At 45.9% G+C, this 144,179-nt stretch overlaps 5 protein-coding genes and 1 long non-coding RNA gene across 34 annotated transcripts in view; 2 read left to right on the top strand and 4 right to left on the bottom strand.

Moving 5' to 3' along the window:
* Positions 1-39,864, bottom strand: part of LOC118505207 (innexin shaking-B) — a 57,944-nt gene extending 18,080 nt beyond the window's left edge. For 3 of the 23 annotated variants that reach the window (XM_036040691.1, XM_036040700.1, XM_036040701.1), the window contains exons 1-5: positions 38,246-38,360; positions 17,454-20,328; positions 13,221-13,386; positions 12,943-13,076; positions 12,674-12,863 (exon numbers count right to left, since the gene is read on the bottom strand). In XM_036040691.1, coding sequence (XP_035896584.1) covers positions 12,674-12,863; positions 12,943-13,076; positions 13,221-13,386; positions 17,454-17,701 — 738 coding nt within the window. In that variant the 5' untranslated portion in view covers positions 17,702-20,328; positions 38,246-38,360. Of the gene's footprint in view, positions 1-793; positions 2,049-2,623; positions 2,733-8,502; positions 8,789-12,673; positions 12,864-12,942; positions 13,077-13,220; positions 13,387-15,823; positions 15,958-17,453; positions 20,329-32,529; positions 33,156-38,241; positions 38,361-39,495; positions 39,650-39,780 lie in introns of those variants that run through there. The other 20 variants (XM_036040703.1, XM_036040712.1, XM_036040702.1 and 17 more) reach the window with 19 other exon arrangements.
* A 13,518-nt stretch (positions 39,865-53,382) lies between these two features.
* On the bottom strand, positions 53,383-65,384 carry LOC118505229 (innexin inx2). 2 transcript variants are annotated; one of them, XM_036040757.1, is made up of 3 exons: positions 65,284-65,384; positions 63,091-64,985; positions 53,383-56,022 (listed from the first exon to the last, which is right to left on the bottom strand). In XM_036040757.1, exon 2 carries the CDS (start codon positions 64,677-64,679, stop codon positions 63,603-63,605), a length of 1,077 nt encoding a protein of 358 aa, XP_035896650.1. In that variant the 5' UTR covers positions 64,680-64,985; positions 65,284-65,384; the 3' UTR covers positions 53,383-56,022; positions 63,091-63,602. The 2 variants fall into 2 exon arrangements, with proteins under 2 accessions (XP_035896650.1, XP_035896651.1); XM_036040758.1 differs by lacking the exon at positions 65,284-65,384 and adding an exon at positions 65,135-65,277.
* Positions 65,385-65,845: 461 nt separating this feature from the next.
* LOC118505245 (leucine-rich repeat-containing protein 57) lies at positions 65,846-67,044 on the bottom strand. The gene has a single exon (XM_036040796.1). It carries the CDS (start codon positions 66,896-66,898, stop codon positions 66,182-66,184), a length of 717 nt encoding a protein of 238 aa, XP_035896689.1. The 5' UTR covers positions 66,899-67,044; the 3' UTR covers positions 65,846-66,181.
* Positions 67,045-67,278: 234 nt separating this feature from the next.
* On the top strand, positions 67,279-70,037 carry LOC118505203 (cleft lip and palate transmembrane protein 1-like protein). The gene is made up of 7 exons (XM_036040684.1): positions 67,279-67,723; positions 67,791-67,983; positions 68,099-68,455; positions 68,523-68,591; positions 68,660-69,069; positions 69,139-69,390; positions 69,453-70,037. The coding sequence occupies exons 1-7, from the start codon at positions 67,470-67,472 to the stop codon at positions 69,595-69,597; spliced, it is 1,680 nt and encodes a 559-aa protein (XP_035896577.1). The 5' UTR covers positions 67,279-67,469; the 3' UTR covers positions 69,598-70,037.
* A 7,622-nt stretch (positions 70,038-77,659) lies between these two features.
* Positions 77,660-140,640, top strand: LOC118505231 (homeobox protein unc-4-like). 4 transcript variants are annotated; one of them, XM_036040761.1, is made up of 5 exons: positions 77,660-77,833; positions 80,249-81,149; positions 119,371-119,549; positions 136,946-137,085; positions 138,999-140,640. In XM_036040761.1, the coding sequence occupies exons 2-5, from the start codon at positions 80,762-80,764 to the stop codon at positions 139,345-139,347; spliced, it is 1,056 nt and encodes a 351-aa protein (XP_035896654.1). In that variant the 5' UTR covers positions 77,660-77,833; positions 80,249-80,761; the 3' UTR covers positions 139,348-140,640. The 4 variants fall into 4 exon arrangements, with proteins under 4 accessions (XP_035896654.1, XP_035896655.1, XP_035896657.1 ...); XM_036040762.1 differs by having other exon boundaries at positions 77,660-77,841; XM_036040764.1 differs by lacking the exon at positions 77,660-77,833 and adding an exon at positions 79,251-79,515.
* Positions 93,210-100,029, bottom strand: LOC118505267. 3 transcript variants are annotated; one of them, XR_004905395.1, is made up of 5 exons: positions 99,610-100,029; positions 97,944-98,198; positions 97,498-97,704; positions 97,324-97,389; positions 93,210-95,167 (listed from the first exon to the last, which is right to left on the bottom strand). It is a non-coding gene; the product is annotated as an uncharacterized LOC118505267 (long non-coding RNA). The 3 variants fall into 3 exon arrangements; XR_004905394.1 differs by lacking the exon at positions 93,210-95,167 and having other exon boundaries at positions 95,557-97,389; positions 99,610-100,027; XR_004905396.1 differs by lacking the exon at positions 93,210-95,167 and having other exon boundaries at positions 95,557-97,389; positions 97,498-97,657; positions 99,610-100,027.
* Positions 140,641-144,179: the final 3,539 nt, after the last annotated feature.

The following is a 144,179-nucleotide window of genomic DNA, read 5'->3' as shown; positions in this document are numbered from 1 at the left end:
CAGCAGGCAGGCAGCGAGAAGTTTATTGCCTGCCATTTGACGACGTGGTAATTGCGACATTTCTAGCACAAAACGAAACACACGGGAACACAGCCGAAGAATTCCCACCCCGTTCATTTATGTGCCGCTCGCGTCGGAGATTGCCAGTGTGTGTGTGTAGGTGTGTCCATCTGCGTGTGTGTGTGGGACGAGCTGAGCGGAGTTTACAGCACAACGGTTACACGGAAGTGATCGAGACAGAAAAGCGATTGAAATAATGGTAAGCCAATTCATCAACGTGTTGTTACAACCGGGAAAACCTCCCGTGTGTGCTTCGCCACCGTGTAGGAGTTCTGAAATCTCGATTCGGCCAGCGAGTGCGAGTGTTGGTGTAGGGGGAGTACGGGCGATGCGAAGTGGGTGATGAAGTGTCCATTTTGTTTGACTGAATCGGGTGCGTTAAATATTTGAACAGTTGTTTCTGCTGATGTTCTACACTTCAATTACCCGATCAAACGACCCATAAAGAATCGGAAGATGGCTAGCTGCGATGTCCGTCCGGCCCGGTCCTGCTTTAACGACACCGTGTAACGTGATATGTGAGCAAAAGGCTAACAACGTGCGACCGACTCAAAGCGGCGATTACGAGACATTATTTGCGCTGAGTGTCGTTCAGACTACCGCCACAAGCGAGATAGACAACATTTACATAAATCACACACACACACACAAACGCACACACACACACACACACGCGGGTGTCGGTGTTGGGACGGAATCCACCACCATCCACCCCGAGTGCAGACTGACTCACCTGGAAGAAGAGACAGAAACAGACCCACTGATAGTATTTGTAAATTTTCTTATCCGACTGGTCGGAGTTGCTGGCACCACCGGAGTTGCCGACGCCCGGGTACGGTACCTCATCGCCGACCTTCTTCAGAAACAGGCTCTTGAGCGCGTACGTCGAATGGATCCAGCAGTACGTGTTGAGCACATCTTCCGGTATGTCCTTGGTGTGCACACAGTCGATCGGGTTGCCGACGTATTGGCGGGTGGTGATGATCAGCGAGAACGACATCAGTATGATCACGGTGATCGAGTAGTGCAGTCGGAACACGGGCGAGTCGGTATTTACATGGCTGATCTTGACGAGACTCTTCAGGCCACGGAAGATATCCAACATCTTTCCTGCCGGGGCGGCTATCGCTGGTGACGTGGTCTACGTTGGCGGCTAATGCGCGATACTCTCCGGGATGCGATCGGCTGGTCGGCTGGGCTTGCTAACACATGACGTAGGTATGAAACGGACTCACTACTCTCACGCGCACTCACACGTACAGGCAAAACCTAGGCACAGATTCCGAGGCACCGAGGGGCATGCTTAACGCTTAACTTGTAACTGTAAGGGACTAAGTGCGACTACGCGCCGCTGATATGCTGGCTGATATCTGGCTGAAACCGTATTGGACCACTGTTGTTGGCTGGAATAGGGGAACACAAAGGCCGGCGCCCGTTCCGTTAAACCCGTCGCCTGACGTTACTGGCTAAATGTTTCGTGAGCGTGCCCAAGCGATTGGTTCGTCGAGCGAGGCGGAACACTTGCAGCCGGCTGGCAACGGCGTGTGGCACGGTGTCTACTCTAGCGTCCAGCAGTTCGTCCATGGAACGGCAATAGCCGGTTCGGTCGGTTCGGTGACGTTTCGGAAGACTGCCCAATGTTCTGGTGGCACAGTTCAACACCATATTGGCCTGCTGTTCACGGTTTTAGCACGACCCGGTTGGCATACGCAGTGAGGATCTCCGTAACGTGGCTCTTAAGGCGTGAGTCCCCTCAAGAAGAACCGCATAGAAGCTACCGTTTGCTAAGGCATTCTTTATCTCACAGACAGTTGGCATGAGGGTGAAGGATAAGGTTTGGCCTGTCCCAAGCTCTGTCACCAGATGGAGGCGATCCCGAGCTCGGGTGTATTTGGCACAATTCACTCACTACACTTTTAACACGTGGCACTGGACGTAGCTACTGCCTACGTTTGCTCGACGTTGCTCGCGATGCGTATGAGAAAATGCTAGCGTAAATGAAACAAATCGGGACAATGAACATCTCACCAAGAAACTCACACACACACGCACACACACGCTCTGTAGTACACAGTGAAAGCTTCCCCAAAACGGAGGAGTAACGCTCGGGTAAAACGAACGGCGAAACGAACGTGATCTTTAGAAGGTTGGGGGTTTTTTGTTGCTACATTTCACCGATGCAGATAACAGTCCAGATGTATCGCATTACATACAAAAACACACCAAAACACGCACACACGAAACCACATATTTAAAACGAATGTTTCGATCTGGTCGCTGACTCGATCTTCATTCTGCCGGAAACCACAAGGGGTTGACCACAGCCAAATAATCGCCTTCCGCCGTGGGGAAAAACGGGAAATGCACTACTGCACTAGTGCATACACGAGATGCCACGTTGCCTACACACACACACACACACACAAACGCCCGAGCACACACGCGCACGCACACAGATCCCGTCTGCTGTCTGCTGTCTGTTGGCAGCTTGCTTGCAGCTCGCTAGGTTCGTGTTTCGCGCGCGTACTTCTGTCTGCCAAGACGCTCAACCTTCGCTACTTACTGGCCTTACTACCGACAACAACGACAACTACTACAGCACCGTGCACTGGCTGGCTGGCTGGCTGGCTGACTGGCTGCTGCTTGCTTCCGCTGCCGACGGCGGCCTGTGACTGATTGGAAACGTCGTCTTCGAATCGTACCATCGGCTGAGCGAAAGACGAGCGTCTCCATCTTCCTGTCCCAACCCTCCCAGCCCTCCCCCCCTTTCCTCAGAAGCGACTGAGCGTGCACTCGTTTACCAGAGGCGTACTGGGCCGAACAAATACACACGCAAGAGGGGGCCATATGGGGCCCCCAAAGAAAGTAACGACAGACAACCGTCGTTTCTCGCGCGTTTAGTCTCGTCGGATCGAGGACTCGACCCGAATCCGTTTCGCATTCGATTCGACAATCTATTTTTTTTTTGGGCGAATCTGGGCGCTGTGGTCTCACCGGTTCAATATTCAAAAACCGCCGATCCGAAGAGACCCACATTTCTGACGGGGGGGAGGGGGGGACATCTTTTTTGTCTCTGTTTGCCAAAATCGAATGCATTATTATTATGCTGCTGCCCCGTCTGGCATGATTAAAGAGCGCCTAGTTATTGAGTCCGTGATGGAAAAGTAAAACAACCCTGCACCGGATGGCCACCGAAAGCCGCTATGTGGAGAAAACTTTGTTTGGCAAAACTGTGGCGCCCGAAATCGTTATCTCGTGCCTGTATTTCACGCGAATCCTTCGAGGATTTACTACAATAATCACGTTTCCGATATTAATGGTCTTTCGGTGTCCCTTTGGGTTTTTCTGGGAGGTTCGTATGGCGTTTCGATAGGTGTACCGGGCCGATTGGTGGATGAAAATTTCCAACCTCTTTTCCCCGTTCGGTTTTTGTTTAGATTATACTGTCACATTGCAGTCGTCCGTTAAAACGCTTTTCGACAGGCTCGACACTAAGAAAAATACAAGCCCGAGATTCGGCAAACACATCACACACCAATGATCTGCAATGAATACACTATCATTTGGTGTGCCGTGGAAAACTCACATAAACACACACACACGCACGGAAGACGCTGTGTCAGATCGAAATGAAATCTGATAACGAGCGTAGATTCGATAATGTAGCGAATTGAATCATGGTGCAGAAGATAGAACGTGGAGTTGAGCAAAGGAAATTGTAATTCGTTCTCGGAACTGGCACGGGAAATCAGGTGGAAAAAAGGGGAGCGGTGGTAAAAGAATAATGGCCGGAAGCAATGGAACGCAAGAGACACAATCCCCCTCCCCTAGCGACACACGGAAAAATCAACACTCAAACTCAGGAGAACACGGGCCGTGAAATGGAAAAAAAAGGTGACGCAAAAATCTCTAGGTACCTTCAAGTAACGAAAGCATATGGATCACTTCATGGGTACATGCACACGCACACACTCGCGCGTCACGCTTTCCCTCACGGCACGATCCCCCGGGTGGTGCGATCGTTTCCACTGTATCCTCTCGCTATTTTCGTGGTCGAATGCGAAGTTGGGGGTTAGAGAAAAATGAAAACGGGAAAATGAGTGATTTAGATGGTGGGGCGAGGAAAAGAAAAACAAAATAACACTAAACCACACACATACGGATACGCACACACACACACACACACATCGAGATGGTTGAGGAAAAGCAAATAAACCGGTGTAGTGAGACAATGCAACATAACCGCAATGGAAAGTGTTTGAACAACCGTTTAGAAAGTTGCTTGCATGTGTACCACGTGAGTGAGCGTGTGTGAGTGAACCGTGTAGTGGGGTGGGGTGGGAAAGTATAATAAGCTAAATATTGCATTGTAAAAATAATGTATAATTGAGATTGAACACAAGCGGGGAGTGAAGTGAAGATTGGGAGAATGAATCATGACCAGGCATTTCCCCACGTATGGCGAATAATTCGCGCCCTGTGAATCCCTGTGAAAGTAGCTCGGCACTGCAGAATACTTGCGGATAGGGTTTAAGTAAAGTTATTCTATTACTGAACTCTACAATGGCTTGAGTGAGAAAAATTTAAATTTTTAGCCGGCATTTGTTGGACATTCGATCAAGCATACAGCGCTAAAGCTTAACCTGTTTAGCTGACATCCTGAGGTAATTGACTTTAGGCAACTAGTTTTAAATAGATAATGAGGAATTGTATAATTTCTAAACCACCACAATCATAAATTAACCTTGTCAAACAAAGATGAATAATCGTTTGTTTTTGTTGAAAGTCTGCATGAAACTAGTAAAATACAAAAAAATCCCGCTTATGACGGTGGCTACTTCCTTTTGCAGATTGTATGAAGAATTCCGGTTTGAGGCAATGGCACATCGGCAAAAAAGAGAAATTGTGAGTTTCCTCAACAAAGTTTCATTTGTGGTTTTAAAGAAGCAAAATGGCGCCCTTTCATAAAACACAAGGCACAATATGGCGATCGTTTCGGTGCCTTGTTTGTGCACACAACAGGTCGATGCCCATTAAGCTAGCGAAACGATCCGTTCGTGCTTAACGTGCAAAACTCCCCCCCCCCCTGGAAAATGATCCTTGCGATGATCGATGGACCAAAATGGCCACCGCATGTGCGTTCTCCCGGGTTCGTCTGTGTGTGCCGGGTGGAAAGCATTTGGCTTGCACATTGCATTGTTTTACACGGTTGTTTCCGCCAAGGCTAGCAGCGCGAACAAAGTAACGTGTTGTGCGGGTTATGAAAAATGGCCGCCATTTAGCACGACGCCGAGGGTCTCCCATTAGCTTTGGAACCTTCGGGTGCTCAAACACAAACATTACTTTCCCGGACCCTGGGAGCATCGATCACGGCTTGCAAGTAAGCAACTACTCTCTCTCTCGGTACAATGGCGAACCCGCCCGATCCCGTCCAGTGTTTGATTTAATGAGGGCCCCCGTTCCCGCTGTATACATCGGCCATCTTCCACACTTTTGCCGTTCTTCTTCGACACCGGGCATTTGTTATGCTGTTAAAGCGCGATCAATCGCGGAAGTGAAGCGTATGTGTGTGTGTGTGTGTGCTTGTGGGAAGATCGGTACGCGGGAAACATCAAAAGATGTGCTCTTGAGGAACACGATCGATTCATCGATGTCAGGACGGCGTTTCGAATCGATCGCATCGGCCCGATATGTTTGAAATACTTGAGAACGGAGCACGCGAAACGCCGCGCAATGTCAATATGCCAAAGCCCAGCATCCTGCCGAACAAGACAACCACGCACATTTGTAACGCGAACGGTATGGCAAATATTCGAAACCATATTGAACGCGAAAACCTATTCCGAAATGATGTAAAACGCTCTTCACTTGGCATTCCCGGCCTGCTGGATGCTCCGAAAAGAACCACCACCCGGTGGTAAACGATGATCGCTCCGAAATGATCGCTAACCCGTGCTGCTGGCCATAGTCATAAACATAACTCTCCAATTATTACAACCCAACGCGGCATCAACCCGTCAGCACCTCGTACGCTTAGGTACCGGCCCGACCCCGGGGTCCACCGTTCGTGTGTTCGATCGGAATGATTTAGGGACATTCGTGGTGTTGCGTGTTGCTACCAGAATTTGCACGCCACACCGTTTGGGAAGGTGGCAAGGGCTTTTCATCAATCGTGCAAAGCGCGAAATGTGAGTCCCCTTCTGCAGCGTTTCTTCGTTTTCCGTCATTATTTAACTTGTGGACGTCCACACACCTCGAAAACACGTGTAGGGCGTAATGAAGCCAATTTTTCCCTTCCACCGGCGTTTAGATTCGATACATACATACACACGCACGCATACACACACACAAACAAGAGCGGTATTTGAATTCAATACAAAATTGGAAACAGGGAGCGAGTTGGAAAAAGGGAAAATGGGGAAAAACGCTGAATAAACCGCAGCGCACCGTTAGAGCACGAACGGATGGATACGCACGATCAAGCGACGTACACACACGATCATGACGACCACGAAGCTATACTGCCGGGGGAAAAACACACACGCACAGAGCGACGCATGCACGACGCACGTACACGAAGTTCACATTCATTTCGGTGCCGCGGCAATGAAGAAGTTTTCCTCACGCTGCGCTTGTGTGTGGTGGTAGGGACTGTAATCGAAAGGGAAGGGCGGGGAGGGGGGAGGGGTTGAGAGACAGCGGACCGGGGAGAGTAGCCATATGATACACACATGTACGAGGTATAAATCTTTATACCCCAAGAAGTCGACTCACAGGCCGAGGTTCGCCGTGCCGAGGTGCACACATAAATTGGCCAGTATTTATATATATATACGTGCTGAATAATGCTGTTTTCCTTTGCCGGGGGGTGAGAGGGGGAAGAAGGGGGAGGGTGGCAACAGACCTAATCTCAGGGAAGGAGAAGAAGAAGGGAGTAAAAATATCAGCTAAGCTCCCTGCTCCCCGAGATGTCCGGCGAGACTCAACGCGCTCGTTAATGAGAGTTAGAGGCCCCTATCCACCTTTCGAGACACTGTTCGAGGTGACAGTGACGTGGCCGTACCAGGAACATTCGCTAATGGGGAGTTCCCGAGCAAGTTGCCAAGACACCGGCCTGGTGATCGATCGAATTCGATTTCCACCCATCAACTGCAGCTTCCGGGAGCTCAACCAAGGGGGTAAGGTTCGTGACGCGCTTATCTAGGGAGCGCATCCCGGAGTTCCAAGAAGCAGCGAGTTAATCCAATTTCCTCCGAAAGACGGATGCGAAACTCAGCGCTACAATCAAACGCAGCCTCCGGAATGACGGAATTGGAAAAACGCTGCAGGCGACCGGTAATTCCGGTGTACGAGTGCGCGAATGCGCTTCCGTTTCTTTGGGGCTGTTGTTTTGGCAGCTGATTACACCCCCCCTTTCTCAGTGTCAGTGTCAGCTGTCCTCACTGCTCCGGGGGGTGAGTCAGCGCATCACGTTTCAGTGTGTTCGCAATTCGCGCAATATCGAAGATGAAGTTGATGCGTTAGTCACGGTTGACTAGAGAGCGCTTGGAATTGGCCCGCAATTCCCGCAAACAGCGAGTCCTTCACGTGCAGCTGCAGTCACTGTCGCAACGTAATCAAATGTGACAGCATTCCGTGGCACGACGTCATCATCGAGAGCGCTCACCGGGGAGATTTGAAAGTAATCGTTTCGGCTGTTGTTGTTGTCGATGGCACAACGGATAGAAAGCTGGTGACCTGGCTCGATATGACCGAGACCCAGAAACGCCACCGGTGCCGACCTTCGCCATTAGCCCGGGGTGAGGGTGAGATGATGCTGATGATGCTGATGATGATCAGTTTACACACTTTTCAACAGCGTTTCTGCATTTCTTTGACGCACAACAAATAACGCATGTTCGCACATGTTTTTCGGCAGATTAATGATGACGCGGCTCACTTAACGCCCGCAACAAGTTCTCGGGAAATGAAGTCCCTGATTACGGGGACTGCCTTTCATCAAACGTGCCATCGCCATCGATCGTCGGTTGTTGTCGGTCGGTAAAGAGCGACCGGTGGTGGTGTGTTGTAATTAAAAATATTCATCATTACCCAGACCCCAGATGGGCGCGCGCACACGCTCCTGCGCTCCATTTTTATGTACATTTTCGCCGCATTTTCTCTTCAACTTGAACCTGTTCGCCTTCGGGACACACAGACGCACATGCACGCTTTCCGACCACAGTTTCCCAACCTCGAGCAGGAGACGACTACGATCCGTTTCAACAGCATCACTTTGTAGCATCAAATTCGCTTCACCGCAACAACACAGAGATCACGATCGTTTCACCGTTTTTTTCCCGCTCTCGACCTGTTTTGGAGCTTTTTCCCGTATTCGCAAGCCAACTTTGTGATACGTGAGGTAAGAGGACTGCGGGTGGAGGAGAGTTGCTGACCACCAACCGTTTTTTTTTCGTCTTATTCTTGAGACGCGCAAAACTAGGACTAGCGAGCGAGTCGACGGGGGGATGGTGGTGGATGGATGGAATTAATTGTTAACACGCACAAACGCACGCACACGTCAAGGATGGTGGATGGCGGCGTGGAACACGAACACGAAGACGAACGACGGGAACGGGGACGGGAGGACGTACGCCTGGCCGACCTGGCGCGCCCGTATCTCACGCGGTCTCACAAATCCGGGACCCGAACGCGGCGTTGTTCGCGTCTCGACGCCTCGGCTCACACTAGTAACGCACTCGCTGCTCTAAACATAAATATCTCTCGGCTTGGCGTGGCCCATGGCCAATCTGCTGCTGGCCGCTGGTCGAAGTCAATGGTACGGCCAACGGACCTGGCGCACCATCGTTCCTACTCTCGTACTCGTACGCACACCACCACCACCACCGAGCCGAGAGGATGGACGGACCAAATACGTCTAACCCGTCGCCGTGGACATGTGTGTGCTGCTGGTTGTTGAAGATTTTTCAAATGTTTATAAATACGTAATGTGTGCGTTCTCTCGGCTGTGGTTGCCGCCACCTCCCCCCTTCTGAAAGGGAGTTGCCCACCCGATGGACGTCCGTCCGGCGAGAAGCGAGAACCAAAACAGGCGGAAAAACGGGACGGTCTTTCGGGGTTTTCATCTCATTGCCTCATGGCATCGGGCGCGGTGACGCGGACTTTTTTTTCAGGGGTTTTTGTGTGCGTACACACTGCCGATATTTTTAATTTTCCATCTCATTCTTAACATTCGGTGTAGTTTTTTCTCTGGGCTTACTCTCGTGCAAACTTTTTTCACTAGGCTTGCAAACAAAAAAATAGAACGGCGTGCTCCCTTTGTTTTTCTTCTAGAGAGGAGCAAACCGGAAAAAATCACACACACACACACGCACATCGCTTTTAGTAATTCAATCGCTTGCTCTTTCTTGTTCCTGACCCCTCTACTTTCCCACCCCGCATCCTCCTCCCTTTGGCTTGGAGCTAATTCTTTTGGCCGCCGGTTGATACTACCAATGCATTCCCAATAATGGTGCTCGCTCGTTGCTAGTATTGTTGCTGTTTCGCTTACGCACACAACAGCCTGTTGAGAAAATGCTCATTTTCACTTTACGCTTATGTACACATTTTTATACATAAGCACATTTTCCAAACGGCCCAGTGTGTGCGTACAATTTTTACGTCCCGTGTGATCGATTCTCCGTGCGATTTTTGGCTTACGATCCTCTGGCTGGCTTACGAGTAGGGAAACTCGCTTCGTTTCTTTCTCTCTTTCTCTGCTTAATGTGGAAAAAGTTGTACTTTCACTAAGGAAAAATCAACTGTGAATCCTCGTAAATGCATCCGCAATGTGACGTTGTGGTGTACACAAACGCTGGACTGGTTCCCTAGAAAGGGTTGCAGGGGAAATGGGGTGAAGCGAAAGGGGTTGAATCTTATCGGAAAACTCGCCACACGGAAAGGCTTCTCTAGGGCCAATCCGCTTTATCTATCCTTTGGCGGAAGCTTTGCAGCACTTTGTCAGGGAAAAGCTTTTTTTTCTCTGCCCATTTATCGGCCGTTGTCCTTTTGGGAAATGCTGCGTCTGCCATTGTTTTGCCATCGATTGCACCAAAAATGCATTCCGCCATTGTAATGCAATGCAACTCAGTTGACGAGTGAAAGTTTGAAATGCCGCTAACGTTCGCTTCCATCCTAGTGCATCCAAGTTCAGATTTCAAATGGAAGCTTGCGCGATTTTACGGCAGAGGGCGCACCGTGCACCATCTGTCAACGCGAGCGGCGCGTGTGAGTGAGTTTTCTTTTTATTGCTGCTGGCCGTGGAGCAGCTCTATCGGAAAGAGTTTAACCGCGACCGACGCACGTACATAAGCGTACGTAGTACATGCACATACGTGCGTTGTTTACCCTTGGGTCGTGTGTGCGTAGCAAGGGCCCGGTATCTTGGCGTTGGCATCAGCGAAAGCAATCCGACAAGCGTTGCGGATCTGCTGCGGCAAAAAAGAGGAATCACTTCAGTACGCTGTGTGCGGTGTATTGTGTATCGATGATGATGATGATGACGTTATAAATGGATGCTGATTGCTTTAAAATGAACCACCAAAAATCAGCATTTCCCGGGGGATATGCTGCTATCGAGAAAATGATTACGTCACACACGTAGCGCGTTTTCCGCTGGGGCCATCTGCTCTCTGGTGCTGCTGCTGCTGCTGATGGCTTTGGAAATGAATGCTGTACACCGGAGGAGAAAGATGTTTCTCCGGCCTTGTTTGTGTATCACAGCCCCAAGTCACCGATACCGAATGCCGCGTATTAGCGTACGGCCAATACGTCAATAACCACACCACCCGGACGGAACAGTACGCCGCTGCGGGATGATGAATTTTTCAGCGACCATTTCCCCCAACAAAACAAGGGAAAACGCGATGGCGCCAAATGGTGCTGCAGGCGTGCACTCGGGGTCGGGTTGCGTTGTTGCGTGCTGCCTAATGAAGCGGTAATAAAAGTGCCGCTGATTTTGTCAACGGAACGATCAAATTAGCACAATCGTGACTTACAAAACGGCTTCGTCACGTGACTGTTGGGCTGGCTTTTCAGCCGTCTCACTACTGCTGCGGCTGCGGTAAATTTTAATTTCCCTTTTTTTGCGTTGCGTGTATTTAATTGTTTCGTGTGACAAGTGTTTAGTGATTGCAAGATTAGATGGCAAATCTGCCCGCCGGATCAGGAAGGATATCAATTCCCCCCGAGCTCGAGGCGGATCACAGCAAATTAACGCAAGCACGCAGCAGGTCGTATAATGGATGGAAAAATGTGGCTCGGGAAATTTTTCCCAGGCAAAAAGGGAGGACTCCCGCTTATCGATCACGTTAAATATTTCTTTAATTGTTTACCTTTCAAAACAGAAATGCCTGGATAAACAGAATTGCTGGCATGCTTTCGCGAGTAGTTTGAAAACGATACTATCGTACTCGAACCAAACGGACGCGAAGCATCGCTTGAACGTCACTTAACGAGTAAACGTTGGTTCGGCGAACAAACGGAAGCACATTTGACGACTGCGTCCTTGTCCGACGATCAGCGTTCGAGTGGAAACTACAAGAGTCATCCTGGTTCGAACGAAAGACAATCACTGAATGTCTAGTAATCCTTCGCGTCAAGATGACTCGTCTCCTCCGAGCACTTTCCGTTCCCCACACAGTTTCGTCCCCATTCCTTCCGATTCGCTCAAACCTCCTGTGAGTGGGGTGTTCGTGTACGTGTACGTGTGTGTGTGTGTGTGTGTGTAAAAACACACTGTCCTCGAGGACGAGCACATCCTTGAGAAGCACTCGGAGATAGTTGGCCTGAAAACCCTGGTCGCAATGCAGTTGACATCCTCCGAACAATCGGGGATCGGAATTGGAACTCAAAACGGACGTCAAAAACTCGGAGCGTGGAAAAAAAAAACCCCGGGGAGCAAAAAAGAAAATGAAGATCAGAAAAACACTCAAACACACACAGAGAACCCTGGGTGCTGGTGGGAATGGAAGACTCATCCGTTCTGTCGAACGTGGAACCTCCGGGAAGTTTCAGGTCACGGAATGGAGCAGGAAACCCGCTGGCCAGGAGAGCCATGTCAGCTGGCTTCGGTCCGAGTGGTTTGGATGGATTGAGTGGGTTGGGGGAGGGTGAAAATTGACCATTGGGTGTGGGGTGGTGGTGGTGGTGGTGGGTGAAGAGTAAAAACGTTGCAATTAAAACACGACAAACACTCAGAAATGCTTCAGCACAACAATTAACACTCATCGGCTTGATACACACGTGTTGGGCAGTGCATTTGACATCGAGATAAAGAGACAAAAAGAGAGAGAGAGAGACAGACAGAGAGAGAACCGGAAAGAGTGAGTGAGTGTGAGCGAGTCTTACGGCGACTTGCGGTACAGTAATAGCGGAAGCTCGCACTCACAAACTCCCGGTGCCCGGTGCCCGGTGTTGGTGGAAAATCAAAACGAGTGGTGTGACAAAAAGGAAAATGGAGTACAACAAGACCAAGAGCACACACACACACACCAGCAAAACATTCGGTGGTGATGATGGTGTTGCAAATGGTGTTGTGGATGTTGTGGAAGATGCAGGGAACGGTGACACTTACCTGAAAAAACAGCGTAAATGCTACCCATTGGTAGTATTTAGTGTGCCTTATCGTTAGCGCGCCGCTTCGTTGTGAATTGTCGACCCCAGGAAATGGTACTTCCTGGCCTTGCTTTTTCATAAATGCATCCACCACAGTGTAGGTTGAGTGTATCCAGCAGTAGGTGTTCAAGACGTCCTCCGGTATATCTCTGCGGGAGGTGGAAGAACAGGTGTTAGGTGCTGATGCGCCCTGCTATTACGCTCAGGAAGCTGCTGCTAGGACCTTACCGAGTGTGTACACAGTCTATTGGGTTTCCGACGTACTGTCTTGTTGTAACTGCGATCGAAAACGTTACCAAGAGGATAACCGTTGCATTCGTGTGTAGTCGAAAAATTGAAGAATCTGTCTTTACATGGTTTACCTAGATGACGGAGTACGCACAGAAAAGGTGAGGTTAGTTTGTGCTTGAAGAGAGGATCAAAAGTTACCTTCCACAAAAGTAAAAGACTCAAGTCGCACTAGAGCGAAAATGGTATTGCATACATCCAGGCGTCGGGATACTTACCGATGACCTACTCACTTGCATAAATGCATAAACGCCTCTTAAAAACTCCATATTACTACTAGAAGGTGAATTTATGGGGGCTCTCTGAGTTGGCCCCCCCTGGTTCTTTCTAAAATAGGATGGCACTCCTTCAGCTAGATTTGTTTTGACTTTCTTTGAAAATGATCTACCGATCGGAAGAGGAGAAAAAGACAGAGAGAAAGAGAGAGAAAGAGAATAGGGAGACGATTAATACTAATGTTGGCCGCTGGTAGCGCTGTTACAAGCGAGTCCTCAAGTCCTCGCTCATCATCGAACCAGGGATCGTATCACGCTGGGTTCGGCGCCCGATCGATAAGGAAGCTTTATTCCGATCATTTGCTATAATCGCGCTACTCAAAAGCTACGGAAAATTGAATGTGCGAGAAATATAGCGTTGTAGTTGTAGTACGTGTTCGTGAGGCGTGGTGAGGCGTGACTTTTTTTTTCAAATTCTTGCTGAGCAATCAGTGTTTACAGATTTTTTTGTGTGTAGCCAGATGCTGTTCGTGATGTGGCGTGTCTTTCAAAGCGTAATTGCGCTCTTTTTTACAGATACAGATTAATGTGAAGAAAAGGGAGTTTCTCGCTGATTATTCTTTTAGTTTAAAAAAAATTATTGGGTTTAATTTAAAGCACTTCCAATGGCGAATAACTTGAGCGACACCGTGAAGGAAACTCCCTTTTTGGTAGCTTTTATTTGAGGTTAAGTGTACGTGTTGCTGTGTATGGCTGCAATTTGTTGCTGTTTGATCGTCTTGTTTACAAGAAAGCGTTGAAGGTATATAAAATGTGCATCAATCAATCTATCGAACCAGGTTGAACAAGGTAATAGAGGTATAATAGAGGTGGTGGTTTAAGGTGGTTGGAGGCAGCGTAAACTAGAAGCTGTAATGTAAAAAACCAAACGTATTGCGCAACAATGGAACAATGCGGAAGTCTTTATGTATGTGGAGTTGGGGATCGGTCAGTCGGTCGGCACCAGGTTCTACCGTCAAATGATGCCGTCCCCCTGATGACTAATGCACCGCGTGTCGTAGATTTAGGCGTTATTTGTTTAGCTTTTTGGGTGGAGCGGTTAAAAGGCACTATGCACCGTATGTTAGGAAGATAGATCTGTGCTCGTGTCCAGTGTCCGAATGGCGAGTGGTGAGTTTATATATTTATTTTTCTTCCGCTTCCAATTGCGAGGTAAATGGGCACGATGTGCGTACCGAGCAGAGATGAATTTTCGTTTTCCCTGTGCTCAGTCTGGTAAGCCGTTCGGCCATAGTGCCCTACTATCCGCCAATCGCGTCTCATCAAATACAATATCCCGCTTTTCTTGTGTATGACAGTTGTATGTGTGGCTTTGTGTATGTGTGACGGAGTGTGTCGTGTGTTTTGTGGATTACCAATCGATGTACAAATATAATAAATTTTCATGAAGCACCTGTATACAATTTATACTGTTCGATGAAGTAGGAGAAACATGTGATCCTTCTCACAGGAAGAATAAAAGTACAGTACGCTCTATCCATTTAAATTTACAAACTTTTCTTAAAGTTCTCCATCTGTCAACTCCAAGCCTAGTAATGTGAGAAGCATCAGGGTTAAAGCAATGTTTTTTTTTCTATTCAACTAATGGCCGGACGCCTTCCTGCGTAATGTGTCTCAAATATTAGCAATAGTGTGATTGGAACCCTTGGATGTGTATTTTTCAAACTGGCTTTCATTACCGGTTCACAAGCGAGGGGAATAAAATAGTCTACAGCAGAATGAGGGCAAAAGTATGGTAAATGAATCAAATATACGAAATATTACAATTGAAGTAGTTAAAAAAGAAAAAAAAAACAATAGGAAGTACAAAACAGGATCGCTAAACTATTCTCTTACTAATAGAAGCTCAGAGCTGTATCGGTTGAATTGAAGATAATTAATATTGGTACGGGAAATGATGAGAAGAAAATTGATTTAAAAAATGGCAAAGTATTCTAAATGAAGATAACTTGATAGGAAAAAGAAAATTGTTTAAAAAGTTCGATGACCTACTGATTTTATACTGATATTCAAAATTTCTATTGAAAAAAAGGATGAAGAAAGTTGAAAGACGAAAAGATAGAGAAACCATAGAGGCAAGAAGGATTAATTTACTAAATGATTCAAAAGTATACTCATGCAAACTGAAAATCTACTGGAAAACCTCCTTCCTCAACTGAGAAATTAGAATATTATTGGCAAAAGTTACAAAACTCGTACAAAGTATACAAAGTAAGAGAAGAGCGAGAGTAAGAAAAGAGTGAGTGAGTGAATGAGAGAACAGATACAAGAGGTTAAAACAAAACCTATGGAAAACCAAATCATAGCGAGGACGATTTTGGCCGCACTTCTACGAAAAAGGTGTCATATCATAGTTATCATCGGGTAAGTATCAATATGAAATCTGCTTTGTTAGATACTAGTAGAAGTATTAAGTAAAGTGATAAACAAATAGGCTAAATGGGTAACAATAGAATCGGAATGGAAAGAAAAGAAGATCGAGTAAAAAAGAAACGAGGAAAGAAGGAAAACAAAACTTGTCTTCTAAGTAAAGAGTAACGACTCACCCCTGTTGCTGGATAAACCTAACTGTATCTTTAAAAGGCCGTAAGTTTTGTTAGCACTTTGTGTGAATCTGTGTAGTAGTTTTGGGGACCAGTGTTTGTCAAAATACGCATGCTAGATTCGGTTTGTGCTTTTCCTGAAGAAGAATATACGATTAGTTGTAATATGTTGTTAGACGGTTGTTGCTTGGATTGTTTTTGGTAATTATTATAGAGTATTCAATCTTTCATCAGCACAAGACACAAGAAGTTGATTGCATGGAGTATGATCATTTGATTGCGTATGCCGCCAACACGAGCGCGCTCAGGGTCAAATTTGCATGATTCTACTCTACGAATGTAGGAGGCCTTGTCAAGTTGAGTATTCTTTTCTGAAAGAGATCAGGGACCGCAAATGAGATTGTACACAACTTTTACGTTTATAAGATAGGATCTAGTTCTACTAACGTCATACAACACACTTATCTCTTCCTAGAATGGTTATCTCGAGAGGGCGTCATACATTTTTAAAAATAATTATTTATGATCTTTTCATACTTTATCCCGCCCCTCCTCCCCAAAGCCCCCCCTAAGCCCCCCCCCCCCCCCCCACACACACACACACCTTGTTATGCTTGTGCGGTGTGATGAGTGATTCATCATCACCCACAAAGGTTAAAATCACTCATAATTACATCATTCCCAAGCAAAATGACTTCCTCCTTACAGGAGTTCTCGGTAAAACTTTCCCTGGCGGCCGAATACATTGGTCCTTCGCCTGCCGGACGGAAACTGGGCACTGGGATGTAAAAGAAAATATATGAAATCATAATCAGCGGAGCAAATTAAGTATTAGCAGCATGCTGCTTAACTTGTTGCCATCGTCCGGCAGGGCGTCGCGCGGCAGATTCGCGTTCATTACGGACGCAGAGCGAAGAACGATGTGATAACTCTCACAAAGAGGTGTTAATGAAGATGAATTAAAGCTTTTCCGCCCCGAACCGAACGGACGGGAGGCTGGGGCACGAAATGTAAAAAAAAACGAAAACGAATCCCGTGAAGTACAACGCCTAGCGCTCTCGGAAGTCCTTGGACACCGGATGGAAGCTGCTAAGATATTAAAGTTAAGGAGCAGAAATTTGGTGTCTTGATGTAGAACGGTCGTATCCGGCTGCTCCCTGCCCGCCCGCCCGCCCGTCTTACACGACGAATGAGCCCTTGGGTGAAGAAACATCATAATCAATCAACCAACGCTAACGTTAGCCTATCGTCTCTATGGTCGTCTGGTCATTAAGACTACACCAGGTAAGTCCATCGGCGACGGTAATTACGCTGAGGACGCACGGTACCTAGCTTGATGCTCCGAGGTTTACGAACACAAGATACTCGTAGACGGGCTACTAGTTCCGCGAAGATAGAAGAATTTGCCTGCCTTCAGTTCAGCCCATTCGCTGCCTGCTGTTGATTACTGCTAGCCGTGAGGGGGTTACATTGGATGGGGTTTAGAATTGATTGTTAATCAGCGCCGCGCCGATGATTATTGAACGGGATGAAGGATGAGAACTTATATGGCTAGGACACATACAACCACACACATACACACACACTCAGAAGCGCGCGTGGGAGACAGTGTCACACGGAGCCCAATACCAACCTCTTGTGTTGTAGTCCTCTCCTGGAATCAATCGAGCTTCTGCTGGAACTAGCTCTGCCCATGTGTAGCAGTTTGGAGGAATCATGAATGCTCCCGCGGTCAGGAGCATCGGTTGATTCGAACTCAAGCGTGATACTAGGATCCAGCGGGTGTATCTTTTTCGATCCGCCGCTGTCGAGTAATGAGCTCACTAACGAGGCACTCCGAAATGATTTAAAACTCTTACGATTATCACAATCACTGAACATTTATGTGACCCAAAATTCTAGTACACCCAGAGCGTTGCCATCATTGCACGATGCTACCGGCGCGCTGGCCGCTGCTAGAACTACTACCGACACTACCGGCGCCGCTACAGTAATGGTGCACTTTGCGTTGCTGGTCCAGGTCCTGCTCTACGCCATCGCGGGCCATCATGTGCAACCGGGACACTAGCACCGGACAGCCGTAGTTCATGTTCGACTCACTCTTATCCACCTCTGGGGCAATGGGCAAAGGGATGAAATCAACGAAGAAACCAGTCACGAACAAATGGAAAGAGCAACGGAAAAACAGTACACCAGTGTCCTCCTTGCCACTGGACAAACACTACTCCAGGTCTCACCACAACACTATCCCGCACTAAAGCTCATTCACTGTGTCAGTTGATTCCACCGTATCCGGTCGGAAAGATATTCGAGGTTCGAGCAGTCCTGCCCTTTCCCCCTGTTCTACTCGGTCAGCTGCATACAGCGAATGTCGGCGTTTTTTCTTGCTTCTCGCTCGCAAAATCTGTCCGCTGACCGACCGGTGCACGAGTTAATAACCGTGGGGAGTTTGGGAGATCCTATTGGGGTCACACACTCACACCGATCGAAGCCGTGCCGTGATTTGCCGTCTGGTTTTTGGTGGATATATTTTTAGTACGTTAATTAAACTCGTCGGTGAATTTCTGGAGTGAGTACGATTGGCATTATCGACCATCTACTACGCTAAGATCACTATTGGAAACACTTGAACCCATGTGGCCGCTCACTAACACCACCACCTTGTGGATGTTTTGGGGGTGGCGGTTGGATTGTGTAGTAGTTACAGCGCGCTATTATTGGCCGACGCGATGTAATATTGCTATAGAAATAAACAAACCGTTGCTATTCCGACACAACGACCCCACACCACACGTATCTCCTGCCGCACTACACTCCGCACTCCGGTGCGTGACGTTTGACAGCTAGTAGGCCTGCAGCGTTACGTAGCGTTACGTAGCGTTAGGCTCGGCGTTACGGCACTGACACTGGGTTGGTTTGCCTTCGCTTTCGATATGCAGATATGCAGAAACACGCCACGCCACGGTACGGGACCCTGCCAGCATCACTGACTGTGACAACGACGGGTTAAACGGCACAGAATTGACACACACACGTACACAACAACGCACACGGACGGGCGCGCTGCAGGACAAGTGGAGGATATTTCACACAGGCACTCGCACCAAAACTACGCGCCGTTATCTGTTTCGCCGTCGTAACGCTCACCGCAAAAACGTAAAACAGAAAAATGTCCGTAACGACATCAACGCACCAATAATAACAATAGTTCGATACGGTTACAGCGAGCCGTCACCCCATGCTTTTGCACCGTTGGCCGTCGTTGCAGATGTAAAACGGTTCGAACCGTCCTCGCGGGAATCGTCGTCCTCATTAGTGCGCTGGGCCCACTGCTGCTGTTTCTTTTTCGGCACCATTCGGCTACCCTTCCGGTTCCGATCCGTTGCACACACACATACACACACGCGAACACGCACCCCGTGAATATTTCTGGTGGCTCGGTCCTGGCACTACTACCGCTCACCACTACCACCACCACCGCGTAAGGTTATGTTTCCCTGGCAGCCAAAAAGCTGACACCATTGTGGGGCTGCTGCTGCTGCTGCTGCTGCTGCTACTACTATACACTCACTATTGCATGCACCTGTCACTGTGCGGGCTTGCCAAGGGATAAAGGAAGCACGACGATTGCTTTCGGCAGTGAAGTCACCATTTCCCGGGTCCGAATACGTACGTTCGCTCGCACTAACTGGCTCGCACTCACTCGCTCACTCACTCGCTCACTTGATCGCTCGCTCACACTCACTGTGCTGTCGTCACTAGCGCTCACTAGCGGTGTAGTCCTGGCTCGCTTTACTTCTGCTCACTAATTAGCACTCACTCGAGGGACTGCTACTCGCACTCACACACTATGCCACCGTACGGCGATAGATCATGGATTGACAGCTGCTGGGCTGCTTGCTTGACGGGCTGCCTGCCGTTGACGTGACAACGTTCGATTTTGGCTCGCTCCCGGACCGGAGAACCAGCTCAACTCGATGGATGCAATGCCGCTGCCGCCGATCGGTGATAGCCATTGTTTGCCTCTGCACTCACACAGCGCATATCGTTTTATCACACAGCTCACCACTTACTACACCTTTCAACAGGGGGCCGCCTAGAGATACACGATACAGTGTGCGAGTTTCGTTGTAGTACGTAGTAGTTCCAGCCGCGGAACATAACCTAACAATCCGATCCCGAAAACGGCGTCACTTTTACTGCATTGCTTCTTGACTCGGTGCCGTGCTCGAGCTGGGCAAAGTTTTTGTACCACAGTTGTCAGTGTAGCACACGTCGCGGTGATTCCTGCTCCTGCTGTCCATGGACGACAACAATGACAACCTGTGCATACGTAGAGTCGGTAGCGAGCGAGCTGCTGTGCGTTGTTTCTCGACCGAGGCTATTAATTGAATCTTGTCTCTCTTCCCAAAACTGGCGCGCTGATGTTGATGGTTATCTCTGGCCTGGCAACACTTCTACAGGATGCTACTAGTCGTCCAGCGCTTCATTCCATTCCGAGGCCTGCTCTGTTGATGGAATTAGATTAAGGGGAAAAGAAAACAAAAAAGAAAACAAGAGGAGAAAAGGATAGGATAAATAAGTAACGAGGCTACACTTGCCCTAGACGAACAGATAGATACACAGAGGTTTCAGGTCCGCTGAGGACAAAGTGATAGAATTAACTCGTCCACCACCGCCGCTCCCACTCCTGCTCTACAGCCATCCCTCCAGTTCCAGCAGAAGTGAGAGTGGCAACCCCCAGGTTAGGGTTAGTGCAGGTGAGTTCATGTCCCGCTCCAAATGTAATCTAAATTTAAAGCACCAGCACCATTGTCGCTTGTCAGGTGGAAATGGAATAACACACCGTGCTAGTCATTTAAATCAGTCACCGGCCCTCGCTAGCCTCACTCGTCTCCGCAGCATATTTATGTAAATGTTGGCCGGCGCAGTGCCGCCATTCACAGGAAACGAACATACTTTATCTTTACAACAACTGGTGACAGTTTTGCTAATCCAACTCCACAAATCCCTGACATGAAGCTCGCTTATGGCAGCGGAGTACCGCGTCAAGGTTATGTGCGTGAGGGAGTATTTGGCAAATCCACATGACTACACCGAGCACCGGGAATCTAGTTTTCAATTTTATACTACAAAAGGCGCTTCGAATGTGATGAATTTCCGGAGGTTCCTGGCGAGATACGTACAAAGAAAGTGTGTCATTTTTTCCAGTTCCTTACATCAAGGGCAACCCATATGAAGAAGTGTGTGTGTGTGAGAGTTTTTTTTTATATTCATCAGCCACAAAAAGGCACCGACGGCAAGCAGAAGGTACGACGCTTCAAAATTTTCGTCAAATGCTCGTCAAATAGATTACTCAACATTTATTTCTCACTTAACGAGCTCGCTCCCGTGGTTGTTGGCGTTGTTGTTGCTGCTGAGGCCACCTAGTTAGCGCCAGACTGCGAAGAAGCGAGATAGCCTGCGAAGCACGATAAGGATAGCGACGGTCGGTTCAATAAAGTTGTGATCCTGTCGAACGCAGAACCGCACGTACCAAGTTACTGTTAATGTTAACAGTCGAACGTGACATTTACTTGTGACGATTATGAATGGAACGTGCACATCATCGCCAAACTACTCCGCGGAACTGATGTACAGCACCAGCCAGCCACAGGATGAAAAGTGACGGCGGTGTAGGCTATTTCCGGTACGAGGACTCCTGCGAGCGCCCGGGAAACTTCGCTCCGTTCGCATGGACGGATGACGGTGGAGCAGCTAGACTACATAAATATCATTTAACCGGTCGGGCAACGACAAACTGCCGCATTTGCTGTAAATCATTTGCTTCTTTTTATGATTTTCCATGCTTTCCGCAGTTGCTCCCAGTGGGGCGTGTTTCCTGGTTCTGCCTGGTTGCTACTACCACTAAAGCTACTGATTGACAGACGCTCGCGCCGTGGCAGTTTTAAGCGTTTTTAGTTGCTTGTCACAAGAAAAATAGCTCTATCGCTGGATTGTTGTTGGAAGTCGGAGTTCAATACGCTCCGTACTTAAGCAAACAGACAAACGATAATATACCGCCAGACCTGCATCACCTGCATTCGGCGGGAATAAATTGCGACAAGCCTTCACTGCAGTTGTCCCAAGATTTGATTTAAGGTCTTAAATTGCTAATAAGTGCATCTGGGTTAGAGAGCGCATGAATATGGATCAGGGCGTCGGATCTCGGAATCTCGAACGGTAGGAAAAATTATAAAACAACACCCGATCATTCATTCGTTGCGAATAGCTGGGCTGGCGAACTTCACCCCAGATCCGGAACTTTACTCCAAAATAGTCCGGCGAACTACAAAACTTTCACACTAAGCCAGCACAGGCTAAAGCTGGGAGAAAAATTCATATTTTCACACACCACCACACTATCAATACCAATTCCTCCGTGCAGCAGTTCCTTGGCTGATGTCTTGAGGGCTGCAGTGTTCATAAATTTATTCTTTTCCCACGTTCCGGCTGCCAAACATAATAATCATCATGGAGCAGGATGAATATGTGCGGAAAGGGCACCGACGCCGTTCTTTGCGACACAGTTGACACATAATAGGGTTGCCTATTTAAATTGCAGATTCGGAAAATCTCTAGCCGCCCCGAGCACTAAGTCTCGGGTGGCTTTAAAGCTCATCATTCAAATCGAGCATCATCGGATCATCGCCGGGCTGGGATTGGACCGGGCTGAGCACTCGCCCCCACACTCTTCCGATCCTGCCCTTCCACGCACGGACGGTGCGTATCGTTGTTGATTGGGACAATATTTACCAGCTTCTTAAGTTTCACTGCCTTCCGAATAATCCCTGCCGCCGGAATCCCCCGGATGAATGGGTAAACGGTTTGATGACGTTTTTTGGGGCTTTTGAATTTTAAACCACGAATCGTTTTTAGCCTTTGCTAGCAAGTCTAGAACGGTCGGAGGATTTGGTCGGGAGAGCAAACTAAATTACCTCTTTTTACAAATGTTTACCATAAATCACACTCTGGCTGGTCAAGTGGCAAGTTAATCAATACCGGCCCCCGTGGCAGCCAACCGTAACTAACCCGTTTTTAACGAGCTGATAAGCCTCGACCTCCCGAACTCCGAGCGTTCCCCGAAAGGGTGTTTTCCGCTCATTTGAATACGGGATAGACCTAGCATTGGTCCGTGATTTTGGTTCGGTTTTTTTGGCCGTTTGGTGTCCAAGATTTTTCGAAAGATGCACATTGTCAGGCAAAATTCATCATAATAGAATTACTTTGCCGCCACCCATCCTAGGATGGTTCAACAGCAAAGCAGACCTAGAGAAGCCAAAAAATTACAAATAGAATGCTGTTTGCCTTGCTGGGCGCACTTGTCCATCGGTCCAGTCGGTATTGTATTGTTCTGCTGCTTTCGGGGGTTCTCGTCAAGTGCCGCCATCGGCCAACGAGCACGAGTACAAAACGGACAATAAAAAAGGCACAATAAAACAACCTCCGCACACCCCCGAAAAAGCAGCCAAATGTTTCAACGATGGTACAAATACACGCTATCGAAACAACACGGAATATGCCCCTGACCTCAATCGTTGTAATCGATGTTTAACATTTGAGTGAAACGCGAGCCGTTGTTGCAGCTCGGGGTGTGCTTTTTCGGTCCGGGACGGTTTATGCTGATTATGCAAAGGCCACCCACCACCATCACCACCACCACCGGCCGAATCCGGGAATCGGGGGAATCGGGTCCTACGCCAAGGATCTCGGAGCCCCGACCACGGCCGCCGCTACTGCTGAGTCAAAAATCTCGGCTGTAAGCGCAACGGCACAACGACAATTACGGGGACCTGCAGCCAGATAAAGCATGGCGTGCAGCGGTCGAATCGAAATCGTTGCGAGGAAAAATTCTCATGTTGTAGAAATATGTTTATGTGCTTATAAATATACGTGTGTGTGTGGTTGGGGGGCGAGAGTTTTTCGTCGCCTCATTTGACCCATCGCAACAGCGATAAGCGATCCGGGCATGAGCGGCACGGATGGCACGGATGGGCGCAAGACACCAAGCTTGAAGGGAATTTATTTATAACAAACAATATTTATGTATACTGGGTTGCATAAATATAAATCCAGGCTATGCGACGACGACGACGACGACCACGACCAAGACGACGACACATACGGCACACATATTTGAGTGGACAAATGGAAACATTGTCCACAACGATGCTCCCTCAAATCGGATCCCCGAGATTTCCTTTTAGTTTTTGCTTCCCAGCTTCTTTATGTCTGATCTCATTTAGTGTGTGTTTTCCCGTTATCATTCTTCTGCTCTGTCAGTCCATTTTCCATTCCTCTTTCGGGCAGAAGACGCCAGACCACAGCCAGAAGTGCTAAGAAGTGGGCCTTACGAAACGTTTGTCTTTGTTAGACTACAAACAGTTTCTGTGACAAGATTGTCTTTCTGTAGACGTGTGGATGTGTGTATGTGTGTTGGTAGAACAGAAGTGGATAATTCAGCCGAGCCGGCCCAAGAGCCCTCCCCAACAAAAACGCGGACAGGCAGCATGGACAGGAGCGTTGAAGCGAAGAAGGGAAATTATTGAACGAATTTTTGCATACAAATCGGAGACATGTACCGAGGGAACAAAACAGCAGCATGCGAGCAAAAGGACCCTTTCTCCCCGTCCACCCCGGCTGCTCCGAGTAGTTTCGCAGGATGAAAGAGAAAACTCATACGCACGCAACCACACACACACACACACGCACACGTACACGCATATGAAAGTGGCTTGGCTGATTAAACTAAGCGAGCAACGAGAACGAAGAAGCTATCGAACACCCGACCCAACCAAACGACACACATAAATGCATAGCATTTTGCCGTAGTCCTGGAGGGCACACAGAGGGAGAGCTGAGAGAGGGAGATGGTGAGAGGGGGAGCAATTCACCCTCGCCTCCCCTTCTCCTCAACACGCACAACATAAAGGGCAAAAGATATGAAGAGACAGCTTATACATACACCCCATCCGATACCCCCCCAAAACCCACGTCCCCCAAGACTTGCTCAGCGCCCGGAGTCGAGAACCAGAACAGAGTGTTGGAAAGAGACAAAAGAGATAAGAGAACTACTACAAGATTTGGGTGCGATAGCGAGAGAAGGTGAAGCGGTTTCGGTAATGAAGTGAGACAGAATGAACAAGAAAAAAAAGGGAAGTATTAAGTTTTCCGAAAACGATTGTTTGTACTTCTAGGAAATTAATAATTCTATAGCACAAAGAACAAAAAAAGCAGGCCAGAGCTTCAATAGATCCTTCTTTTTTTTGGCAAGGAAAACTGCAAACTCACTTTGATACGAGTACAACAGTGGGAAAATCAAATTGTCAAATCTAATGAAAAGAGAAAGCCTCTGCAAAGGAAAGGGAAAGAACGATAATAGAGCGAGAGAGAGAGAGAGCCCAATTCTGGAGAGCTTTCCACCGATTTTGGAAACGAAACACCGAAAGCTTCACATCAGCTTTTACGGCCCTTGTGTTTGTGCCCTTGTATGTGTCGAAAACATTTCCCACGATGTTGTTTCGTAACGGTGGAGCGCTCGTCGGGAACATCCAGCCAGCTTTTCCACTGCTGTTGCTGATGCTTGCTGCACTGCTGGAGCTAACCCATTTCGAGGGGGGAGGATTTTCCCACTGGCCCACCAACTGGCCCCTAACCAACCTCAAGCGGCAATAGTTATGCAAGTGAAAATTAAAGAAAACGTCAAACATTATCGGGAAATAGGAATGTCCTGTTTTTCCTGCCTCCCCGAGTACACATATTTACATTGGCCCCCGACATACACGCGCACACACACACACACACTCATTCGCCAAAATGCCATAACGGTCGGAAAAGTGAGAGTGAGCGCGTGAGATAAATCTCTCACTCAGCAGCAAAAGCCATTCACACGAAGAAAGCACCCTGATACTAAAGGTCGGTGGGGGGAGGATGAGAGTGGGTGAGAGCAGTAGGGGGTGGGTGGTACACGGAGGTGCACGAATGCTAGAATCGACCCAATTTCCCTGTGTGTGAATTTATAAATTTTTCCGAAAATTTAACCGACCAAATCAGATTTTCGTCTGTTTCCACTGCATTATCACGTGCTTGGGCAAGAGAGCGAGCGAGTGAGCGAGAGCGTGCCGTAAGGTGATAATTGAGCCCGTGTGTGTGTGTGTGTGAGCGAGAGAAGCGAATGTGGCATGGCCAAGCAGTGCCCATCAGGACGACCTTCCCACCCCACCTCCCACCTCGCTTCTCCCGTACCACCCCGCTCCACCAAGGAACGGGCAGGCAGGTACACACGGCATGTTGGACTATTTTAGCCGCATTTTATTTCGATTGAAGCGTAAGCGGTTTTTGTCCACCACCGAACCACCGGAAGAATCAACCGAGAGGCAGTCGAGCCGCCGGGCACGTCGAGGTCGATCCCCTTCCACCCCACCCATGTGGGGCATAAATAAAACAAAACAAAAATCGAAACTGCTGCTGCGAATAATTCAACATTTTGCTGCACAGGCTGCTGCTGTTGGTTGCAGCTGCAGCTGCTGCTCTTGATGCACCTGACGTCCGTGTGCGGCCGGTCCGGTGATATTTATTTTTGTAACACTGAGGTGAGGGTCTCCCGTCCTCCGTGCAGCGTTTGGCAGGAGAGGAGTAGGTGCTTTGAATTTTCTATTTATTGATGACCAGCGGCAAACAAAAGCGCCGCGTATGGTACGATGCAGATACGGAACGGATTGTGTTAAACGACTGCGAAGGCTAATCGGTGAGGTGAGCATACGAAGCATTGATATCAAAAGAATTGGAAATAATTCGTTAATAACTGTGAAGTTCCATTTCAAGTGGTTCTCAAGGCACCATACAAGTGTCCACTTGTTTATAAAATTGTGCAGTTCTTAACACAAAAACAAGGAATCATTGCTTGTTATATGAAAAGCGCTCACTTTCTAATGGAACAAAAGGAATCCTTAGCTTCAATATCCTCCATCTTGATTGAGGGCAAAATTTTCCGACAAATTTGTAAAGGATTTTCCAACCTAATTTTTTTTGTTCTTCAACTCAAACGTCCCCCCCATGAGGGTGTTGAAACGGATCAATCAACATTCGCCACACCTTCCACCATTGTCACGTACGGGGCCCCCTTTTCCCAGCCACCTTCGTATATATGTTGTATTGTTTCGCACACTGTATAACGACCCATTGTGTGCGACGGAGTGTGCGGGTTTTTGTTTGTGTGCGGGTCAATTCGATTTTCCAAATGCCTCAAATTGTCTTTGCTCGAATGCTGCTGCACTGCTGGCGTTGCTGCTGGTGGCGCATAATAACGGTGTAGTTCTGGTGGTCGAATGTTTGAGGCAGGTCGGAAAAACGTGTGCATAGGCGAGGACGGAGACGTGTGCGGAGGTGTGAGGAAAAGAAGGAACGGTGCGAGTGACCAGTTTTATGGGGTCGGTTGTGGTTGATTTGATTTAGATTTTAGGACACACCACTTTGCAGAAGGAGGACATCGCTGCCGCCGACGACGACGACGACGACGACGACGGACGACAATGATGACGATGACTTCAATGCGCACACCACCGCCGCCACCACCTTCGTGGTAAATGGTTTTCCCGACGAATTAAGGACCATACCTGCACACCTGTGCGACCGATTCTGTTCCCGGGCAATCCTCGTCCTCGAGCCTAACCACGTTGGCTGACAATTATGTTTCCTACAGCGATCACTTAATCCATTCCGATGACCGCTATTTGCATACCAACGGGGGCAAATGCATTCGATGATAGTGGTACATCCTTGGGACATTTAAACATAACATCCACTACGAGATACTATTCCTAACAAAACATAGGATACAATGTAAACGTAACCCAGACTCCTAGCAACTTCTCATGAAAATCAAAACTAATTTAATGTATCAAATAAATCACACTCTCGGCGAGCCATTAATTCTCAACAGCGGGAGGCACACCTCCCTCAGGAAAAAAGTGGTTTGACATTTAGCACCCACCGTCGATCGGTTAGGGGACGTTACTTAACCGCTCCCGACCTGCCACCGTCACGTTATCCTTGGTGTAGGCGCTCAATATTTAGAGCATTTGACAGATAGGACACCCTCCTGTGCCCAGGGAACTCTGCTGCTACTGCTGCTGCAGATCCAACTCCGCAAAGGGCTGCGAATTTTCCCCAATCGCTTACTCTCAGCATTTGCGTACATTTTCCCCGAGTACCGTTCGCTCTCGCGGTAGATTCTCTCAGGCTCGTTTGGTACGGCGCTGCTCATTTCGGTGCCGTTCCGTGTACGGAGACATTCCGGGTGTTCCATCCCGCTCGAGCTAACGCTTGTTATCAGCGGTTCTGAAGCAAGTTGAGACGGTTCGGGGCTTTGTGTGGTGCGCTAGTAGAAGCTTTAACACAAAAACAAAAAATAACACACCGGAAAAATCCGCTTAAAGTGTGAAGAGTGAGCCGATTCCTACTCAAAGCCAGGACCTTTCATTCCTGCAACCAACGCATCCTATCTTGGGGCTACAACCTTACCAAACTTAAGCTCTCTTCTTGCATGCCTTTTCTTCTCGTTTCAGCTTCGGCAGGATGTCTATCTCCGTCCCTGTTGTACCTTGTCGCCATCATCAGCACCACTACTACCACCGCCGACTGACTACTAACAACTTCTGACTCCCGATAGTTTGCTGTTTTTGCCAAGCTCCGAAACAAGCGAGTCGCCGCTCATTTTCTGGCCTCATTCGAACGCAGCCGCACACCGAGGAAAAGAGCCGTGGAGGCCGGGACGGCTTGCGGAGGCAGGATAAACCGACGGACGACGGTTATTATATAATCGCCACGTTTCGTCCTTTTTCCGATGCGGTTCTCTGTTCGCTGGGAATGGAAATCGGGGAAAATCAACCCTCCCCCCCCACTACATATTCGCAACACACACACGAGGTGCACAGCCGCGCACGCTGCACAAATCAAGCCCCATTGCGGATTGTGAAGGGAAAATCAAATGGAAAATTGAAACACCCGAGCAAAGGAATATTTAAGGCACTAGCAGCACCAGCAGCAGCAGTTTGCAAAACAAATTGAGTGACCTCGTCCTTCAGCTGTTTAGCAGCTGAAGCTCTTCAAGCGATTCGAGCGATTGAGGTTGGCCTTTACCATGCCCCTCCGAAAGACACGGAAAGGAGGCGCTTTTGAGCGTGGAGGCGCCGGCAGCCCAAGCTCGCGCGTCTAGCTCTGCGTTTGCCTGCGAGGCATAACGCAAAACGAATTCGACTGTTGACGAATGTTTAGCTCAGGCGCTGGCCAAAAGGAAGGGCATTGATTGATTTTTCGAACGGCAGGTTTGTGCATTCGTCTTCTTCAAATGTCTCAATTTCGTCGTTTGCTGACAGCCAAGAGGGTTTCGTCTTTTTGTTGCACCGCTTGGGAAGATATTTGCAGTGCGAAATGTTTGGTTATGTCCTTATCATTCAACATCAATGTCAGCGAACGGAATGACACTTAGCAAGGGGTTTGATGTAATGAAATTGATTAACGAACCTTTAATTAGGAGTTATTTTTGAGCACAATCTAATCCCGCGCTAAGAACTCAATGTACGGTTGTAACCCGTCTGAGTAAACTAACCACAAAATGTCAACAATGTGTCAGAATGAAGGTAAAAGGTCTGGATATCGTACAAACACAGCACAACAGACCTAGATTACCAGCCTAAAGACTCGCAACTACATGCTCCGACACGAACAATGAGCATTTTGACAATGTCCGAAAACAACCAACAACCAACTCATACACACACACACCACTTCTCTAACAAAGAAAACATAATCGGAACAACTTGTTAGTGAAATAAAACACAATCCCCGTACCCATTGTTCATGTTCTAAGCGCTGTCACCCACCGCGGGGACACTGCACTTTAAAGGAATGGTTGCTTCTGCCCGAAACCCGAAAGGAAACGTTGAATGGGAAAACCGTTTTTTCCACCTGTCAGCGATGGTGGAAAAGGTGTTCCACTAATGCCACAGTCGGCGACTCGGATGAATGGAACAGAAGAAACATGCAGCCAGACATGCAAGTCCCTGCTTCCCCGTTTCTAGGTTGGTTAAGATTGACATCGAATAGCGATGGGATGGGATGGGAGGCAGGGAGGGAGGGAAAGAAGGACGGGACGGTGGAAGATCCACCGGGGAAGACTCCGATGGGACACGTGTCGTGTTGGTTGGTGTTTGACATCGGCGAACGCGCGTCTCACCGCTCGAAGGCATTTCTGGAGCAACGACTGAGGTCGTAAGAAGTCAACTCGTTCGTAAACGGTGTCAATTGCTGTGTCGATTTCGTCGAGTGCCACGTAGAGGATAAAAACACATAACCTATCAAGATTATGAGCTGCCTCTGTTTTTTTTGGGGTTAAAATCAAAGTATTAAATAAATTACGCTAAACAATAGTACAGAATTCTTCCACGGCAGCACAACAAACAAAACCACGTCCCAAGATTTACTGTACATTGTGCGCCCGCTTTCGCTTGGACAGTGTAACAGACGATGTCACACAAAGGATAAATGAATTTCGACCTCACCTCAAAGGGAAGCACAAGCTTGGCCGAAGCTTCCTTCAGAAGGGTACGCTTAGTGGTGGATGTCACACGGGACAGAGAAAACTTGAATCAACCGAGAAACAGTTTTTCATCGTCCGGAGCTCAGCATCATCGCGATCACATGATTGTGACAGGACGTATGACGCGCTGTTCCTTCGTTCTTTTTTTTCTTCCCCAGTGCCCCAAAGACTCCATTTTCTCCTTTTTTGTTTTTGTGGACATGAACAGTGACGTACTGGCGCTCTGTCGTCTTCTTTAAAGAAAGCTCCACTTTATCAAGCAGTTAGTTACATTTCCTGCAAAAATTAATGAAGCTTACGACAAGACACAACCGAAGCGTGGAAGACACTTCGGTCCAACTTTTATGATACAGTTTATCGTTTTCTTGCATCATTTTTCTTTTGCCAGTCGCAACCCCCACCACACACACACACACATACACACTCGGGTTGAAATTACGATTACCGTTTTCATACTTTGCATATCAATCATTTATGCATTGGCCCCTGCGCCCTGCGCCACGGCTTCTCTTCCCTTCCCGTCCGGCGTGTGGCGAATAATGGCCGCGTGGGAAAATCGCTGTGTGGTTTTTACGATGCAGGCCGACGAGACTTGAATCAAATATGAAAGATTTCATTTTCGCTACTACCGCAACCGGTGCGAGCCCAGGCACAGGGCACAGCGAAATCGGAAACAGTCAGGAAATCGTCGTCGTCAGCCCGTCTACCGAGACTCCAACAGCTTGATTCTCTTTAACTTTTTATGGTGCAGTAGATGGAGGCCTGTATCCCCGTGTGTGTGTGTGTGTGTGCCTGTCAAAACCGCGGACTCCAAGACAGGAAAAGAAGTTCTCCATTTTCCACCCCACAGCCTAAGGGAGCAAGGCACGAGGCGAAACATATCAGCTATATAGCAGATAGATATATTATAGCATAATATTATTTCCTTCGCCGAGGTTTCCGCGAAACTGGGACGGATTTTGGTGTAGTGCGCGGATTTCGCCTTATTCTTTGCCCCTTTTATTCCGTGTCCTCCTCGAGTCCTCATCGAGCGCCCAACGATAAAGCCGAAACCGAACCAAACCAAACCAAAATCATCCCCAAACCCAATCATCATCTCATTTCGGTTTGATGTGGTCGTGAAACTCGCGAATGGTCACGTCACACCACTGGCACGATTACGTTTTCTGATCTGATCTCTCGGAGGTCCTGCCGCTTGCCTGTATCCTTGCTTGGCTCCCCTCCCCCCACTCCACCACGTTGCTTGTATGTGTGCGAGGGAAAACACATTTCTTGAAACGGGGCCTGCCAGCGATTGGGGAATTGATTATGGCCGGTTCTAGCTGTCGCGATCGAAATCCATATCCTCGGCGCACTCTCTAGAGGCAGGCTATAACTTCTCCATCATTGAGCGGGCCGTCCTTCCCCACCAGTTCCACTGTGTGTTTCTAGTTGTTTTTTTTTCTCCCCCTTTTTGGCCGTCTTTTTCACGACCATTCCTGTCCACCAAGTTCGACTCTGGCCAAGTTGGCCTTCGACCGCATAACGGCTGCGGGTACGTGCATTCGAGGCTTCGCTTTCCTTCCATCTTTTTTTTTTTTTTTTTGAGACCACACTTTAGACCGATTTCTGTGTCTACTTCACCTACATTTCCTTTCACTCCTATTCCCCCCCACACTAGTTTTTCACGATCGGTAACCCTGTTAGGGGTTTTTGGTTCATTTTCTGCACTCTGTGTCAGGGCACTCGGCCACGAACTCCGTTTGTTTTAGCTGTTTTGTGCTAACGTACGTTTCACGGACTCACTCGCTCGGCTGTCCACCAACGCGTGCCTTGTAGGCCAATGCGTTTGTCTGTGTATGTGTGTGCGAAATTGTAGCACTGCAGGGATTTTCTCGTTTGCTAAGCACCGTTTCAGTTCCGCTTTAAAATCCTCCCCGTGGGAGAATAGAAGCTTTTGGGGGTCTCTTTCTAGAGTCCAGGAGGAATCTTTCACGCACGTTATCCTTGGTTTGAGGGAGTCCTTATTGGGGGGGGGTCACAAAATATTGACTAGAAGTAGTCACACGAAAAGGTCACACTCTGAACGCACCGAGTAGTAGTAGAATTTGTCACCGTGCGGGTCTGCCTGGGAAAGCTCCAACTCCAAGGTATTGCGGGATCACCGTGAGGCGACCGGCCACGGAGGTCCTCTTCAGAGCGGACCTATCCGCACACCGAGGACACGCACACCTTCACGGACGCACGCACGCACGCACGCAAGGACCACTGCACCACTGCACCACCAACTCCCTTCCCGTGCACCACGGGTATGCGTGTGTGTGTGTGTGTGTGCGTTTGTTTCCTGTACCTCCTGCTCCTTCTCCTCGTCCTTCCACTTCGCCTTGCAGGAACCCCGAATGGTTGATGACGGGGTCTGTTCCTTGGAGGGAAAGGACGCGCGGACACACGGGGCGCGCGGGGACGAAAACGCAAAAGCAAAATACGGAACCGAAAACGGAAACACCGAAACACAACACACAACGACGACACAACGACACGACACAACAACGTGCACACACTAGAAGACCAAAAAAACAATATCTATATGTACCGCATCGCACAGAAAGTTTCGCGCGGCCTGCTCGCCGTAACACTGCTCGCCACACTAACAACTTCTTCGGCCACCAGGCGGACGGACGGCACTGCTGCTGCTGCTGCTGCTGCTGCTGCTAGTGCTGGTGCTGGTACCGACTTCCGAAAGTCCCGCATACATACAACCCTCACACACACACTGCCCGAGTGCCCCACTCACACACAGCCGCAACGCAAAGACAGAGACGGCACGATGCCGGAATGGAGCAGAACTGTTGGAAAAAGCACATCCTAACTGTCTTTCATCTCTGCTGCTGCTACTACTGTGTATTGGTATGTGTTGAGATAGCGCTGGCACCACTGACCCCCTTTTTTCCTCCCCACAGGCGGACGGAAGGCGAACGGAAACGGCGAACGGAAGGGACAGGCCGGAAACGCCACGAAGGGACGCCACTGGATTTTGGATGGAAAACGCATTGAAACGGAGCGAGAGCGAAAACAACAGATCGTCCGCAATCGTCTTGCGTCTCTTTCGGCTCAAGCTCCATCCTGCTCGCTCCTTCATCGCCGGGAGATGGGTGAGTAATATTTCTCACTATCCTGCACGCTTTCTCACTTGTGTAGTGCTGTCTCTGTTAGCCGGCAGCATGGGTATGGAGAAATTCCATCACTGGATTGCCAAATGCTTTCTTTCTCTTTCCCGCACTCGTTAGTATACTCTCTCTCTCTCTCTCTCTCGCTCATTCCGATGCGTTCTCAGTCAGCTTTGATTTTCCATGGATGAGTTTTGGCCGAAATTTTGCCATCGTCGCTCTCGCTCCCGCACATCTTCCTACTCGCCATTCCAGCTTTTCCGATTCCGATTCCGAAATCTGTGCAATTTCACCAAACACACGCATCCTCCTCCTCAGTCGCACTGTTTCAATTGGCTACATATTTTCATGTGCGCTGGCCCGCTACGCTGGTCTTGTCTTGATGAGCGTTTTGCTTACTCGACCAAAAGCAGGAACTTGGAAAATCTCCCGTGCGGAAGAAAATACATTGGCATAGGTTTCGATTGCCTTTTTCCCGTTTCCGAACAGCAGACCATTGCGAGACGTCGCTTGTTACGTGAAATGGAGCACCGAGAATAGAACGACTGGCCGTTCGATATTGGGGTTTGGCGTCGGGGTCCGGGGGGAGACAATCAAACAAAGAGGAGTTGCGGAGTCCCCATATTGGCAGCAACATAAATAGATGAATAAATAAAAAAGCAGTTCACCAGGGCGGACGTGATACATGTCTCCGAGACACAAGTCTCCCGAATGTCCTACAGGGGACATGCAGTTTAATGGCGGTGTGTGCCTATCCGGGATGGAAGGACTTTGCACACGTAGCAGGCAGCAGCAGCAGCAGTAGATCAAGAAGCTAAGTAGTGGCTATAGAGCTGCAACAGAAAGAGACAACCGCACGAGAGACCAGGTTAGGAAGCGAGGACGAGATAATTAAAACGATCCTGACGACTACTTTACGGTGAAGCATTTTAAGGCCCTTTCGGAGTAATCTTCCAACGATGTGATAGGCATCGGATGACCGACGAAGAAGAGGAGCAGACAAAGAACGCTCGAAACATTGTTCGATAATAATACCGAGAAGAGAGGAAAAAAACACATCTCACGACACAATTGTTCGCTGACAGAGCTGCTTGCTCTACACACACTTCCACTCCACTCCACTGTCACCGTCACCGTGGTGGAATTAGTGTCCTTTTTCTCTTTCACTCACTCTGCCTAGCAGCTCCCGTCCTCTAACACACACACACACTGCTCCCACACTGTACGAAGATGAGGATTGCCGATGAGGATGTCCTTTCATTCAACTTCAGCATATGCACACACCAGCACACTGCGTTGCGACACTACATTCGTATACAGGCACCCACACCAACGCGATGTATGTAAATACACGGAATTATGCGCGACGAAAAGAGCACTACCAAGCTGCTGCAGCAAGAAGACAAGAGAAAGATAGTCACTCGGGTACAGGATTCTGGCTGGCAACACTGCCCACTGCCTGCACAATATACGTATACAGGCGCACACACACACCTCCGTAAGCACAGTGTAAGCTATACATTCCAATACACAGAAACACACTCACACACACACACACACTAGCGAGCACTGTTCTCGGCAAAGAAGCGCATCACGCTGCATAAACCGATTCGGTGGAGTACCATAGTAGCCGAGCTTAAATCGTTCTGCAAAACTCTCCAACAACATTCTTCTGTCACATGGTTTCCCTGGGCACACACACACACACGCGCGCGCTCGTATACACGTCGATCAATCGCGTAAATCCTTGTGATTGTCTGAGGATTTCCATTTTCGTTTTAGCTTTATTACTTGTTTCACAGGTACTTCAGTACAGCAATCGGAGTTTGGAGAAGGCTCTGTCTTGCTCGGCGTTGATCCAACGTCGGGTGTCGATATTTTTGTCAACTTTCATTGCCCAAAAAAGTTGCTCCCCTTGCTGGGGAAAAACTCATGTCTGGAGTTTAGTATTCTTCAGACACACACATGACACTTTGGTGGTCGAAAATAGCCGCTCAGTAAATCTTGGATTAGTTATCGATGAGATCAAGTTTTTGGTACGCTGCCAGGCATTTTACATACCGTGCGAGATGGTGATTATTCTTCCCAGGCGCAGACCTGCTCCTGAGGAAGGTGTTTTTCGACCCCGCACTTTAATATGGGGTCCACTAAATCGTTGTCACAAAATATGACTGTCTGGTAGAAATGGTCTATCCGTTGGCACAAGGCGCTCCTGCTCGACATGCACAATGTCCATCTTTGAAAAACCCGCCTGGCCGTTGGCGCCCACACTACAGGCCAGTGTAGTAGTGGGTCAGCAAATGTGTGACCCTCTCGTCGTCGTTGGTCGGCGTCGTCAGAGCAAACGATTTATAATGCTGCAGCATAACCCTCGCCAGTCGCTACTCGCCCGCTATCCGCCTCCGTGACCTCCGAGAGTGTAGCGCCACATGTAAAGCGCCCACTGGCTTACGAGTACTACGGCTACGGGGACGATTCATAACTAAAATCTAAACAAAACGATAAACCTTGCGATGAACGTGTGAACGAGCGGCGGCAACGGCCAGCCAGAAAAAAGACGCCAAAAGGGAAAAAACACATCACACTGCGATAACATAACGAAACCTGATCCCGAGGTCCCGAGTTTCCCGCGTGGAGCGAGGTGGAGTTGTACGCAGTGGGGGCACGTACGTTACACAAACTCGAACTCGAACACAACATGTCGAGAATTATAATTATTGATCCTCGGCCAAACGCGGCGACAGCGACAGGCAACTTAATCCAACCTGTCGTCGTCGTCATCGTGCATCGTGCCGCTTGTTGGACGGCGTTGGATAATATTTTTGGAGCTCGAAAGGTTTCTCCGCGGGAACAGGGCTAGAAGTGCACCAGGGCAGGGTACGCTGGTGCACCATTCCGGCCGTGGGTTCGTTTATTTTTGGTGAATCCCTTTTTCCCACCCCTCCGAGGAGTCCGGGCTAATAAAACAGTGGGCACCTATCCGTTTTTCTTGATGGACGTTGGGCAGAAGTTGCAGCAGAAGGACGTCCAGGACCTAGAGAGGACGGAGCAGGCAACCAGGCAAACATTACAACGATTGACGACGATTTGAGTTTCCTCCGGAAAACACACCATCGCCGATGGTTGGCGTCCGTTAGTGCGACCGTTTGGGGTGATTTGTTTACCCTACCGTCTCCCCGTTCCCATCCCCCCAAGCTCCTCCCCCCATCCCACAGGCCCCCGTCAAACAAATACAGCAGCGGATGTTGTTGCAGCAACAGCAAGCAGTAGTAACGATCCATTGCATTTCATTGCTCTGCCCATGGCCCGAGCACCAAGAATGGCTGCCGGATGATGAATGTTTACACTTTTTTGTCCTTTTTCCCACCATCCCTTTCTTGGTTGCGGGTTTGGGCGCTCGCGTACTCTGAGGCTGCGGTTAGAGTCGGCTGCGATTGCCGCACTGCACACTTGAACACTGGTGGGCACTCTGGGATGGCGAAAGGGGTGAGGTGTTAATAAAGTACTGCAGCTGCTTCGCCATGGGGGTCTCGGACTCTTGGAGCACTGTCCGGGGCAATGGAAAGTGCAAAGATGAATGTGCTACCAGCCCGAAAGCGCTGGCCACAAAGGAACGGTAAGTGACCAGTTAGTATGAAGTAATGGTTAGTTGGGGGATTTTCTTACTCAAAACATCCCAACTTCCCGCCTCAACATGGCATCCGAGAGGGTTGAGATAACGGAGCAAATGTTTACTTCCCAAATGTCCCGAGACAACACCGTCCTGTCACACGGATGCTGATACTGATCCACTCCAGTCATGGCTGACGGTGGTGGTGTCTACACGAAAATAAAAATAATAATGGCAGCCTGCAGCAGCCGAGCATCAGTAGTGTGCCTCTGCATAATCGGTGCTCGGTGCTCGGTGTCCCGCTCCCCCCCGTACGTATTTTTATTCGCCTCCACACAACTTGCGAGAAAATTGCAAAAACCCACCCACCCCAGGCAGATGACCCGTAATTCGTGTGCGAAATTCATACCAGCAGAATGACGACAGCCAGAGCAGCAGGAGGTGCAGGAGGTTCGTCCGGGAGACCCGAGAACGGGTTTGGAATTAATATCATAATGCCATTGCACCAAAACTAACAAGCGAACGAGTTAACGAGGAGGGATTGAGTTGAGGGAGGGAGCGGGGGACTGTGTCGCAAAAGAATGAATTATCCGACGACATGCATCCGAAAGTGCCACGTTCTATGCACCCGACCCCGACACAAGACACAAGAACTCGGCACCGCACGTATATCCGGTGTACTAAGACACGCTCTCACCATCTTTGTCTCTCTCTCTCTCTCTCGCTCTCTATGGGGCACACTCTATCGTTCTTTGTCGCACCTACTCTCACACACACACCAACACATCACAATGACATCCTTTTGCCGAGCAGGAACAAATTCTACTGTCCCCAGGACACTTGTCTCCAGCTCCAGGATCTTCCGAACTGGAGGAGTTCGACCGGAGTTCGATTCGATTGGCCTCTCGGCCGCTCGTCTTTGCGGATTCGGCGTCTTTTGCGGGTTGCAAATCGATCGCATCACGTACGGAAAATTGGAAAAATGCAGTACAAATGCAGAACAGTGACGCAGTCCACGGCTTCTCACTTACAAACCACCCTGGTCCAAACACCGGCCGACCAACCAACAAGTTAACCGTCGCACACAGACCGACTACTGCTGCCGTGGGACTGTCCGACGTATCCGACCAGGACTGGGCCCGCTTACAGACTGTTTTGGCACGCTGGTACACGCAGCTCACACACTGCCCAGCATCTTCGCACGGAAAGGTGTACAAGTGTGTCCGTGTGTGTGTGTGTGAGTATGGCGCGCGTGTCTAGGCAAAACCCTGAGCTCAGCGCCGGGACCGATCTCCTACAGACATTGACGTCTGCTTCGGCGTTTTTTTTGCCGCCTCTTCTATCTGGCGTCCGTCGTTCAACCATCTCTAATGTGCGGTGTGGAAAAAGTGGGGAAATGGGGGGGGGGGGCGAGAAAAGTGTTTCCACTCAAATTCCACTTCAATCCGGGAACGTCTTGCTCCTCTTACTTTGCTTCCCGAAACACCCACCCCATGGCACGGATGAACGGTGGAAAGTTGTTTAGTCTTAGACCAGCGAGCGCGTTAAACATCCGATGCGTATTGGCTCTGGGAAAATCCGACACCGAATTCTCCAATCTTTCCCCACCCCCCGAACTCTCCGCTCACCCAAGATCACCGAGTCATCTTCAGAAATCCGTGAATCCAAACATCTTCAAAATCGGAAAACGGAAAACACACGGACTTGCTTGCGTTGGCCCGTACCGAAATTAAAACTCGTCCACGGTTGTTTGCCGGGTCCGGGAAAACGGCCAACCCGGACGTGGGAAAGCGTGAGAGTGTGGGAAGATGTACGCGCGTAAACTCGTTGGCGTACGTCGTGCTCGATGGCCAATAAAATCATAAGCATGTTTTGAGATGTTTACATCTACGTCTTAATGGAAAGGGGGGAGAAATTGGGGGAGTTGGGAAGGAAAGGAGGGGCAGGACGGCGTCACAAGCAAAAGGGAAACCACAGAAATTGTAAGTGACCTCCGCCGGGCATTCCACACACTATTCTGCCCGATGGCATCTGCTCTTCTAGGACGCTGAACGTTTCTTTGTCGGTTTCAGGTGTTAGGTAAAGCAAACCATCAGGCTGGCAGGTCTGGCCGGTTGCTAACATGAAGCAGATGGTCGAGAATGGAACAAGATTGCTTCTCCCGAGATCACTGTTTAGAGTCCTTAAGCAATTTGTTGTCCATATTTTAACACGGAACAAGCTGCTGTGAGTCATTAAAACCCTTCACGAGCAAACGCCGCCTGCCTGGTGTCGGGTTTACCTGTCCGGTTACCCATTTGGTCGTTGGTTCTTGCTCCAACTCGGTCGGCGTACGGTGACGGTGAAAAAACGGAAAAACGAACCGGAAAAACAACAACAACACGCGATCGCATCGACAAAATTTGGGGAAGAAATTGGGACCTGACTGACCGCCCGAACCGACCGCCCGAACCGACTGACTAACTGACTGACTGACTGACTGACTGACTGACTGACCGGCGGTCGCAGCACGGACGATCGAACCACCGATGGAAAAACCACAAAAACCCACCCACCCGCCACCAACCTTACACACGCACACACACACACGTACGATGGCGAATGTTACGCGCGCGGCCAACCGTGTACTCTCTGCCAGCAGCTCCGAGAATGAAATGTTTCGGGGTTTTCCGCCTCGAGGGCCTGCATATATCGGCGTACGGGTCCTCTCGGCCGTTTCGGTAGCGTCCTCGTTTTTCCTGCAGCTTCTGTCCCCAATGCACACACGCACACACATTGAGAGAGCTAGCGTCCCCCGCCAAAGAGCGCCAAGGTTGTGTCCTATCCGAGTGAAAGAGAGAGAGAATGTGTGAGAGAGAAGAAGCACACGAACGACTCAATCCGTCTCTGTTTGTGCAGCACTCTTGAAGCCGCGGTGGCCGTGATCAGTCTCCTCGTGGGGGTGTGAAGTTGCAGCATGCGGAAAACGCGCGACTCCAACACAGAAGATGGAGGGGAAAAGGCGAAAGGGGAGAGAGGGGAGAGTTTTCCATCTTCCTCCTCATTAGCACCGATGTTCGCCGAGAGCCGTAGCTTTGCCGCGCCGAATTTGAATCAAATGACCCTCGACGCGTTGCCGTTGGGTTGTGCGAAAAGTGACTCCGCACGAAGAAATCCTTTTCAATTTAAAAATTGGGTGAATGGGAAAATTGAGGAAAATTTGACGTAGAAGCCTAGTTTTCCCACTCCTAATTTTGGTTCTATTTCGATTTTTCGCTACGAGCAGAACTTTTTCACCTACCCAACGCGACGACCAGCACGCTGTTCAGCACGAACAGCAGCAGCAGCAAATGTCAATTCCTCACCGACATCCTCCCTCATCCTTCTTCCCCCTTCTCCTCTACCTCTCCTACAAACCATCGTCACCACAAACGATTTTCCCGTTAAGTGCCCGCTTTACGACGGCTTTTCCACGGCTTTTCCACCCAGGCACGTTTGTATTGATGCGCTTCATCCTCCGTGTCCGGGCGCTCCGTTCCGTTTCGCGCTCTGCCGATGCTTGAATCCGGTTCTTCCCTTCCACCTCCTTTCCACTTTTGCTCCCTGCCACTCCACACACTCCACAGCAAGCGCGTATCGATTTCCATCATTATACGGCGATGCTTTCCTTCTCTGACGTTTTGCAACGTTCAGCAACAACAGAACCAAACAGAGGAGAAAAAAAAGAATCTCATGGCATGCTTTTCCACCAACCATGTGTGACTGTGTGTTTGTGTGCGGTCTTTTTCCTGCACGCATTTTCTTGCCTTATCTCTCTCTCCCTCTCACGCACCAGGGTGCCTTCTCGTGGATAAATATTTTCCCACGTTTTATATTGCAAAAAAAATCTAATATCTCCCACACTCTCTCGTTCTTTCTCTCTCTCTCTCTTTCTCGCTTTACTACTGTTTGAGATAGGCTTCTTCGTACACACGGTCATGCATTTCCGTGCGCTTTTCCTCGTATCTTAACCATCTCTTCCAGTGTGTTTGTGTGTGTGTGTGCGAGTCTTTAAGATATTCTACACCCGATGCGTCTTTGGACTACAACTACCCGCTTTAAGTGATAAGACGCTTTTCTTCGGCGGGATGGTTGGAAAAACTCCATAAAAAGCCACCCACCCATCCTTCCTTTCCGCCTTTTCCCCACCGGAGCGAGGGGTTTCGTTGGGCAAAATGAAGTTCGCATTGCAATAGGAAGTTAGCTTCTCTTTCGCTTGCCTTCCTTGCCATTGCTGCCTGTCATTTCCGTCACTGCCCATTCCGGCTTTTTTATGAACTGTCCCACTCACGTTCCTTCTCTCTCTTTCTCTCTCTCGCACTGTTTCTGTCCCATCGCCGTGAAAAGTCTTTCGGTGGCTTTTCCTTCGGTGAACGGGAAAGAGAACTTGGAGAATCATTCCACGGGTGAAGAGTTTAGGAAAAAGTGGAAAATGATTCCCAGAAAACCTCCTACCACACACACACACAGATACAGTTGTATGTGTCTTTTTCCTCTTTTTTTGCTTGTCGTTCCTCTACGTTCGACCGTGATCTGCATCACGTTTTTCCACCATTAGCAGGGTTGGGATGTGACTGAGTTTTTTTTTTGTGTGATTTGTGTGTTTGTGTGGCAGACCGACTAGAATCTTGCTAGGGCAGGGATGCACCTTCATTTTCCACCATTCCCAACCATCACGGCTTGGGTTTCGCAGAGGGTTTCCCGAGCAAAGCTTTAATGCAAAGCTAGTAACAACTCATGTGTAATATCAACAGCACTTTATGCACCAACTGTTTTACATGAAGAAAGCCGACTGCTGCACGGAATTGCTGACGAAAGGGAAAATTTTACACAAACACATACTCACATACGGCTTGCTTTAATGTTTTCTATAACTCTTTTAAAAATTTGCTTTCCCCGTTCCTAAGAAGCTCGTAAAGCATGCTCTAATGAAGCTGTTTTTCGCTTGCATTTTTCCTCTAATTTTTTCCTTCCCACCCATTAAAACAAATCTTATGCAGCTTGTCCGTAAGCAATTACTGGCTGGCCTGGAGGACGGCTAATATGCGCATTCCGCTTCCAAAAACGGAACGCTCGGAGCTTGTGATGTTTGTGGCGTTTTGCTTTTCCGTTGTAATGTTGTGCTCATTTAACGTATGTAAAACAGGCACCCCACGGGTGGACAGAGTCAGCACCAGTACCAGTTGTTGTGTCTCCACCTCTACCCATCCTCCCTTCCCTCCCCACCACCCGAACCGTACCCAAAAGGCCACGGAAAAAAAACGAGCGCAAAACAACGGTTACGGACGATTATTAAACGCTGTTTGATGTTGTGCCCCAAACACGCCAACCAGGATTACGACCGTCGCCCTTTCCCTTTCCACTCACGCACACATACCGGCGCATCCTCCAAGCGCATGAAACGTAAAACCATACGCGCGTTACGATAAAACACATCTACACACACGTGGGCAGAAGAAAAGAACCTGCGGACCCGTGGCTGAAATGGAGCAGCAAACTGTCGTCGTCGGGAGAACATAGGCAACAAAAAAAAAAAGAGCATGCTGCTGCTGCTGCTGCTCCAAACCATAAATGTTCCCGATTTTTTCCCGCGTTTGAGGGCTTCAAACAAGTCAAACACGACAGCCGTGGCGAAAAAAGGGCGAACAAAGAGACAACAATTTTGAAACGAAATTTGAACCAAAGCTGAGCAGCAGCAGCAGCAGCGGTGGGATCTCGGGGTTTTCCCGAATATTCATCGATATGTTTTCCTTCGTTTGACCTAAACAAAAGTCCCCCTTCAATTGCCTCCCTCCTTTCCTCCTCCGATTTGAGACCCATTTTCCACGGTCCGGACGAAAAATCTGCCCCAATCCAATCCGGCATGATCTTTTCACCTTCAGGACAAACAAAACAAGCGCTGGGTCTGGCGAAGGGAAAAAAATACCCACGCTCACCATCATGCTGCAAAACAAGAACAATCCCTTATTCAGCCAGCCACTAGTATGATGCTGGAGGAGTTCACGCCGTCCGGACCAGACCAGGTCCAAATGGTTCCGATTTTGGCGATCGTATGCAAATGCCCCGAAATGAGCCAACCGGAGATGGGACAGATAGACACACACACACAGAAACATGTGACACGTATGCGGGTGGGCCTGTCCCGTCCCCCCACCCACCAGGTGGGATGTTGTTTTCCCATCACCGCGTTTTTCACGGCTCCCCTCCCTTTTTTTTGCTGGTCCCCATCGTACAACTTGCTTGCTGTGCTGCGGGTTTTAAAATCTCGTTTTATCTCGACACATGGTTTACCTGTCCGGGGTCGCCCTCTTCAAAGCACACACCTGCCCATGTGTGTGTGTGTGTGTGTATGGGGGAGGGGGAGGTTTTTTGTTTGGTGGAAAATTTACGCTCATATCCGTTCTTCCCTCCTAAGCGCCATTGTTTGCACTCCATCCGCCACTTGCGCCCTTTTTCTTTCCGGTTAATAACAATTCTTTTGCCTCGTAACCGCGTTCGCGCGATGTTTCCACCGTCCAACTTTCAAAATTTCCGCCTTTCGGGCCTTTCGGTAATGCTTCCAGCCCCTCGGCAGCCGTGATGGGTACGGTTCGACGTGAGATTGATATTTTGTCCAGCGTCATGCACGGTTCCGCCGCTGCTCACTTTCGCCACGTATTGGGGCAGCTCCCAGGTTGCTCCGGTGCACGGTTGAACCGGATAATTGTTAAAAAATTACTAAAATTAAGGCCATTTTCCACTGAACTGTGCCGATGGTGGGGGCAGCGAGTGGTAGCGAGCGCCGTGTTCTTCTTCTGCATCAACAGCAAAACGCCCGAGGAGATCAAAGCTCGTGCTCGGATGCCTCGCGTGTGGAGCAGATGGAGCGAAAAAATTAGAATACAAACGATGCTCGATTGCTGGCGGAGAAAAGTGTTCGGTAAGTTGGTGGGAAGGGAAAACGGGAAAAAAAACTTGTTATTAAATCGGGTGGCCATGTTGTAGCACTGTGTGTTTTAATTAATTATTTCTTGTTCGATGGGCTATAATTTATACCTTTAATTGATGTTTGTTACGTGCTGCCAGCCGATTGCAAGGTGACCTACATGTAGCTTTTTATGATAGATTCTCATTAACATTCTCATTAGAATCTTTGCTTGTGGGTTTAATGGTGATTTTTTGGACAACAGCGCCTGAATGTATGCAATCGGTGCTTTTTGATGATATTTTAGGTTACTTTAAGAAAGTCGAGGATTGTAACAATGAAGAAATTTTTAAATCTTTCTGGTAAAGGATCTTAAATAAAATAATTTAAAACAAAGATTGCATACTTTCAGGCGTTTGCCCGAGGAAAGATTTAGAAGGAGCTGTTTTAGGTATATTTCTTACCAAATTTGTTACTTCCTTTCACTCTTGTGGATCAATTTTTTATAAATTTTAACTTAACTCAAATTTGGATATTGACGCCAGAAAGCATGCAATTCATATTAACGTTTAACCTCGATTAACTTGAAGCTTTCCATTCGTTACAATACAATTAAATGCAATTAACAAGGCAACAGGCATTATTAATTGAATTCTTATTTTCGACCTTGAAGGGCTAAGGCTCAGTCTATTCCAGAAAAAAAATCCAAAAGGTTCTATTTTATATGAGTTGCATACATTCAGGCGTAATTCTTCCAATAACCCTAAATTATCTCATTTAACATTTTTCTGGTTTTTTCCATATCTTCCTTATTCCCTGGTTAAATTCTTACACCATTTACAACATTTTGTTCCCCCCCATCTCACCTAATTACATACGTCATTGTACTGTACCCTTTACGTCACTGCTGACGTCATCGGGCGCGCATCGACAGTACATGACCCCGACGGCCAAAAGTGCATTCGCTGCCGGAAATGCTTCTTGCTCTGCTGCATTCTCGTTACCCAATACGACATTGTAGAAAAAAAAACTTCCTCAAGAAAAAATAATCAAAAAGGAAAACTTTAAGTTCGGTAAAAGGAAATAAGTTAAAAAAAAAATTCCAAAGTTTTTCGCCCCGAAACTTGTTCCTTTGAAGGGTAAACATTGAATAAAGAGAAAGGACCCTTTTTCTTTCGCCGCTTACATGTTACGTACTTACATCTCCTCCCACATACAGCCACACACACACACACACACACAGAGAGGCAAGTACAAAAAGAAGCTGTCTTCTTTCTTCTCGAATCTTCGTCCGCTCTTCTACATCCCTTCTACATTTATGGCTCATTGTTGGGGTTTGCTTTACACGCTCATTCATCCAGTCCGCGCAATCGACACCAGATGGCGCTCCACTACTTAGCTCTTCTCCCTCACCCCCCCCCCCCTCCCTTCTCAAAGCTTTTCCCTCCCTCTCTCACATATGTGTGTGTGTGTTTAGTGAAAAGCAATGGAAACTGCAACTCATGTGAGCGCAGCAAAAAAAACGGCCATCACTTTACTTTGCGAAGCAATATTTGGCAAATGTGTACTCAGGACCGGAGCGGGGAGGCAGAATCACTACGAAAACAAAGCGGCATCAGCAGCATCAGCAGCAGCAGCATGGTCGCATCATGTGTGTGCAAAGTGCTTCGGGAAAAAGCGGGAATCCGGCGGGAAGAAAAAGAGGAAAAGCCCGGTTTCATATCCTCTTTTTTCTTCGCTCCAGTCGCAGGAAACTGTGGGGCTTTGTGGTGGGATTTACTACGCACCACGCAAGCGGAGCATTAAACCTCTTCATCAAGCTCCGACACTACAGCCTCCATGGTGCTCTTTCTCTTTCACTACGTCCCTTGGAAGGGCGGGGGGGGGGGGGTGGGCTCATTATGCTCTTCTTTTCTGCACCATACACCATTCGGCAAGTAAGCCTCGACATGCGCATTTTCCCTATACAAGCGATTTGTGTGTGTGTGAGAGAGAGAGTGGGATGGAGCCACCCGATCGTCACACATCCCTCGAGTTCCCGTGGGACTATTCGTCTGTTTATTTAAAACTTTCCTTCCTTCCTTCGCTCGCCTGCTCGCTTTTCCTGGCGATGGCTCGCCTCAAAGTTTCGCCCAGCCTCCCAAAACGACAATGCGACGTGCGTGCGTGCGTGCGTTCGTTCGCTCGTCTCGTTTTGAAGATGTATTTCCCATTTCAATGCAAATGTGCGCCAACCGAGGAAAAACAAACGGAACGTGAAAGGAATCGCCGGGTACAGAAATTAGGCGAAAGGAAGGAAGCGAACTTCAGGATATTAGCGAGGAAGAAGGCATTTTTTCGGGAGAAAAAAAAAGAATCAAAGAAAATGTGGGGGAGCCCCTTGAGATTGGGTCAAAATCAAAGCGAAAAAGGGATGCTTTTCTTGGAAGCTGAAGGCCTCTTTTCCAACGATTGAAATAATTTGCGTACGCTCTGCTCGGTTCGTTCTTCAAGGCGCAAGGGAAGAAAGAGGACTGATCAAACGCACTCAGGCAAAAGGAAGCGCTGGGAGGTAGTATTGATTGGGGATAATGAAGGGATGATCGTGACCAGGCTCAAGCAACGCCGATTCACGCCGGTTCTCTGCAATGCGAGTTTTAGTCCCATTTCCTTCGCACCAAGAAAGGCTCCCATAAAAACACAATCACACTTTAATCTATCTTTATACGTACCAGCCCCAAATTTATCACATCTACCGCTAAATGGCGAAAATGGACGGACAATCCCACTTAAACACTTAAACACTTCCAGCAGACCACAGACAACACGAAACTTATTGCGGTTTTTTGGTGTCCTCTTCTGCTGCCTTTACGTTCTCTCTCGGTCTCGCTCGCTCGTGCCCCAACCAACGCGCCCGATGTGTCTAGATGTGCATGGATAGTTTTCGTCTTCTTTCGCGCAAAAAAAAAACCATCTCAAGTCTTACCCCAACCCCGGGCAATGTGAAGGTGAAAGTGAAAACTCTAACCTTCACACGAACCACCCACGGAGGGGAAGAAAATCCTCGACGCTCCAATAAGAAAAAAAATCTCACCTTCAAACCACCAGAATTCTAGGGCACACACCACAATAATTCATTTGTTTTCGGTCCAAACCACCCGTCCGCTGTCGGTTGGGAGGGTAAAAAAATAACAGATCGCCCACCTGTTTTCCCCATTTTCATCCGGTTAAAGGTGGCAGTACGTTGTTTGCTGGTTTGTGCTACGAAGCAAAATGCGCCCCTGTGACGATGACGTGTCACGATCGTTTTGCAACATTCACGGATACGATCATTGTTTATGCCGGGCAGCTGCTGGCGGCTCTGAAGACGAAAGGTGCCCATTAGGGGGCCATTTCGATTCAATTCGCCCACCCATTCTAAGTGAAAATAAATTGCTCCCACGGGCGAGCGAGCGAGCGAGCGAATGCAGCGAATCGGTACGGCATCTGAACGGTCTTTAATGTGGGACTTTTCGATTTCCATCAAACTTTTTAACATACTTCATTGTCTGTGTTCGCGAGCGACATCCGAACGGGGCAGTGAGAAAATAAGAGGTTTTCCCCATTTTCCCAAGGGACTGTATGCGAACGTCGCGAGAAAGATGAAGCGAAATCTTTTCCAATCACCGCTGACGCATCGTGTGGGTACCCTGTGAAGTGTCCCTTTCAGCACGGCTGGAGCAGCAACAGCGCGCTTGGCAGCCTTGACTCGTACCGTTGGCGCGGGCGCGCTCGCTCGATCGTAAATAGAATCATTTCTAAAAATTGTTTCCATCCCGGCGCGCTCTTGATGTGCGGCTGGGCGGCTGGTCGGGGAAGGTTAAATACATCGTCGTGCAGATTAGATGAATTCAATACCGGCCCGCCTAATGGTCGACCTTCCGCGCTCGGAACCCACACCACCCGACCAGGCGTCTCCATCGTGTGCGCCTAACAAGCGACCGGGCGCCTCCATTAGTGCGTTGCCGCCTGCCTTTGAGCGACCGGGAGAATTGAGATCGTTCTTTCATCAGGTTCGCGCGCTGGAGAGGGATGATTTGTGGTTACAGCGGCACAACTTTTCTGCTGGCGCACAACCTTCCATCCTACCTAAGGTCCTCCCCCCCCCCCCCCCCCCTGCCGAGGCATCCCCAAGTCAGCGGCCATGATTGATGAAAATCAGGTGTCAAGAAAACATCACTGGCTGTAACTGTCTCATCACAGATTAAGATGCCCGATTTCGGTGTGCCCTGTGTCTCTGTGTGTCGGTGCTCGGTCGGGAAGATGATAATCCAATGAAAGCTGCCTGGCTGGCTGGGACATTTCCATCAGCGCAGCGCGCGTTCGGAAAGGTCGCCAGCCAGCGCACTTAAAAATGATTTGATAAATAAATAATCTAATTCAGTGCTTTTCTCCCCCCGGAATGGCTGAAACCTGATGTATGATTTTTATTGATCTTCATCAAAACTGTAATCAAATCACCATCGGCATGATGCATCCTTTTTTCGCCATCGTTCTGTATTAGCGCACAGACGGGGGAGAGCTTTGGTTCAATAAATTTAAATTCAACCCGCGAAATGTGCGATGCTCCTTTTGGGCGAATGATGGAATTTGATTTATCTTTTTTGCACGATACGACGAAAGGTGTGTGTGTGTCTTTCTAAATATTTACATGCACCTTTAGTGTTTTTTTTTCTTGCAGATTCAAACCTGCTTTATTGTCATTCCGCAACGTTCCTAAGAAGATGGAGAAAAAAAGGCGCAGAGATTACCTCAATAAACATTTTTATTTCACCTTTCGCCGCAAACAGAACAACAGCAACAAAAAAACCTCCCGGACCAAAACTTACGGCCGCAAAATTTATTCATCTCACAATTGATATCATAAAACATAAATTCCGGCACGGCACGTTATTCATTGGCCCCCGTTGGAAGGGGGGAACAGAGGGGAACGAAGAAGAGGTTTAAGTTATTAGGCTCATGAAAATTTATCCTAAACAACAGTGCTGCAACGCTTTAAAAGAAGCAAACAACAACAGTTGGATGGAAGGCACTGGTGGACAAGGGAAGGAAGCGGGAGGGGAGGGGGGGAGAGGAAAGGAAAAAAGGTCAAGCATCCTCCCATTCGCATTATGGGCACTTGAGACCTGCTCCAAAATGATTTATTTCACGGGATGGTCAAAAAGTGAAATGAAAATCAAAAACAAAAAATTCCCAGGGAAGAAAATGGGATTTCAACTCACACACACAAACACACATGATGTTAAATAAAAATCAAACTCACACTTCCATCTGCAACAAGACGACTGACAATCTTCAAACTCACTCCCTCTCCCTCCCCCCGCCAACACGACAGCTGCTCCCAATGACGGAACCGAAACCGACACCATGCCAGGCGCCATTAAATAACGCAATCGGGCAAGAAATAAAAGCCAAACAAAACGGCGAGATCAATAAACGTTTTGCTTCCGGGTTGTTCCGAGTTGGCGAATGGAAGAAAAAAAAAAATCACACCGGTGAATAAAAGAAGGTAACGAGGGCGAAGACGGAGGGCCTGCCGAGCACTTAAACGGTCATCTGCCGCTGGAGCCCGAGTCCCGGCTTCAATTTAAAAGTGAGCAAGCAGTGAGGGGGAAAGCGCATTTATTTTCTCGCGCATGTGAAACGTGTTTGTGGCAAAGTGGGCATCACTGTTCGGGGGTGGGAACATCATGCGGAAAACCACCCATAAACGCTGGGAAACAAACGGCTTTACAAAACGCGCCCAGAAGAAAAACTGCGTACAACGAGGCGCACAACTGTTCCGGAAGTGCGAATCCCGGCTCAGGAGGTTGAGGGGGGGGGGAGAGCAAAAAATGGCGGTGGTGGAGAAGGGTGGTTTAGGGGACGAACGACAACCAGTGCCGCAACAAGAACGAAGAAAGCATGAAATTAGCTACCAAACACAATTGCCACTTGTCTCGGGCACGTTACGTTACACGTCGCTTCCTTTCCTCCCTCCCTCCCCCCCCCCCACTTTCTTCCTTCCCATCCTGCCCCCCCCCCCCCCCCAATGGGCCCTTTTGTCGAGGCGAAAAGTTTGTGCGACCGACCGACCGACCCGGTTCGTGTGCCACTCCGACGGCTAACACTTGATTCAATGGCGGGCCCGAACGGACGGCACGGACCGGCATTTCCTGGGCATTCGCTCTCCGGTGTCATCATCATCATCGCCATCGTCACCGCCCATCATCATCCGACCACTTCATGTCGGCGGGTCGTCTCAAAATCGACACGCGAAAGTGGGCGACATTGTCCCTTCCGGAGCGAATGCCGTGGGGGACACACGCTTTCCTGGCGTGCCATTTTTTTTTTGCGTCCGCTTTGTTTTGTTCTTGGCAAATTCATTTCATCCTTCCGGTTGGTCGGTCGGACGGGACCGGTCGGTGATAGCTTCCGGGAATAACCCGGGGGAGAAAGGCGCAAAAGATGATGCCCCGTAACGTATGTTCTTCACTCAACCTTTCGAAAGCGGTGAAGAAAAAGATGCAACGAACAACGAATAAAAAAATCCTTCTTCCGTCTCCTGTGTGTGTGAGTTGGGAACCATTTTGTCAAGTACCGTGACGTACCTTTTGTCGAACAACATTTTGAAAAGTTGCTCAACCCGAAACACCTGAGCACCGGCCCAGGACGGTGTTGTACAGCACAATAGGGATGACGACCGCGAATGGGTTTTCGAGAGCAATACTAATATCCGACGGCACACACACGTACAAATGTTCCGTTGCTCCTTTCTTTTGGTGTGGTGTGTCACTACAACAACAACCGGATACACGCAATTTCGTACTAGTGTGGTAAATTGGCTCTTGAACCTTACCGCGCTGCCTTTGCTTGTCGTGTGGTGGCTTTTTCCAACGGGTTTTCCATCCACTTCGCGTAACAATAATAAACAAACAGTTGAGCAACGAGGGAGTTACACTTTGCTAAAAGACACTTGGCAGGTAGCACTTACTAGCTGCCAGTTACCGCCGGCATGCTTTCTTACAGCGTGAGAAGCCATCCCATACCCCTTTCTGTACAGGATTGTTGATTTTGAATTTTATTTTGTGGAGCCTTAGTAACTCATTCCATACTTTATGGAACGAAAAGAATGGACTTCATTTAAAATGGGGTAAAAAAATATTTCTCTTGTACGCGAACACTGCGGCCAACGGTTAAACATGTTTGAACGTGTACGGAAGCAGCATAGACGATGGACACACGCAGACATAAATCGACGGTTGACTCGTTGACGATCACGATCACGAAAGACTGGAATCAAACGACTTCAACGTAGAAGCATCCGACGATAACGTATGGTTCATAAACGGAAGACGACTCTCGAGACCGGACGAAGACTTCGTAAGAGCGGCAACGCCAACAGCAGCACCGGATGGCTACAGAATACGCCATCGGGGAACACCGTGGTGGGTAGGTCTAGAAAAACTTCTACTACTTTTTCTTCTTTTTTGGGCCGGTTCCTATGGAGGAAGTCTAAAAGACATGGCTTGGTGTCCTATTCATTTCCAGGAAACTCGGCCACTGGCTGCACTCCTCCACACCCGGCTGCATCCGATCGCTCTCAGGTCTGATTCCACTTGAGCCAGCCAACGGTGCTGAACGGGTTGCTTGCGGCCTCTTGAGGCCCTAAACGGACGGGAAGTTACGGGCCCCAAATGTAAAATGCAGTCCTGGGGGGAGTTCTTTGCTACTTTGGACCCTCTTTCGAGCACGGAATCCTTACTAACTAGCCCCGAACCTGGCCTTATGGCGGAGGCTCTATTTGTTATTAACACGCCTCTTCTGTCCTTGTGGATACAAAAAACCAACTTGATGAACTTACTCGTCCTGATGCAATTATCATGACATGACCAACCCGGCGGAGTATGGTCACCAAACATCCTTCTAAGCCTCTTTCTCTCGAAAGCGATGAAGGAATAACAAGTGTTAGCTAGTTTTAGACGGAATAAAAGGACCGGGGTTCAAATCCTACCCCCATCGCCTCCCCGTTTGCAGGACTGACTACTTTGCTAAGGGTAAAAACAAGTCAAAGAAGGCTAGAAACTGCAAGCCGAGACCTTTCGAGGTTGTAGTGCCAAGGAAGAAGACGGAATAAATGTCTCACAGGGTCGTATCTCAACATCTTCGCTGCTTTTAATACTTGATTTTTACCCAACATTGGTGAATTGCTTACCTGGTCACAATCGCAGCGTTGTTCGTCAGTTGTTAAGTAAGATACGGGTGATGGCTTCATATTGTTAGATTTTGGTGCCTTGAAATCCAAGATATTGCTGTATCTTTTGGCAAGCTTCATAGGAGCGCCTCTATGGCAACAAGACAACAGGCGAGACCAAATCCATAGCCTTATTTGGAAGCGACTTATTCGCTGCTTCATAGGACAAAGCCTGTATCGCCTAGAAGAGAAGAATGAGGTTAAACGACGCAACGTCTCTTAAAGTAAACCAGCCCATATTCTATGTCATCAATATATCCCAGGATTTGGGTTGATTTGTACAGGGTGTTCCCAAGATTTACCACTTCCGAGTCTTTAGTTTTATCGTGGCTCTGCTGTCATAAACCTTCGACCGTATTAAATACCGCTTGATAGACCCTGAAGCATACAAAAAACTGTGAATCGTTCGCATGGATACCATTTTTAACCAACTTCACAACTCCTAAATCCAGCCCAACTCCAAACGCTAACCCTAGCACCCATCCTTGCATGATGCAAATCATAACCCAAACAAATCCACGTTATCCACGAAATCACATCTTCACCCATTCCTAGAGCCCACAGTTCCCCCTATTTGTAGGAACCATTACTTTAAACAATTTATTACTAATTTCAAATCCGCCGTGCCATTTTGCCGCAATCATCTATCTTCCACCAAACCATCAGCAGCAGCAGCAGCAGCGGACGAAAAACGGACCAAAAACAGCGAAAGTTCCGTTGCTCCAACAATAAAACTGTCCATTTTATTGGCTCTACCACCCCACCCACACCACTCCCTCTCTCTACCCGTCCCGCCCAGCGAAGAGTTTTCTGCTTGGGAGTGTAAAAAAGCACCATTGCTTAGAAACAAAACGATGCAGTTTTTGCTGAGCGTACAGTTTTGTTAACCCATTTAAGCGATAAGTCAGCGCGTGTTGGGTTCCATGACAATGTTCAACAATTTCTCATTTCGTTCGTCTCGTTCGTTCTTTGATGTGTGTTTCCGGGAAACTTTGTTTTTTTTTTGCAATAGCATACGTGAGTTTTATTTAAGCAAAAAACTATCTTCAAATCCAAAGGCACTGATAGAGAAGAGTAGAAACGGTTCCAACCAAGGCCTGCCTGCCTTGTACACCGCCATTTTTACGCTTGTGCTGCTACTACGAACGACAGACTCGTCCTCCTCAAGCCATCATCTCAAAACTCCACATATCTTACAGCGATTGTCTTTTTTTCCGATTGCTAAATGGTTACAAAATGCGCTCCGTATGTATAATCGTGGGTGTTTGTGCTGCTTTCTCTAACCTTTACCGTCTAGTGGCGTTTAAAAATGTCTCTCTAAAATATCGTCTTGAAGGAATAATTATCAAAAAATACTTGTGTGCGACCACGATTTGAAATGCGCTTTCCTATTGTCTCGAGATGTACGCGAGATGATGGCATCTGGATCTCCTAACACTACTGCACTGTGTTGAACGGGTGCGTTGATATGCGCGAGTTAGCTGTGGGTGTGTGTGTGCTGTTTCTACAATTCTATTGTGTCTCTTTCTCGAGAGTGCCTACTGGAATGATGAAAACAGGATGCGACGGAATAAGGGTCGACCGTCGGTACCATCACTACTACCTACTACTGCTACTCGCTCCGGATACTCTGTCCGGATAGACTGAACGTGGCTTGACGCTAACTGGAAGGATACGGTGTACTAATTTTGGGGCCGTTTGTCACGTTCGTTTGCCAAATACATCCTAATGTTTAGACCACTAATCGATTTTTGGACGCACCTTAGTTGTGACAGGAAAAAAAAGAATTGTTTTTGTCATAAGAATAAGTGGAATAAAGGGTTTGTTGCTTTCCCCTGGGGAGGAGCAGGAGAAAGTTCGGAAAATGGGGGAGCGAGTTGGGAAAGGGGGGTTATTTTCGGGCAGGAAAACGCTTTCCTACTACATTCTATAATTTATACGTTTATCACAAGAAACACTCTTTCTCTTTTCGCCGTTACTTAAAAAATTTAGCTCGCGATTCATTGCTCTCTCTCCCTCTCCTAGCGCGTACGATTGGGCCGAAAGAAAAAAAAACAAACGTTTGGAAGCTTAAAATGATCTTTTCTTGCTACTAGCACTACCTATCCAGTTTTTGTTTTCTTCCTCATCCAGACCAATATTGTAATAAATGCTTTTGAGTTTACTTTTTAGGATTCAGGTTGGCCTGCGCGCTTGTCTATCGAATCAAAAAGCGTACTAGTACGCCGTTACAAAACTGACTGCTACAAAACCAAAAATGCACACCGAAATACATATAAATAAAATTCCACACTCAAAACGTTAAGCTACACATCTCCAAAAAATGGCTTCAAAAATTTGAGTCAATCATCGGGTTCGGTTAAAACACAAAACAAAGAAGAGACCAACCTATTTGCACCTTAAAATAGCGTTCCCGTGCATGTTTAAAATGGCGAAAAGGGGTCCATTCACCCGGAACGCATCCTATCAAACTGCTGATTAAAATCATTTCAAAGGACATACTTTCTGTTCCTCTCTAGGAAGGTCGGCGGTTAGAGCTTTTGCCGCCACCCCCCTTTATGGCATGATAATATCACGACACAGAAAAGTAAAACAATCATGCCACACATACACACACACACACACATCGTTTGCTACACCTTATATACGAGTTTTGCGCACCAAATCGGAAATCGATCGTATGCGTCAATTACGATTTCGCGCCTGGTGCTTAGAGATTGCGTTTGCCTGACTTCTTATCCATCTTCTGTCCGTCTGCCTGCCTGTGTGCGTGTGTGCGTGTGTGTCGATGTTGGGGGGTTACACCTTCTTGTTCGCTAAAAATTCCGCTCCACATTCGCTACTACCCTTTACTGCTAAATCGTGTTCTTACTCACTAATATATAGACCTATCGGAAAAGTATTAGCTTCCTTCTCGTCGTGTGTGTGTGTTTTTGTTTTATAAAAAGTTGTATAGAAAAACTATCAAAAAGAATCATCTCATCGAAATCTTATCGTCGGGATCTATCATCGTTTGCAGTCCATTTACGTGTTGCTTTCTTTTAGGAATGTGTGTGTGTCCGCTTGTTTACGTTGCAATTAGTTTCATCTCGCGAGTTATCTGTTCGTTTGCTATTGCATTAGGTTTTTCCAATCTGTATGTACCTTTTCTTATTGTCTTCGCAGCTTACAGCATCGCTCTCCACCTTCGCTCTGTCTTGCTCTCTGTTCTAGGATTGCTACACGGGAACCATTTTCCAGCCCCCCTTTTTCTTCTACAATCGGTTTGAAATTCGAGTTTTATGACAGCTTCATCGTACGCTTCGCTTTTCCTACGCTTGCCGCTGACTGTTTAACGCAAACGTCGTTTGCATTCGTAATCGGGCCGGTATGGGAAAGCTTCTCTTAGCCCTTTACTTCATCAGCAGTGCACTAAAACAAAACAGCATAAAAGGTGCACATATTAACGCAGGTGAGTTCGTTTGTTGTTCCAGGACGTTTTCGATCAGGGTCAAACATCGGACGATTGATCCCGTACAATCCCGGTTGAGCCATAATCCTGCTGTTGCGTCTGCTCGTCTCCTCAGTACACAGTCCAGTTCTATCGGGAATTGAAATGTAGTCTGCATGTGCGTTTTTATCGGTTGACAGATAATCTGCAAGATACAGAGAGAGAAAAAAGTTAGATAAAATACATTATTAGTCGCAAAATATTTAAAGATCCGATAGGATAGGCCCCCCCAAAACATTTTTGCAATTTTTGCACGATAGCGCGCCTAGTCTATGCGGAAGTTTCGGTTTTTTATGGCATCCCGTCCGTCCCCGACGTTCGGGCTTGATATCAAACTCGACAGCAACATGACTCACGTGTTCCGATGTTGGATAGCTTCCCGGAAAGTGTTAGATCGTGTCATGTTACTCAAGTTACATTAGTCACGCTGACAGACCGGGTCGGCTTTTCGATGACGAAAACCAAGGGTTTCGGTGAGGCAACAGGCACATACAGACGCGCGCACACAGGAAGGTGCTGATTTGGTGACCACAATGTTCAAAGTACCTCTTGCGGGACCTCCGCCCAAGGTGCATTTTTGTTGTTGCTCACGTAGGGCAATAAAAAAGACACTAAATTATCGGCCAAGTGAAGAGAGTGTTGGGCTGCCATAAATCCGCACTCTAGCCGAAGATAAGATTACTTTGCAGGTGGGGGGTTTGCGACCAGGTGATCGATGACGACAAAGTGATTAAATGGGTATAGTCAGTTTGTCTTTCCGGCTTACAGCAGCAGCAGCTAGTTGATAAGGCTGTGCTTGGCACTTGAAGTTGAAGGTGTAAGCCTGAAGCAATCTTTCCAATATAGTACGTGATTTTACGCGCGTTTTGCGATAGAATCAGCACTGGCAGCAAAGGCAAAAAGCATAAGCTGTGCAAATAAATAGAGCCGTTTATCAGCAAACACGTGTAACTATTTCGTCTACCGTTTGCAGCGAGCAGCAAGGGAAGCTCGAACCTCGTTTTCGGCTTGGAACTTTACTCCATCACAGACAGATAGGCTTTGCAGTTCGCACGCACACCACTACACCGCGAAGGAATTCCTTTTATGATAACAACATACATTCAATATTTACAGAATGATTTCTTGTTTTGGTTGTCGCCGTGATACAAACGAAAGCGTCGTCGTCACGCTTTTGTCTTTTTATCGACACACCGCCCGAGCAGCCGGAGAAGAAGTGTGAACCATATTATCTGATTGATGTGCGACGAGAGCTGACACTCGATACATAATGTTTACTTTCAAACCGGGCGTTCTCGAATGTACCCGGCGAACAAAACGGCGAAGGTTACCCAACACGACGACACGCGATGGGAAGTTAATTATGAAATGCTTTCGTTTAATGTTTCGTCAACAAGCGCATGGAGATGCAGAAGTAAAACAATAACCAACACAGTTTCTCTCCATGGGATCTTACGCTAAACCGAGGCACGATGCTTGTGTGTATGCATGTGTGCGTGTTTCTATTTGTTTAACAAATTTCTCTGACACATTACAGGGTTCGTCAGGGCGAAGAAAAAAGAGATCATCCATCTAAAATGATGCACGATTGAGTATCTCACTCAACGCGATCTAAGAATTGCACTTGGGGGCATCTATCCAGACTTTAGCCTTTAAATATATGTTATTATAAAAAAATAATGAGCGAGTGCACCTGATCATGTGGATATCTCTGGCAAATCTGACGTTTCTTCGACCAAAAATGAAAATTGTTTAATTCATGTGAACAGTGTGGCTAGCATGATTTACGACCCACGAAAACACCCTGCACGAAGAGATTGCCCTCCGCTGGTTTTGATGTGTCTATCTATCTTTCCGTATATACTCTACTTTACTCATCCAAAGGCATTGAAAAACAACAAGTTTTGTTTAACACTTGTGGAGCACATTGCTGGCAAATTCATAACGATTACAGATTAATGAGCTGATCGCACAATCCCACACTGCAGCCTTTGGCAAATCAGATAGATGCTGGCACGCGTGGTTGCTCTAGGAGGTGGTGGTGGAACGATTCATGGGCTGAGACGACGTGCTAAGACGCTGTCAAGTGGATTGGAAGAAGAAGAAAAAAGTAAATAATTGATAACTTCCCATATGACCTCCCCATATTTGACGCGTGAACACGAACGAATGCTGCTGGCGCAGCAGTGTGGAGATGCGCGGAAAGGTTCTGTAGGCGTCAATTAAGACACGCTGCTGCTGGTGCTGAGAGGGTTGGAATTCTCCACTGGAATTGGGTGGCAGGGCGGTTTGTCCACGTCGTTATGCTTTCAACTGGGTCATAAACAAACACACGCAAACTGTCACATCCATTCACGCTCGCGCACAGACACACACACACTCAAATGCTAGTTTGTCGCACGCGGCTCATTCTCGAGTTGGCTGGGGCCAACCGTCGAATGGGAACAATTTCCCATTCGTCCATCAGGCGGCTGCTGCCGTTCCCTTCGAAACACGCGCGCCCGAGCGAGCCACAATCGAAGGTCTTTTTGTTTGCCCTTCGCACTGCGGTCCGCGGGTTGAGGAGAAATCTTTTAATCGGCACAAATCATACCGGCGTGTTGCGCTGCGACAAAATATTTGTAAACGTCACTGGCGAGAATTGGCTCGATTTCTGACCAGAACGAATCGATGTTACGCAACCTCTTGTTGGCCCGTACAATTTGCACGATTGTTAATTACGCTCGAAGAACAAGCCAAATGAAGATGTATTTACGACTTTCGAAGTTAATTAAAATGACTTCTTGGTCGGTTGGTTCAATTCGAAAAGGTGATCGCTGTATTATCTACACACTCCTCCCTCCACAACTGCACACTCATGCCAAATAATTGCCAACGACGACGTGTCTACGGGACCGCATAAGGGATGCTGGCAACTCTCTACCATTTAGAGGGCTGTTTCGTCAGGTACCGCCATCATGGTCGCCACTTTACTTTCTCTTACAGGAGAGTCAGCATATTTTATCACGACTGTGCGAAGAGACACGACAATGTCATAAAAATGGGCGACACTCGACCAGTCCAGAAACCAGTTTTAAGCGAAACCCTAGCAAGCACCAAACGAGGTGGAAAAAAGTGCATCACCAAAATGGCAATGAAACGATTGAATAAAAAAACGAATTCCCCACGTCGACAAAAATGCACTGTGCACCCCCCGCCACACAACTCAGGTCGAGGAAAGCAAGAAGAAACGAGCTGCGCGATCGATCAAACGATCGTAAAACATGTTCGGTCGCTACCGCATGGTCGCCGCCCAATCTATGCTCCTATCCAACACAGCTGCTCTTAAACGGCCAGTAGCAGAAGCAAATTTATCGATTCTCGTTCCCAAAAGCGGTAAAGTAATCGTCGACCCCCAGGGTTACACACGAGACCGAGGGAGACGCGACGGTAAGGCAGGTCGATGCTGTGCGAACGTTATGCTGCGCTATGCAGAAGACGCACGTTCGAGGGTGCCACAAACCTGCCGAAGAAGCAGAAGCAGGGGGTCGCAGATCGGACCACCAGAATCAGGTTTAAACTAGTTCCAGCGAAGTGGACAACCGCCTGCGAGCGCACAAGGCTTCGGCCAGGAGTTGCTTGCTTTATTTGCAACTCTGATTGCAGTTAAATGTGGTTGTGATGTAGGTACGAGTCGCTTGTGCATATACTTATACGATCAGCGATCGTATGTGTGTGTGTCGAGGAGGTTGAAGCGATCGATTATTCAATTTGCGATGTTGCGAATGGACCCTTTTTTCTTCGCCCTCTTTCCCGTGGCCACTTTATTTGCTTTCCACATTATACATCCAACGCGAACGATCAATACAGATGTGCAAATTGTCGATCGAGAGTAGACCGGTTAAATAACTCACCCACCACACAAGTGACGAACCCATATGGCGCGTGTGAATGTAGAAACTACTGACTTTTAACGGCGATTTTTGCAGGTTTTGAGGTCTTAACGATCAGTCGATTCTCCACAATTGTCGCGCAATTTTTGGCAAAGGGTCCGCTGATTGAGATTTTCACACCAAATTTCAGATATGGTGCATATGTTCTGTCAGGGCCTTCGTCTAGGGCCTTGGACTCAATTAGGTAAGTCTTAAAAAATATCTGAAGGCCTGGACTTGGGCTCTATCAATGTTTCAGCTATTCTCCGAAAGGGATAAGATGTTCTAAAAGCCAAATAGTCTAAGGCCAGTGATGTACACCTGTACAACCTGAAGATCAACTAATTGTGCTGTAGAACTGAGTCTGTATCGCACTATTACCCTCCTGCCAACCATCTGTTGGTATTAGAAAACCAATCGTCCGATTACGTGACTACAATCGTGCATGGTCAATTTGAGTGATTTATACAGCTGCGAGATCTAAATAAGCTTGAAGCTGGGCATTGAGGTGGAGCATGTGGCAGAACAGTAGCAGCAGCAGCAGCAGCATCGCCACAGAGCGCACCAGTAGCAAATTGACTGGATCCGAATTTAAACCAATCCCAATTCCATCCCCTGGATGATCACCATCGTGCAGGTAGAGGCACAGCAGCAGCAGCAGCAGTAGTAGGTGTCCGAGAGAGGATAAATAAATTCCTCCCAACAACCCCAGTTGCGAGAGACCTCAACAACAACGACAACGACGACTCCGACGACCGAAGGGTCAATTCAATGTTAACCCATCTCCGACTCCGGTCTGTGTGTATGTGTGTGTGTGTGTGTGTGTGAGGGCTGCCTCACACACGTCTCTCCACCACCAGCTCTATCACTTCATTGGTTTGTTGTTCAACATTGCTTTGTCCGATCGGGGAGCAAATGGGCGAGAAGACAAAGACCGAACAGGGGAGTGGTGCAGCACCAGCAGTCATTACGCGGTCAAACATAATAAGCCGCGTGAGTCTGCCAATTGTCGGACGTTTATAGGAGGAACGAGACACATCGCTGACACACGTGAGACATGGCGAATGGCAAAAAACCCTGTGCAACCTGTGCTGCATACACACAAAAGCCAACCTCTTGCCAATGCTTTTGGCTTTCGGGGTAGTCACATTCCAAAGCGATGACTTTCGAACGGCTCTCGTTCACTCAGCAACAGCTTGACAGCATTGCCATTACACACCCGACTGCCAGCACTGACAGCACCGAGCGAGAGCCTTTTAAAATGGTCGACGATCGTCGCAGCCAGCCCATCGTCAATGTTACTTGTCGCACAGGTCGGCGGTCTTGTCTGCAAGAGAAGCATAAACCGTACCTACGGGCACAGTGTACGCACGCACACACCGAAACGCGTTTTCAAAAGGCATGATCAATATTATGCTGCACAAATCTCACCGAAAAAAAAGGCAGCACGACGGCACGAAGCAGCAACGGGGAGCAAAGCCGGGGGAAACAAGTAGCGAAACGAGAGACGACGGAGAGCTTGAGTCAACAAACTGAGGAAGAAACACACGACGAAACGCAACGCGAGAACGAAGAAGCCGTTGTTGCGCGCGTCTCATAAAAAGAAAACGCATAGCCCCGAAATAAAACGAAAAAAAAAGGCCGGAGTTCTTTGCTCACACCGGTGGTAAACGTCGATCCTCCCACCCCGTCTGCTTCCTATCTGCCAAAACGTCACGCCGTATCGATCGGCGGATGCACGGCACACCATACCATGGGAACCAACCACCGCGAGTGGTGCTCGTCCATCCAGCCCAGCTCGTTGGCTCTTTCGCTCCTTCTTCGCCTTCTACTGCCGGGCCTTTCTTCCCAAGTTCGACACCCCGCGCGACTTCGCGATCGACAACCGGGAACCGCTCTTCCCGGTGCGATCGACGACGGCGACGGTGGGCTGACGTTGCCCTCGTGGTGGTGTTGTTATTTTTCCACCCCACACTCGCTCTCTCCTGCGTCCTCATCTCTGCGCTGCTCCAGTTGCAGTCCCTCCAATCCTCCCCCCACAACCCCACCGGACACACACACACGCACACGCACACAAGGTTTGCTTCTTCACGCAGAACGGGTGAAAAAGAACATAACAAGCTTGTGTGGCAATAACGCCATCATGAGGCACCACATCACACGCCAGCCAGCCAGCCCAGCCAGCCAGCCACACCGGGCCTCCGGTGGTGTCTATGCTCTCTCCTGGAATGGAAATGACGGCAACAGCGCGCGCCTGCAAGATGAGCGTCAACACCGGTGATCGTGTGCGCTCTTCTCACTGCGGCGAGCGAAGCCTTCGACTCCGTGCGCGCCGCCGCCGTTCGTTCGACGCAGCCAAAAAGGCTAAAGTCCGGTCACCACGAGATCTACATGAAATGCATCTTAACGCGTTGTCGTCGTCGTCGTGGTTTCGAAACAGGTTACGGCGGCTACAGACAACGGTCCGCAGCAGTGTCCTCTTTTTCGCTCCGTGTCCTCCTTATCTTATCCTCTCTGTGGCCTTTTTCGCTTCAAGTGATCGATTATCCATCGAGGCGCGTTCTTCAGCACACCAGAGCCAGGCCAGGGCCTGTGTATCGATATCTTATCTGCATCGTAGGGGATTATTCGATGCGATCGGCCCTCGACACTTGAGTGACGATTACACGATTTATTGCTGACAATCGACGGTCCATCTCTATCTCCCCGTTTGTGCCGCTTTCAATCAACGGGCACACCGCGATGAAGAATGTCGCTTTGATAGCATCTTCTGGCGACCCAAATCCACTCCACAGAATGTTCATGGTATTCCGCACGCATGATTCATGCTCCGTATTCAAATTCTTGCTCCTTCTGCCCAACATGAATCATTCGTGCGATCGGTGCGCGATCGTGCTTATGCATATTCAACCCCCCCCCCCCCCCGAAAACAAAACCCGATTGATGGAGTGGAATTTGAATTGTTGGCCTCCTCTTCCGAAAAGGAATCCTCCAGCAAAGCGGTCTGAACAACTTCGCCACCGAAACACCGGGCGTAAAAAGGAAATGCCAATAATTTAACCATCCGCTCAGCGCACTTGGCGGGAGCGGAGTGCGCTTTCGCCTGCAGATATAAGAACGCTTCTCGAGGCTGTTCCTCGGGTCGGGCGTACAACACCCGCACCACCAGCCCAACCAAATCCCACGCTTCCTGCACTTTTCGGTTCTGCCCGGCGAAGAAGCAGACCTAAGCGAGACAGAGTGAGAACCGGGAAGAGGATGTGCGCTTGGGCTAATGTGTTTTATGTAGTTTCTGGCCTTACCTGAATCGAGTTCTATCCTGCACCGCCGTTCGGCCGTTCGAGCAAGATGACGACGATGAAGCAGAAACCTGGGGGTAGAAGAGATGATGTGTGTTTCGTGCGTTGCTTCCAATCCCTATCCTATGAAGATGGGTCGCTGAGCTGGAGGATGCTGGCTCTGGTTCGTTGTCCATGTGTGTGTGTGTGTCGGTGTGGGGGTTGAATATCTTCGACATCTCTTCAACCTCGCGAATCGTTGCTTAGCTGGTACGATGCTGTGCGCGTTGCTACCTTCTTGAGACTCTGGGGTGGATCGGTTTCGGTGGCGCGCGTGGATGAGGAATATGACGACGCGAGATGCAGAAGAAATCCGTTGGAGGCTTGCAGAGTAGATTTAGGTTCAATGATTCATTCGGCATTTTTCTTCTTCTACTTCTCTCTCTTGCTCTCTCTTGCTGTACTCGATCGGAGTTGATAGCGCCGCTGGGAAGGAAAGGGATGAAAATCGGCGGTGGCGCTGTTCGGACCGCCATTTATACGATCTCCTTGCCCTGCACCTTCTTGGCGAGATCACAGATGATCTCCTTGTAGATCAGTGGATCGATATTCTTGCCCAGCTGGTACAGGATGAACCAATCGCCCATCTGGCACCGGGAAGCGATCAGCTCGACATCATCGTGCGCCGACAGCCGGGAACGGGCGCGCAGCATCAGCAGCCGCAGCTTCGGCATCATGACCACGGCGAAGCGGTACAGCAGCGAGATGCCGGTCAGGATGGTGAGCAGGATGAACCAGAACCACAGGAACACGTAGATCTTCTCGTTCACGATGTTCAGCGGCAGCACGCACAGCCCGTCGAACTTCTGCACGCTTCCCGATGGACCGTACTTGTGGAAGGTACATTTGGTCACCTTCGGGAAGACACGCGCCATCGGATCGCCGCGCTCTTCCGGTTCCATCTCGGTGAAGCGCACCACATCGCTACCGTACGTGGAGAACTCGCCGTCCAGGAAAAAGTCCATGAAGTAGATCTGGCCCAGCACGTTGACGAAGTTTAGCACCTCGCAGAAGAAGAACCGCATGGCGTAAAAGTTGTGTCCCTTGATGTTGTCCGCGAAGTAATCGACCAGAATCTTCTTGCGCTCCTTGGCCTCCTCGTTCATGATGGGCATGTTAAGGTCCAGCACGAGCATCTTGATGCGGCCACCCTCCCATGTCTTCCACAGATAGCGGGGCACGTAGAACAGCATGGCCTGGAAGAAGAGCACGAAGCACACCCACTGGTAGTACTTGTGGTACTTCACCTCATCGTGTCCATCGACGTGGCTCGCGACTCCCGGCTGCACGATGTCCTTGCCGGCGATTCCGGTCAGACGGTTCGGGATGGTGAACGTCGAGTAGATCCAGCAGTACGTGTCCATCACGTTGAGCGGAATCTCGTCCACGATGCAGTCGATCGGGTCTCCGATGTACTGCCGCGAGGTGACTAGCAGCGAGAACGCGATCAGGATGATGACCGTCGCTTTGTAGTGCAGCCGGAAGATGTTGTTATCGATGCACACCTGGTCTAGCTTCAGCAGACCCTTCACGGATCCGAACACATCAAACATGATGCCGCCTTTTGGTGCAACGAGCTTCTAGGAACAATTGCACTCTTTTCGCACGCACACTTGCTTTTCGTACGCCAAAATCAGCGTAAACGACGCGACGCTTCTACGCGGCCACACGCACTCACACACACACGCACTAGGGAATGTTCTCAGACGAAAGGTGGGAAGAGGGCCAGGGGTGTGTACCACAACGGAATCACGGCGTGCCCTTTGTGACACGCATACAATTGCTATTTACGCACACACACACACAAACACACATGCACGCACGCATGCACCCCCTTTATTGCTTTGATGCTATGCACACTGTAAATAATCACGAAAAAAGAGGAAACAAGAAGCGAAAATCAACACACTGAGAGATGATGAAATAAATAACGCGCTGTTGCCAATGGTGACGCGTTGTCGGAATAGGAACAGACGGCAGCTAGCCAGCCAGCAACGAAATTTCGCACCGCTTTTCACTAGTTTCACCACGTTGCTATTGGTTAACTAAAGCATTGCTAGCTTTTACAGCACCACAGCGGGGAAACACGGGACAAACTTGTGTTTTCTGCCACCAAATTCGCCCTGTTTGGGGAGCACGCACAGAAACACCTCTTACCTTTGCCGATGTCGTAAAAAAATTGTCTTGTTTGCTGAATGTGTGTGCTGCTTATTTTTATTAAATTTGACCGGTGGGACGAATGCGGCGAGACGCACAGTGCATTTTGGCCGAAATCGCTGACATCATCTTCCACAGTACGAAGTACAAACAAATAACGGCGAACTGGAAAGAGGAGCAATATCGTTCACAATATTTTGTAAAATTGAATTGTTTTATTTTAAAGTCTGAAATGGTAAAAAAAAACTCTAAGATTAAATTTGTTTCATAAAATACATCAAAGAAACATATTTTTATGTAGTTTGAATCCCATAGTTTTGAGCGTTGATGAGAAGCAGTGATATGAGAGTGAGAGTGAGAAGGGGACAGAGCAATTCAGCAAATTCGAACATGGATTTGAAAAGTTCGAAAATGCAACAGGAGGAGAACTTCGAAACATTTTTTCATTTTTGTATTTTATTTTAGCTTCAAGCGCATTTTATTACTTTTTGTTATCTAATTTTAAGTTTTATACCAATCGGTAACAGCTCTTGATTAGTATAGTTGATTTATATGCTCAATCTTGGTTTGATGGTAGATTTCGATACATTACAAACATACAATTTATTTGAAAACAACGCAAATGATAACAGACTGTTCTTTTACATCAGCAAATCAGCGCAATTTTGCTAGCCACGTCTTACAGACTAAATAGATCTATTAACAAACAGTGGTGTGTGTGTGTACAAGAACATGATCGTTGCATTATTACATTTCGATAAAAAGATGGTGATGGGTGATGCGGGACACAGATAGCAAAACTGTTTCATGTCGAACGATGGTCCTATAAGTTACGTCCAATCGTTGCTCTCCTGCCTGGTCGGGTTAATAATCATCGTTGTTCTGCGACGTGAGCACCTTATGAAATCTTTTTCCGGACCGCCGTGTACCGTTCCATGTATGCGTCGTATCCTTGCAGCTCGTTAAACTGTTTCGAGTTGAAAAGATTACCGTCCACGCAAAGGTTACAAACTTTCGATTCAATCAGAATCCTCGGGTGTATGGCTGATATTTGCAGACAGTTCTCCTCCAGCCGTAGCGTCTTTAGCTTAGCACAATCGGCTATCTCTTCGGCGACGATGGTGATTTGATTTTGGTTCAAGTTCAGCTCGGTCACCTGCAGCGACTTTACATCTGGCGGTACTTCCGTTATCTTGTTCCTTGATAGATCCAGCAGGTCCAGCTGCTTCAGCTCGCAGAATACGACCGGAAATGTGCTGATCTGATTGTTGCTGAGGATTACTTGCTTCAGATGGGTGCAGCTCGACAGGCTCCTCGGGACGGACGTGAGCAGGTTGTTCATCATGTTGAGAGTTTCCAGTTTCACCAGCACGCCTATACACTCGGGAACTTCCGCTATTTTGTTTCCGCTAGCGTTCAGATGCTTGAGGAGAGTAAATTTTGCGATATCCTCCGGCAATATTGCGAATCGATTTTCCGAAATGTCCAATGTTTTCAACACGTTCGGGAATGTTTTCAGCGCGGAAGGAAACTCGTCCAGTCGCAGTAGAGATATCTTCAGCACACCCGTTTTCTTCGCAGTCTCAAAATGTTGCTTCACTTGTTTGTTTCCCATTGTTGCGTACTGATAATATGGCTGAAAAAATAGAAAATTTCGACCTTTTGTGATTCACTTTGAGTGTAAATAGAAGCTGCACAAGAAAAATGATTTGTTGTTATTTTCGCTGAAAACGATTTCGACTGTCAAGCTGACGTGTACAGCCCGGTGAAAAATGTATAACAATCGGATGTACCACACTGCGAATAATTATTATTTCCATGTTAATTTCCTTGAAGATTCGAGGTATTCAATAAGGAATAATTATGTTGGTTCAAATTATAAGAAATAAAATCTAATTTTTGCTTGGAAAGTATAAAATCTATCGTTATTTGCAAATAAAATGAATCGAAATTTCGTCGCAAGAACAGACACAATCCCAGTGTGCGCTCCATCGTAAACAAACGCTGCGATTTGTTGTCAAAATCGAACCGGGAAGGAAAAGAACCACTGCACGCCGATAGATAATTGCTTTTTTCATTAAGAAAACGTTTGGTGATAACATGCATTTCTTAATATAGTGTAACACAGGTTCAGCAAAGATTATTTGAACTATTCCCCTGCCAGTACCTACCACACGGACGGCAAGATGAAGCTGATGTCTTTATCGTCGATATGTGGCATTGTTTTCCTGTGTTATATATTACATTCCACGTATACACTTTATATGCTGTTTCGGGCACCGCAATGTACCGATACGCCCTGTTACCAGTCTCAGCTGACCAAAGGCAAGTTCCTGCAGTTATCGCTGTACACTTCTCCATTGGCAAACCCAACGAACGGGAACAAGGTGACCAAGCTGGGTACCGTCAATCCGTTCGATCCGTTCATTGAACTAGAAAAGTGAGTATTGCGCGAATCAGTTGTTAAAGAAAAACAGTTTCTAAACGAACCTCCTTTCTTGTTTTAGAACGTACACCATCAAGCTACCGAAAGAGACCCGCTCCAATGGCACGTTGTACATGTTTGCGGTACTGACGAAAGGTGCCAAATCGTTGGAATGGGACACGGTAAGAAGCCAGAGCACGTCGGTGATCAAAAAGTTTGGCTTGACGCACTACATGGTCCCTAAGACAGCCACTATTAATCTGTTGAATGATAAGGTAGGTATCAACAAGCGATGCAGTATTATCTTCCGCCCAGTTCAATGGCTGAACTGCGGTTGCTGACCTACAGGTCAATTGGACCTAATTATTTTCTAACACTACACTTCCCCAGGGTGCCACGAAAAGACCCAATAAATCCGTGAACCAAAAGCGCATCGCTCACATTCGGCAAAATGTGTTCATACACATCATCACCGAGCCATTCTCGATATCTCCGAGGGATGTACCGGCAGAGCTGGCACGCGATATTCGCATCACACCGGACAACCTGGTGATGCCCATCATACGGAATGATTTTGCAAAAGAAAAGCTTGCCGATCTGGTAGAAATCGATCCGAAAGTAACAGAAGCCAGTGTAACCGTACATTACGCTCCCAGTTCGGTCGGGAAAATCAAGATGTTGGCTCAGATCGAACGGGCTATGTCGGATCTGACCCGGTTGGGTTTCAGCGAGAAGGATATCGATGAGGTATTGTAGCTTTTTTGTTATTGTACTGATGCCAATATGGATTTTTAATTCTATTCTCCTTCTATAGGTGAAATCAATCTTCTCTGATACGAACGTTTATCTGCTGTGTGGAACAATCATCATCAGTAGCGTTCATGTAAGTGCTAGAATCATCATCACCTTCTTTCAATGTTGCAATAATTCCCTCTGTCGTTCTCATTACAGCTTCTGATAGATTTCCTATCATTCAAAAACGATATCCTATTCTGGAAACACAAGCGCCACTATGCTGGACTCTCGTTGCGAAGTACGCTGTGGCGAACGTTCAGCCATATAATCATTTTCCTGTATCTGTTGGACGAAGAAACATCACTTCTAATCCTCATACCGACCGGCATCGGAACGCTGATCGAGGTTTGGAAGGCGAAGAAAATCCTAAAGCTCGATGTAAGCCTACGCCGTGGTATCCGATTCCGATCGGACGAGAACGAATCGGACGTGCCGAGTGATATTAAAACGCAGGAAAACAATACACTGGAGCTGGACAAACAGGCGATGCAGTATTTAAGCTACATACTCTATCCCCTGTGCGTTGCTGGAGCTATCTATTCGTTGCTTTATCTTCCTCACAAGAGGTGAGTAGCGATTGATTCCATTTAAAGTTAGTTGAAGACGATCTTCATCAATAATCTTCACTCTTCCAGTTGGTATTCGTGGACCATCAGTTCGATGGCGAATGGAGTGTACGCGTTCGGGTTCCTCTTTATGCTGCCCCAGCTATTCATCAACTATAAGCTAAAATCGGTCGCAGCGCTACCGTGGCGTGTGTTTATGTACAAATCGTTCAACACGTTCATCGACGACGTGTTTGCCTTCATCATCACGATGCCAACAGCGCACCGGTTCGCCTGCTTCCGGGACGATGTCGTATTCCTGGTGTACCTATACCAACGATGGTAAGGACTTTTCACCTTATTAAATCGCAGTATAATAACGAATTTTCTCTTCCCCTATCTAGGCTGTACCCCGTCGATAAAACACGCATCGACGAAGATGAGCGCGCACTAATGGGCAAAGAACAAGATGCTGTCGATGAGCAGGAGGAAAACACAGCGAAGCCGAAAAAGCTTGTTGACGCTAAGGAAAGCAAGAAGGATAATTAGAGCAAGCAAAGGAAAAATTTGGCAGCCGCGCTTATTCCCAGTTAAGACCACTCTAAACGGACGCACAAAATTGCAACAAATAGATGATGAGGTAGTCTGTTCTTTATTGGCACTTCTATACATCCTCGAGAGCGTGCTATGTCTTTGGCCTCTTTGAGTTGATTCGCCCGTAGCAAAATATTTCGATCGGGTCAGATAAACGTTGCTCGGCGGCCAACGACTGCCAAGGGACCGTAGCGTACGTAAACCGCTCAAACAAACGAGTCATTGAGTTCCATCCATAGTGTTACGTTAGTAGTTGAAGAATATATTTTCAGATTAGTTATTTTTTTTCGCACGTTTCATTATACTTTTAAACTTACTAAGCATTTCCGTGTCGTTGGTAACGTATCGTATACACATTTTTTAATCTTAATAAATGATCCTTAAACTCAATCTTACATCCTTCGCATGTTTTGTTCGAGCAGAAATCAGCGGAAAGCATCACGTAGACAGAACAATTTCCTTCCAGGAAATGCAGCCAACTGCAAATCTGTTATAAATGACCAGCTCACTGGTAGCGTGAAGTAGAAATATGAATTGTACATGCTCATGCAGTTCGGGGGTTTCGCTTGTACATACATAATCTTGTACTCTGTCCAAGCAGGATAGCGGCTTCCCTTCTTCATGGTAGAACAACCGCAGACAATTCCCAACAAATTAGGCTGTGGTAACGAATGATTGTTTTACATTCCCGCACGAAGCGCCCGCTCTGGTGGCCTCAATCCGTTCCGCCGTCCGGTATCTCATCAAAAGCAAATAGCAAACGGACGGACGGAATCTATTACGAAAGCAAACCCCCTTAATGGAGCTTGCGGCTCGAAATGTGTTTTGTCCTTTCGGACAGTTTCTTGACGACAGAAGATCCCGATTGGCCGATCTTATCTTGAACCATAACGAAAGGAAAAAAGGGCCTCTTAACCATGAAAGAGACTCGCATTTGATTACAACCACCCCGAGAGGAAAATGGAAAAGCTCTTAATAAAACTATTTACCCGGCGAATCAATTTCTGCCCAAAACGATTCGCTCTCCCACAAGAAAAAAAAAATCTTCGATGGTCTGTGAAAGGGAGGGACTTTTTATGTCCTCGGCCCACCCCACCCAGAGCCATAAAGTGGCAATAATCACGACGGTTCCGAGGAAGCTCGTATCAGATGTTTCTTCAGATCAATGTAATGAATTCAATTCGTGCGGTTTCGTGAGATCGTGCCTCTTTTGCGGGGGCCAATAAAGGGAAGCATAAGCATTGTGTTGGTATTGGTAAGCTCGTAACATATCATTTCAATAGAAAACCAAACCAAAGAACTTTTCCACACCGGGGGAAAGCCGAAACGGCTACCAGCAGGCGCAATGGCGGAAAGAAATAAAGAACCATCCTCCGGTACGGACGGAATTATTAATGCCACTTGTGTAAATTTTCATTAAAACAATCCTTAAATCATCCTTCTCGTTCTCTCTCTCTCTCTCTCTCTCACTCTTCCCCACAAGCCATAAAGAAGGGGGATGATGTTCTGTTGGTGGTCTTTGATGTTGGAAAGTCGCCAAAGCAAACGTCGCATGAAGACGGCAGCGATGGCCACGATCGGCATACGGCATTTTCTTTCCACCCCTCCCCGCTTTAATCTAAATGCATATACACAGACACACTTACACACCCACCCACACATCAAAGATGTATGAAATCGAGATGAATAATACGGTGGGTGGATGGGCAATTGCGTCGGGTGTGTTTCATCGGACCCGTTGCCTTCTTTCTAGAGAGCCGGGGGGGTTTTTTCTGCCCTCCTTCGCGCCATTTAACGTGCAACTTTTCCGGCCCCGTAGCAATAAGAATCGCGGTGAGAGAAGCCACAAGAACCGCTTTCGGAAGTAAATGTGTTCGAATTAAAAACAATTCTACGAACAAAATTTTTCATCTCACGGGGCGTGGGGCTGCGCGTTTTTGTGTGTGGTGGCGGTGTGGTGGTGGTTATTACTATTTCTGGGTAGATTTTTTGATTCCGTAGCTCATCTTTATTCATACAATTAACTCATGGAAAACAGTCGCACACACAGATGTGAGCGCTATAATACATCGTGGCCGGATGTAAATATAGATAATAAAGTTTAATGACGTTTCGAAGTACGTCGGATACGGAGGAAGTAAGTTTAACGGAAGGCGGAATGGACGACGCCCGCCGAACTTCATCCACCGGCAGACTTCGTTCGGCCGGAAGAGCCTGGGTTTCTAAGAGACCTCGTAATGACATGTGCCTTCCACTAATCCTCATCTACCATGAGATCTCTTAGTCGTCGTGCAAGGGACCTCGTCCACCAAGGCTCGCCAAGACCAAGAGTCTTCGTCATCAGAAAAGCCTCGCCTACCGGGGGGTTCTTTCGGCGCTGTAGAATTTATCAAGAGCACTCTTGCTCTCAGGAATCTCATCTACTCAAGGGCCTCGATGTCTACCAATAACGCCCGTTCAGATAACGTCTGAGTTGAAGATGTATTATCTCCCAAGTTGAGCTTCGGGGTCCGAGGGACCTTCCAATCAAAGAGGCTCCATTTATCAAAGAAGTTCTGATACCAAGAGATGCAGTAGTTCAAAAAATAGCATATACCACCGTCTTCTGAAGGATTGATTAACTGAGAATTCTCGTCGTTCAAGAGACTTCATTGTCGAAACGACCTCGTCTACTAAGAGCTTTTGCAGAGGAAGGAATCAAGCTTCCATGGATTACATTATCCAATCTCATCTATCAACAAATGTTGTCGTCCATAGAACTACAGTCTGCTAAAAGACTTCACGGTCGAATGGACCTCATCTGTTAATGGACTTCATCATCTCGTAATTATAGTCCTCGTATACTAAGAGGCCTCTTTTTTCTCGTCGTCGCGAGGATTTCATCGTCTACAGATCCTAGGATAGTAAGGGATATTGTCTTGTTGACCTAAAGACCCAATTGGATCTTAAACTCCACTGGGTGATCTTAAAAATTACTAATGTAATGGCAACAACTTAGTGTTTTTGTCCGGTTGTTGTGCGTTCTTCAGTGATTTCAGTAGTCATACAGATTATTAGATTATAGAGCTTTTAAGAAGAATGTACATCCCCGTGAAATCAGCTGTCAAACCATGGAAAAGAATAACGACTCCCCCCACAAAAGGAGTCCCGTTTTTGCTGCAGCTTACCGTCCGTGGGAAAATCGTTTAGATACATATGGAACAGTTGCAAAGTTAGAATAGATTTCGTATTTATCGCTCACTAATTATTATTAAATCGGAGTATAATTATTTAACATCACTACCATCGTTACAGCGTAGCAACATGATGTTGATGACGAACATTAGCTATTAGGCGATAGGTGTTTAGCATTTTTTAATAGCAGGTCGTTAAAGCAAAGCGGATGAGGCGGCAACGGATTGAATTTTTATGAACAATATTGTTTTCGATGTATATATTTCTTTCTAAAATGTTTAGTTGACTTACATTTTCTAACAAACACACACACAGCCGAACAAATCCAATAAAGTGGCACAGAGCGCAACGCTCGACACAACAAGTCGTCATAAATGAAAATCATTTACCACCCAAAAGCTGCAAATAAACTCCAGTAATAATCATCACCATCATGATCCCTGGTCCCGATGTTTCCGGTTCGGAGCGTTCGCCTATCGCGCCGTATTTTGCCGTTTGTATGGCTACGGTTCGCTGCCACCAGCCACCACTTATCGATTTTATCGCCATTTCCAGCCACCGACACCGTCTGTGCCAAGGTGCCAACACAAAATATTTGGCACACTTGGCTGATGGCACCGGCACTGCTGCGTTTGGTCCGGGTTTGCATAAGTAATTTATGGCACGGTAGCGCGAGTATATAACCGCGACTCGTTAGTAACTCTATTAGGCTTATAATTGCTCGCTAATTCGATTCCACTTGCAGCCAGTTGACCGGGGTGAATTGATAAATGCGCGCCATCGCATCTTTCCCGCCCGGAAAAGCTCCCGCCCGGAAAAGCTCCCGCCCGGACGGCGAGGGAAAAGCAGCGAGGAAATATTAAATCAACTGCTCAACGACGAGAGAAACAGCTCTCACTGTGTGTGTGTGCGTGTGTGTTCATCTAACATTTATCTGGCCTAGATCGAGAGCGGACGGGTTTTAATGGCAAAGGCACAATGGTAAATAATTCTCGACCGTCATTATTTGTGAAATTGCCAATTGCTGCAAATTTTGCTGCCGGACAGGACACAGCACAGAACAGAATGGTTGTTGAAGCATAAAGTTGAGCGAGCTGTCTCGAAGTGAAAAACATTCATTCACTGGGATTGAATTGTGAATCGATTATGTTAATTTTTACCCTCGACTACAGCTGCTGCTTCTGCCTCTGCCTCGGCCGATAATTGAATCGTCTCATCCCACGCTCAACCGAGAGCTTTTCCGTCGCTCGCGCGGGCGATGTTCTTCGCAGCGAAATTAATTCATAGCGGAAGGCTTACAAAGTGGAAAATGTCACTTTTCATGCTACGTTTTTTGTTTGGTCCCCCAAAAACGTGAGCTATTTACAGCGAGCGCACGGGTTGAAGAAAGTTTAAAGTGTGTAGCAAGAAGGATAATAAAGTAGCATCAAGTGGAACCCGGTGCTTTCAACAATCGGTAGGTTGAATGTATGTTGCTCATTAATCAGCATTTACTGGGTTTATTTGAGATCGGCGGTTTTGCTTTCGTCCTTACTGTACACAAGTCTTCCGGTATATCTATTTAAGTGAAACCAATATGAAACTGGTTTAAGTATTGATGCGGTAGTATTTATTCGTAAAGTGTTATAAGGCAGGGAAAGAAACAGAATCAAATAAATCAGTTAACCCAATTTGCAGGGTCTCTTTGATACTAATTTTACCTTACTGCTTCGGATTTTCTGAGCTTAGACTTGTTCGCTTTGCCTGCAAAAAATATTCTATTATTTCGTAAGTATTTACTGGAAAGTTATTAAAGGAAAAGATAGGAAAAATAATTAGATGTTTAAAAATAACAAATACAAAAGCCAAATAGTTAAATAATCCTTAACAGAATCAACAGTTTTTCAAAGTTAAAGCAAAAAGGAAGAAATAGAGAAAAACGAAGCTTTTGCCTGCAATAAACGACCAATAAATCAAGTCTTTTTATTTATTGAATATACAGCAACTTTTCGTGTAAGTGTAATCATCAAGTGTATTTGTTAAATTAGAAAGAGAAACTATTTTACTTATTTAACAGTTTATAAGCAAAACTAATGATAGAATTCGAATATTTGAATCAATTACTGGTGAACGATTATTTTTGCCAAGAACGACTTCTTCACCTCATTGCTAATATTTCGTTTAAATAAAATTGTAAAACTATAAGAAGTTATTTTTATATTAATATTATATTATTAGGTATTACTAAACAATGCTAAAAGCATAACAGTGAGCAGCAGTACACCAAGTACAAGCGCAAATAAAGCTTTCCATTTATACGAACGAAATTGCTTACATCGTAACCGTAACATAAGTAGCAAGCGTAAGTGGCACAAAAAAATTAATCAATCCTGATTAGCAGCCTCCACATGCCACTTCCACCCGGAGGGCAAAAAGGGGACGCCCGAGTGGAATGGAAGGGAACGATGATTTTATGATGGTGCTGCGTTTCAGTGATCTATTATGGCCGGAATCGTTCGCTAAAGTACCGTACGTGACAGTTGTACGGTTCTTGCTTCCTTTGCCCGGAATCGAGGAGCAAGGGGGCGATGCGAGCAGCACGAGAAAGAAAATGTCGGTCCGAGTGAGAAAGGCAGATGATGTAAGGAAAGTAGTAGACTCTCGAAGCAAGAGGTGATGAGGGGGGGGGGGGTATAAAGGAGGGGGAAAGGGGAGAGGAAGAGAGGACATACATAAATGCATACATACCCTCCCCATGTACGTGCTGCCGACACTTAAGGGCCAGCCAGTCAGCCAGCTAGCCGAAATTGGGCAGTGAATTGTGAAATATGGTGCGAAAAAGTCAACGTGGGGAAAATCGTACGCACGCACGCTTTTTCGGGGAGTAGTAGTAAGGAGGGAGATAAATAAAAAAGAAGAATGACCCTACATAAAATGGAAAAGAGCGCGCATGTCCGCCGTGTCCTTTGCCCGACGCTCGAAGAAAAAAAAATCTTTTCTCACAAATCAGGACAAATTCCTAGCATAGCATACTAGGGGTTGGGGGAGAAAATAAGGGTGGAGGAGCAAGGGCGGCGCAGGAGGGTAAACGGTTCGCTAGATTGTTTTCTATTCCGACGATCCAGCGTGAGAGAGAGAGAGAGAGAGAGAGAGAAAGGGAGTCAATATGGTGCAGCATATGGAGCACAGGTGCCCACAAGGTCTGGCAATAGAAACGAATTGAATTGAGATGAATCATTATGGAGTAAGAAGGAGCCAGAGCTAGAGAAAGATAGCGAGACAGAGGCGTTACATCTCCCTTCAACATTTAGCGAAATTGAGATTCGAAATGGTGTTTCGGTTGTATCTCTCGCTCCATTGTTTGATCTCACATGATCTCCTCCAACACGACGACAGCATCCAAACGATACAGCTTTCAATATATGGAAAGGACTCTGCAAAAAGTCCTTCACAATAAAAAAAAAAACCGGATGATATACGCATTTCCCAATTTTCCGTGTCCTTTTTTGCGCCGGACGCCATGCTTCCAACTGGGCAGGCGAAAACTTATGTACAATCTACTTAAATTCAATACGCAGACCAATTCCCGAGATGTCAAAACGCAAAATTTAATCAAGGCAACCATCGCCACGCTTCTGTCGCACTTTGCTCCTTTTCGTTCCAAAACACGCACACAATCGCAAAGTGAAATTGAACCTTTTAACCTCTCTCGCTCTCTCTCTCTCGCTCTCTCTCTCTCGCTCGCTCTCTTGCTCGTTTATGTTTTATGCTTGTGTGATGAAGCTGTGAGTGAGCTCGCCTATCAAAAAACGTTGTCGTCTCTTCATGCGATGCATTATTCAAAGAGTCCGAAACCGCACAAGGCGGACACAGAGGAGTGCACGGGAAATATTTATGTACCCGACATTATTAGCCTGGAGCCATAGCATTGGTGGGGGCACACCGTGCATGGTGAGCAATCGGAGAGCAATCATGCGCATCAAGCATCCGGAAGGACTTCAACGAGGACCTGCGCAGAGACGGCGCAATCGGTAAAAGGGACAGCCTTACTGTTTCGTTGGGACATCATGGCCCACTTGTTGAGAAGCTCCGGAACGGAAGGGAATGCGAGGGGGAAGCAGGGAGCACTGAAACAAGAGTGTCAATTATCAATGGAAGTTGCACTCAATTGAAAAGGATTGATTTGGAAAAGAAAAAGCCATTTATTTTTCAATTAGCCAGAGAGCAAATGCGAAGCCGTTCGGAAAACTGGAACGAATGTCCTTTAGAAGAGTTTTGTGGGAATAGTGTCGTAAAGCAAAAGTAAATTGCTCATAGAAGGTAAGTTTTTTTTAAGCGAATCGTAGCGAATGATAGACAATAATGGGAGAGATATTCAATTTTCAAACACGCCAAATGAGCCTCATTCAATTTACTTCTGAAAAGGTAATTGTTTTTGGAAACATAACTGAAATAAAGGATTAAAAACTGCAAAACCTTGCCTTTTTTCATTTAAACTGTCTTATTAAATTAGATTTGAACTAATTTAACCTCTTTACAACACATTTCTATTATCCTCTCGGCGCCCGTTGTTCATGCGACTAACCAGTATGGTAAGAACATCGTCTGTGAAACATTTCAACCGTGAAATATTTCAACATGGCTTGCTTTCTCTCCGACTGTCGCGTTTTCTTCACTCTTGTTTGCGAAAATGGCGTCAGCAAGTAGGCGTGGCCTAACTACCAACTCCAACAGCAATCGAAAAATCCTTTCTTGTTCTCTTTCTCGCTCTCTCTCTCTGGCTCTCTCACACTTTGCCGTGAAATATGTGTTGTTGGTTGGATGAGAGGGGACGAGAAAAACATCGCCGGCACAGAAAAACAACGCACACAATCCTCGTGCCGTCCAATCCAATCGGTCGACGAGCATAGTGCCTGCTGCGGAGCATAAAAATTTTTCATTTCGCAGTAATCCAACGGTCGACACACGTTGCCGTGCTGTACTGTGCCGGGACCGAACCTGTAGCGATTGTTTATACCGTTTTTATCGTGTGATTAAGGTGACGTGGTAATAAATTATGTGTGATGATTGAATTTTGGATGCGTGTGTATGTGGGGCTGCGTGTGTGTGATTCGTTTTTATTCGTCACATTGATTTAAATCAATTTAAATAATTGTGTTACGATTGTGTTTAAGTGAACATTAGAATGTTATTAGAACGTTAATGGGATTTTGTTGCTTTTTTGTTGTTGTTGTGTGCGTATCCTGGCGTTCGAGTGTTTTGTAAACAAACCACTTTCTGTCCAATGTTGAAACATTATTTTAAGTCACATTGAAACTATATAGTTGAATATAAATCCCCAGGAGGACATTTGTTGCAAAAAGTGTTTTGTTTGTGAAATGCAGCCATGTGAAGGTGACGAGTGTCGTGAGTGCTTAGTGATTAAAAGCAGTCTTTGCAACCTTTGTTTACGTCTGGTTATGACTTCCTCATTAAGGGTTTCGCATTAATGTTTGTTTGCACATTCAATCGCTGCTAATGACAATCTTTAAGCTGCAACTTACGTTAAAGTGTTGAGGAAGAAAAAGTTACAGTAGCTTTAAGGACATTTTGTTCAAAGAAAGTTATGTTAAAACAGTTGCTAAAGATTGCCAATTTTTTTGCAATGTATAATAATAATGAAAGCAGTTGAACTCAATTGAAAACAATATAATTAAAATTTTACATCTATAAAAAAACAAAAAAAAGATGTATGAAGTTAAAATAAAAAAAAAACAACATATTCATGAAATATTCTATGTACCATTAGTATGAAAAATGTTTAAATTTAAAAATCGTCTTTTCTATTACAACCACAATAAATAATACAAAAAAATAGTAATATCTTAGAAGAGATTTCAATAAACTTAATTGAAAAACACAGACAAAAAAAATAGTAATAACGAAAAAACCCCGAACAAAAGGATATGAAAATAAAACAGGATTTGATTCAAAGATAAAGGCAAAAGGAAAAAAACGGCACAGCTTTTAATAGGAAGAAGAATAAAATAATTAATATAATTTATAAATCTATACCTGTACAGTACAGTTTAAAAATAATAATAATTAGATGTAAACAGTATATTCTACACAATTATCATCACAAACAAAATGGGCAGCGAAACACAAAAAATAATGAAAGATAAATAAATTGCAAACTTATGTTGCAGCAAAAGAAAATAAAGTAAAGTAAATTATTCAAAAAGGTCTTGAAAAAAAAAACATTTTTAACTATTTCACTCTAAAAGCCCCAAAAGAACATGCTCTCTCCCATTCGGTACAGTTAGTGTAAAAGTGCACGGGGCCCGTGTGTGCGATTAATGTTTGCGTTTTTGTGTAGTATTAGTTTGCGCTGCTGAAAAAAGGCGCTCGTCAGACGTTCGGTCGAGGCCCCGTCTGTGTGTGCTGTGCCAGTGAATGTTTGGTTGGTGAGGTGATTTGCCGTGGTGCTGGTGTGGGAAAACTCGCCTACCCATTACGGCCGACTTTTCCGGGTGCTGTTTCGTCGGTTCCGATGAGAGCGAGAGACCGCGCCAACGTTCGCGTTGGCGTTGTCGTCATTGGGAACGGGCCCGAACCAAACGGCCTACCGGCACCACGGGAACATTTGGCCACGTACAAACGTAACACAGGCCACGGTGCAGAGTTCCGGAGGCGCGTTGTTGGCGACGGTTTTCCGCTGGCCTTTTGCAAGGCACTTTGGTGTGTTTCGGAGTGTGTGTGCATGGAAATAAACAAGTGGCGCAAAGGAAGGAACCTTAAGCCTCAAAGCAAAAGTGTCAAAGTGGAGGTCGATGAAGAATGTAAGCGAAAATGTGAACGAAGTCGCGGCTGTGATCGAATTTTACTCCGTATTGGAAGAATTTTATTGCACTGGCGTTGTTGTGTTTGTGCCGTGTCGGTGTGCCGCTCTCAATTGGATGTGATTTACCGATAATGGAACCGTATTAGTAAGCAAAGAAAATGCCTTAACGAAGTGTGTGAAATATCAAAGTGAATATTGAATACTCTGTAGAAGCTGTGCCCAATGTTTGCATATCGTTCATGGCAAAGAATAGTTATGAATAATACTGAAGAAGTTGACTAAACTGAGTTCTCGAGTCAAAATAAGACATTGTGAGAGAGACAAGGTGAAATATGCATATGAGACTAGAAATATTACTTCAAAACAATTACCACAACAATATACAAAAGTGCATTAAAAACGAATCTTCAATAGTGCGGTGTAAAAGGGGTTAAATGTAGCGCCCCCCGAATGCATTCTGACAGCTGCATTTACCGACGGCAAAAGGAACCATTCCTGATGCAACTACTGCAACACGCTCAGGACACAAGAGAAAGTTAAAGAAGAGTCTTGCATTGTTTTCTATTTAATTTACTTTTGATAACTATATTACTAAATTTTTGTACTTTCTTTTCCTCATATCGCATACAGCTCTGTGCAATTATCGTGCAATATAAAAAAGTTAAAACGAAATGCCTCAACGTGTGCACAATTTACTTCGTGTAACTGTAAAAAAAGCACCAAAATAGTAATGAAAAATGTAAAACAAAGCAATAATTGTTTACTCACGGTACAAGAAGTTACGAGTAGTTGTAAAAAGGATATGCTTTGTTAATAAAACTTCAAAAGAGCTAGTTTAAAAGCAAAAAGAAGCATCAAGGTGTTGAAGTGAAAAGTGTAAACATTACAGTGAGGTGAAGTCAAAGTGGACAAGTGATCCGATATCCGTTTTGTTGTGTGATCTCGAGTGACCAAATTCGAGTGTTTCCCGTTGTGCGATTGTGTGTTTGGTGTGACGTGCTGTGTGACCCATCTCCTCAAGAAGACCGTTAACAGCTCCCTCGACTGTCACCGTCGTCCCTTCGCCGTCCGCATGTGTGTTTCGCAGCCGGCGGTTTCGGCCCAGTCGGTTGAGTCGCTGACAGCACCGCCATCGTCCTAGAGATGGTCCTGGAGCATCAGGGAATGCTGCAGAATCTGCAAACGCTTGGCTCGCAGCCAGCCCTGCAACTGTACGCGGCGGCCGCGGCAGCCCAGCTCGCTCCCCGCAACCGCACCAACGTACCCCCGCAATGGGCCCCCTTCCTACAGTTCGGTGTGCCGAACGTGTTCGGTGGACACTTCCTGACCCGGCCTCGTTTCGGTCCACCGGGTGCACCGCCGAACCTTACCGGTCTGGGCGGCGGAACGGGGACGGGAGTGGGCGTGGGAGTGGGAGGTGGCGGAGGTGCCGGCTTACCCGGGGGGCTGCTCAATGGGGCCTCCCATCCCAACATATCACCTCACCGCGCCATGCAGGGACCACCGAGCGAAGATTCCAACGATGATCGAGGTACGTACGTGTCCGGAAAGGCTTCCGAACTTCCGATCTTGCGATCTCCGGAGCGCCAAAGTAACTGGCTGATAAACTGGGGCGGGAGCGAAAAACTAAACGTCATTACACAAAGTATCGGGAAAAAGGCAACCAATTATTAGCTGGCCCTCCATCCATCCATCCCTCCAGTCTGCCTGTCTGTGTACGGTAGCTCGGGTGTAATTGTTTATTTTTCGCTGCCAACTAACGAGAGCACAACATCTCACTCTTGCTGCCCGTGCATCAACAGCAGCACTATTAGCGCCATTAGCAGTAGTTGCAGTGCGGCGTCTTATTTGAGCCGTTGCAATTATTCAGTCAAAACGTCGTCCGTGTGCCGACCTCGCGTGGAGATGACTTCGCTGACTTCCTCTGCGCTGGAGTGTTGTTCCTCACTCTCTCTCTCCTCGCTGTCCCGACTGGTCATTATCATTTTATTGTAATTCAATAACAACCGCCCCATCGCTACAGCTAACCGGGTGACGGATTTATAATTCAATTATTTGTAAGACACTGGCAAAACGATCGGTGCTGTCAATATTTGCCATCCTCATATTAGCATCGTCGTCGTCGTCTTTGCTGCTGTGGTCGTCCACGCGATAATGGCAGTAATTGGAACGACCGGGTGATGATGATGATGATGAGTGATCGGAGCACAGCAGGGCCGGCAAGGGGTTTTAGCTTTTAATCTCATCTCTGCTCTAATTAGATCGTGTTGTGGCATGTTTGATGGACGGTCCAGCAAGGAACCAGCAAACATAAATACAGAAGCATGTGAAAACAATTTGCTTCCCGGACTGGGTGGATAAAATTGTGTCCGTCTATTGAACGGGAGTTTAATTGTCTACCGGGAGCACTAGTGTTTTATGGGATCGGGAAAAAGCGCCATCAATACAATTCATAAACATTGTTTCTATAGCGGTCAGAGCGCGTGAAAGGGTGCATCATAAAATACTTTCAACTTCAAACGAAAAAGAGAGTGAAAAACACCAGAAGTTTAATCGTTTTACAGCTTAATTTGGGACCCATTTGTTATTTGGATTGGAGGGTATGGTTGCTTTTTCGGAGAACTGGAGCCTGCCGGTCCACGCCGGTCAGCTATTCGGTGTAATGTCATTTAATCCCCAATCAAACCTAATAAACTTCAACTTCAAATGCTTCAACAAAAAAGATTTGATGATGGGGGTACATATAAAAAAAGGCCGAGGACCCTTCAATCCCAGTAGCAAATCGGATGATAATCGATGCAGCAGCCAAAGCTTCTTTCTCTCTCTCTCTCTCTCTCTCTCTCTCTCTCTCTCTGTCGAGCCCAAATTTCGCATTTCGATATGTCTGTGTTGGGCTTGAAATTCGAAACCCGTCCAACGAAAATGATCGTTTTGTGGTGAGTTTTAGTGTTTTATGTTTTTTTTTTCCGGTCGGGGTTTCGCTTTATGGAACGAACTGTATCTTTTATTGCCTTTTTTTTGGAGGTTTGAATTGGACCAACATGGTTTTGTGGGGGGTTTTATGATGTCCTTCCTTTCTGTGGAAACGGAAGCGCTATTTGTGTTTGACCACATGTGTATCCTTTTCAAGGCAGGAGTTGTTGATTATGATTTTCTTAGGAATGGCGATAAATTAGGTATAGATTGTTTTGAAATTAATGTATTAAAAAATCAGAGAAGAAGGACTTTTCCAATAAAATTTAATAAACTATAATACAAATATTGGATTGGATTGGATTGGTAGAGCACGCCATAATTATATGAACACTTGCTCTTACAGAATAAACTTCATTTAGGTTAAAGCAATTTTCTATCACATTTAGATGATTCTTGTCCCTAATTGCCTGTGCGAATGTCACTATAAAATTCTCCCCAAAGGCGAAACAAATCATTCCTGCAACATGTCTTCGTAGTTTCACATAGTACATGAAGCATGTTTATCCATTCTTTATGCATGAAAAAAGCACAATTTTAGCAGATCGCAGGTCGTCTGTAAGCTTCGTTATGCTAAGCTATGAAGAACCAAATGTTTGAGCGATTTACGACAAACAGTTTCAAACAGAGTTTTATAATTTTGAAAAATGTTCCGGGTGTCTCAGAGTAAAATACGATTAAAAAATGTTGTTCATATAATTATGTTACGCACTGTATATTTGGTTAAAAATCAAGCAGTTGCTCTAAAAGTATTAGAGGACATTTAAATGATTATTTCAAAATATTTACGGAATGATTTTTCAAATATAACTCAGCTAAAAGTAAATTGAAATCTTGCCTGGTAGAAAAAAAAAAAAACGATCTTTTCAAACGAATCACAGTACCGTCGTGCAGCATCCGCAGCACCGTTTCACGCAGGTCAGTCACGCCAATAAAATCATCAAAAAATCATCTCCAATGTCCTCACCGCCGATGCCGATCGATAACATTTGCATATATCGATTGCTTCAGGCGCGTAGCCAGCCAGCCAGCAAGCCAGTCCCCAGTGTCCGGCCGTAATCAATCGACAAATTATTGAAATCATATTCTAAACGCACACGAAAGCGACGAAAAATGCATCCCGTCACATCCGACAATCCGACTCACGTGGAAGGAAAATGGAGAGAAGCAGGGCGAAGAAGAATCCTGCTGCTGCTGCTGCTGCTTCGGCTGCCGGTTGAAATGTCGTCAACGGGTGTAATAATAATCGTAACTAATCGGATAATGGGAAGCCGCTGCCGATGAGGATCGTTCCGATCGAGCAGTGCCGTGTGGCTGCGTTCAACCTTCTCGTTCAACTTCAACGACTCAATAACCGTGTCATAGGCATGTGGAGGCACGCAAGACTGTAGGAAGTTTTCACTTTGGGACGCTGTTTTGGCTGGAATGTTTAAAGAATTTGGTGCTTTATTTATCGATAGCTTTCGTGCTCCCGCTGTTCGGACGCGAATGTAATGTGTTTGATCGTAATAAAATGGTACAAAGTCTCAGCCTCACGCTGTTTCGAAGCCATCGAAATCTAAATACCGCTTATCCGGTGAGATTGTACGTTGGAAGCTGGAGTTCCGTTGCTCAATAATCGATTTCTTCTCACCAGAGCAAATCTTTACACCTCAATGTGACCTTTTCGAGCGGAGAGGACTCCAAATTTGTGCCCGATTTGGGGATGGTGCTTTTGCTAATCTGTTCCCAGAAACAAAATGTTCTAATTTGTTGATAATCGGAAGCACAGCATCACACTTACGAAACTTACGGCCCACTGCTGCTCCGGTGGATTAGATTTAACCATTCCACGAACTCGCGCAATCGTTTGTGCAATAAATCATTTGGGCTCGCCGCGTACAGCACGCTTATCGCACAAGCCTCAATGTCAATCGTGTCCCATTAAGCAGAGCACGTTAAGTTCTGGAGGTTTTGAAACCTCGTCGGTAATTAACGATCCGGCACTCCGGTACGTCCGAGGCCCGAACACGCAACAAACCGGTCGGATTCTTCTTCAGTAAATTGCAAGCCACTGGCTGGTGATCAGCCAGCCCGACCCCGACAGATAGCTGAGACAGACGGAGCGTAAACATAAATATTCAAATATGCTCCTAATAATGTGTAATTTTTCACCAGAAAACAAGTTCCCCAGCGAGGCACGATCGGCCAAGATCGCACCGAAGAATATCGATTGGTGTTAATTGTATTTTTAATTTAATATGTGCGCCAGCGTCAAGCTGTTCCACCAACTATTGGTCTACCATTTAGTAGTGGATTAAAATGCCATTTATCTTGCGTGTAACGTGCGTCCTTTAAATTGAATAGATTACAACGGGGAAACTTGTCTGCCCATGCTATCAGGCCCAGTGGTTCCAGAAAACATCCAAACGTCATAGGCGCCTCTCGTTGCAGTGAAGTGATTGATAACGTGCTGCGGCGGTGGCACGGTACAGTTTTCCTTGGGAATTTCATCATAAATCCAGCTCGCCTTCCAACAGCGAGACCACCATCAGGACCGGAGTCAGGAAATTAAAAACTTCCACTCCAAAACTGAATTGAAACGCACACTCGCGGTCTCATTAATTCTTGTTTACACGAGCCTGCCTTGTTGGGTGGTGCTGCTGTGATTGAGATGCTCTCTGGACGGCGCCGGAAGTTGATTGGATTGACCCCGGCCGTAACCTCGCCGCGGAGAAGGCGATAGTGTCTGCACAGCGCTCGAGCCGAGATGATCCCCTTTCGATCGATGGTATTTAATTTCGTGTTAGTGATTTCATTTCACAGTGCGTTGTGCTGCTATCAATGAGCATCACTTCGTCCGGTTTGTTGTTGTTGTTGCGACAATGAAGCAAATGGAAGAAGGAAATTAAGCAATGAAACACAAAAAAAACACAGCAACCGAAAGGAACAAATTTCAAAAACACACTACAATGAGTCAACAATAGCAATTAAGACAGTTTACATCCCACGAACGGACCACCCCGAACGGACGATGATTACGATGAGTTCCAGTGTGGTTTATCAATTATGAAGAGCATTTTTTGTCGTTATTGTTTTGAGCTCATTTTGATAGTTTAATTCTTGGTAAGTAAGTGGAAAGTTCCCTCCTAATAAATCAAAACCGTTTCCTAATCGGAATCGTCTATTTCTTGAAGCGCGTTGCCTCTACTTGTTGTTGTTGAGCAAGGAGCAGTTCTGCGTAAGCAATATATTGTACTCAGTATAGCAAATAATAAAATTGTTACGTCTTGCTTGTAGTATCTATCAGTGAAAGTTGCTCTTATTTCATAGTGACGATCGTCCAAGGACCGTTCTTGGTTCTTGGTTCCTTGGAGCTCCATAAGGATGCTACTTGATTTGTGAGGAATCCAGGATAATACAACACTGTATCAGTGGTGGATCGAGGTCTTTGGAGGCCCCGAGCGGAATGGCAGTTGAGGCCCTTCTAATTGTGGCTCGTTTGTGAGTAAGACCAAAAGGATTTCTCTTGCGGATGAGGCCCCGAGCGGACGCTCCTTCCACTCCTATTTCAAGATTTTCTATCCAAAGATCTAGAGTCCTAGCAATCCAGTCAACTATTTCTTCTAACCTTCAGTCAATCAATTTGGAGCAGCTTTGGAGAACAAAGTCGAGGTTCAATCCAAAGGTTTTTTTTGTTCTCTCCTGATCCATGAGCAAAAAAGTTGGGAATGATGATACATATCCTGACGATCGTTTATAATTGCTTCAACATCTGAATATATTCAGAGACAGTTCCACAAGGTCCTAGAGAGTTGTATGCCTGTAATACAGCACTGGGAAGGAAAAACAAGGTTCTGGTAGTTTTGTCCTTCTGCAACTTGAGCTTCTGCATCCAGCATTTATGCTTATGATAGCCATAGTCAAAGTCTCAGACAACTGCCGAAGGGCTACCTCTGAAGGCGTGACATTATTTTTCAGGCAAGCTTCTTTGACGTAGGATTCGAGTAAAATTAGCATTAAAAGCATTAGCAGCATAAATTCAATACCAAACGTGTAGAACCCACACAAAACGTCTCAGCTAACAGCTCAATTCGCTTCGCTATAATCATATTACCTCGCGAATAAACAATAAGAAGCGCTTTTATTAGCTCCATTACAATTCAAATACACTATTTACATGATGCAAGCGGCAGCTGTCCCTCCGAGATTCTGCTTTCTTTCATATGTGGCAGGGTTTTGCCCAACCGTGTCAACATTCTCGAGGGAAAATTTGAATATGGTGATTCAAGCCAATCGGCGGCCAATTTTCCGCCGATATTCAAATGCGGGCTGTACTCCTTTGGGAAGAACACAACACTTCAAGCCTTTCGAGGAAATCATAAACAAAACGGCTATATCGAAGTGTGTGAAATGTGTTTTTGAAGCAGTGTCTTGGATTTTGTTTGCAAATGTAGTTTTTTTAAATTCCAAACTTTTCCAATATACACCGACAGTCTTTATTTGCGTGCGTTTTCAATAATAAAAAAAGAACACAAACGAAAAGCGTGATCATCATCACCATCGCCATCATCATCAGGCGCATAATAATCATAATCAGCACCAGTCGAGCTGGAGAAGAAGTACGCTTCGGTTGGGATCAGATTTCATGGCGTGTCTTCGATCGAACAGCAAACGAACGAGCAGCGTGTTTAGCATGTCGCTTTTCTCACCCCCAGAGAGAGGGAGAGAGAGAGACACCGTTTTTATTGGCTGGAGCTTGGGGATTTTCGATGAAATCGATGAAAATAAACATCGTAAATGGTTTTCTGATTGTTGAAAGGTGTGTGTGTGCATATTGTGTTGTAAATGTAAAATAGCAGGCAGCCAAGGGATTTAGACAAAGCTCGGTAGGTGTGAATGAAAAGTGTGCGAAAATATTTTCCCGAGGTGGCAGTGGGGCTCATAAATTTGCAACACACTTATGGTTGAACTTGTGATAGTTTTCGTCGCCAGAACTCTGATCCACTTTGAGAAAGCAGTAAGTGAGGCATATGCGACACCATTACGGTGTCCTGATCAATATTTATGGGCAGAACGTGTTGGAGTTGGCGCTTTTCACTTGCGAGCGTTACGTGCGTCACGAAGCGTTACGTGCGTCACGAAGCGTTACGTTATTGTCACGAATTAAAAAGAGAAGAACATCTCTTCATAACCTTCCTAAGCTACCGATTGCCAACCAAGCAAACCATAATTGCCCACTTCTAACCCCTTTTGCTTTACGAAAACTTCAAACAACGCTTGCCGTTTATAGCCGAGCAAAAACCCGTAAACATTCACCATTCGGTGCTAATGAGTTGTAACGAATGTAATTTAATTCATTCCGGTTGACAATCCCGAGAAGCGGGTTTCCTTACCACTACCCGAACGGCGCGGATGAATTCGGAACAGATTGCGTGTTTTGCCCGGGTCGCGAGAGAGAGCGAGTTCGGGGCGGCTTTTTCCAATTATAACTCTTCCGAAAGATGAGCACCCAGGGTGATGATGAGTTTGCGACTGCGAAAACAGTGTCCCGGCCCGGTGAAAAGAAGCGTCTAGGTGAGCCTGGCACAGGAATCAGATAAGCATTTGCCATAAGCATCGGACGGACTGGAAACCCCGGGAAACCGGGGGGAGGAAATAGAAATTGCCCAAAATGGAACTGTCAGGCAAGGCGACAAACAGCCAAGGCGCGAGATAGCCCACACATAAACACAAAAGAGAGTTATCGGTGGTAGGAAATCTGAAATTAAACACTTCCAAAATAGACACTGCACACCACGCAGTCGATCGAGCCGATGGGTTTGGGTCGGAAATTCGTCCGAGGGTTGCCACTTATCAATCCGTGAAATTATTTCACAAAACCCCGAGCTCGGGAAAACCTTTTTTGATGTATTTTCAACAGACGACGACGATTCGGTGGTTTTGCTGTAAATATCCACTACAATCGTTACACATCCCCGGAAGGAATGTCGCTATAATGTATGTGAAGCCTGAACGAGTTCGGCACTTATTTGCATTTGAGTGAAGTGGACATAAATTCCGTGTTGACCCTCGTAAAAAAGTGTTTTACTTTAATCGACAATATTCCGCTTTACCTTTACACACTCAGCACAATCCTTTCGGGATCGGTTGACTCTCGCTCTCCTCTGTGATTGCGGTCTCTCAACAATTCTGGTGTGGAAGTCAAGCACCATCCTTTTATTGACCTTTTTCTGTCCCCTTTTCGATTTCATCCCTGGGAGGGCTCTGGAACGTCGCCTTCGAGGAGATAAACACACATCTTATATCCGACCAATAAGAGCACGTATCCCAGTACAGGACAAACCAAAAAAACACAAAACCGAGGAGGGTTGTGATGATTGTGCTGATTCAAATCCAATTCGATACACATTTGTCTAATAAGCCGTGTCTAAACCTCCCCACCCACCCGCAATCCGGACACCAAACCAAAGCCCTGCTCGAAATCCATAAAACAAACAGACCTGCATGGGACGGGTAGATGCCATGCGTGGAAATCCTCGGAAAATGGACGGGACGACAATGAAAAGAAAACCACACGGAAGGCGAAACCTCAAGACGGTCGGTTGCTTCCGGAATACGAATTGGCTTATTTTTGGTCCGGGTGGGTTTTACGGTGGTGTTAGCAGGAAGTGGCTAAACTCGGAACGACTTTACCCACCTATCCACAGGGTGGCAATTGAACCAGGGATACACACATTTACATTTTGGGAGAATAAAATCTCGACTAGCGTAAAGGGACGATAGAACAGAGCCAGGAAAAAAGGGGTCCTTTTTTTTGCTGCGAAGGTGGTAACTTCAACTTTACATACATGTACATCTTTTTTTGTTGCGAAACCTGAACAATCGTACATGGCATGTAGCCATGTGGAAAATGGGATCAAAATTTATACGGACCGAACTGATGCAAAACATGGTCAACATTCTAATTTCTTCTCCCGGGTAAGATGGATGGAGGACAATTTGAATATACACACTCAGCCACACGTTTACGATCGAAATCAATTTTAATGCCAATTTGACTTCGATTGCTCTTTTTTCGTCGTTGGTATCGTTGGAAAGAAGGGGGGGGGGGGGAAATCGAATGTGTAAATATATGCATTGGTAGCGTTAATCGATCGGATACTTTGTTTTGGTCCTTGGGCTGGGTTTACTGGGAAATGGGTTGGAAAATGCAGAGCGACAAAAGGTAACATATTGAGGCAGGGTTGTCTCATTCTGGAAACTTTTACCACTATTTAAAACCTGCTTGAGACAACAATTTTGGTTAAGTAATTATATAAAATATGTAAAATAAATCGCTACATAAAAATGCTGTTTAAAATCTTTCCTGAAATTTCCTTTTTTATGAAATAATAGAGTTAGTATAAAACTCTCTTCTTCAAGAGGTCTGTTAGCCAGCTCCGATCGTCTTCAGGATGGGATGTGTAAATCAGCAGCTCAGACTTTGCAGGTTATTTTAATAATTAGATTCACTTCAATGGCTGGATTGAGCATGGCAGAGTAGTATTTAATTAAAAAAAAATAATCAAAAGTGCCAAAACCAATACCTTAATGATTTGGGGTCAAAAATTAGTTACTGACAAATATAAGTAAATTCGAAGTTAAAGGTTAAAGTAAAATATAACCTCCTTCTTCTTCTTCCTTGGCACTTGAAAGGTCTCAACCTGCCAATTTCTAGTTTTCTGTGACTTTGTTTCATCCGTAGCAAAGTAGTAAAGGGAGGCGGTCGGGATTTGAACCCTGGTCCTGTGAAGACCGGCGCCGCTGCCGCCTTGGCCACCGGATCGCCCCATAAGGACCCTCTACTGTCTGAATTCTTGAAAATTGTCTATACTTAGGTCCTAAGTTTGGATGGCGATTGATGGACAAGACTTTTTAAATTGCTCAGTGGTCTGGTAAATTAATTTACTTCATGCCTAAGCTGCTATCATCTTCTTAGCTTTGGGTTTCATTCCACATAGACGCGAGTTTCTATTGAGTAAAAGAAAACCAGAAGTATTCCAACAACTTCCATACGTAACGAAAAATATTATCACACTAAATTTGAGAAATCTGGTCGAGAAATATACCATATGGGAACCCTGCATCATTACCCAGTGGAATAGCAAACCTCATGGGGAAATTCTAACAGAGGGGCAGGAATGGTCGATTCGTTGTCGTCACGGCTCGTATGTCGCATTAGTGGTTTGATGCAATAGCTACTCCTCTTTAGCACAATACCACCAGCTATTTATGTGTGTTTCTAACCCAAAGAGAAAATACTTTTAATCGCAATCGATTGGTAATCATTTGTGCGCTCGAAAGGATGCTGTTATAAATAAATTTATCCTTCACTTATCTAACTCGCTTTGGAATAGTTAGACTCTCGTGTTAGCATCTCCTCCAGTGACAGGTGCAACCGTAACTAACCGAACCAAACCCTTCATTCTCTTGGAACGGGTCAACAATCACACTCACTTGCTCGGTCCACCCTTTCAAAGTGCCCTCCCAGTTTTGCTTGTCGATGATCTCATAAATAATCCCACCGAAAGCAGCATTCGGAGCAGCTTGTTTTTTGTTGCTTCGTGCTCATTCAATTACGATTGGATTCGGATTCTTTGCGGTTGTTCGGTTCGGGCCCCCTTGTGAACACGAAAGGAATGAAAAATCAACCGGTAAAGTGGTCAATTGGAAGCGAAGAAAAGTGGGAAAAGGGTTTGACTTTTCGTGGTTCGTTTTGGGTTTTTTTGTTGTTGCTTGATATTCATCATGCCCTTTTTTACTTGAGAAGGGTGATCCGGTTCTGTGTAATAGTTTGCGAGACATCCCTTTTGATTTTGAGTTATGATATGTTGGGAGGATAGCGATTTCTCGGTGGCATCAGATGTGCATAAGATTGCAGTTTGTTTGAATTATTGTTATCGAACGGCAATTCTGCCCCACCCAAGGGACATATGGATTAAAATTGAAAAGTTAAAGAAGGTATTCAAACAGACACAGCGAATGTTATCAAATAGCATTTTATAAACATTAACACAAAGTTGCTAGCAAGTCGAGGGATGGATGTCCTCGGCTCGGGGCACAAAAGTTATTTCCTTCTCTCCAAGGCTTTTTCAACCAAACACACACACACTGACACACACTGATGATCAAAGGTGGAAAAAGGGCACCCGATCGAAATGTACGTGGCAGCATCGCATACACATCGCTTTCCAGTCACAGAAGCACGGAGTCGAGATGAAAGAAATAGATTGTATATGAAAATTTAGATTAATTGGATGCCAAATTGGATTGCCAAGCGGAATGCTTATTTCCTATTGGACTTTGTCTCCCTCGGCTTGGGTGAAATCATTCCTCCCTGCTAAGCATAACTTTTCGCTCTCGGAATGTGTTTTCTGTGAGTCGGAGGACCCACTCGGGATCTGTGGTGCCATGCTTGTGGTCCGTGTCCGCTTGGTGGCAGTTTTATTTCGAGACTTTGAGCATCGAAAGAGCAATCAAACTGTTTGTGGTTTTAAGTTTTGTTATTACCGTGCTTGGTTGGTGGAAAATGCACGGGACAAGTGTCGCCACGGGTTTTTTTCGGGGGTGAGCTAAACCACACCCAGGGCACAAAGTTTGAAGCGCAATAGGCAAATCATGCCACGAAATGTCCTGCGTGAAATTAAATTAGCTACAAAAGTTATGATTTGCTGTCGTTCGTCGAGCAAATGGAGAGAAGGCAAGTTGGAGCAAGGCTGCCTAAAATAATAAAAAGTTATTAAGGAGCGTTTTTTTTAGATCCACTTAAATAAGATTCAGAAAATTTGATTTAAAATATAAACATCAGAATATTACTCCAAATCCAAATCGCTACTGGCGCTTATTTCAAAAGTTCCTACTCGCCACGTATAACCTGCAACTTTTCGACACCTTTACTGGCTGAGCTGTCAATAGAGGCTTAATTTACTTTCCTTTCCCCTTTTGACGTGGCCTCCAAAAATTGCTCCAAAACTCTAAACTACCCCGAAACCCGAGTACGACTGTGCCTGCGCTCCGCAGTTCTAATGCTATTAATGACACTTTAATTGTACTACGACGCGCCAACGAGAGCCAACGAACGAATAGCTCGAGGAAGGTTGTTCTTTTCTTTTCTTTTCTGATGGGGAAAATAGTTGCTGGAACAAGTTTACAAAATGGCTACCAAAAGTTTAATTTCAGTTTAACCTTTTGTCAGACTGTTTGGCCGTTTCGTTCGGCAATCCTTGGAGATCGCCAAGCCGCTATTCAAAAACTCATGTAACATGTAACACAGGGGAGGGTGTTTAAAGTAATCCGTTGAGTTTCTAGAGCATACAAACTAGCAAAATAGGTATGGTAATGCATTCAATTGACAAATCTATAATTACAGTACGCTACAAATACCCAGTATTTTCAATGAGCTCCGATTAATAATGCATACGGAAAAAAGCTCTCGTTTTGTAATACGCTTATACGGCGTGGAGTCTCCATACGACCAACCATTATAACCGCCCGAAAGCACGCAATCGCACCGATACTATCCGCCCGGCAGCTTCGAATGGCGGAGGAAAATTGAATGTAGATTAACATAATAACATATTAATTATGGGTTCAAAGCGAACGCTTTCAAATGCGCTTCGAGTTGAGCGGGGGGGTTTGCCTCATTTTTCTCTGCTCACTCTCATCGAAAATAATAATCACTATTTTTAGATGGTTTTATTTAAAATAGGTACAAGCATTAAATAAACAACTGAATAATGCCAGCCAATACACATTCAACCCTTGTACAAGACAGCAACCACAACACGTTCGCGTTGATAAAATCTTATCTTGCCTTCGCTGCTGCTGCTGCTGTTGTGCCGGAAGTGACACATTAATTTCCATTCGCCTTTCCCCTAGGGGACGCTTGCACATGCTGCCTCTAAAAACAGAAACCATAGAGAGAGAGAAAAAAAAACACAAAGAGTTTTCCCGCTTGTTGTTGCTCGTGAATGTTAATTTCCCCGACGGGTTGAAGAGAAGAAAATGCTTGCTCCATTTGTGTCCGGCGTGCGCAAGGATCTCCGGGTCGCCATATTGTTGTGGGTTTGGTGAGTGAGGTGAACGCAGAAATAGAAAACAAGTGTCCACCTCTTTTGGACATATTTTTAAACCTTTCCCTTCACCGGCTTCCTGCTTCCTCCTCTTCTGCCCGAGATATCCGAATGCATCTGAATGTTGATAGAGCAATTTGGCACACCTAATGAGCGCAAAGCGTTGTTGGCATTCGTTGGCAAGGAACCGCCGTTCGGGAAGGCTTTCAAAGGTAAACCACTGGAAGTGCGCTCTCATCCCAGCCGACTAAACATATTTGCCCAGCATTCGAGAACTCCGACACGATCACACACTCGTTATGCCGATGCCGCTGAACAATGGCTTCACAAACAAGCAGCCAACATGAAATGCCCCTTAAAAACACCTCACCGAAGCGCGGAAAAACATAGGCAGCCCCCCAAAAACCGAAGAAAAAGACAGCAACGCCTCTTAACGTCTTAACGTCCAACGTCGACTCTCGCGCGGTAAATTATCTTGAAATTATTTCTGCTGTTTTCAATTTTCGGTTTTACTATCCTTTTAACGTTCGTTCTTATTATCTCTTCACAATTTATTGCCCCGGGGGGCGGTTTTGCGCATCCCGGTGTCTTGGGACTTGCGTATGCGCTTGCCTGGCGTGTGTTGCGCCGAGCCCTGGAACTGGTTCGGAACGGCTGAGTCTGTTTGGGCATCAATTATAAGCTTTCGTGCCGACTCTGACGGGCGTTTTTTGTTTCGGTGCGCTCGAGGGTTGCACATCGTGCTGGCGAAGGGTTGGTTGTGCACCTTAAGGAAGATGCCTGATTCTGAGCACTGAGTGAGTCTGTCCGAACGTCGCTATGAGCAATGCGTGCAGCAGTACGGCTAAAGACGATCAATTTGTCGGTAGGTGCGACATACAACAGCACGAATGTATTATTGGAAACGCAGTCCGAGGGACTAATGAAGAACAGTGCTGGGTTTGGGTTATATTTTTGAAAAGATCACGCGACTACTTTCAATTATTGCTCATTGGCGGGGGAACCAGAACGAATGCGTTTAAGCGAAAGAACGAGCAAATTAGCTCTAAACAGATCCAATTGATTTTGAGCCTGTTTCTGTGGCGATTTTATGCAACTTGAAGTTCAACTTTGGAAATGTACTTAAAATAAAATTATTGAAACATTTCAGAGTAAAGAAAAACTCTCCACTCAGTACGCACTGTAGATATCGTATGCCTCTTTTTGTGATCAAAGGAATCCTTGCTACTCACAACATCCTCCTATGGTTAAAGCCTTCCCCTGGCTTGACTTCAACGCTCCGCTCCACTTTCCTTCCTTCCCGGCCGCGTTTGTCCTGCCGCAGGTCATCAACGCTGGGGAGCTTCATTAATTTCAACCAACGTCGGCCGAAAACGACTTCATTCCCGACGGCTTTTTCCCGCAATCCGACAGCGAAAGGAACAGCAGCAGCACTTGTTTCACCGCTTGAAGGATCCAAGGAAACGGCGAAGGAAAAATCCACCTAAAACAGAGAGGGAGAGAGAGAGAGAGAGAGAGAGAAGCAGCACGTGTGTGAGAGAGAACGAAAGGCACAAAGCAGGGAAAAAGAGCATAAAATTTAGTCGTTGTGTTTGTTGGCATTTTTACAAGCTTCTCCCTTTCTTGTCCGGGACTTGTATCCCACTGCCGGATAACAACACACAGAAACTCCGGGCGGATGAAATAAAAGGCAGCCCCCAAAAGGCCCGTCCTCCCCCTCCGCCCGTCAATGGGCATTCCCGTGGTTCCGTCACGCCGTTACGATTATTATTATGCCATCATGCGCGGCCTCTCGCTTTTGCGGCACCGACCGGCACCAAATAGAGCCGCTTTTTGCTGTTGCGTCAGGCCACGGGGGGCACCCTTGGGGAGGGGAGGGGGTGGAGAGGTGTTTGAGGGGGGTCACCACCACCAACCTTCCTGCGGAGCTTTAAGAAGCGATCGCTTTCGCGATGTTGGGCTAACTTTTCAAGCGTCCCTCACGCTGCGCCCAAGCGGCCTTCCACCCTTCGCCGGGGCAGGATCGGACCGGGCACGTCGTTTATAATCGAATGCGAATGCGAAACCCCACGGCACACCGGTAACACGAAGCAACATTTCACGAAAGCTGCATAAAATTGGAAGTGAGAAAATGTCTTTATTTACACGTTTTGTAATTGAATAGTCGGCAAATGAATTATTTTCAACCTGAAGTGGATTTTCTGCTGCCTCCTTTCTTTGTGGGCTGTTTTGTTTTGTGTTTTTTTTTGTTTCTCTTCGTTTTCGGCTCTTTTTGCTTTGCTTTGTGCGTGTTTTGTTTTTCTTTTCTTGCTTTGTTCTTGTTACTTTTAAATGTGTTTGCTTGTTGGCTTCTCTGAATGGTTATTGTTTGCGCGATTGTGGGCTTTTATGGCATGAGGGGATGGGCTTTTTTTAAATAAGTTGTCTCAGCCACCCTACTTGTACGGTGCTTGTTAGGTGTATTTTGTTGTTTTTTTAAAGGTTTTTTTATATAACAAAAAATATTTAAGACAATTTTTTTTAAGAAAAGACACGTAACAGTAAAACGACAACAAATCGCGATTGAAAATAAATGAATAATAACTATCCCGTAATAACGGACGCACTAATTGATGACGAAAAGAAACCAGCAAAAACAATCAGTATTTCATAAAAATTAACCTCAATCAGCACTCTCGACTCCCTTACAACCCCAACGGCACGATCATCCGCCTGCAACGCGAACGACCGATGGTGAAGCGCACACGCTAATAAAATGATTCATAAGACGAGATTGATTGTTTGCGGTTGAAAACGAGCGCTAGTTGAAAATCGATCCAATCCGATCCATTCAACCTTCCCCCCTTGGACAAAGTAGAAACTTGTGCACCGGATTAAGCCCGGCGAATGGAGGGTGAAAGCGAAGGAGCAAATGTAGCTCTCGCACCCGACACGTTTGATCTTCACCACATAACACGCATTACTGGCGCGCAGCATAATCACCACTTTCCGATCGCCTCCACGATTGGATGGAGGTTGCATTTTGTATTGGACGCGTTCCATTTTGTGCCTGTGCCTCGCGGAGGGATGCGTGGTATTGACAATCGGTTATGGAGCTTAATGTCTTAATCATTATACCATATGGAGCAACCTACCCGAAGCCGTTCCGAGTCCTGCCACCCTTTTGTTTCAGAGCTAACCCACATGAAACGGGTCCAGAAATGTGAGAGAAAAAACAGGCGCGATAATAGCGATGCTTAAAATTAGATTAAGAAAGAGTTTATATCCCTCTCGGCAATGCGTCGTTCCGACGTTGCTGAAGTTCCTATCGAGCACCTATCGAAAGGCTCATAATAAGATGTAACAAATCCTCAATCGCTTCGTTTTGCAGTTTTGTTGTACACACTCTTTTTTCACTTTACACACCCAACACCGCGAGCTTGTGAGCGCGCACGCGAGTTAATTATTGGTGAGTTTCTCGTAAATTCACATCTTCTTCAACCCTTCGCCATTCGCCCACTTCCCGATGGCCAGCAGAACGAACAACGCTCCGTCGAAGAGCTCACCAGGAACAAGAACCGTCGCAGTGCGTGGTTTCCTCAGTAACGATCAATAAGATTAAAATACCGAAACATAACTTTGCTCAATCGGATCACATACCGGAGTATCGGGTCCGTTCGGAGGGAGCAGCATCTCCTTTGGGTGTGATTATCATCCCTCTTCTTCCTAAAATGAGCATGGAGAGGTTTATTAACTGCGTTACAACAAGCCGACTGGTTTGGCGGGCTGTGAACCAAACGCATAAAACTCCGGCTCGTTCGTCCTCGCGCTTACCTCATTTGTTTCGCTTATTGTTAACACCACCTCCTCCTGCATTCCCGGTGCTCCACCAGTGTCCAGTGTCGTCTGTCCGAGACCGTGAACAATAGCACACTCATATCAAAACACATACGCCCGTCTCCGCACAAGGCTCCCCGGGAAGGTTGGATGACTTCTTGAAGGAAGCAAATCGGTGTAGAAACGAATACATCAACTCTAAAACTATCATTTGGTGCTGTTATAAATGTCTACCTTTTGACAGTTAATCATAAAACAGGCAATATGTTAAGCAACGCAAGCGAAAAGAAAGGCCTCAATGGAGCTGAACGGTCTCCAACACGATTCTTTTTTTTCCCCCCACATGTCCAGCTGATCCACAGATTAGGTCTCATCAGCAACACAGCCAACGAGCGAGACAGGCCCATCAACAAAACGGCAATGGTCGTGATCATGATACGTACCTCGATCGTTGCTCCGTCTTTGCCTGCCGGCGGTGACTATTTCCTTTCCTGATGCCCGAAATTTGGTTTGCCACCAAACATCGTCCGGCTTTGATTTTGGACTTTGCTTTGCTTTTTGGACATTTTCTCTGACATTCGTGCTCACTGCTCCGGCCAGATAATAAGATGCGCAACAGTGCCTTCGCGTCGTGAATGCGGCCGCGGCCAGAGGTTCGCTGTGTTCATGTTTACGCTTTTCCCGTCCATAATTCCAAGCTGAAATGATAATTATTATTAAGTTGTTCATTAGGTTTAAATCAATTATTTTATTTCTTCTTTTCTCGTGCCGCGCTCACGGCACGCATTTGGTACGGGCGAGACCGGTGCCGTGACCAGGAACATGGTCACGAAAACGGGCCCGGCGCGCGGTACCGCTTTGGGGGCTTTCCGTTTTTCTTTTTTTCGGGGTGCGCTTCCACCGGGACGAACGGTTCGGGCCGGGACGGTTAATCTCTTTCTTCGGCGAGAATCTCCCGCTGGGCAGCCGCCGTTGGTACCGCGGATTGGTAGAGTTTCGTTTCGTTTTTTTTACGTACGTTCGGCACGGCGGGAAGAGTTAATTTAGTACCGCTAACGTTACGATTTGATTAATTCTTACCGACACCTTGAGCCGATCGTCATCGTGTTTGCGGTGCTTTTCTTCCCTTTTTTCAGTTTTTCTTCACTGCCAACACTTTCGAAGGAAATTTAAAGCTCGCCCAATATCGGCAACGGACCGCTTTTCGGTGCCGTTGTGTGCGTGTGAGAGTAATAAAAACGTACCAATCCTGAACGGCAATACCATTTATCATCAAACGTTTGGACACCGACTGGTTTGGGTGTTAAATATTTTCCCTCTCCACACGGCGTACCGACCTTTGCGGTGGTGTTGTCGGTGAAATTAGTAACATCTCATTATGGGGAACAATATGCTAAAAAGGATCACTGATAGATTTGCTTCAGTTGCAAAACGATGCCTATAAGCGGCGTGATCTTTATATTGTAATAAATCGGTAAATAGCAAGCTGGTAGGCCAATTACTGACAATGTTGTTACCGTGCGGCATCGTTAAACCACTTTCTGTGACACGGACAGAAAATAGAGCGAAACCGCCTTTTAGAGGAAAATCAATCTCAAACAGAATGGAATGACTGCTTGTGCCGACATCAATGGTCGGCTTGCGGCAGCTAGTTTTTCTCGCAAAACATAATTCTCCCCCACCGCCCGTCTCTGCGCCATCGATGGGGATAATAATTACCTGCTAACCGACATTGAAGAACGATTACTTTATTCACGCATCCAACTACGCCTCGAACTCGAAAGGTCTCGGGCGAAATCGGCTGCTGCGACAAAGTTGCCCGTCCAATATGGTCAGCCGCCAGTACGGGTTGGAGGGTTACGGATCGCTTTAGCCTGCTGCCCGTGGCTCATTTTCCCAACCAGTGCGGCTTCTTTGAGAAGTCACGCCTTAACGCCGCATATGGAACGCGAGATGATTGTTTCGGTTGGAAACATTTCTTTTACGCTTGCCTCCCCAAGGTGATTGTGCCAGAGTTTTGCAGCAATGTTTCCTTTCAAAATGTGTTTTCTATTGGGGGCGGATGAGAAATAGGATCGGAGACATGTTTTGTTTTCTGTCTGTGCTCACCTCATTGCTGTGTGTCTTTCTCCTGCCCAAAGGAACGTGACTGTTACATGTGGTTTTCTATTTTCCTTCGCGGGATCGTTGATTATGGCTGGTACACTGGTGGAGAATAAATAACAGGACAACTTTGCGGCTTTCCACTTGAAAAAGTTTACCGTGCAAAGCGTGCCGATTCGAGCATTGAGCACAAAAGTTCGGACAGCGATGGTGGAAAAGTCACGGCAAAAGCACAGGCAGCACAACTTTTAGAATGCCATATTGTTTTCTGTTCGATTTACTTTGTTCAACTTAGTTGCTGCTTAATATCTATCACACTGTTTCTCGAGTTTTGTCCCTGCGGCGTTATGGAAGTTTGCTGCGGATTTTGTATCGGAGATTGTTGATAAACAAACAGGCGCAGTTGGAGCTGTCAGCGTTGACAGGACGATCTTGTTTGATTCGCCCGGATAATCGAGAGATACCGAACAGGAAAAGTGTACTAGAGCGAGAGCGAGTTCGAAAGAGAGAAAATACTACAGAACAAGAGAAAACTAGTGGAAACAGAAACATTCAAAGTTGCTTTAATTCGAAGATTTATATTTTGGGATTCCAAATATGCTGTTCCACACACAACACATTCAATTAAAGTATTTAATTAACAAGGACAATCTTTTCACAATGACAAATGTAGCTCGAAAGCACACTCCAATCTCTCCGTTCAATGACTCGGAAAATAGGACAATCCCACATTTGATTCCTGCCTTTCCTTTTTTCCCCATTTCCATACCAGCCCTTTTTTGTTCGCTCGATTATTAGCATAAACCCCTTTTCGACCCTTGCCGGTGCAAAAGAAACGCTCCATGCCTGAGGTTAAACATTTACATTTTAATTAACCAAAGCCTGGCTCGTACGGCCGGAACGTGGTCGCGTACATCTTGCGTCCCTTTTATGCTGACTACCACCACTCAAACCACCCTTTCAATTTCCCAACGGACCTATGCGCTGCGTCAAGCACAACAAACCCTGCAGCACCCGGACCTACCACCCTGGGTCAGGCTTTTCCTGAACGGGGAGGGTGAATTTTCCACACGCCCGCGCGGGTGTGAGATGCAGTAATAAATGGTCGGCAATTATTAGCCCAAGCTGTCCGATAACACAGAAAGGGTTCGTACCATGCCAAACTCCAATCGGCGCTATCGATCGCTAAAAAAAAAAACACCCAACCAACCCCAACCCCGGGAGCGCGGCAAAGCAAGCCCACGCAATGGTAGGCGCCCCCGAAGAAAAGCGTGTTTGTGTTTTTATAGTAATTATTTTGTTCACATATTTCTTTTTTTCAATCACCGCGTGACCGACGGCACGCAATCACGCAGACAAAACACGAACACGAACAAAAATATTGCTGCTATGTTCAGACTTCGTTTTTGCAAATAATTAACGGAAAAGCAAGACAAAATAGAGCGAAAATCGGCATCGTTCTATTACACGGGACACGTTCGCCGAAGGTGTTTTCTAGAAGAAGGTGTAAACTTCGTTCTTGGTGCAATGTTTTGCCTAAGTCAAGTCCTAGCGCACAACAATTGAAAATTAATTGACGAATAGTGAGTGTCATCTGTCGGAATTCCTTTTAATTACAAAACAGCGGCTATTTTAAAGAGTTATTTAAATTTAAACACATCCAAACTCAACCCCTTTCCTCCTGTCCTTGCAGTTGGACTTGACTTTTCGTGTCGTGTTGTGGAACTCTCCTCGGGTTAGTTTTTCCCCCTTTGCATACATACATGCGCACTCACCCGTTGATTTATGCGTCCCAGCAGAGTTCGTGCGCCGTCCCAGGCAGCTAGCGTATCCTCGCAGTATCGCCATTCAACGCGCCATAATTCACACATCTGTTTTCATAAGAGACTTGTCGTTCTGGCCTGACTTGGTGGAAAACTGCCTCTGCTGCAATTGATTGCATTCTGTGGTGTTATTATTTTCGTACCTTTTCGATAGAATCAAACGTATTTGCACAGTGTTGTAGTAAGTAGACTTCAATCACGCTACAGCGTAGTGCATGTAAGCAAACCAGGCTCGTTAGTTAGGTCAGGGAAACATAAAGAACCGGACCAGAGTTCGCATTGGCACCTGCAACGGTGTGACCGTTTCATTTACTGAGCTGCATGCAATGTGTGCCGCCGTTCGGATCGTTTGTCATCGGTGACAAGTGTTTATCGATTAATCCTTTGCCTGGGAGATGCGTGATTCGTAAATTGTTCCACAGGGACATCGACGAAAGGGCGAAAAATGGCGGACGGTTTAGTCGGCGAAATAAATCGCGACACAGGGGAGTTCTGGTCCATTTGGTTCTAGCAGGGATCGCAACAAGAGTCTTGCTGAAGCGTGTGGTTCGAGTTGCAAGTAATGCAACTGCAGTATAAGGTTGAAATATTGCAAATAAATAAAACAGATTCGATTAAGGACAAATTATCTTCTACTGCCGGTCGTCACTTGCTCCTGCCGGTACCGGGTTTCCTTGACGCGACACAAACGATTCTCCGATCGGTGATGTCCGGGCCACGGTTGCGGTTGTTTCGTACGACCAAGTCCCAGGTTAGCTTGGTTGGTTGCAATTTATCGTGCGCATGATAAACGCCCCATTTCGCTCTTGCCGGTTTTAGAGGGACGAAAATTTGGCCGAATCGATTGACCCGAGCCTCTAATAAAGATTTTCGTCCGGTACGGTGCGGTGCGGACCGACCGTTCAAAAGCGCAACCCGTATGGAAACATGGCGTCGTAAATTGCTTAGAATAAATCACTCGACGGCGCACGTTCATCGTCAGTGCAGCAAGGATGCTGTCGTTTGAATGTGTCGTCCGAGGTTGGTGGAATTAGTGGAATAAATTTTGGCGCGGTCAAGATTCGATCTTCGAGGCAAGGTCTTCGGCCTAATGCAGACAAAACACAACTCACGGGAAGCGTCCGATAGCGTGAAGCGTTAAATTTATTAACTTCCGATTGACGATCGTTGGGGCATCATAAATCGATGCACCAAGCTTTCCACCAGCACACAAGCACGGCTACAAGAGCAGCGTAAATCTCCGCTTTAAATAATATCCTCAAAATGATCGATGTTGCAAAGGGAAAAGAAAACGGGCGAAGGACGAAAACTGCTGCTGGTGCTAACCACCATTAACAACAGCAATAATAACAATAATACCACCAGCAACACCGCCCCGAGTGGAGCAACTATTTATTAGCAACATATTTGCGGGCCAGATCGACGGCCAATTACAACACTCTCGGAGCTCCTAAAAATGGGGAACAACGTGTCGAGAGAGAAGGAGAGAGAGAGAGAGAACGAACGAGCAAGAGCGTGAAGAAAGAAAACAAAGCCAGGGAGAAAAAAAACAAGAAAGACACAAAACAAAAAGTTGCGTTGCGTTGAAATTGTTTTTAAAGGCGTGATAATGCGACACGCCCCTCCCGAAGACCGGAGCAAAATAACAGCATAAAACATAACGCGAGCATAACGCGAGCGCGGTGACGACGTCAGCGAGAGCGTGACGCACGTGACGTTCGCTCTCTTTCACTGACAAGTCGCCATTGTGGGAAATTAGTGTGCCCCTTTCGCGTTGTAACTGAAGACGGCGCGCGGTTGCTTTTTCCTGTGAGAGAGTGAGAGAAAGAGAGAGAGAGAGCGATTGAAGAGGGAAAATTTGTTGAGAGGAAAAATAGGGGTGAGTTGGACCGAGACGGCACAAGAAAAAGGCACATGCGTGTGGAGCGAAAATGGTTGCTTCTTCTTGGCTCGGAGAGCGAGAGGAACAACCCCCCTGCCTGCTGGAAACGTCATCCCCTCCCAATATAATGGGGGGATGTTTAATCTTTATGTAGACGCTCCGGAGCTGTGTAGCTGTGTTGGTGATGGCTCGCGCTCACAGATGGCTAACGAGATGAGTTGCTGTTCAGCTGGGAAAGTTGTGTGAAGAACGAAGTCATTGGACAAAACCCGGGTCCAAACTGAAGAATTCTAGGAGTTAATGAAATTAGCTAAGCGGGGGATTTCAAGATACCAGAATGACACGAGAAAACTCTAAAACTGTTAAAAATAGCGAATCTCGACGTCTTCCGATAGGTCTTCCTGAGTCCTTAAAGACTTCACGCTTATCAGGTGGATCAATATCGATTTTCCCAACCTGACCAGAAAAACAAACCCAGACAAAGTTTCTGTGTCTCGTCTTTTTTGCGTATGCAATGCTCAGAAGAAAGGCACAACGTTTGAGCGAATCTTTTGATGCTGCGCATAAGGTTTCTTCTCCGGTCTTACTGCTCTCCACAACAAAGTTGGCCAACGGAGGGTGGAGTCCAGGACCTTTTCGGCAACTTAGTGTCATCCTCGGGAGAATTCTCATTGCGCAAAATGTGTTCGGTTCCAGTATTGCCCTCCAGAAGCCCGCGGACTCGATATTGAATGGAATGGATACGTTGAACTGAAATCTGTTCTGCTTGCTGGTCCCACCACCGACAAGTGTTTGTGAGAGCGTCTCACGTTCGCCCTAATGGAAATAATCGATAAACGCCGAATAACCACAAATTGTTTTTCGTAGAATCGTGCACAAACACACACACACATTCTCTCTACTAAGCGCCATTTTATGTTCTCTATTTAATTGGCTTTTCATGGAAATGCTATTAGAAATTAATGTCCACCCCCAAAAAAATCCCGCCGGGCGAGTTTTTCGAGGCGCCAGGAACGCTCGCCATAATTCACCGTTTGCGTTTTGTGCGTGCTGGCGTGCGTTCTGGGGAAGGAAAATACAATTAACACATTCCGTTAATGATGAGCTACAATCAATTATTCAAAAACAGCAGCCAGCCATATTGTTGGCATTGTTCGTGTGGCATTATTCGTGTAATCATTCATCGAGTGTAATTTGAGTACGTTTCGTTTCGATTCGATTTATTTCTTCGGCCAGCTTGGGGATGTTTAAATCGATCGCTTATGGTAAATAAATCCTAAGCCCCCATCACAGAGAGCGCAGAGTAAAATTTGTGTGAACACCCGGACCGTGTGCGACACCATGTGGTCAATCGATTAGCGATCGATTTAGCTCACGGGAGCATTTACCACCACTGGGCGTCGAGGCAATAAAATACTCCAGTTTTCCCAAACCCTCCTCCACCCCTTCTAGTTTCCCAACCACCAGGCGGGGATAATGATCTCGAATAAATATGTGTCCGGACGGCACAACGAAAATTGGAATTTTATGGACCACCACACCTCTTTCACTACTCAAACTAGTGCTTGTGAACTGTTTTATTTAGCTCGGGGGCTCATTTTCCACGGCCCACAAAAGCCCCGTGCTCTTGACGGTTGTCAAAAGTTCATTTATTTTCGGCTTACACTCTGCCCGGACATTACGCGCATTGTTTCGGGGAGCCAGTTTTGCTTCATGGGAAACGAGTGAAGCCTTTTGCTACAGTGCTTTAAAGTAAAGCGTTATTGACGATAAAGGAAAAAGCGAAATTCGAGCTTTTCTACGAATTCCTGAACTCACATTTTCATCCTATTTTTTATTAGGTGTGAATGGAAACGGCCATATTATGGTAATGTGGAATGGAGTCTAAATATGATACTCTCTGAGATTATTACTTACTGCTTGGAGGAAAATCCGTCGGACCACGAACAATAGACAGTTGGGAGAGTGATTATTGTTTTGAAACTGCTACACCACCACTGCGGGAAACAATTGTGGAAATGGATTTTAATTTTTATCGCCCAAAACTATGTGAATTTGAGTATAATTATTTCCCTTAAAATGATGTTTAGAAACTGCCATTACCATCAAAAACACTATGAGAGAGTGGAAAAAAGGCTACATTACCATAGAAAACAATATAACTCCGCTTAATAACACGTTTCATTGAAACGTTATTTTGAATTTGAAATATTTCAAATCAACTACCACAATCCAGCTGTGAAGTAGTATTTGTTTGTTTTGGTCCCATCAAAGCACACCTGTACCTCGCAACCGAAATAAAACCACTAAACTAAAGATGAGCAAAGATAAATGAAAAATGGGGAAAAGGGGCTTTCTTCAATTATGTACACCCTAGTTTTCCCTAGGAAAGGGTCGATTTTTCATCTCCTTTTTTTCTCTGTCTCACCCCGGTTTTCAACACAATTATAATACATTCAGCACATTATAATACGGCGAAACAAAGCGAATGTGGTGAAAAATTATAGCGAAAAGGGATACAAAAAATGATTTCGCAAAAAAAAAATAAAACACAAACAGCAGAGCACAACATTAATAAACTCAACACACACACACTCATACACATGGCGGTTCCTCTATTGTGTCAGCGCAGCATAAGGGAGCAGATCGTTATGTTGCGTTTGGGCAAATGGGCTCCATCGCAGGGCAAGCAGAGTTTGGCAAGCAGTTGGCAAGCGGCGGCCCAGCTCAGATAATAGACCGTGAGCCAGCGAGCGAGCGGGCGAGCGTGGCCCTGTTATTTATGAACGTTTCAGATAACAAATTGATTAAATTAATTAACTTATTCGGAAAATTAAATTAAAATGTGCACATGGGCAACGGAAACAGACTGGGTCCAGGTCGGGTGTATATAGATGTGTTGCTCCACCACGGGCACACACACACACACACTCTTCTTTAGCTTGCTTTATTTACCGGTCAAACCACAGTATGTGATGATTGCCGAAACAGCTTCAGCTTTTTTTTTACTCGAATCAACCGCACATTGTTACACAGCTCGGCAGCGGTGGTTATCGGTGTATTTCGATCGAATTAACAATGTGTGTTTGAAAATGGTTCCATAATTGTGGATTGATCAGACAACGGTGGACCAGGCGCGCGAGAAGAGGCGAACTCGATCCATTATGTAAACGCATCGTTGCTGCTGCTGCTACATCATTCAGCAGTTCAGCAATCGAAGCAACCGAAGGACAGCTATACACCGTTACTATTGGTTCCGGTGGCCTCCGGTTCGGTATCCATTAAACATTAGAACCCAGTACCGCCCAATCGTTTTTGCTCCAACGAGTTTCAGTTTTCGATTATTTACCCTTGATTGTTTTGATTGGTTTTTTTTTCTCTCTCTCGTGTTTCTTGCTCGGGATTTAATTAATTTCATTCTTGTAGTAAATTATTTTTCCAACTCTAAATCAAATCAATTTCATCTTACCAGCCACACAATCAATCACACTCAATCATTTACAACCACCGATACGTGACGTGTGTAAAATGTTTATAATAACCTGTGGTACGCATAAAAAAATCACTAAACAGAATAATAACACAACGATTACTAGCGATAAGGAATCACACCTTGTAGGGAGCCCCTTTTTTTCTTAGCTCATAAAAATCTTCTCGATATGTAGATGTGGTCTAGTCTCCGGTACAATGTACTGCCACAGGCCCCAGGTATGGCCGTTTGGCTTCATTATGCACCAGCTTTTCGGACCTCGCTGCTTGTTCTCGACCGCTCGACTCGAGCCTCGTAAAGCTATGAATATTTTGCAATTAATTAGCTTATCTTCCGGCTCCGACGTTCCACGCACGCTGCATAAGCCCTATTCCCCGGCCAGCCAGCTTTGGCCAATTTTCTTTTAATAACTTTAAACGTTAATTGGAAGGTGTGGAGAGTCGGAGATCGGACCGATAATGCGAACGATACGATACGTCTGTGTCGAGCCACGACGCTTGGAGCAGCTAGCTGTTTCGACAAGGTTGAAGAAAAGTCATGCGAAAGGAAGTCTCGCGGAGGATCGAGGACTCATTTAACTAGGTTGTTCAATGGGCCAATTGGAAGGACTGCATTTGAGGTGCAGGTTTCGCGAGTCGAGACCAGTTTTATTCGAAACAAGAGTGAGCCTGTGCCCACACAACTGCCAACCACTGGGCGAGCTTTAAATAAGTTAAATAATTAGTTTTCCTTTGTTTGCGAGAGTTTCAATATTCATTTCCGGTGTTTGTGTATGTGTGTGTGGCCATCCGAAATGTGGGAGGAAAGAGTTATGCTTTATTTGTCCTACCTTCCATCCATTCCATAAATGTTCCCTTTTATGAAGCTAATGAACAACCGCGCGAAAGCACGCCATCTTTGGTGCGAGAGCGAGCACAGACAGACATTTTGGACTCTTGGAAAGCTTTCCAGCCGAACGGAATACCCACACGTGCTTCGGCTTTCGGTCCGTGGGTTGAAGTTTAATTTAATTCACTTGCTTTTATCTGATTCGATTAGACGGGTTGGCGGGCTAGTAACGGCGAAAGGTAATCTAACGCTCAAGCCGCTCGAGAATCTCCCTTCCCCGACCGAAAACGCCCCACGGGAGTACGCGACCCGGGTACGGGGAAATGGCTTTTACTTTAAGCTCTAACCATTCCGCTGTCTCTTAATTAGTCGTTTTACGATAATTGGTCTCTCCCGGTGGAACAACGCGAGCACAAAGGTGTAACTCGCCAACGCACATCGCAATGAGCAGCAGCAACACATGTAATGTGAATGTAATTCCACCCTCCATATCCTCCTTTCGCACCCCTTCCAACCCACCCATCAACACACGCACACACAATTCCATCACTCGGTGGAGGTGATTATTCTAATTTGAGTTTAAAGTAATCGTACCTTTTAAAGAAGACGCACCCGGGTGAACCACCCGCCGATGGTGAAGGTGGTTGTTATACAAGCGATATGACATGTTTTGGACGACAGAGAAGAAGAAAAGGTCGTGGATTCCAGCACCAGCACGCAATTAAAGCGAGCGTGCTCGCCACGAACTCACGCAAAGCTTGATTATATCGCGGGCGGTTTTGTGTAGATAGTATCGCGGTACATTCTAATCATATTTTCGGTGAAGAGTTACCATTATGGAATGGTGTTCTGGGACAATGGCGCATGCAATGCAGCGGATGTGAAGCTGTTCTTGAAGCTAAATGCTCGAATTATAGTGATTGTTGTAATGTAGTTGTATGCATTTAAGAAAATTGGCTAATGTAATGATTCCTAATGCGATAATCCTGCGTCCAACATTCAGCTCTTTTGTATCAAGCCTTTTGTGCTCGGATGTTATATGACTGAAATCTACACCGATTTGGAGCATCAAGTATGAGCTCTGAAAGAAGAAATTAGACATCGCGAGGATCTGCGCAATCATAGGCTACAGTTGACAAGGTCTTTGCCGTGTTAGAAGCAGAACCAGATGAAGAACGCTTCGGACTAGATCTCCGAGTAACACAACAGAGTCATCCTTCAAAGTTTCAACGACCCAGGAGGCAGAGTAACCTCCCTTAAAGCTTATCAAATACTAGTAGAGCTTCCATTAGTCTGGAGAACCGGGTAAAATGTTTGGAGGAATCGAATCTGCATGATCTTCATAGCTGAAGTAAGACATAAATTAATCAGTATGCTCCTGAGGAGTATTGAGAATATTAGTAGAACATTGAAACCTTCTTGTGGAACAAGTGTGCTCTAATTCATTTGAAGTCGATAGTCAAGTTCGTCTAGAGCTCATTTAATTGTTCCATGATTTTTTAACGGATTTCAATTCGATTAATGTCCTGTAAGTCAACAGTTTTGAAGCACTTCATAACACACTTCCTCAAAAATTAATGGATGGTTCCTCAATCGATAAGCACATATTCGTGAGAATATTTCTATGTTGTGTGAGAATCTTTCAACAGGATTAGGCAGCTTATAACAACCTATTCAGATTTCATTCAGACATTCCCACGCTTCCCACAAGCAAAAAGAAATCTAACTTACACAAAAATGCCAAATGTATCCTGTAATCCTTTAAGACAGGACAACGTGTAACGCACTAGGACGGTTGTAAGCGACGAGACCTTAGTCCCTAAATTCCCCGTAGACACGAGCAAAGATTGGCCTGATGATGATGCTTCACATATCACACCGTACATTTGTCACATCGGAACGAAGCGACACAGATAACACAAATCCCTGCCACACTCGCTAAGAGTAATGTGCTGCCGCCGAGCTGCCTTTGATGATCAAAGATCGTATGATCATGTTACACGGCCCCCGAACGCTCGGCTATTCCCAAAAGCCTACCAAGCCCCGGCGCGCAATCTGCATCTCATGCCAACTCATGCCAATCTACAAAAAGTCAAACCAATCGAAAGAAGCGCAAAGCGAACCTGATTGTGGGATGTAATTACCCAATCGTTGAGCTCGGTATAAAGAGCGGAAGTAACTGAAGGATTAGCTCACGCTTCCCTTATTTTCACCAGTAACCACAAGCCTTGGGAAGCAACCCGGGTCGGTACGGGTGTGTTCGGGAGCCGAAAAAAAACCACAACGAAAGCACACATCGCAGGCAGGCACCGTTCATCACCCTCAACTTCCGAGGGGGCCGAGTAAATTTATTTGCTTTTAATGCCTTTATCCCGTAAAATTATCAAACGCATCACCAAGCAAAATGAGACAAATCGCGAATACCGCCAACCTCATCGTTGTACCGAACTCGCACAACCCTGCATCATCTTAATCGCTTATCGGAAATTGGCTGATCGGGAAAACCAAGGGTGAAAAAAGGGGCCACGCGATAATGTAGAACCCGGGCGGCGTTACGCGGGATTTCTCAGGACACTTTGGTCGCGTGCAACCCTAGGCAACCCCGTCACCGGCATGGAAAACTGGGAACTAATCCGATCCATACGGTTCCCGGTCCGTGTGCGTGTATGTGCGTGTTCCATTTAGCACCCCGTTGTTGCAACAACACCGGAACACCAACAAAACAAGCTCAAAAAGACCATCGAGACCTTTTATCACTCCCCGGGAAAAAAATAGCGCAGGGGCGCAAGACACGTGGCTTCTTCACAGCTCGGCACTGAAATGGTACCCGGGGGCGTATCGGTCGGCACGTGACCGAGGACTTAATTTTCCACTTTCTTTGTGCAAATATTTATATCAATTTGATACACTTACTTTGCTACGGGAGGCCGGCGTTCGGGTGGGATACGCGACGGTTGGGATGACGTTTTCTTTTGTAAAAATATTTAAAAATTTGTACGTAATCGAGTATTGTTAATTTAGCCTTCTGTATTGTGAAAAACTCACATATGTTCATCTATTACTAGATAAGACTAGTTCATTCACTACTTAGCACTAGTTCATTCGTTGTGTACAGCGCGTTGCCTACTTGAAGGTGCAAATCTCATCAATTCTCTAAAAAGATTTTTATTATGAAAATTTTAAACTATTCACGGGTGTACTACTCTAACAAGGCACAATTTTCCGTAAGATTTTCCACGCAAACTATCAACAAAGAAAACATATTTTAAAATATTCGTCTCCCTCATCCGTTCAATCACAGGCCCATGATTTATTCACCATTCAAACAGGGCGTGACAAATTACGAAGGATTTACACCACGATTCGCGGATTTAGGACCACCGCCGGTCGGTGCCGGAACCATTCTCGTTCCGGATAAGGTATCTCCGATCTGCGGCAGGTCGCGTGCCGTAACGTTCAACATAAGAGATGTCGATGCATTAGTCCCGATAAGTCGGGCCTCAAGATGGAACGATAAATCTTCACTTAATTTAATGCCAAACGAATAGGGCCTGCTTGCGTGTGAGTGTGTCTGTGGGACTTGTGAGCAGATTCCAATCACCTGAATTGATGAACAGCTTTTGAGGTTTTTGTTTTGGGAAAAATGATTTCACCATGTATTGGGCAGCGTCTGTCTGGTGACAATTATCTCGCACATAATTATATTAACCCTGACAGCCTTTTTCCAGCCCTCGCGCCCTTACTCCATCTCGCGACTTTCGATTAGTTTGACCAGTTGTTTTGTATTAGATGCCTTGTTGATTGGAGCAGCTCGTTCGAACCGAGGAGTTAATGGCATCTAAATAATTCCACAAATTAGCTTCCACGCGATAACGCAAAAAACCCCACAACACATCTAGCGTTAGTCTAACCGGGCGATAAGCCTGTGCCTGTGGTCTGAAACTTGGAGAATGGGAGCAGAAGAGGGGGGGGGGGGGAAGGCTGAACCGAAATGCTAACCACAGCCCGGCTTCTTCGGTGGTCGAGTGGAAGTGATGTTGTCATTTGTTCGTTTTCACTTTTACCCGTCGACTTTTACATGGCGTGTTGTTGCCTGCTAGCTCCCCAGGCCCCGGAGCTCACTCGCGGGCGAAAAGCAACGGGGGCAACAAGTGCGACCGTGTCGCCAGCCTATCTGTTATTGCTGTAGCGTTTGATTAAGCCAATGTGCAATGGTGCGGTCCGATTCCCTCGCCGAGGACGTCTGGGGTCCCAGGAAAGCACGGTCGAAAAATAATTGATAATTTTTCAATTTACCCGAGCCATGCGTGCACCGACCGGGCATAGAAAAACGAACAAAGCCTATTCGCCAAAGCCTGTCGCTGTTAGTTTTGGGAGGTTCAGCTTCAGGCAGATGATTTATGTCACAAGTTGCCAATGGTGCTGTAGGGACAGAGGAATCAACATTACACCAACACGCTTCCCCAAACGTTCCATGGAGCTCTTGGGTAAGGGAGTGAAGGGTGAGCAAGGGGAGCATATAACTCAAAAAAATAACTTTTCAAATAAAAATCCGGATGCACACAGCCGAATCCGCACAGCCAAATTGGAAAGCATAATCAGCGCACTGTGTTATTGTGATTTTGATTTATTAATGGTCCTTACCCCGGTGGAGCTGTGCTGCGTTCTACTACGTTCTGAAGTCGTGCCAGAGCAAACGAAAAAAAAAACAAATCAAGCTGTGCAAAAATTCGTGCAATAGTAGCGTCGAGAGCGATTGCTATAAATTATCAGCCTGCGAGCAAGTAATAGAAGTCGTGCAACGAAGGCAAACCAAGCCCGGGCCGTGTGTCAAAATGATGCTATGCAAAGGAAATAAAAAATACGATTCCGAGCTTCGTATCATCGCGACCGGATGGCAGTGCTCGTTTGCACAAGAAGCGTTTCGCTTATCGTGTAACTTTCAATTGCAATCAAATTGGTAAGCACAACTCCGTACTGGAATTGGGCACGTGGTGTAATAATTCGTAATTTCTTTCGCTTTCGCTGATAAGAACGTGAATTAGGTTTGATTTGATTTGACTGTTTTTTAACACGCGTTGGTGAGTGGCATGGTGAAAGGCAATTCAATTACGGAGAGACGCAATAATCGATTTTGGGTCATTTTTTAATTATTTTTAATTGGGGTTTTAAAGTTCGAATCCGATGGAATCATTGCTTAAAGGTTGATTGGATTGTGCACAGCTAAGTAAAGCGAGAATTATAGCAGAAAATTATAGCACAGCTAATGAACACTATTAAAAAAAATGAACTCAGATCAATCTTGTTGTTTAAGTAGCTGTCAACCATTCTATGTTTGTCAAATAACACATTTCAACGATAAATAAAAAAACACAACTTAAACATCCTTCGAAATCATTCTTCAAACAGTTTAATTGAAGGATTGCCTCTTCGAATCGATTTACCATAATAAGTATCCCTCATGCGCTAACTAAAACCGATTTAAGACACTTAAAGCTGAATAAATGATAAATTAATTTAATCACATCTGCAGCAGACGCTTGCTTACCTTCTGCACAACCTGTAAAACCTTCCGATCGATCTCAATTTCTGGTGGCGTATCTCCATTTGACCAGAGTGCCCCGTTTTCTTCTTGTGAAAGGATACCATAAATGCATGATGAATGGCCAATTTCGCTTATTGGCCGAAGCGGTTGCGTCGAGGAGGATGCAGTTTTGCATTCCCCTTAGGCGCACTTAAGTCCACCTTTGGTGCAACCGTTCCCTTGGCCGCAAAACCTGCATTTTGATTATACGGGCATTGCTCTGTCCTGCACGCAGAAAGTGTGTGTGTTTAAATTTAATTTACCAAATAAAACGCAATCGATTGTTTGGTGAATGGTGAAAGCTCCGGGTTTGCCATCCCTCGATAATGAATAATGCACAATCACTTAAAGAAGTCATTCATCTCTTATAAGACGCTGGTTCCTCTCAGGAGAAGGACTGAGCTGGTTCATTGATAACCTGAAATGGTGCTGACATTTTGTGATCCAAATATGGAGCCCGTAATTAAATCCATTCCGCAACACGGAACTCCACCCAAAATGACAGCAATTTTCGCGTTCGGTCACCAATCTCGTATGCTCGACCCGCCAAATGAAGTGTTGATCGTCGAGACGGAGTCTCTTTCACCCGGTGATCGAGCCCGGTAAAGCCGAATACCGGCCATTGCATCCTGTGTCCTTTGGACTCTGTATTTATTTACGCTTATTGTTTCACATTCATCCACCTAACCCTATACTTACCCCTGTGGTGGTGCAGTTTAACTTGTTGCATGACGATCATCATCATCATCAAAAAAAACGGACGGAGAAAGGCACCAGCGCCAAAGGGCACCAACCTTTGCCCAGGGACGCATACTTTCGAATCAATTGCAACCCGCTTTGCGCGGGGCCCAATTGAGTCATTTTGCTATTACGATAAATGTGCTCGCCATCATCGGCTACATGATCATCATCAGGATCGGGCAGCAGGCGATCGGGGCCAGTTGTTTACGTTGGCAATCGGTTGGGCCGGTTTGCCTTTTTTTGTTTTTCGGTTGGCCAGAGTGTCGATCATTTTCATCAGCGGGCGCTAGTCTATTGGAGCTGATCGCGGACGGTTGATGGTGATGAACGGACCATTCAAAAACAGTTAGCGAAAGCCGCGAAAGACTGTACCACGCCGCGAAAACCCTCTCATCTCTTTCAATTATTGCATTCATCACAATGTGGATCATACTGGAGGATCGTTTTAACCCAACGGAAAACACCGTTTGCTCTCAATGACCCTTCGCTTTCCAGGCTGCAAAATCACGTTCGCCCGTTTAATGTCTTGGCCGGATGGTGGACCGTAATCAGTGGCCCAAAGTGTGTCCTACGGTGTGTACGGTGCCCGGGCTGCCTCTCGTACCGAGGTAGCAAGCGCAACCATTAACATTTATTAGTTTTCAGTTTGCGTCCAATTTGGATCGATAAAAATCGCATCCCCTTCCCCCATCACCACCATTCAGCCTAGCCGTGGACGGGCTCGATTGTTTTCGGAGCATTATTTCAATAAGCGCAAGGGTGCGCAAGCGCGAAACGTACCACACCATTAAGGGATGATTGGGGTGTTTGGAGTGCGTGGAGAGCAAGGGGGACACAAATTGCTCAACAAGCGAGGAGTCTGTGAGTACGAAAATGGTTTCGATCATTTCCGTTCGGTAAATGGGCTCAGCACAGTGAGGTTCACATTTTGTTACTTGGGACCAATTGTTTTTTTGCTAAATTCAATTAACCTTTGGCGAAATGAGTTGCACTTCCGAAGGGAACTATTCAATTAAAAGTAAGCAATTGATGTACTTAACTTGTGTTCTACCCGTATTTAGACACCACCGAACGTTGCCAGATATTTTTGCATAGTCCAGACAATAAACTGGACACCCGAAAACTGAGCGGCAAATTGTTTGCTCAACAGTGTAACAAAAACACGCACAAACAATGTAAAAATAATGCATAATAACTACAATTAACTTGCAGCCAGGCAGACAGGCAGCAGTGGACGACGATCGGTACGGATGGGTGAAAAAATATTAATAACATCCAGCTATCCAACACGGCCGCCGTTCGCAACCCGCCAATCTTCAGAACACACAGTCGCTTAACGTTGATTGTATTAATAACGATAATGGTGCTGCAGCTTGAACATGCATTCATTCTTGGCCAGAAACAGATTTTTTGGACGCAAATTTCAATTCGCGCCGATCGTCGACCAGCAGTACTTTCGATTATTAAGAGCAGGGAAGATACTCGATCAAGCCAGCTCCGAGCATCGATAAAGAAAAGGCGGATTCGACGTTCGTCCTATTCAACGCTCTTCTTCTCTAGCTTATGCTAACATGCCCTTAGGCGATCGATCGAGCATCACCTTCGCGAACGCTGAGGAGATCACTTCATCGCATCTTTATCATTATTCTGATCATTTTTTCCTCCCTCTACCGTGCTGCCCATGCCTCTCGGGCGACAGTTCTCGACTTGTCCTTCAATCGTCTTCAATCGAGACATGCAACGGAGTGTCGATCGGCAAGAGCACGGAGCACAGGGAAGAAAAAAAGTTGGAATAAATGAAGTCATTATAAAAATTGAATTTAATTTGAGGCAGTTTAAATTTATGGCCTCGCGTTGCTGCGCTTCCTGCTCGCGAAGGATCGTCTCACCGGTCCATCGGTTGATGTTCCGTTTTCGGGTCCGCCCCGTGTGCTTCAACAATTTAGTCTTCAAGAATGGAGAAAATTGATACCTTGCGTTGCCGGGCTGCAGCTGGCCGGGGCATCAATTTGCGCGCACCCCTGGTAAGCCGTGAGCGGTGAGCACGGTGAAACAAATTATGATGCGTTTCTGCATGAGCTTCAGTGTGCCACTGTGCCAAAAGTGGGGCCCTCTATCGCCAAACATGAGCTCTTAAGAGGATGCAAATGAGGCAGTCGAGATGGAAGCCGTTGTTTTGTTTTTTTTTTCTTGGGGATGAACCGGATCCGGGGTGTAGAAATTGATTTGCCAGCTAAGGAGGCAAGACTTGACGAGGCATACGTCCTGAGGTATGAGAAAATTGAATTCTCTTCAAATGATTTCAGTCACGCAACGCAACGCAACTGGAAGTCATTAATAATGATAAGGAAACTAACACAAGTGTGGTAGATTGAGACGTCCGAACGTCAAGAATGTGACTTGAGCTCGGCGATCGCATCGAAAACAATTAAGTTTCCCAATCAAATATCGTTGCAGTAATTAAAATGATGTCTTAACCTGCGCTCAGGAAAGTTCAGCACAGATCCTGTCCAATTTAACAAAAACGCCCCTAAAACTGATGCCTTGACTGTGAAGGAACTTCCGCTCGATCTAGATCTACGGCAGAGGAACGAACATCCCACGATCTTCACCGTGTAGTTGGAAAAAGAGATCACGAGGATCGCAACAGGGTTTCTGTTCTACCTGTTCCTTGCCCGGCATACGGAGAAGGACGTAAGTCAGCGAGCCAAAGCTTCCGGGCATTTGTCCCGTTCCGGATTCGAGCCCTGGTCTCATCGGTTTCAGATATTAAATCATCGATAGTGGAAATTTGCTTTTTTGACTAGGTTCGTTTCGTGATCGCTTTAAATAATAACACCAGACCGCCGACTTGGCTATCATTATGTGTTATTATGTTTCGTGAGCGCTAGGCAGACATTCGGCAGACTGTGGCGAATTGATTCGGATCGGTGCTGGAAGCTGAAGGCGCACCACGCGAAAGGAGCCAATGAAAGGTAAAGGTCTACTACAGGTGGATTTTCTGACAAGGATCAGGCGCGATCAGGATGTACGATTGAAGTGAAGTAATTTTCTGAGGGGCTAATTAAATCATCAATCTTTCGTACCTGGACCTTGGAATTAGTGATCATCATCATTATTTTAGTTAGTTTTTCGTCCCAAATAAGAGGACGGAAACAGAGGTTAGAATTCAATCAGGGAGATTCAAAAGTTCCTCCTCACGCAATGTGCGCGTTTTTATCTTTATAGGACAATATTATACCGAACGAATTTACGTACGCGTATCCAAATACCACACGCAACCCCAATCGTCACGTTATCTGGTGCTTTAGTGCGCTCCATAAATAAACAACAACTTACGCGCGGTGCAACTTGGCCATGACGACGGAAAGGTGGAAAATTATCGGCTCTCCACTCCATGGGAAGCTCCATGGAACGGGGCACGACATTTGATTAACACCTGTAATTGTTTGATTTATGGTACGCTGCACACTAACGGTGACAATTGAACGGTTCTGTTCGGCCACGTGGAGAACCTAACCTAACCTCCTGGGCCCCATTCGGCAGTATGTTTTTCGGAGGTTTCGCTTGATGTCGGGAGGTGACCCACGCAACTGTCGCACGCAACTTTGTTTGCTTTCATAATGGATGAACGCTTGAGTGCGGTCAGACAAAATTGGTGTGCCTTCAATATGTCGGCGCCAGTGGAGAATTAATCATCCGGTCCGGAGGAGATCAGAATACCTACGCCTTATCGTTTAATAATCCGCCCTTTTATCCACTAGCTGGCCTCACTTATTCTCGCAAGCGATCGTAATTGAAGTAATCGCACAATGTGCTGCACTAATGGCGCTCAATTACGGACGATTGTCAAACGAATGTGGCGATCGCAATACCGCACCACCGAAAGGCTGCCACGATCGTAATGATGATCCATTTGCCGCTGATCAGCCCCACATCACCGACGATGATGATACTGGCTGACGCTCGGAGTGGTGCGGAACATGTGGCGTGTCCGATAATAGTAATTAATAAATAAGTGATAATTTACTAACCAGTCGCTTCCAATTACACGATAAGTGTGTGTGCTGAGTAGGTGATTCCGTGTTACTACGTGTGTTGGTGTGTACACGATCCAGTGCGCTTCTCGCTCCACGGCTCAGTGCGTTCGGCTCATTACGCGTTAATTTTCCTGCTGTGCACACAACGCTTTTTTTTCGGGTCCGAGTGTCCGGATTTCGGGTGAACTCGGACCGCAACGCTATCTCCCAGTGAACACATCTCGCTATCGCTCCGCCTTGACGTTTGTCTCAACCAGAGCTGTCAGATTGAAGGATGTTGTGTAAAGTTTTTGTTTTCTTTCTAATACGTCCCAAGCATTTTTTTTCGTACACGTCCTCTGTCAGTTGGTAATTTATTGCTACATTGGTTGCTCTCTTGACTGGAGAATCTACCATCACCATTTTTTTGTTCAGCGCGCTTCTAAACTAAACTAACAATTCAAGTTTTCTTGCCCGCGGTGTTCATCTTGACTCGTCCTCCGAACCGAGAAAAAGGATGATTATCATTATCAATTTTGCTTATTACCGTGACAGGGAGACCGCGTGTCAGTTGATAAGCCCGTGAGACAGAGTGTGACAAGAGCAGCTCAAGCAATCTCATTTGCCACATTTGCCTCCTGAACTGGCTCGATAAGGCGAGTTAGCCAGCGGAGAGCGTAATGAGAAACAGATTAAGGAACTGGATGAAAGTTGAACTGCTGACAAGTGTTGGGCGAAGAACACTTACCGGAGTCTTGGCAGTGAGATAATTGTTTGTTTTGTTTCCTAACCAATAGAGTTAACAATGAGTTATTAAATTGTTTTTCTTAAAATAATACTTTATATCAGGTAAATATATTTTCTTCCCTTCAGACTCGACACTTGGAAAAAAACCTTATCGTGTGTTAAATTCTCCGTAAAATAATTGCAACTGGGACGAATGGATTGTTTCTGCCGAAAGCAAACAAGGAAGCTACAGCTTTTTTTTCTCTCTCGCCCGATTTCATAACTAATTGGAGGTGATTCGTTGGAGGCCAATTTTCTGTCAATTCATTTCATTGTGTTTGTCACCCTCTCAGGTGTGTATGAAAAAAAAAAGTTGGTTGATGTGAAAATTGTGCCTGCTGCCGCGTGCAGCAATCGAGCTGGTCCGTATCTAATCGGGAGCGGGCTTTTGCAATTAGTCACGATGATTCGCGCCGATTCCGTTAGGCTGTACCGTTCAATGGCGTTCGGTTGGAGGACTAAGGCGATGAAGAAGCTTCAGTTTGTAATTCGTGCTCGTTAGCTTGATTCCGTTATCGTTTTTTTTTTTTTTGCTGTAAGCCCATTACTTTGAGTTTGAATTTAAGTCATTTAGTGTTAGTTTCTAACCCTTTTCCTATCACTCTGTGTTACAGGATCTGCCGCCGATGGAGACGACGAAAGCAGCGCGTCGAAGCGAAGACGCTCGCGAACAAACTTTAACTCGTGGCAGCTCGAGGAGCTCGAACGAGCCTTCTCCGCCAGCCACTATCCGGACGTGTTTATGCGCGAGGCACTGGCGATGCGGTTGGATCTCAAGGAAAGCAGGGTAGCGGTAAGTCCTCCTCCTCCACTTAAATCATCTCCAAGAACTGCTGAGCGAACAGGAAAAGGGTTTTCGACCCACGAGAAAGGGTCATCGCCGAGCGGAGCCAATTTCGCTGATCTTTGCCATAACCTCGCCGCTCGTTGATTTTGTGCGATAGACCAAATAGACCGGCCATAATAGATCGTATCGCCGCTAAGGAGCCGTAGCAGTTTTTGCGATTTAGTAATAATTCATGGCCGCAGAGCAATCCCGGGGAGAAAAACGATGACATTTTGTGACATAAATTATGCTTTATGTTCGGTCGTGTTGCGCGAGCCGTGGACACGATTGTATTAATATGGCAATCTCTCTCTCTCTCGTTCCATACACACGCGCCAACACAGCAATCTCATTCATGTATTCATGTATTGTTTCCATTGAGCCAATTCTTCGCTGGCTGGGAGGCTGGGTGTCAGCGAGAGAGAGAGTAGTGGAGGAAAATGCATTTAATTTCAATTTGGAGCCTCATAAATTTTGATCGTATGGAAAATGATAGGAAAATGCGTGCTCACTCCAGCCGGCGAAAGGAGCTGGAAAGGAAAAGAAGCACATTTTTATTTTAAATATATTCAAAAACTGCCGCTCACCTGTCTGGTTCTTTTTTGGGAGTTTGGGATTTGATTTAAATTTATGGCTAATGCACTGTGTTCCCAATGCATACAAACTGCTGCAAACTAAACCAGGAAAAGTGCATCTTTACGACCATTTTATTCCGATTTAATTAACAACTTTAACGATATTGATGATTGCTCTCGGCATTAGACGACTCTCAATCCCTCGAAAACTGCCAGCCATTTCGTGGAGATCCGTTAAACTAATCCTAATCTAATTACGATGAAAAAATTAGCTTCTTTCAACCAAATCGGTGTACCCCTCCAAACTCCGCTCAGCTTGATAGCAATAAAAATAAAAACAATCATTCCTACGTTTGTCACAATTATTGTAAAGCAAAGCGGGGGACAATATTCCGAACCAGCAGCATCCCTACCGAGTTCTTGTGTGCCTGTTTTCCCGAATGCTTTCAACAACAATCCGCGTATCCGCGATTCCCTGTTCGGGCTCGGGAAATTGGCCCCCGCTGTTTGTGTAGGAAACATTTTCCAAATCACTAGCCATCATCTGCGGCATGCGCAAAACAGTATGGCGAAAGGATGGCAGTTGGTTGGAAATTGCCCCGAAGGAATTCCGGAGCCTTCCCTTCCAGAGTTTGTCCTCGCACTCTCAATGAGCCTGTCACACCTTCTCGGTGTAAATCCCAAACAACAACCACATAAATCTGTACTCCCGCCGGCCCTACAAACACCCTCGCGGAATGCTAGATTGCCTCCGGTGCAGCCTCCATGTAGCGAGGCCGGGGTTTGCCTTTTTCGGGCATCGGGATCATTTCAATTTGAACAGATTCGCTCGTCCATGGCGGCGCTTGAGCTAACCTCAAATGTGCTATAAATTATTCAACATCTTTCCCGGCACCGAACGAGACGGCCGACAAGGCCGACCATGGGGGTGGAAACGGCTGAAGGATGCCTGCAGGATGGTCGAGGGGTTTTGGAAGCAAAGGAAGAAACATCATTTGTTACAACAATCGGCGTCAAAGATAGGACAACCCTACATAGGCGCATGCTCGACGTTTGGAAGGGTCGGATGTTGCCTTTTGCCTCGGGATTGTGGATGTAATTATGACTTTCTGTCTTGTAATTATCCTGTTTTACATGAAAAATTTGACTTCGAGAGCGAGAAGATCTTGGAGAAATGTGCTTAAACTCTTGAAACTCCAACTCTAGTGGTGAAACATCAGTTGTAGGGGTTTTTGAGGATGAATTCCTTTGTCTAATACTATAATTTCCAGGCGATCCAATCCAAACACAGCTCTGATTATATTATCCGTTTTAATTCTTAACCCATCAAACCTATCGCTGGATCTACTTTGTTACAAATTCTATTAGTTTCCCGCAGTTTTTGTGGTGATAGAACACACCAGCACACAGCGTACACTTCACAAGTCACAAAACCAGAAGCTGCATTACAAATCCCTCAATAAAGCAACCCTCCTGGAAGGGAGAGATCTCCCGACCTAGCTGGAGAGGGGTGACACATCAGCAACTTCCGAAAGCAGCGCTGAAGGGCGAAACTTCATTACCCCTTGTTTACTTTTCACTCGAACTCTCCCGAGCTCGTGGTTCGGTTGGTAATAAAATCTGTTCCCATTTATTTTCTACCACTTCTCCGGTGTCTGGTGACCGACCGACCAAGTAAACAAGTGCCACAAGTCCTTCCGAACCTTAGCTAGGCGGGTGGCGAAACTCAAACGTTTGCTCCCTATGCTCCGAACTTTGATGCTGACGCCTCCCGCTGACTGTTTCATTGACTTTCAACGTCAGCATCTAGTACAGGCACGGGCATGTTTCCTGGATTTTTGTGGTAGCGAGAATGTAATAATCTAGCATAACAACAATATTATTATTACTTAAATCCCTATTGAGAAACCGGCGGGGGATGCTTTTCCTCGTTTTCGCAACTTGTATCGAGAGGCGGTTGTTCCTTCCTTTACTCTCTTTGTGATTCCTACTGAATTAATTCTACACGGCTACCTTTCCCCTAACGTGTACTTGGGGGAAATTGTCAGTTAGTATCGGGATCAGGATGCAAGGCTTATTGAGGGGCGCGAATCTTGACGTCGGGATGGATGCAATTCCGGATTGTGACTGCTGATGTAGATTCGTAATTAACTGTTTTTGGATGACATAGAGGGATGAACCTCAAAACTTGAAGTATTCTTATCATGGATTCTTAAATTTGAAGTTTGTGTGAGGCTAAACGCAATCTAGAATTAACAGGACCAGGACACGTCTTCCTACCTTTCATATAAAAACAGCCACTGCAACACAGCACAGTAATGTGTATTTAAAGCCCACTTTTACGTCGTCATCGAACCTTATCCAATTCGGTGATGGTTTCACTACCGACTTTGCTGACCACGTCGATGTAGCAAGAAATAGCCCATCAAGAAGGACATTTGCCCGTCACAGATGGAACCAGCGCGCTCATTCACAGCGATGACGTTGTTGCTGATGATTGTTTTCCTTCCCGAAATCGATTTTTACACCTCCACAATAGCATGAGCAGTACAAAGACTCCTCGTAGCTCTCATAGCACCCGAGGGACCTCCCACCCCTTGATTGTGCACACACACAGTCGTAAGGAAAATGAAATCAGCCTCATCAGACTTCACCCCAGCACGCGGTCTGACGTTTGGACAAATGACCCTTGGCATCCGAACGACTTGGGTGCATTTTGCGGGTGGCTTGTGGTTTGCTCTTTCCCTTGGCAGCGGAATTGGATAACGAGAATTGAATGGAAAAAGGCTCGAAGGAATCAGGCCGGGCTTCGTCCCGAAACGAATCAACGCGCGTAATGTGCTAAAAATCTGTTCGAATTAAATTTAATATCTGGAACATTTACGTGCTCCGTCGGTGATTTATTAGAACTTGTTTCGTAATAAACCCAGCCAGGAGGATTTTCCTCCGGACAGGGGCAGCATCCTTGGTGGCAGATCGGTTACGGTTTGGTGGAAATGGATGATTGAATGGTTCATAAACTTCGGTCCGCTGGCTGGTGGTTAGTTTTGGGAGGATGTATCGTTTGGGGAGCTTTTAGCCAGCTAAATCAGCGCACGATTCTTGACCGTTCGTTCGTTGAGCAACAAAAAGTGGGATAAAATATAAACACTCCACACAATCGCAGCATTTTATTCGCAATTTTCCATTTCCGTTTGTTGATATTGCATTTATTTTTTATTTCGTTTGCGATTATTTCTCCACGAAATGACCGAATTGAATTTAAATCGTGTGACGCGCACGGCAATCGGGATGGAAATCTGCGGAAAAGGAATATGATGGGAATAATAAATGTCGCGTATGCATAAAGCAGGACGCCGCGTAGGCAGCTGAACGTGCTGCGATAAAAATGAGAACGTGATCCGCCTTTTCTGTTAAACACGAAGCTTCAATTGGCTTGGTTTTTTATCCTGAACAAAATAAGACACGGGAAATGTAAATTGAGGCTTATTCTTCGTAAGAACGAGGCGTGCGAATTATTAATAAAATGTTTACGTTTTACATTCTTTTTTAATCTCTATAGCAAATTTTATTTAAACTTAAATAATATCGATCGTTTGTGAAATATACTTAAGCTGTTGTTATGTTAGTATTCAACTACGCACTCTAAACTTCATAAGCTAGTGGTTCATTCTAAATGAGTGAAGTAAGTTCATTCGCAGTTCATTATAGTTTAGCTGAGCGTACATTGTCAGATTTATTTCTCAGGCGGTTATCATTCCTTTGCTGGTAGCTAAGAAAATTTAAATTTTGCATTACTTTAACTTCATGCAAATTCCAAACAGTTTGAAAAATTGAAAATGAATAATTCATAGCAATAACAAAGTGCTTCAGCGTGCTTCAACTAGTTTTATAGCACCTTCCCTTACCACACTTTATTAATCCTTGTAGATCATTAATCAATTCTTCATCTCAAGACCTGAAGTACGAAAAAAGCGACCAGTGAGTACTGGTAAAAAAATGAGAAAGAAATTACAACTTCAAGTAATCGTGTTCCTGTCTGCTACTCTCATTATTAATTGCTACAAATGTTATTCACAATGCTACACAGCCGCTTGTCTTTCGAGCTCGGGAAATTAACAACAGCCCACTTCTACGCACAATAGACGCGCCTCGCAACTATTTAAAGTCATATCCAGCATGTCTACACACGCTCGTCACTATTCATACAAAGCGACTCAACAAATGATCCACCCACTGCTGTTGCTGCTGCGTTCGTCATCGGGCTCGTCGGCGTCGTTCAACAATTTCCAGCAAAACCCAATTTAAAAGCACAAAAAGGGATATTGCGCGCCAACAAAGGAGAGACACGGAAAGACGGGACAGAATTTTTACCGATCCCCGGAGCACCTCCAGCCCAACCTTTGCCGATCCGTCCCGATCACCTATTTATCAAGATCAGTTGTCATCGCGTAAATAGTTAAGTTAATCATTTCTTCGTTTGCGTCGTCCGCAGGGTTTTCTGCCGGCCGTCTCCGTCTTGTCCGCTCGGCACCCTTCTTGATGATTATATTAGTGACCGATGAGGCGGCTGGATGCTTTGAAAAATGTAAATTAAAAATCGACCATAAGACGACCGGAGACCTAAGCGGTGGTGGCAAAGTGGAGAGGAGCACACTCGCTGTTGCTCTTCTACCCTACCCTGTAGGGACATAATATATTTTTTTATCGTTTTCCAGCATATATCCGCTCGTTAAAATGTTCGCTCCATTTTATAGCCACCGTTTTTGTTTGGGCCGGTTGGCTGTGTTGGTCGGGTGCGTTGAAAACATCGACATGCCTTTGTGCGTCTGCACGAAATCAATAGACCGCGATCAGTACCAGCTCATAATTCATGCACCATTCTTTCATTCGGTGCCGATCCCGTGCGATCCGTGGGTAGTTGGAATTAAATTAAAAATCGATTTTTTTAATCGCCTTTTGACCATAATATGTTGGCAATAGTTTTATGGCCCTGGTGTTGCTTGTTGCTAAAGACATTAACGAGCAGAAAAAAGAGGTTGAAATTCGTGCTTTAACATGCTGCTTATAGGCAATGGGATTGTGTAGAATATCCAATCGGAGTTTTTGGAGAGCTTATAATGTGTCATTTTCCCCTTTTTAAACGACTAGGGGTCATTTTTAATCTAGGTTTGCTTAAGTAGCGAGTTTAATCATGTTAGGAGAAGTATGGAATACTTTAAGTACTTCTGCTACACAATGCATAGTGTTTCAAAATGCTATAAAATTAACTTGAATATTTATAGTTCAAAATCATATTTGACGTAGTTGCATGCCTCGCTCGTTTGTTTCTTTTAATGTGTATTAGTCTAGACTCTGTATTATTCTCAAATGTACCTGCTTCCCGTAAGCTATACTAAGGTTCATGTCTTTGCTAACTATAGCTGCTATAAAATACTATTACTTATCACAGGTGTCGAACCGTTTCAATCGCAACTTCTCAACGAACCTCTGAAGAACGGAAGAAACAATGGAAAATTAAATTTCAACACCAATTCAAATCCCCAGAAACACTCACCATCATCGTCGGATAATTTTCAGCGTACGTATCAAACACCTGGGGCCTACAGGGCCAGAAAAGAAATACACCTCGGTTTCCAATGTGCCAAAAACCCACCGGGACGTCGAACGGGCCGAAGATTCTATCCCATTGATATTTCCGACGAGATGAGAACGAACGATTCTCATATGAATAATGATAAACATAATAGCAATAATAACGGCAACATAAAGCCAATCTCCCCAGAAAGCCCCGAAACAACCCGAAAACCGTCCGTTGCTTCACACAATCGAATCATCTAATACTCAGTTGGAAGACATCGGGAGGAAACGGAGCGAGCATACTGACCGCGGCCAATCGGGCTACGGCAAGCCGGCATCAGAGTTAGAAATGTAAATGAGATTTTGTATTAACAGATATTTTGAACCATTAATCAAACTCTCAATTTACTTCTGGTGCTGCTGCTGCTGCTGCGGCTGTTGCTGGTTTGGCTGGCCGTCATCATTTGCCAGAAGACATTTCATTTTCATTTTTGTGCACACTCGCCTCCTTCGAACCGATTCTCTTTCTCAATTTACGCATCGCACCAGAATCGGTCCCAGCACGGCTGGTGCGGACGATTCCGACCGGCTTAAGGATCGTAAATTGTTTTTTATTGTGTTGGCACCCAGAACGGAACGTGAACCCAACGGCCGGTTCGATCTCCGATTTGATTGGAAGTTTGAACCGAAGCTCTGGGGAAGAGTTTTGAACATCCGAATGCTACTTAAATAAGTAATATTTTGGAATCTTTCGTCTAGAAATGAATTTGCCTACACCGCGGCGAGAAAATTAATAAACTCTTCCATTTTATAACGAGCCCCTCTATGGCTTTCTCCACGCTGTGTGTACAACAAACGCCTTCCCTTTTCCAGCAGGGAGCACGGATGTCTCGAAAAGGTGTAAAATATTCAATCTACCCAATGTAACAGAGCCTTCGCAACCGAGCCCAAGAAAAACACGGCGAGTTCGTGCGCGTACCCATGCGTCCGGGTGTGTATAACTTATGAAAGCCGTCAGGAAAAATTAGTTTCTCAATATTAATAGACTTGTTATACATTCACACCCTTCCCGCTGTGAGCCCGCGGGCGGGGAGTCCCGACCCGGCCGGGCCGCATTTTGGGGTTGGAAAACAGAATTATCGATCGATCGAAGGAAACGACGCAAACGAGTCGAACGAATCCCGACCCCGACGTTCCGAAAGCACCGGAACGGATCGCGCGCGCCATTGTGTCTTGGGATAGTAACTTCATCATCATCATCATCACCATCATCATCAGCGTGGTCGTAGTCGTTGGTCGGTAACAGGGGCAGCGATCTCTCGCACCTCACCACGGAAACCACGGTACGAAACGGTGGCCATATAATATGATCTCATGATCTCATGCTGATCATCAACGAAAAGTAAAAAAAAGGAGGCCCGGGATCGGTAGAAACCCCGAAGCTGCTTTCGGCCACGCAGGAATGCCGCGTTTGTGCGGCAAATGAAGATGTTAGTGAAGGTGTGAAGAAAACAAAAATCGGGAGAAAATTGATAAATCTCGACCGCAGGCAGCCAGCCATGGGTGTCTACGCTGCAACTCGAGGAGGGCGTGCGAAGGTCGGGAGACAGAGAGACGGGACAGAAAGAATAAAGTCATCATCCTATCGTTTGGAATTAGCACCGTTAGGTAATGGATAGGAGCAATTGGAAAATAGGTTCGACGCGCCTTGTGGAAAGCATTGGCCAGCAGATTTTCTCACACGAATCTTGTGCCTACGAAGCGCATCGCCCGTTGTCATAACAATGTGAGCCACTTCTGCCCGGCTGGCAACAACGGTGTGAGAGTGGGCGATTAAAAGCACACAATGCCACTCGGCCAATGGAGATTAATTCTGGTATTCATGTGCTGTACTCACACAAAAAAGTACGCTGTAATTGAGCGGTGGGATGGATGTACTCTCAGTCGCATGGTTTGTTGATATTAATAATCGCAAATTGACTATTGAAGAGCACAAATGAAGTTGAGTAAGGACTTAAGAAATGTTGATCTCTGAAAATTCAGTATCAGCTTTTGCTCCTTATTTCTTGTTGGCTTACGTCAAGACGTTTGCAGACTGAGATGTTTACGTCTATGAATGCTTCTTAGCGACCGTGAAGATCAAAGCAGGTCTGAGTCTCCAGTATCTAGTGGCGAAATATCCGATAGTATCCCCATCCCAATAGTTTTTCTCTTAAATCAATATAGGAGCAAAAACCTCTAGGTCGTCTGCTATTAGAGCTCATCCAAGAGGGACTTTCAACTTAGGCTTGGATAGTATTATTTCCTTAAAAGTGTAACAAAGCTGTAATAATTTGTATATCAGATGTGTATCCTCAGGAATGACAATAGAGGAAAACATCTTTCGACTGATCAGTCGCGAGAGCTCAATATTATTGTCTCAAGAATCGTTAGACTGATCCGTTTGGAGAGGTTGACGTTAAGTTCCTTTGAGTTGCGCTGCCAATGCCTAGACTGATTTATGTCTCTCGCGACTTCTGATCAGAAATCTTGGATGCAATCGTAAATTCTTGTCGCAGATCATTTGAGTTCTCTCTGGGTCTAAGTTCTCTAGAATTTTTAAGTTCCCCGTCAAGAACATCTTCTGGTAAAGGAAACAGATATATTGAGCATCTTCACGGCATCTTTTGAGAGACACACCGAATTTATATTCTCTTTTAGCCTATAAAATCATTCAACTCCAGCGAACCTCCCCGTCCATGCAGGTGCATCAGGAAAAATAACTACTGTTTCCATTCCGTCCGTAAAGAGTTGCCCACGGGCCTTTGCGAAAGTGTGAATCCAGACACACTTTCTTGACCGCCACCGAACGAATGCACCAGTTTGTCCGGAGGCTATCAAAACCCATCCTTTCGCGCAATTCCTTGAAGTTGGCTCAGAACTGCAGTCGGCTCCGTGGGGCATTCTAGCACCGAGTGGGTCGTAAATTTACGCGCACACACGTCAATATCATCACACCTTTCCAGTTGCTCATTTCGGCACAACCATCGGCGAAAGCGCAATAATGCCACAAACACGCGCAAACAATCTTCCCTGTCCGTGTTTTGTTTTTTCGGGGAGTTGGCGAGCCGATCGAAAACTCCGAGCTCACGTAAGGGCGTAACACAAATTGGTTCCTTTCCTGGCCTGGTTGGTAGCAGTTGTCCGCAACATCGTAAAACTTCTCCGTTCGTGGCTGTGGAGTCTTGATAACTCAACTCACTACCGAGGGTTGCTATGGGGTATGGGCCCTTGTGTTATTGGACCGCTAGGGAGAGAAAAAAAAACACCCAATCACCCAGGCTTGGAGTTGCCGTCTTGAAGGGTTCAACTTCGTAGCCACCTTCCAATTCCGGCCCCAGAGGTGCGTTAGGAGGCTGCAAGTGTGTGACTAATGAGATGTTTCAGCTCAGCTCAAACTGGGCGAACCCGGGGCCTTTTCAAAAATCGAAACTGTTTTCGGCGAAACGTTCGGGGTTTCCATTTGGGTATAGAAAATTGATTAAAATTAATTACCTTTGCGGGTGTACCGTTCTCGGGCCAAAGGCGCACGTTCTCTCGCACGGCGGCGATGGTTGGTTTTGGGGGTATCCGAGAAAGAGGCCCGTCGAGATTTGAGCCGTGCTGGAACGTTAAGCGTGAAGCTAATGATTTTTTACTCGGCTACGCTTTGCTTTGGCGCAGTCACTCCAGTTCTCTCTCTCTCTCTCTCCCTCTCTCTTTCTCTCTCTCTATCTGTTTTGCTAATCGACACCGAATCCGAAGCCTTAACAACTTAATTTTGAAGAACTGCTTCAACGAGCCAAATAAGGATAAGGTGTAGTAGGGCTGCTTCTTTCCCATTGGACCGCTCCCATCACACCTTCCAATCTGCCAGGCAAGAGGCTGCTAAATAGTTTTCAGAGTTATAATAATGTTGTGTGAAGGTTATTACTCTGCCCACTGTAACCTCCTGCACGTTAGCTCGCCCGCTTGCCTTGAACCTCACCCGGGGACGGGGGGCCCCGGAACCTCCCGACGGCCGTCCGAAACGAGGCTAGTTTTTAATCACCCTGGTTTCGAGAGAGCCTTTCTTTCGAAGGGCTTTCCATCGCTGGGTCCGTGTTGGACCCATTGGACACGCCGAGGATGCCCTTTTCGGCACCTTTTCCGAAGATGAAATCTGACGTTCGAGTTTTTCTCCAGCTCGAAGTGCTCTTCGTTCTCCAGAGTCCGAAGATCGGGATCGATACATGAGCGTCGGTTGAATATTTGTAGCCTGCGGGTGGAAACTGTTGCCACCAGCCCACCAACCGTCCTCCCTGTCCCCCCGGTATCCGCTCGTGTTCATTAATTAAAACACTTAATAAATCATTTTCGAAGTCGATTTAAAGTTGTAACCGATTTCTGACACCGTGCGCATCCCTTCCGGCGTTGTCCGTTGTCCGGCGGCCGCTGGATGCGGTGTAATGCGAAACAACGTGCGCCATACGTGCAATTTATCCTCATCTTGCGAGCGAGCATTCTTCATGTTCGCACTCGTTTGCCATTGCTTGGGGCGGGCTCTGGTAAGAAACTGTGCACTCGGCTTGAAGGTTTGTCCCTTTTTCTGCTGTATCCCCCGAGGGCGAGAGAGGTACTGATAGTTTTGTGGTACGTGTGTGTGTGTGCTCACTCGAGCAGGACTGGACGGAAATGGTGGAAAATGGGTTTAAAGCAAAAGAATGTAGTTGTATGTTGGAGCTTTCATAAGTTTGTGATAAACGCTTCCCAGAGGATGCTTCGGCAGGAGTTCCTATGTGTCCATAAACAGATGGGTAATGGATTAAATTAGTTTTAATAAATCCATCACCCAAGTAGTAAACTAAAGCAGCCAATGCTGAGCATTGCAGTTGCTAAGCAGCATAAAAGTTCCCGGAGCGTTTAACCAGCTTTTAAGCAGCTTTCGAATGTTGATAATCCGAATGCATGTCTTTTGAGTCTCAGATAATATTTGTAACCTTATAATGTTAAAAAGGACATTATTATAACAACATAAAATCGCTTTTATGAGTATGTGACGATTATGAGGGATAAGGACTGCATATTTCCTGTATAAGCCCGATTAAATCGTTCTAAACCACATGGACTTCGTCCTAAATATATTATTTCTGAAAAATAGATTTATTGAGATAAATAGAGAAGTATAGATTTATTGAAAAATTGGCAATCGTCATTCTAGAAATTTCTAGATGTCTGACCATGAAGATCCTCAAAATTCGCGTCATCCATCTTAATAAGCCACGAAGATCCAAAGAAGACAAATATGCTTCTGCTAACAAGCATCAAAGCTCCATTGAGTTAAATAACTTCAAAGTTATAGTGTCCAAAACAGTCCTTGAACAGTATCAGAGTTCTAATCAACAATTTTTCTGAATATTTGAGAGATTTAAAAGTAAGCTCAATCTTTTATTTTTGATCTCAATATTCCCTTCCAGCAAGAATTGACTCGACAGCAAGAATTTTTATCAGCTCATCTTCCGTGTTTCCCTCCAATCAAAATATTACTGTTGACATATTAATAAAGCCCACCCGTTCCAAATTATGGCGAGATAAAACTGTCACGCCTTCACACTCGCACCCGGACCCGGACTGCCGGACAGAACAATGTCTGTGCCGTCCGATTATCACAACGCACCAGATGTGTGGTGACGAATTTCGAATTTCAGATTTTGGTTCGTTTTGAGGTTCGGCTATCTTTGATCCAGGTTTGTTCATTCGCACACAGTTAACAGATAGATAACGATTTACTCTTGCCCTCAATTGCAACTGTGGTGCATAAAAATTACATCAACAGTGCTGCGATAGGAGGAGAAGACATCAGCATCAACATCTGCCGGGAAAATATTTCATAACGCAATTCGCTACGGGGTTTTTGGTGCTTCCATTCCATTCTCGTAAAGTTATGTGAATTATTCAACAAGAACTCACCAGGAATATTGGTGGTAATTGGAGAAAAATGGAAATGTTACTAAATCTGCCAGCTGAACCTGCTCAGAAATGCTCGTCGTTCGTCTAGTTTTAATGCATTCTATCAAATTCCCGAGCAGGAAAGTTTAATCTTTAAACGATTTCACTTACACAGTGCTGCCTCGTGAAATTGACCTCAATTATCGACTAATTTCATTTCGTTTTAGTTACCAAGTTTTTTTTTCTTCGAAACTACACGCTTCAATTACGACTGTTGCCTCACTAAATTGGACACTTTTCGCTAAACTATTCTGCTAAAGGCAGGACAAGTTGACAAGCGATTTTTTCGTTTTGTGGTGACAATGTACACCCGTCGTACGGACAGAGCGGCATTCGGCAGCCAGGACACGATACGCTGACTTCCTTCTGGCTATCAAGGTTCGAGCTGTCGAGCCGGTGGACGTCCTTCATGGGGACGCTATCAGCCCTGAACGAGAAGAATGGCCGTCCGTGTTCGGGTGAAGGTGTAATAAATAATTCAGCAGAAAAACAATACGCATATCGAGCTCGGTCGGTCGGTTCAAATTCGACCGTACACACCGTTTTAGTCCGTGTCTCTTCCGTGTGGCCGGATGTAATCACCATCAATCATTCACCAGGGCTCGCGTCGTAGACGAGCTACGGCTGGCTTCGGACGAGCCGCTTTTCCATGCAGACACAAATGGCCGTTCGGCGAGATGACAGTGTGGTATGGTTTGAAGGCATTAGACCAACGTTGTAACGACAATTGCCAGTTGTTAAAGGGTCACGCCAAAGAGAGCACGTGATTTTGGTGCGGGTACGACCCCAAACCAGGAACTCACTCACTTGCGAGAGTCGAGAAAATATTTGCTTCAATTAAAGGACTGCTGCCAAAGGACACAAAGCCAGCTATGTATGACCAGGATGACAAAGAAGAACTCCTGTTGGAGGAGTCCTCCCGTACGCTCGCAGCCCACCACTTCATCAAAGCCAAGAGCAGGAAGTATTAAATTTCCGTTCTTTTTCCAATTTTTCCCCCATTCCTCCGGGTTAAGGATAACGCCCGCCATGCATTCTTACTGCGAATCGGGATGATGTGTCAAAACTGCCATAAATCAAACACTGCTGACAGCCAGAGAACAGTCAATCAAGAGCACACCGTCACATCGTGTCGTGAATCTATTTTCCTGTTCATGGGGAAGAAAAGCGGGAAAATCCCACCGTTTGCAGTGCATGTTGCATGATGAAAATGATTCACCGGATCGAAGAAGACTCAAGATTGTTTGCGAAATAGTTAAACACTCTCATGTGTCACGGACGTGTGCCAAGGAAACGATCCTTCCAATGCATATTCTCGGAAATTCCACAGTACCCACACACGTGGACCGGGGATCAAATTTCATCTCCTTTCTCGATTGCTCACTCCAATCGGGAGTTTCACACGCCGCAAATCGAAAATCATGTTAATCAGCACCTCGATTACCCCATTGATCGATCCGAAGTTCATGTCTGCTTTGAGGTGAAAATCGAATTCGACCTGCTGTGTCGAATGTGCGTTAGCTATTAATTTCGAAGGTTACAGTTAACTTCAGTTTAAGCTAATTTCTACGGCCAACAACCCTCTCTTGGCGGCGAAAAAAAAACAGCCACCGTTAGGAAAATTGCATACAACTCCTTAACTCTCTCGCGATCGTACATTGAACGCGAACGACGATCGTGCGTCATAAGCTACTGCCGGGTTCTGCTGTACTAGAACACAGCCATTGTTGTGACCTCGGTATCTTGGTGTGCAGTTGGCAAATAAGCTCCAGTCAGCCCCTCCAGGCCCGGAAGTCTGAGGCGTTCCTTTCAAAGTCGTTGCTGTCGCTAGCTGTTGTTAGTGCCGCACTGGGAGGTCGTCTATTTTTCCCAGCTTTCCGACGGCGTTCGGACACTAACTAGCGCTAACATCTTAATGTTAGCAAGTGGCTTCAATTGCAACAATTTGCTTGCCACTTTCCACCCAGCAGGTGGCAAACTGCAGATCGATAAGAGCGCAGAAAAGGGACAGCACAACCGTGAGAGTCGTCTTGATTGATGAAGCATCTTTATTTTTCTATTGGATCATGAAATGGGAAATTAAAGGGAAAATAATGAAAGTAGTAGCTAGTTTCAGGTAACTTAATTATTAAACCATCAATTATTGTGGGGTTTTCTTTCGACGGAAAAAATCAAGTTTATTAAAGAGGCTGTCATGACGAATTCGATTTTAATGTTGTTTTAATCTCTGGACGTTTGACGTTGACAATCGTTTGATTTGTGGTCGCCAAAAGCAATTAGGCGGTGTGTGTTTTGATTTCACTTATCAATCAAAAGGCAGATCAAAGAAGAACGGTGTTTGCATCATAATTAACAAAAAAAAACAGTTGAAACAAAAAAACTCTTCTTTTATACGAAAATTTTGTACAGATTATGTTCTTTAATTCCACACCGCGTCCAAAATAGGCATTATGATCGATTAGGATTATTATTTGAAGGCTTAAGATCCTCTTAGCAACTTAATATGTCCTTTAAATACTGCATCAAAATCTTTATTAAAAGTCATAAAGGATGCTGGAACCCTGCAGTGATCAATCTAATTATTTCATATCTAAAGTAAAGTAATAATCGGTAACATTATGAGAGACCGATGGTAGCCAATGGTAGACAACAACGGCGCCCCTCTTCATACGACAGGACTGGGGTTCAAATCCCATCCGGAACGTTCCCCCGTAGTGTGGACTGACTATCCAACTACTTCGTATCATTAAGTCTAGTAATCCAGAAATGGTAGGTATGACCTAAGAGGTCGTTTGACCAAGAAGAGAGAGAGAGATTGTGCGAGACCAAACAACAATAGAAAAAATCTTCAAAACTTGGTTTATGTGTTCTGATAAGTTCTATAAAATTCTTCGTAAAAATGAACACAAATGAACAAAATTGTTAGTAGCTTCGAGTACCCTGCATATAGCGTTTGGTCTTCCAACTGTCGATAGCTCAGCAACGATAGCATCTCATTCGACAGGATGACATATAAGTCTTTACAGCAATATCTAACAAATTGAAGGCATTTTCGACGCGTTTGACCATTAAACTGGTCAATTTCTAAATTTCTTTCCTTATAAATCGTATCCCATAATTCATTTCTCCCATCCAAATTAGAGCACAATGAGTGACGATGAATTCAAAATGAACCCTTCTCTTGACAGAAGCTTCGATCATGCTTGAACTATCGACGGTTTAAAAAGCGCAGTGTATATCTAAACTACCTGCAGGCACTTTTCCTTCAACAAATAAAATAAAATCAAAGCTGATGTTTGTGATAAAAATATTTACTTGCACGCTATCAGCATTTTATCAGCCAGCAAACAGTATCGCCACCGTCCGGTACGGAAGCAACAGGAGTGCATTTTAAAATACAAATACTACTTCCCCGGCCCGGCAAAGGTTGGGTAACATCTGCATCCGATAAGAGCCGGGGTTGTAGTTGATGTCCCACTTTTTTTTTTCGTCGTTGCAATATTACAACCCCTTTTTTGATATTCCGACGATAACAGCGCAACATGAAACGGCGAGACGAGCTGCTGCTAGTTTATAGCTGGTTGCTCAATATTGCACTTTACATCAGCCGCTTATCATTGCTCCTTGGGAAATGGGAGTATGTTTGCTGTTACTAAAAAAATGACCGAGTCCCTCACCTATGACCCACTCGGGCGATCGCTACAAAATGGTTCCCTTTCAATTGCGCCGTCTTTAGGACCATACATTAGGACCATAAATTTTAATACCCTGCTGGCCATAGGACCATAAATTTTAATACCCTGCTGGCGGCTTCTTTCAGTAAAAGTCGTTATTCGTACCACTAGCCTCGCTACGAAGCGTTCCTTATTACATTTTAATGCTTCCGTTTGGCTTTATCAGGGCTTTTCGACAACAAGAAGAAGGATAGAATAAAACAGACACCGGCTGAAACAAACTTGCAAAGTACATCATTATTTGTACAACACAAAACTATAAAACGATCTTCAGCCATCGTGTTCTTACTAACTACCATCGGGGATGTACTGTAACAGGCGAAAACATGCTTCCACGCCCGTTTTTCGCGGGGCAAACTTGGCTTGTAATATTTATATTAAAATTCGACTCGGTAGGATTAAGCCGGCGCAGCTTTCCCAGCCGAACCCATCGTCGGCCCATTAACCGTACAACAACTGCTAATGGGCTTTGCATAATGGAGCAACAACAGTTCCAGCCAGCAGTTTGCGACGAAATTTCGGTACATAAATTCTTAACCTTAAGTGAAGGATAAGGAACAGAAAACAAGGACAGCGTGTGTGTGTGAAGCGAACGGGCGAACCCTTTAAAAAGTAACTTCAATGAAAGATGTAACAAGAAACATGAACCTTCTTCGTCGCTTTTTATGCTGTCTCGCGATGTACAAATTGAGCCATCAGCACACTACTGCGCGAGGTGCAAAGTCCTTTTTCCGTTTTTCGTTTTCTTCATTTTCCATCCTGGTGCTCGCCGTTCATAAGCCCGCGGAGTTCGAGTCCACGCTGAAACACATAAAAACAAATCATAAGTCAAGTGTTACGTACACGTTAATCCTTACCTCCTTCGAGCTCCTCCGAATCCTTCCCATGTTCCCATGCACTTTCTTCCTGGTGCAGTTCGGTCCAGTTTCCTATACTTCAAGATCCTTTCGTTCGAGTTGCACCTTTTTTCCCCTGCTTCAAGACACACAACAACAACACCAAAAAAAACCCAGCGGCAGGCGGCAGTTCCGGACCAAATAATTAATGGCCGATGGTTGAGCTAATACGTATATTTACTGTTCGTAAAGGCACTGAGCCACACCGGGACGCAGCGGGACAGGTTCGAAAAAGGCGCAGGTTTTGCTCCCTTTTTTTTTTCTTTACATTCCTTCAAACTGACATCCTTCACACCATTTAGGATCTTTGTGGAGAAGATGGGGGATTTAGGGATGAATTGCTTTCCGACACCCTTGTTTCGGTTCTCTTTTTTTCCTACAAACACGAAAGCAAAAAAAAAAGAACGCTTTGTTTAATTCCGTGTTCTGTTCCTCTTCGTGCAAGAGATTTTTCATTTACTTCATCGACGATGAAGCTTTTTATTATTCATTAAGCGTAATATTTCTTCACTCACCTTGACCCTGTTTTTTTTTTTGTTAAATATTAAAACGTTTCCCTTCTGTTTTTCCAGGTGTGGTTTCAAAACCGAAGGGCCAAGTGGAGGAAAAAGGAGCACACGAAAAAAGGACCCGGCAGACCCGCACACAACGCCCATCCGCAGTCCTGTTCCGGTGAACCGATCCCGCCCAGCGAACTACGAGCGCGAGAAAAGTAAGATCACTTGCACTTTGTTTTTCCTGCCCCAGTTCATCACAATAACGCAATATTGCACACGGGAGGAAAATTCTACTTCATGCAAGTAATAACATTAAATCCACCCGACCCGACATCGCACGCGGGGCAGATTAATGGTGACATTATTCTTCAGCAATGGGACAGCTTTATACAGTTGGCAGCAATTATTGCAGCCTACTCCGGAAAAACGAACTCCAAACGAAAGCCCCAAAAAGTGTGCATGTGCATTTTCCAGCAGTATAATCATTTGTCACTGCACAATCTGGGCCGGGGCGGTTTTCTGTTCTTTATTTCCGGATTTTCACCCAAAAATCCAATCGGATTCGGCATTGACTGTGTGTGTTGTGTGTAAATTTATTATACACCTCACAGGCTTGCTAAATTGTTCTGTCCCAATAGCGTCCGTCGTTCGAGCCGAGAATTCGACTCCAAAGCGATAATAGTGTTCGCGATAGTTTTGCCAATTTTTTCTAGCCCCTTTTTTCACACACTAATGGCTAGCATATTCAAAAATATGTGATTGCACACAAATAAAAGTAATGCCTTTTTGGAATGATTGTTGTCGATGCACTTTTTTCTATTAGCTCCAGGGTACGCCACGAAAAAGGTTTAATTTACCAAAGGATAATTTATGGACCGCTGATAGGAAGCTTTTAAAAGAGAGTTTAGATTAGCTCCGATGTGCTTCTACAATGCCTGTAACATTTGCTGCCAGTTAGCCAAAAGAAGCTTCAATTCAGCTAGCAATGGCGGCACCGTCGTCGTTTGCGGGTAAATATTCACTAATGAACTCTCGTTAAACACGTAAAACCATCAAAACGCCCGCCAGCCTCGAGAGACCATTCTGCACACTCGGTGCGGTGGTTTTCCCGTTGGTTCCAATTGGTTGTCGTTTGCCTTTAAATAATCCCCGCCAGGCACCGAAAAACAACACGACGACAACAGTTGGGTGTCTTGCGTGTACAAATGAAGCGCACTTCGAATGGCCAAGCCAGGCACGGCACGGAAGCCCCGATCCTGATGACAGGAATTGGAGCCATTTTTCCTTACCTCTCGATAGGGGTTCGGACCGGTCTGTGGGGGTTGGGTGGGGTTGAAATCACTCACCCTCGAGGAAATGCGAGCTCAAAATGGCGTAAGGGTTTTCCATGGTTTTGTTTATGGTTTTCGTTTGACCCCGGCGGCAATTGACCAGGGCTCGTGGCAGGTGGCAACCGACGGATTCGGCCGATGGAATTCATTTTGAAACGTTCAATAGAAAATGGGGGGTTGCAAGACCGCTTGCGATGGATTTTAATTAGTGTTTGCAATCAAAATTAAATTGCAAGGCTGTGGGGCGAGAGACAGCCGGCATACCGGCGATCATAAATTAGAAGCTGGAAGCAATTTTTTGGCTTTTAGAAACGAAAACTTAGCATGTGTTTCCTTTCCAATTTTTGTTAATATTTCCCATGAAGTGTAACTTGAAACCTACAAGTTACTTAGAAAATTAGCCTTATGAACCATTTCCAAAAAACGAGGCTATTCCACGTTAAATTATAGTTCTTTATGAACTTTATAATCAAAATAAATATTAATTATCACGCAAAATAAAATTAGTTTAGAGAGAAGAGAAAATAAAATCGAGAATATTGACCAAACGATAGCAGCTGAGCCACCACTGTGCAGTGAAGAGTTCGCGAGAACTACACAGTGGCGCCATCTATCGATGCAGGGGTGAGCAACCCTTCCGTGCAGCTGTTATGCAATTTTTTTTTTTAATTTTTAAAAACCTCCCTGGTGCTCCAATTTTTTTAAATTTCTTTGCATTAATGATTTTAAAAATAAATTTATTTAAAATAAAAAAGACACATTTCTAACATTGAAATATATCTTTTTCTCTTCTGCAGAGCTCGTCGGCGGAAGAAGATCGCCAAGGCACTCGAGCGCCAGGCCCGGAAACTGCGCGCCAAGGGCATCACGGTCGATCTGGAAGCGCTCAAGGCCGAATATCTCTCCCAGCACCGTAACAACTCCGGCAGCGATTCGGAGGATGACGATGACAACGACAACGACGACGAGGATCCGATCGACGTGGTCGGTGGAGCGGAGTCGGGCGACGAGCCGGAGGACTGTTCGATGCAGCGCCGGGAAAGTGTCGACGGTGATGGGCTGGACGACACGGGCAGTGACACACCGCGCAGTAGCATAAGGCCCAATCCGTTTAGCATAGAATCGCTCCTGTACAACAACACGTGAAACCGCCGGTAACTGAGCCGAACTCCCATACTCTCACCGACGGGCGATACGGAAGGGTCGGAAATCGCAACAGTCTGTTCCTAGATCGAATCGATAAAGCCAGCGAGCAAGAGTCAGAACGAGCGCTGTCCAGTGAAATGCAATTTCTTTTTATCCTTTATCCCAACCAACCAACCAACCATCCAGCCAGTAGGTAGAACGAATATTGCACAACGAATCCTTTCCCCAGTCCTGTTTCTTGATCCCATTCACGCACACGTGTGCATTATTTATTTTAATTAATATTTTAATTGTAATTATTGTTTAACGAAACTAGTTCAAAGATGTATTCCCGCGGCACTGTACGCTCGAAAGCCAGCCAGCGCCTCCGATTTCACTGACACACTATTGAAGGACGCACCTTCTCTCTATCTCTGTAACTCGCGTGAATGATGCATTTCAATAAGGCGCCCCCAGTGGCACCGTGGAGAGCGGGCGGCAATGAATGAAACATATAAAACCAATAATAATTTAAGAACGGTACTGCAGGAAAGGTGTCAAAGGCGGTCCAGACTTTGAGTGTCCCAGTAGCGATTTTTTCCACATCATGTTAGGAGCATGATTGCAGAAGTTATAAAAATAAATCTTCAATTTGTGTTCATTCTATACTTCACTTCAATAGAAAAAAAATCACTCATAAGATGTGCTACAACTGGAGTACGACAGGACATTGTGTACAGTAAATTGCTTGAGTTTTTGTTTTCGAACAAAACGGACCGCATTGGCAAGCCGCCTGCCAAGCCCTCTTATCACGATATCAGGAAAGGACAATGTGTATATATATATATTAGAAGAGCACACAACAATAAGAGGCCTATAAGTATAAATACATCTAAAGTAAATAACTAATAAAAACAAGCGGAAACCCACAAATTCAGCATCGGCTAGAAGAAAATGCCAGAATATATCAGAAACCCTGCTGCAAAGTGTTTGCGGCGGAGTTCAAGAACTAAATGCATAAAATATCATCCGGTATCGTGATACCGCCCGAAACGAGCAGCACAAAACATAAGCAAATTCTATTCTGCCTATAAATTATTCTTTCATCATTCCAAGAACAGTTCCCAACCGCCAACCCAGTCAGTCAGTCAGTAAAATGCAATATAAGCTTCTGAGGAATGGCATTCATTTCATGAAACGTTCGATCGAAAAAAAAGGCTCCAGCAAACACAGATGCAAATAGTCCCTACTAAGCTAATACCGATACGTAGCAAAACATTTGTAAAGTAATGCAGAAGCCGGAACATGCGAAAAGAAAAAAAAGGAAAATATGTGAAACTTATGTGCAAAACTTATAAATGCATCTAAAACATGCAGACAAGCAAACAACCATGTTCTAATGACGGAAAAAAGAGAAGAAAAGAAAGTGAAACAGTAAAACAGAGAGAAAAAAAGCAAACAGCAGCAGAGATTGAACTATTGTATTTAACGTAAAAGTGTAAATGTTTCGAGTTTATTTAACTTTTTTTTAGAACAATCATCTAAATTTCTTTTTCTTTGTTGATTTTTTCGAATGCTAACCGTTTTATGTGAGCGAGAGAGAGAGAGAGGGAGAGGAAAAAATAAAAAAGAGTATAGTGCATTGCTTTCGTTTTGCTATTGTTTACCATCAACTAACAGATCGGAATGGAAGTGATTTGCGAGCTGAAGTTGTACGTACGTTACTGTGTTGAAGGAAGAGTTTTAAAATATGTATTTTTTTTACTATTTTTTGTCAGCAGCGTACTCCAAAAATGTGATTCCTTTTTAAAAATAAATCAATTCAAAATAATGTTGTGTTTGCGTTCGTGCGGGCAACGGGACGAAGGAAAGAAATATTGCTAATAGTGAAAACTTTTCCAATTGTCTTTTAGAATATGTCATTCTTCATTTTCCCATCCAAATAACTTCAACACTTCCAGATAAGTTTGATCGGTCCAATCAAAGGTGTCATACAATGGAGTTGTTTCAGAAGCCAATCTTCGGCAGCCAAACTGTCCCAAGACATGCAACCTCGTGTGTTTAAAACGAGATGTAACATATGGTAATCATTCCAAAACACGTTATAATGTGTCATGTTCATAAACTTATCGCATACTGCCTTTTTGACTTCTTCATAGTTACTGTGCCGGAATTCCGAAACAAATCAAAATAACTTCCGATAACTAATGGCCGATACTCACCGGGCGCACCTGGCTCTCCACAAACAACCGGGCCAAATCATGAAGCGAACAACAGTTCACCAACCAGGAAAAGGTGAAACCTCAAACAACCGTTAGGTACCGCTCAATCAACACCAATCAAATTATGGCCGATCAACCAACGGGATTGTGGTTAGCTTAATTCATAAAACCGCACTGATACGCACCAACAGCAACCGGAAGTGATGCCTGCGCTTTCATTTACACAAGCGCTTTTTTTTGGGTATATGTTTGTCGGGCTAATTTGGCTACCACTTTTTTGCTGACTTCTTCTCTCCATCAAACGTCTTCGGCCGGTTTGGAAACTTGTTGTACGATGAAGAAGAAAAAGTTGCGGACATAAAATTAACCACAAAGCTGCAATCCAACAGTGAAACCCTCGGTGAAAACCAGGCGTGCTTCAAATGTTCCACTGAGCTTCCCCAAAGAACTCCCGCTGTGCCTCGCAAAGGACTCGCAACGTCAGACCGAAAGGTGTCACGGGATGAGGAACAAGTCCCAAAAGCAACCCCAAACATAGCTATATACATGACTAACGATCGTGTGTCTTGAGTGGATTATTCCAGCTGTTGGACATGGTGTTTGAAGTTTTTCACTTTTGTCAGCTTCAAATTAAGTTGTTGGCTTGGATCATTCCTTCCCGACGCTCATCACAATTATCACCCGGCACAATTCGTCTCATCTTCAGCGCAGTTCAGTATGTTTAAGGGGTTTTTGGTTAGCGCGCTTCTCCAACGGACCTTTGCTCTATTGCATTCCGGGCTGGTTAATGGTTTTATAATGAACACTTCGAACACCCCATTCTACACTGTAATCGGTCGCGATGATCCGGTGATCCGTTCGCCTTTGCTAGAATAGCTTTAATGAGGAATATTATGTCTTGGAGAAATAGTTTACGTTCTTAGTTAGGTTAGGTATTATTTGGAAATACAGTGATTCCAGAGTTGTCAAACCCCCCGACAATAATAGTAAAATCCTAAGATCGCATCATACAGAAATAGTTCAGCTCTGAATCGCCCAGGTTTACTAACCACTTTCAAGCTATTCAGTCTCGCTAACACAACTCAACGTAAACAAAGTTCGTTCCAAAAGGAAGAATAAAAGCACGCTCAAAACAACAACAGCACTTCCACATTCCTTCGCACCGTAAATGAAGACATCCTCGGTGCGAAGGCCACAGAACAACAACAAAAAAAAAAGCACAACAACCAAACCCCAATCCCTTAAGGCCCCATTCGGGCTAATGCTCCACGGAGCGCAGCCCTAATAAAAGACGGCAGCAACATTGCCCCGAAACATAACTTATTGTTCGCGTGAAGAAAATTGGAAAAAGGGAACCGAGGCTCCAACCGAGCGGGCCCTGCAGCGAATTAGCGATCGTATAACGCGGCGTGGTAGCGACAACCCTCTCCAACCATCCCCTATCCCTATCCCTATGCCGTGTACCTTCGTCCGAAGAAAAAACCGTCTGCCTTGCATCAAATCGTCTCAAATCACCTGATCTTTGATGATTTATTATATTTAATAACAGAGCGCACGGTTCGGTGAAAATAATAAACAAGTGTAAATGAGATTGATGCCGGAGTGAGGTTCAGGCAAGAAACAGAAACACCGAACGATCGGAAGAAACCGGGAACGAGATGAAGCTTCCTTGCGCTTGCGGTTTTTCCTTGCCTTCCTTTCCTTCGCACAGTTGACACCCGGCGACACGATCACTGTAGCGTTGATTCATCTCTCTGCCTTACCTTTTGGCCGATCGCTTTCATTGATGTTTGTAGCGGGCTCGTTTCGGGATAAATTAAATTAAAACGGCACGGCTATGAATCTCTGCTCATTGATTATCCTCCCTTTACGTGTGTGTGTGTGAAGGTGCCCATCCTCAGGAAGGGAAAGGATCACCGGATGATCACGAGATCGTGGGAGCTTCGCGATGCTACAAATGATTTTCTAATGTCTTAATCATGGGGCTTTAACACAAAATGGGTGAATCAGGCGTGGAGCTGGGCCCGATGGATATGAAAAAGTTTCTCCTCGATGTATAGTTGAAACAACGATCTGCTATTAACCATTGATCTCATAGAGTCAACTTCTATCTAACATCGTTATGAATTAAGGCAGGCGTGTCGGACCTGGATTGTGACTAAAACTAGCAAGTGAAAAACAAAGTTATGAATACAATATAAAATTATAATAGAATTTGGAAGTAATAATGCTTCTAAACATAAATACTAGGCGTTATTGAACAAATCTCCTGATCTTGATCCCAGTTACCTATGCAATTATAATCAATAAAATTAATTTGCTCAAGTCCACTGCACCAAGCTCTAACTGTCCGCTGCTGTCAAGTATTATTGGGCATCTAACTCGTATTGGCCCTATTGGGGCTCTATGGGGCCCTCCATATTGGGCATCGAAACTCGTCCGGAACGACTTCCGTCTATCCAGATTCCAGAGGACCGACTTTTCAAGTAAGAGTAGCCTAACCAAGTAAGCCTGAATCCTCCGACTAGAGGTAGAAATGCCAAATAAGATGAGGATTTTAACTAATAAAGGTTTGCCCTGAGATTTAAACCCGAATTAGTTTATTGGTCCGCAAAACTAAATCGAGAAATA

The sequence above is a fragment of the Anopheles stephensi genome, chromosome 2 (assembly GCF_013141755.1).
Source record: "Anopheles stephensi strain Indian chromosome 2, UCI_ANSTEP_V1.0, whole genome shotgun sequence".
Lineage (NCBI taxonomy): Eukaryota > Metazoa > Arthropoda > Insecta > Diptera > Culicidae > Anopheles > Anopheles stephensi.
The sequence above is the reverse complement of the archived record's forward strand: the minus strand, read 5'-3'. Positions and strand labels throughout refer to the sequence as shown.

Coding starts and splice junctions, on each gene's coding strand:
- LOC118505245 (XM_036040796.1), bottom strand. CDS start 66,898: ATGGGAAACAAACAAGTGAAGCAACATTTTGAGACTGCGAAGAAAACG.
- LOC118505229 (XM_036040757.1), bottom strand. CDS start 64,679: ATGTTTGATGTGTTCGGATCCGTGAAGGGTCTGCTGAAGCTAGACCAG.
- LOC118505203 (XM_036040684.1), top strand. CDS start 67,470: ATGAAGCTGATGTCTTTATCGTCGATATGTGGCATTGTTTTCCTGTGT. Junction 67,984..68,098: donor TTAATCTGTTGAATGATAAG/GTAGGTATCAAC, acceptor ACACTTCCCCAG/GGTGCCACGAAAAGACCCAA. Junction 69,391..69,452: donor GTGTACCTATACCAACGATG/GTAAGGACTTTT, acceptor TCCCCTATCTAG/GCTGTACCCCGTCGATAAAA.
- LOC118505231 (XM_036040761.1), top strand. CDS start 80,762: ATGGTCCTGGAGCATCAGGGAATGCTGCAGAATCTGCAAACGCTTGGC. Junction 81,150..119,370: donor AGATTCCAACGATGATCGAG/GTACGTACGTGT, acceptor TCTGTGTTACAG/GATCTGCCGCCGATGGAGAC. Junction 137,086..138,998: donor GAACTACGAGCGCGAGAAAA/GTAAGATCACTT, acceptor TCTCTTCTGCAG/AGCTCGTCGGCGGAAGAAGA.